The sequence below is a fragment of the Cryptomeria japonica genome, chromosome 6 (genome assembly GCF_030272615.1).
Source record: "Cryptomeria japonica chromosome 6, Sugi_1.0, whole genome shotgun sequence".
NCBI lineage: Eukaryota > Viridiplantae > Streptophyta > Pinopsida > Cupressales > Cupressaceae > Cryptomeria > Cryptomeria japonica.
The window spans coordinates 273,867,394-274,011,572 of NC_081410.1; positions in this window are offsets into that span (position 1 = coordinate 273,867,394).

Below are 144,179 nucleotides of genomic sequence, written 5' to 3' on the forward strand. Positions count from 1 at the left end.
CTATATATGTTTCAAACCTTTTCTTTAAAGAAGTTGTGAGAGTACATGGTTTACCCTTGAACATTGTGTTAGACAGAGATGTGAAATTTGTAGGACATTTTTGGAGGACTTTATGAAGGAAGTTAGGCACAAACTTGTCTTTTAGTTCAGCTTATCATCCCCAAGCGGATGACCAAATAGAAGTGGTCAATAGGTCACTCAAAAATTTGTTAAGGTGCCTCACCAAGCAGCATGGTGAAAAGTGGGATTTTTTCATCTCCCAAACATAATATGCCTATAATGATTCTATCAATAGTAGTACCAGAAGAAGCCCTTTCCAAATTGTCTATGGATTGAATCCAAGAGGTGTGCTGGAATTGACAAATCTACCCTCAACTGAATATATCAATTCTTGTGGAGAAGAATTTGCTGAAGGGATAAAGGATATTCATGACCAAGTCAGGATGCAATTGTAGATAAGTACAAGGAGTAGGTTGAAAAAAGAAAGAGAGATGTGTAGTTCCAAGTTGGAGACATGGTATGGACAAATCTGAAAAAAAAGGAGAGATTGCCAAAAGGGAAACACATAAAGCTCATGATGAGAAAGGTTGGACCTTGTCTAATACTCAAGAAGTTTGGGAAAAATGCATATGGAATCCAAATACGTTCAGATATAGGTATATCCCCAATTTTTTAATGTACAAATCTGACACCATTCAAAGGTACAGTGCAGGAAGATGGTACATTCCTGGTGGAAGATGCTGCAGACATACTGAAAGACTTTCCAAGTCAAGGGCCACCCAAAATTGAAAGGATATTAGACACCAAGATTGTGAAGAAAACTAGGAATAAGGTTTATAAACAATACTTTGTCAAGCGACAAGGACTCCCTGAGGCAGATGCAGTATGGATGGATGAAGATCAGATGAATAAACATGGGACTACATTGTAGGAACTCATCTCAAGTGGAATTGAGATTCAATCACCTAGGGAGTATGGTGCAGGAGCACCCAAAGATACAAATGAAGCCTAAAAAATCCTAATATCACCCATGAGGTGAAAATGATCATATGTAATAGGTTTATAGGTTTGTGAGTTAATAAGACCCAATTGATGTAAGGCATTGTCATGGTTTCATTTTATAAGCCACCATGGACACATGACCAAATGGGTCAACAGGAGTCTAGGAATGAGTGAGGAAAATAAATATTTATCTTAGAAACATCAAACCAATCCTTGGAATAGGTCGAATACACCTTGGAGTCACCAAATTTGAAAAGTGCAAGTTGACAACTTTTGTTGTCATTGCAAAATGTTGTAAAAAGGGATAACTAATCCTCTAATGGTTCCAAAGTTTGAAAAGTGGTTGGAAACTATTAGTTTGGCTATATTATTCCCACTTGGATTGATTATAGGGTTGTTGTTGGTGTAGTTTTTGAGTTATTGAAATTGATGATGTTTTGGGGTTTGGAGCAATACAATATATTTGGATTTTTCTAAAATTCTGCATTTTTGCTCTTCATTTCTGACTAGTACGGATTGGTGGATACCTAAAACCAATTGGATGAGTTAGGTAGGTCTCTTACCTTTCATTTAAATCAATTTTTATGTTTTGTAACAATCGATTTTTAGAGATCCATCAAAAACTAACCAGACTGGTCACAAACCTTGCTGACACCTAGGGTTTCACTATAAAGATGCCCTTAATTTGACATTTTCACGAGAGGACCAAACAACCTATGGTAAAATGTTAAAGGGACCATTGTATCATAATATTTTAGTGTTGGTTTTCAAGGAGGCTCCAAGCCTGAAGATGTTGAATTGACCCTAAGCGGGCGTCTCTATGTGATCACCTGAACTATAGAAGTGAAAATCACTTGCAATAGACAAAGAAGATGGGATCAAGTCTTGAAACCTTGGATTTGGTGGTTTTACACCTTACCCCACCTTTTAGAAGAGTTTTTTTAGTTGGGGGACTAATACAAGGGGTAGTTGCTTTGTAAATTAGGCCTAATTGGCTTAATTAGGTTTGGAAGGACTGTAAGGGCATAAAACTTTTCAACTTGTGGTTAGAATCTAAGCCTTTAGGGAATTGTGTGAATTGATAAAGGGTATCTAAATCCTCCCTTATTTTTTCTTGTCCTTTGGAAGTTTGTTAAGTTGTGTTTGGAGAACTCAACTGATAGGCCTACTAGACAAATAGGATATTTGTGAGACAAGTATCCCCTAACACATTTTATAGTCTAATCTAATGGGTGTTTTGTGTTGGTTGGACCAACAATAGACAAAATCCATTATGTTTCCATCCCACGGGTACTGGAAGATTGTCTGCCATTCACACAAGGGTAGAGTTTTTTCATCCTACCGGTACCAGAAGATATTAAACCGATATGGATCTAGTCACACAAATTGTTGTGTGAGTTGAGTATTTCGTAGGTGTGTTGTTTACACCTTGAACAAAAAAAGTAACTTGTTTTGGACATAGTAGTTGTGGGTGAGAGAAGGTTTTCACCTAGTTTGTTTCCTAGCTCTGCATCAGGTCCCCTCTTTCTCCTAGAGTGGGCTTCATTGAATATTATTGGTCTAGATGGCCTATTTTATGTAATTTTATATACTCTATTTTGGATCAGCTTACTTGAGAGGGTTTAATGAATATATTTGTAAATAAGGATGTGTAATTATACATGTTGAGGTGTACCAAAGTGTGGGATGTGTTTGAAATGATGTGATGTGGATGTGAATGATATGTAAATAGATTTGATGGAAAAGATATATGTGAAAGTTAGTTGAGAAGAGCTTTGACAGTGTTTGGCAGTATATTTTGAAATCAGATGTATTTCCCATGAATTGAACACTTGACATAGAGGTTCAAGGTCAATTTTATGATTAAGATATCCTATTCATTTTTAATTCAGCTATTCCTACTAGAAGATAGTGTTTCTCTCTTGGTAGCAATCTGTATCTTGCCCTGATGCAACGAGTTTTAGTTGTACAATTTCCTTGTATCTTTCCCTAAGGTTGTGCACCTTAGATATCAATTTTGGAGTAGTGAGGTCCCTGTTATGTGGCTTAATCATTGTAATCATTTAATTAAAGTAATATTTTAGATGTGGTTTGAAGTTTAATAGATCAGAAATAAAGTTGTATTACTGATCTGAACTTATTACCCCCCTCTTATTCCTAATGTGTGTTCAATAGGAACAACACCCAACAACAATCAAACACTAGCCTATGATTGTGTTCTCTCTAATCATCGCATAAGAATGGGATGAGGGAACATCATCCTCAAATCCACATATGACACACACTAACAATAGTCACAAAAATCCTAGGAGCCAACACCACTAAACTAGATGACAACACTGACAAAATTTGAGATAAGGAGTAGGACGAGGGTACTAACACCTCCAATACACTAGATGCAAGAAAATATTAAGCATGATGCCAACCTACATAGGATATTGAATAACCAACGGTAATATACCCTCTTTACCTAGATAGGCCTCAAACGTCAGGTTTCTTAACTAACCTCAAGCATGAAAGTACAAAACCACAAAAGAGAAGGTCCAAGGCTCAAGGGCCAATACTAAAAATATCATAAGAAGAATCAAAGTCAGTGATTGGTTTTAAATCTTACCCCATAAAATAATAATGCAAGCATAAGGATTAAGGTTTAAAGTTTGAAGATCAATGAACTAGATCGGGGTTCAACTTACCCAACATTGAACAAGGAACTATGGATGTTCTATGTCTGCCATTCGACACCCTGAGATATTTGATGTCTAATGCCTAATAGGCTCTCATAGAGGATTGGGGGTCAGGGATTCAACATTCTGATTTTGAAATGAACATTAGAATGCCCAATGCTTGATGCCCAAAAAACATCAAGGTTGCAAGCCTGAAAGTTACTATTCAAGGATTGGGGATTGAGGGTACACCTACTACTTTCCAAATATGAAATGCGAACCTCTAATGCCTGATGCTAATGATCTAAGAAAAAATGATGATAAAGAAGATGGTTTCAAGGGTTGGAGGTCGGGGTTTTGATGTATTTTCTCTCTCTAAAGGAACTCTAAATAGTGAAGGCCTGATCCTCACATCTTGAAACACTTAGAAGGTTTAACAAAGATTAAGGGACCTTTGGTGATCAAGGTGCAGAATTAGGGTTTACTCTTTTCACAAATTTAGAGTTAATAAAAGGGCACAAGCTTGATCAAATAAGTTTGAAATATTAGGAGTAAGAACAACTCAATGAGGTCCATGGGTAGGATCTAACCTGAATGAAAAACAAGAAGAGGCAAAACTTATGACTTTCACAAGTCTACACTAGAGGGTCCAAATGGCCCAAAATAATATGACTTTAGGCACAAATAACTAGAGATGAGAGGAATCTAAGATGTGATACAAATCACCACCCTTGACATCAACCAAGACATTACAATAACTTTAATCCAAAAGAAATGTTTTTAAATTCATTAATAATATTATGTCCATTCTCTAAGAACAACGTTCATTTTAATCCCCAAATAAAGATTCCTAAGTTCATTTTACCCATTAATCAACTTCCAAATAAGAAGGGAAACATCTAAGTACTTCACGCTCAACACAAACACCAAGATAAATAAACTATTCTAACCATCTCATTTATTATTTAATTACAATCCCTTCATAACGAGGGCCCAATATACATATTACAAGTTACATAGTATAGGACATATGGTCCTTGAATTATAAATTTTTCACAAATTGAGAGAACTAATGTGCAAGGAAGGAAGGACAATAAGAGATGCTGATGTCAAAGCCTCTAGTCCCCAATGGTGGTTACCACACTACTTGATAATGTGGAACCTGTAGGTCCACCCCACCATGCTATGTAAATGATCACATGGCCCATACACAACAGCCACACAGTACACTGAGGGATAAATTCTTACACACACACCAATCACAAAGTATACATATCATACAAAGTCATAAAGTAAACACCAAAATAGGTTAGGTATTACAGTCATAGAAGAAGAGTATCACCATATATCATGAAGGTATGGATCACATGGTATCAAGTGATCCTCTATAGGAGACAAGGAGACTTGCTCGCACTAATTATCCCAAGGATGGTCACATATTTACTCAACTCATCCTAGCCCTATGCAAGTACTTTATGCATGAGATGGAGCATACTATCACTTAATCAATTTCTCCTATTTTGTCTCATTTTCAGTTGTTTCATACAAAACATCCAATGAGTTAACCGAGTGACTATATATGCCTAGGCCCTTATTGGGAGCCACTTCCATAACTGACCATAATATCTAACCCCTAAGATCAACATGTTCTCCATGAACATGGAATTTAATTCTAAATCAAATTCAAACACAATGCAAAATTTCTTATTTTAGCACTACTACTCATGCAACATAGGCATACAGTTTCAATTCACCCAAAATGACATGAAATGAACTCAAAATGATAGCAAATAAATATTTCATACACTAATTATATCATCCCACATAAGAATCTATCAAAATTTGACATCAATCTCACTTTTTCAACTTATATAAATGTTTATGCAAGAACAAGTGAATAGTGAAATCTCCGTTAGAGGAGCTCAAAAATACATAAAAATTCAAACTTCCAAATTTAAAAATCTAGCAATAGCCTTTTTATTCTAGGTGCCCAACAACCCTCTTTTGGCATAAAATCATCATTTCACCCATTCAATAATTTTTTTGACATTGTGACAATTTTTTTGCTTAGTAAATTTTATATATATATTTATATTAAACTACATAAAAAAGATATAGTGCTTAACAGTTTGAAACACTTCAACCACCATGAAGCAAACCATTCTTGCAAATTTAAACCACCCAAACAAATAGACTATCCAAATGAAGCAGTCACTCAATCCAAGTCCCACATCTACTATTACTGAAAACTAAATAGAGAACCCTACCAAACTAAATCCATAAAATATATAAAGAAAGGACAATAAACTATCTGACATAAATTCAAATCACTAGCTTCTTACAGCTAAGCTAGAAATCCTCCTTCTTGAACATGCTCTTTTTCTTCACTGTCTTTGACTCCTCTAGTCCTAGAACCTCCTTCATTTTCCATCTTCATCCCAAATATTCTATGATATAATCCCAACCAGCCTATGCCTCCTCCTTGCGTGCCTCGTGATCCATATCTAACCCCCAAATCAAGAAAGGTCTCAATGGTGGCATGATGTCTGCAGAGTGGATCCATTCACCACTTGTAGACACAAATCCTTCCCCCAACCTAGCAATGGTCACTGAAGTCTCCAACCTAAATTTTATTTCCCCCTTTACATATTCTCTCATTACCTAGATGTCGTCCTTTGTCCCCAACTCCAACCCCCAAGAAAGAAACATTGAACTGAAGTTTGTGTTGGTTCTATACCAAAATTCTAATTCCATGTGTTCCTTCCCCAAAATATGTCAACCATAATTTGCATAAACTTTGAGTCCTCAATTTTAAAGATGTTACACATTCTTTCTTCAAATATGGCTCCTAAAAAAGCTAGTTAGGTGATCCCACAATAATGGGTTACACTTTTTGGCCAACTTTGACACTAAAATGAACATTTAAAAAAAAACCTTCACTTACCAACATCTATAACTATTAAACCATTAGGAATTTGAAGTTGATGTAAACTAGTGATTTCTGACATTTTGTCTATAGATTTCTAAATATAATCAATTTGTATTCATTTTTCCATCTCCTTTGATAACTAGTTTTTAACAACAAACACCATTTTTAAAGAGTGATGTGTATTCTATAAAGAGTGATTTGATTCTGTCAAATTTAGGTTTATAACATTGATATGTACAACATGCAATTGGTTTCATAATGATATGTTGAATATTATCTATTTTATTAAGTCTTGAAGTCCAACTAATTATTATTTAGACATAAGTGTATGTTTGAGCTCATTAATTGTTTTATATGTATCAAAATTTGATTTTTTTTGGGTTGGAAAGAGGACATCAATACCTAGGGCATAGATATTTTTCAATTTTTTTATGAATTAATTTACTATTTTTCCTTATGGATTGAATAGAGAAGTTGATATTTGGGGAAAAACCTATGTTTAGTAAAATTAAAAAAACAAATTCATAATAAACTCAATATGTAATAAAATTGTAGTCATTAGAAATATTGCTTTGAGAACTATTGTCCTGCATTTTGGGTTATCAATATTGTTCCATTTGAGCCTTCAATTAGAGCTTTGAAGGCTAAAAAACCATAGAAATTTCTAGAGATTGGGAGATACATGCATAGAAAGCATGTTCGAGTGAAAATCCTCGATCTAAGGGGGTTCATTTGAACCCTTAGACCTTCGATCGAACCCCTATTCGATCAAACATGTGTGACACAAACATTTTTGTCATGGACGTGTTCACATGAACATGGGTTATTTTAACAGTTGATATTCATACAAAACATGGTTGACCAAAGTTTTTTTTTATTTTTAAAATTAACGTTTCCATGTTAATATAGTTTTTTTTCCATTTTTTTAAAAAAAATAGAAGATTAGTTTGCAATGTTTGTTATAGAATGCATTTTGAGGTGACTTTTTTGAAATTTTTAAGGGTCATAATTTCAAAGGACACAAGAAATAAAGAGACAAGGGAAAGTAAGACTTCACAAAAGAATTCACCTGAGATGGAACAAAGATATCAAGAACGAAGAATGCAAGGATACTATAGAGATAAAGAAGGTATGCATATTTACTTTTCTATTTAAGTTTACATGTATCATGTACCTAAAATTGTCCCTCTCTAGACCCTTAAATCTCTATCACCCCTTAAGTATTTTTACTCTCTCTCTCTCTCTCTCTCTCTCTCTCTCCCCCCCTTAAGTATTATTAGGATCCCTATCTCTCTCTATCTTTCTCTTAGATATGTATATCAACTTTTATGTGCAAAATGGGCTCAATAAGAAGAAAGTTATCAAGTAGGAGTTGAGGCAAATTTAGAAATTGGAGCAAACAAGGCTGAAGAACACATAGTTGAAGATAGGGAGGAAGCCTAAGTCCAAGCAATGGAGGTTGGAGAGGGGTCAGGATCGCTTCCTTCTACTAGTATGGATTAGCATATTGTGAATATAGCTAAAAAAGTGAAGATAAATATTTTTTTATAGAAATTTAGATCATTTACTTGAAATAAATGTGGAGAAATTGAAAATTTATAGTGAACATGACTTAGACATACTAAAAGGAGGTCAATGAATAAAAGTACAAATGAAATAATTTCTCATTTCAAAAATCTTGATACACTACATTAAGCCCAAATTTAATTATGATAGTTCTGATACTTAATGCAAGTACAGATCCAATAGCCAACAAGATGAGAGGGGGGGGGGGTGAATCATACAAACTTAATCTTCCATAAAAACATCAGATTCAACCTCGGTAACATATACTTCAGTAATATAACCAAAACTGCTAAACATGCAAACTCAAAAGCATATAAACATCATAAAACTCATAACACCATATTTAACGTGGAAACCCAAATAGGGAAAAACCACTGTGGGATTTCAGACCCACTAAGAAATATACTCTTCTAGAGTATGCTCAGTTAAAAGAAAATCCTGTTAAAGATTACAAACACATTGCTAGATGTGACCTGGTTAAGGGATTTCCCTCAAATCTGTTAGGATCTTCACCTTGTTAGAAGTGACCTTGTTAAAGGATTTCAAACACTCAATCAGAATGTCACCTTGCTAGAGGGTTTTACAAATAAGACTGTTAAGTCCACTCGGTTAAGAGATTTTCTGTCACTTCACAAAATAATAGTAACAAAAATCTATCTGCAACTTCACATCTAAAATGCTAAAGCAGATTCTTATTTGCTCAATATAATCTAGACATAGAACTAATCTTGTCCATCTGCTGGGCTTCTATACTCTATTATTCAAACAGGTCTTCAAGCTTCTATGCTCAGTAATCATTCTGTAGCATCCCTGTGCATACATTTGCCCGCATACATTGTTTATCAATAGTTCCCTATTTATAAACAATTCACCAACCACTTCATCTCATTGATCACATTTCCCTTGATCAATCATAGCCATCAGATCTTCAAACTTTGACCAGGTTCAATGTATCCTTCGATCTGAAAATGTTTTACCCTACCTTGGAACTTGTATACATTTCTTGGAACTTGTGTTAGGGTATTACGGTTCAATCTGAGCTATAGCTCTTCATGCTGATTTTCCTTTGCCATAGATTCATTAACAAACTTCATGCACGACATACCAATCATTTAATCAGTTGCAGCTCATCAGCTTCCTTCATTAAATAACACATGTAACCATTTAATGTATTCTGTTACAGCTTGGTTACAACTCAGTAACAACTTGGTAAATACTAAACTTCACTTGGTAGACATTCTGCCTTCATTGACCGATAGCGATAACCTTAGGGTTTATCGACTAGGTTCCTTAGGGTTTACCGACTAGGTTCTTTGCTTGGTAACATAGTATAGTATTAACCTTACAATTTACAACATATGTATGATGTTAAAACAATCTAAACATCATGATCTCAGCATTGTCTAACTCAGTAATAGTTTCCCATTGAATACCTTATTCATCCCCTTATTCATCATATTCTTTCTATGTCTTTTACCAACATCTTTATACTCTTCAAATCATACTTCTCAAGATATGGTAACATCATACTGAATTAGAAAATCAATTTCTTGACATCAATGACAAAATAATAATATCAAGATAGTAAACATCCTTAATTAGTTATATCCATAATCATCAACAACCTTCTCAATATCCTTACTGAAATGCCAAATCTCCCATTGTCTGTTATAATGCCAAATGCCAACAATCTCCCCCTTTGGTATTTATGGCAAAACCAATTGATTTGACCTTAAAAAGATTCGGATTGCTATGATTCTGAAATGCTGAAATGCTCTCTTGCTGTCAACAGAATTCTCCTATTTTCTTCAGTCTTCTCCCCCTTTTTTCAATCTTCTATTTCAGTCTTTTCAATCAGTCTCAACAATGCCAAAAAGTAAAGAACTAAAACATAATTTCTCCTTGTAGGAAGTGATTTCCTACTGTTGTGTATCAACTGAGTCTCAGTCAGAACATTTTGTCTTCAATTCCTGTTCCCTCTATTGTATCCTACATTATTTCCTACACACCTTTAGAAAACATCCTAAAGTGTGTAAATCAGCATCAACTCTTAAAAGATATTCGATAGAGTCATTGAATTGATGCTTTCACCAAACTCGGTCAGTGAGTAGAAGATATGGGTAGGACCCCTAACTTACTTCTGAGATATTCAAAAGTGTCCCTTGGTAGTGGCTTGGTAAAGATATCTGCTATTTGTTCCTTTGTGCTAACATATTCCAACACCACTTTCTTCTCTTGAGCTTCTTCTCTAAGATAATGATATTTGATAGAGATGTGCTTTGTCTTAGAGTGCATAACAAGATTCTTTGAAACGTTAATGGCACTAGTATTGTCATAGAATATAGTTACTGGCTTGGTAACTTTCTCATTTATACCTTCCAACAGCTGTTTGATCCATGCAATGTTGGTACAATTCAATGCTGCAGCAATGTATTCAGCTTCTACTGTTGACTGTGAAACACATCCTTGTTTCTTGCTAAGACAACTCACTAGTCTTTCTCCTAAAAAGAAAGCTCCTCCCCTTGTGCTTTTCCTGTCATCAATGTTGCCTACCCAATCAACATCAGTATAAACTTTTAAATCAAAATCATTTCCTTTCTAATATACTAAGTCATAATCCTCTGTTCCTTTCAAGTATCTAAAAATTCTTTTGATTGTTGTCATGTGTGTTTCCTTAGGATCTGCAGAGAATTTTGCAACTATACCTATTGCATGTGCTATGTCTGGTCTGCTATGAACAACATATTGTAGCTTTCCAATCATGGATCGGTAAAGTGTCTCATCAACAGATGCAGATTCATCATTCTTTGATAGTTTACAGTTGGTAGTCATAGGAGTACTTACTGGTTTTGAATCCTCCATTCCAAATTTCTTCAAGATTTCCTTTATGTACTTGGATTGAGTAATGAAAATCTTTTTTCATTTGTAGTATCTGTAAACCTATAAAATACTTTATCTCACCGATTAATGACATCTCAAATTCTTTGCTCATTTCATTTCCAAAGTTCTTACATAGAGAGCCATTTCCACAAAATTTAATATCATCAACAAATATGGCTGAGATCAGTATTCCATTTTCATCATTCTTCATGTACATATTTCTATTCTCACTTGTCCTTATAAAACCAATCTTAATCAAATAAGAGTGCAATCTTTCATACCATGCTCTAGGTGCTTGTTTCAGACCATATAATACTTTGTTCAATTTACATACCTGATCTTTATTATTGTCTTCAACAAATCCTTCAGGTTGTTGAATAAAAACTTCTTCTTCTAATATTCCATTCAGAAATGCAGATTTGACATCCATTTGATATACCTTGAAGTTTTTGAAAGTAGCATATGCCAACAATGTTCTTACTCCTTCAAGTCTAGCCACAGGTGCAAAAGTCTCACCATAATCAATTCCTTCTTCTTGAGCATAACCTTTGCAAACTAGTCTTGCTTTATTTCGAATGACCTCTCCTTTTTCATTTAGCTTGTTTTTGAAAATCCACTTTGTACTGATTACATTTTTGTCCTTTAGTCTTGGGATTAGTGTCCATGTGTCATTCTTCTTGATTTTATCAATCTCTTCTATCATAGCATTTATCCAATCTTCACTGTTAAATGCCTCTTTCACTATTCTCGGTTCAAATTTAGATATCAGACATGTGTTATGTCTCAGTTTGTTCCTTGTCATCACTGGATCATCCTTATCTCCTATAATCTAACTTGGTGCATGATGCCTTCTGACATACTTGGCTAATATAGGCTCGATAGGCTCTGTATGATCTTCTTCATCACTCGGTAACTGGATATTTTCTTCAACAATTTTCTTGGTAAAACTTGTCGGTTGAACATAGACAAATTCATCATAACCTTCTGGTTCTTTGGAATTTCCTTCATCATTTCTTTCTGCAAATTCATCAATTTTTACATTTGCACTTTCTACTATTTTGTTAGATGATTTGATCAGACATTTAAATGCTTTGCTTCTAGAAGAATAACCTAGAGATGTTCCTTCTTCACTTTTCTGATCAAACTTACCATTTCTATCATCTTTGTGTACATAACATCTACTTCCAAGGATTTTAAAATAACTTACATTAGGTTTCTTGTCATACTAGATTTCATATGGTGTCTTCAAAGTACCTTTCTTCAGTTGTACTCAGTTTAGGGTGTAAACTGCTGTGCTTATTGCTTCTCTCCAAAATGTTTGTGGCACTTTCTTTTCAATCATCAAGGTTTTGGCACAATCCACAATAGATCTGTTTCTTCTCTCAGCTACTCCATTTTGTTGTGGAGTTCTCGGTGCAGAGACTTGTCTTTTAATGCCATGATCATTACAGAATAAGTTAAACTCATCAGATGTGAACTCTCCTCCTCTATCCGATCTAAGACAATTCAGTTGTCTTCCAGTTTCATTTTCAACTCTTTCCTTGTACCATTTAAACATTTGAAAAGCTTCTGATTTTTCTTTTAAAAACATAACTGACATCATCCTTGAATAGTCATCCACAAATAATATGAAATATTTATCACCATAATAACTTTGAACTTTCATAGGACCACAAAGATTAGTGTGCACATGATCTAAAATTCCCTTAGAAGTGTAAGACTTACATGTAAAGCTTGATCTTGTCATCTTACCCATCTGGCATCCTCGACACATAGCATTCTTAGGATTTTGAAGACTCGGTAGACCTCTTACTCAATGCTTCTTACTTATTTTGATCAGATTATCAAAATTTACATGACAAAACCTTTTATGCCATAACCAGGTATCATCTATCTTTGCATACAAACATTTATTCCGAGTTGAGTCAAGGTGAAATGTGTTACCTTTTGTTTGTGTCTCGGTAGCAGCTAACTTTCCATTCTTGTCATGAACTTTGACAATTCCTTTCTGAAATTCTATTCGGTAACCTATATTGTTTAGCTGTGCTACACTCAACAAATTGTATTTCAAACCTTCAACCCAATAAACATCATTGTATCTTGCATTGTCAAGAAGTGTTATAGATCCTTTACCTTTCACAGGACATGGTGCATCATTACCAAATCTTACATAGCCTCAATCATAATCTTCTAACATAACAAACTTGTGTTTATCTCCTGTCATATGATGTGAGCATCCACTATCTATGATCCAAGAATCATTAGTATTTACGTGAGATATTAGGGATTTTTCTTCATACCTTTCTTCATCTGATCCATCTTTGATAGCCACATAAACTACTTCCCCTGTATCAGTTTCATCTGATTTATCATCATTGGATTCATCATCAGCTATTAAGCATGTCTTTCTATCTCTTCTTTTGAAGTCTTGGTGTCCTCTGTAATGATTGTCTTTCTATCTATCATCTCGATAATCTCTCTTTTTAGTAGATTCTTTGTTAGGATAGTTAGAAGCCATATGTCCTATCTTATCACAATTGAAACATTTCAAAGGTAGTTTTCCTTTATACTTACCTTTGCCTCTCGGTAACCTTCTAGCTAATAGTGCTTCAAATTCTTCCTTCTTTCTGATTTCCTCATACAGTTTGTGTACTTCTTCCATGTTCTTACGAAATCTTTCACTTGCTCCACTATGATCTCCTTTAGAGTACTTATACTTTCTTTCATTGTAATCATCAGATTCATCAAGATGAAAAGAACTAAATGTAGATTCAACTTTATTTACTGAAGATCCACTGTTATCAAAGTTACTTAACTCAAATGTATGTAGCTTACCAATAGTAGCATCTAAAGAAACTGGCATATTAGGTACATACCTCAATTCATTGATTGCAAAGACTCTGATTGCATAAGCCGGTAGAAGGGTTCTTAACAACTTACTTGTTGTATCCTTTTCTTCAATAGTTCCTCCTACTCCTTTGATTTGATTGACAATCTCCTTTAGTCTTGTACTATACTGAGTTATGTTCTCACCTTCATTCATCCTCATAGATTCAACTTGTCCTCTTAGACTATCTACTTTTGCTCTTTGAACATGTTCATCTCCTCCATATACTGATATGAGCTTATCCCACATAGCCTTTGCATCATTGCAGCCTTCTAGATCATTAAACTCTGAGTCGGTCAATGTAGATGTTCTTTCAATCATTGCTTGGATATGTTCTTGATTTTCCTTTATCTCTTCCATTGTCAATGGATAGGTGCTCGGTGTGATGAAATCATTCTCCAGATAATATACCGCATATTCTCCAACTCCTAATAGGTGCAGCTTCATCCTTTTCTGCCATGTAGAGAAACTTGACTTGTTCAGCTTTGTGCATCCCTCTTATACATCTTGGATCTTTGCCTCAAGTACCTTTAAACTTTTCTTCCGGAGTCCAAAACTCAGATTCCAATTGATAGTTCTGATACTTAATGTAAGTACAGATCCAATAGCCAACAAGATGAGAGGGGGTGGGGGGGTGATTCATACAAACTTAATCTTCCATAAAAACATCAGATTCAACCTTGGTAACATATACTTCAGTAATATAACCAAAACTGCTAAACATGCAAACTCAAAAGTATATAAACATCATAAACCTCATAACACCATATTTAACGTGGAAACCCAAATAGGGAAAAACCATTGTGGGATTTTAGATCCACTAAGAAATATACTCTTCTAGAATATGCTTGGTTAAAAGCAAATCCTGTTAAAGATTACAAACGCATTGCTAGATGTGACCCGGTTAAGGGATTTCCCTCAACTCTGTTAGGATCTTCACCTTGTTAGAAGTGACCTTGTTAAAGGATTTCAAACACTTAATTAGAATGTCACCTTGCTAGAGGGTTTTACAAATAAGACTGTTAAGTCCACTCAGTTAAGAGATTTTCTATCACTTCACAAAATAACAATAATAAAAATCTATCCGCAACTTCACATCTAAAATGCTAAAGTAGATTCTTATTTTCTCAATACAATCTAGACATAGAACTAATCTTGTCCATCTGTTGGGCTTCTATACTCTGTTATTCAAATAGGTCTTCAAGCTTCTGTGCTCGGTAATCATTCTGTAGCATCCCTATGCATACATTTGCCTGCATACATTGTTTATCAATAGTTCCCTATTTATAAACAATTCGCCAACCGCTTAATCTCCTTGATCACATTTCCCATGATCAATCATAGCCATCAGATCTTCAAACTTTGACCAGGTTCAATGTATCCTTCAATCTGAAAATGTTTTACCCTACCTTGGAACTTGCATACATTTCTTGGAACTTGTGCTAGGGTATTGCGGTTCAATCTGAGCTGTAGATATTCATGTCAATTTTCCTTTGCCATATATTCATTAACAAACTTCATGCATGACGTACCAATCATTTAATTAGTTCTAGCTCATCAGCTTCCTTCATTAAATAATGCATGTAACCATTTAATGTATTCTATTACAACTTGGTTACAACTCAGTAGCAACTTGATAAATACTAAACTTCACTCAGTAGACATTCTGCCTTCATTAACCGATAGTGATAACCTTAGGGTTTATCGACTAGGTTCTTTGCTCGGTAACATAGTATAGTATTAACCTTACAATTTACAACATATGTATGATGTTAAAACAATCTAAACATCATGATCTCATCATTGTTTGACTCGGTAATAGTTGCCCATTGAATACCTTATTCATCCCCTTATTCATCATATTCTTTTTGTGTCTTTTATTGACATCTTTATACTCTTCAAATCGCACTTCTCAAGATATGGCAACATCATACTGAATTAGAAAATCAATTTCTTGACATCAATGACAAAATAATAATATCAAGACAGTAAACATCCTTAATCAGTTATATCCATAATCATCAACAACCTTCTCAATATCCTTATTGAAATGCCAAATGCCAACAAATTATACTTGGTCATAATGGGTTAAAAGAGGCATTGAAGTTGTTGTGTGTAGATATAACTAGAAAGAGGAAAATTTCTCAGCTACAAAAAGCTATTATTGAAAATGTTAAGGAAGGTTTGGGTTCCATTGGGGAAAAATATTAATCAACAGATAAGACCATGTCAAGAAGAGTGATGTTGACATCTATACTAGATGAAAAAATGCCCCAAAAAAGATAAATCTCTTCACTTTCAACTAAATTTGGTTTTAGTAGAAAGACAATATCAAAATATGTGAAAAAGGAGAAAGATTTTGGATGATAGTACCTCCGAAAGGAATTGGACAATTATGTGTGGAGCTCCTCATTATGACAGGATTGACTATGTTGTTAGGAACTTGGTCTCATCTTCTTGGAATGATAATACTTGTCCTTCATCAAATAGTAGAGATGTTATCACATGCAGGATTGGGCCTGACCATGATGATCTTCATGTAAAACATTGGTTAGACACAACAAAACATGTATTGTATGTGATGTTTTCTAATTCAAATCCTCATACAAAGATTGGGAAAACAATATTTGAAAGGTTAAGGCCATATTATGTGAAGATAAATGAAGTTTTTAAAATCTATTGTTGTTGTTATCATATTGAGTTTGATCCATACTATCAGGTGTTTTGAAAGATTAGAGAAGAAAGTGATGGTTTTCAAAATGCTCCTCCTAAGCGAACAAGACAATTCATAACATCCATCTTATGTGATAAATTAGATGATAATACAATTAGTCAAATAGATTTCATAAGAGGAGTTTGTGAAACATGTGGTGATTTGGCTAAATTGTCTTTGAGAATAAAGATATTGACATGATGAAGATGGTAAATTACAAGAGTTACAAGTACAAAAAGTTTGAAACAAAATTTGGTAAGGAATCCACAAGGTTACCCATTGGAATATTTATGGAAAATTTTCATAAATTGATACAACTGTACAAACATCATGGGTTTTTCACCAAGTGACAAGCATAATAGTTTTAGATATTAAGAGACACTTTCCCACTTGGAACAATTTTATCAATAGTCGACTTCACATAAAATTACACCTTTTTACATCAAAAAGAGATTCAACCAGATTATTACTTTTCAAAGAAGATCACTATTATGGTGCATGTGTGTTATCAACATGTACAACTGGATTTGAATGGTGTCAACAATACATTTAAAGCATCAATAATTATAAAGAATACCACTTCTATATTAGTTATGACAAAGAGAATGACACATATTTTTTAGAACATTGCTTTAAGAAGTTTTTTGAATATTTGGCAAACATAGGCATAAAAATTGATAAGCATTTTGTATGGATGGATATGTATCACAATTCAAATAATCATGGGCATTTTATGCATTATGTAGATATCATCGAAATAAAAAAATATCACATGTTTAGAGTTTCCTTGAGAGTGGCCATGGAAAGGGTGAACATGATGGTGTAGGAGCTTATATTAAACATAACTAAGAAAGAATCAAATGAATTATACAAGAGAACATATAGATGATGCACATGATGTTTTTGAATGGTGTAAGAAAAACTTTGCATCAATTGAAGTTGGCACATCATCAAGAATAAATCAGTACATTCCATATAGAGTGTTTTGGGAGATATCAGGTATGTGATATTTTTCTTATTTTGGTCATCAAAATTTTTAAAATATTAATTTCAGTATCAAATTAAATATGCTTTTTATATTTGTATACATTTTCAAGGTGTGGATAGAAGAACAATGGATGGATGCAAGAGGGGAGAGAAGACAAGATATTTGCATTTTGTCGTGAGTACAAATAATTGCCTATGGACATTGTACACTAGGGATTACTCATTTTTTTTGTTGTGACTGCATTTTGGAAAACTATGAAAAATACATCAATCAAGAGCTTGGATATGTCAGTGAATGGAATTTGGTGCTACTAGTTGTTACTGACACATACAATGAAGATGAGGATGAAAGCTTTGAAGACATTCCTTTGATTTCTAGTGATTGTGACCATATTTCGAGACTAACTAAAAAAGGTACACACATGTATAAATTTATATATCACACACAACTTTATAACTTACATTATATGTAAGTTTGAATTTTTTATGTAAATTTGTTGTGCACTTGAGATGTTTTTGTAGTCATAGCAAGGGTTGGAAATATAGGTGTTAGTTATTATTTATTGTGTTGTACAAAAGAGAGGAAGGAGTTAATAAATGTTGAAACAATCAATGGAATGCCATTTCCCACAAGTACACTAATTCATGTGTAAATTATTTAAAAATGCATATTTTAATTTTCATTTAAAAATAAATTATGCATCTTAGGTACACAGTAATTTTGAAATTATACATTTTAAATATATTTTACAAATTCTCACCTTGGAATTTATTGTTTCCTATGCAAGCTTAGTTGTAGTATAAGGGACATATTTCAAACAAATCAAAATTGTTCAACATGGGATTCATTTTACTGAATATCAAACTAACAACAAGGTATATCAATGTCAGCCATCTTCAAATAGTTACATGTGCATGTGCATGTTAGAAGTGGAGACTAGAAAGTGAAGATTATGAGAAAATTTTAAATGTTATTATAGAGTGAGCTAAACCACTTGACGTAGTATTCAAGTATTTAGTTCTCATAGTAGTGTTTGAACTCATGAATTGAACTTATATCTTGATTAGTGTTTGAACTCATAGTACAATGTTTGAACTTTTCATGATATGGCTTAAGGGGATGATATTTATTGTGTGATATTGTTTAGTTTAATGAAAATTTTATTGTAAGTTCATATGTGATTTATTTCAATTATTGTATCTTAACATGTTTAACTTGATGTTTAAATGTCTTAATGGGATGTACAATTAGGACATGGCTAGAACTTAAATTGGCACTAAATTGACATTCAAATGCTATTAAGTTGATTAATTGACCCCAAGTAATCTATATAAGACCCCTTAGGACATGTTCTCACATTGACCCCAAGTAAGACAAGATACCCCTTAAGACCTCTAAAATTGAAAGTATTTATGCATATATGATATATTCATAATCACTTGAGTTTGTAAATTATGCATATGACATCTATAAATTTTGATATATTTGTAATCATATGAGTTTGTAATTGTTTCAAGAATGAGGCATACTTCAATTCAAATTCATGATATGGCTTAAGGGGATGACATTTATTATGTGATATTATTTAGTTTAATGAAATTTTCATTGCAATTTATTATGTGATCTATTTCAATTATTATATCTTAACATGTTGAACATGATGTTTAAATGTCAAGCAAATGTACAATTAGTACATGGCTAGAACTTAAATTGACATTAAATTGATTAATTGAACCCAAGAAATCCACGTAAGACCCCTCAAGACATGATCTCACATTGACCCCAAGTAAGACATAAGACCCTTTAAGACCCCTTAAATTGACATAAAATTAAAAGTATTTATGCATATATAATATATTTATAATCACTTGAGTTTATAAATTATGATATTTATAATTTCTTGAGTTTGTAATTATTTCAAGAATGAGGTATATTTCAAGTCAAATTCATGGTATGGCTTAAGGGGATAATATTTCTTATGTGATTTTGTTTAATTTTATGAAATTTTCATTACAATTTCTTATGTGATCTATTTCAATTATTTTATCTTAACATCTTTAACATGATGTTTAAATATCTTAAGGGGATGTACAAATAGGACATGACTAGAACTTGGGGATGTGATTGAAATGTCTTGAAGGGACGTGATTAGGACATGGAGCTAGAATTTGGGGATGCAATTATTGTATCTTGTTCTTGACAATGTTAAATAGATTAAATTTAGAGCTAGATATGAACATCTATCTAGATATATAAACATCTAATCTACAAACATGTCTAGTCTAAGTATAAACATATAATGTACATATAAATATCCAATTTAGATATAAACATCTAATCTAGATATAAACATCTAATCTAAGATATAAACATCTAAACTAGATATAGACATTTAATCTCAGAGAGATAAAAATATATAAACATCATCGAATAAATTGAATATAAACATCTAATCTAGATATATAAACATCTATAAACATCATCAAATAAACAACATATTGTAACATCATAAAATTGCGACCCTACAATTTTCGACCACATTTGGGTCTTCACGTTGGCAAAATTAATCCCTAAGCCTGATTGGAGACTGTTGACATATTGGAATAACTGATGGAGATGATGGTGTACCAGTAAATGACTATTGGTGATGATATATTGATGGACTATTGGTGATGATATTATAATTATGATATGATGCTTGATGATCAATTATTTGTGTTGTCATTGATGACAACCATATTTGTAAATGTTTATTTATGTTTGGTATGTCATCTACGTCTACTGGTTAAGTCTAATCAATAATGGATTGAATTGGATTGAGTTGGAAAGCTAAATTGCCAAGTAGTAGTGAACCGGTAAGCAAGAATAGAGAAGGAGAAGGTTGCAGTAGTGATCTGTGTTGAGTCGGGTGTTGCAGTTTGGAATGTGTCCTTATGACGTCATAATGCGTCTATGACATGAACCAAAAGTCATGTTCATAATTGACTGTTGTATAATTAGCTAGGGTTTGAGAATTGGTAACAAGATCTTTTGACCAGTGATGATTTATGGTTTGGTGGTGATTATTTTCATGTTCATAAGTTGATGATGATGTGTCAGAATCCATGTGAAGAGATAAGATATTGTTTTGGCATGTACAAGGATCAAATTTCTTGGGAAGCAATGAAGTGCTTAGCAGAATGTGTTAAGGGTTTGATAGCTTATCAGATTGATGTACAGTGATGAGTTATAATCATTCAACAACTATAATTATCTTGTAATTTGTTGTAATGATATATGATGATTTGTAATGATTTGTAATGATCTAATATGATCTATGATGTAAATTCAATGCATATTGTTGATGAGTTAGGGTTATGTAATTGACCTAATTGTAAAGTCTATTTAGGTCAAGTTTGAGAAGGTTAAGTGTGTCAGTGATCAAAGAAGTGTATGTATGCCAAACCAGATTGAGATGTCTGCATGAGAGAAGAAGATGGAGCTGACAAGGATCTGTAATAGAAAGCTATGAAGTATTGAGTCCAGATCATTTTATCTATTGTTTCCTAACAATTGCAACAACATTAAAATCACTTAACCGGGTACGTCCTAACAGGCCTGATCTTATAAATGCCTTCACTGGGTGGCTCATTACTTTGGGTTTAAATCCTCCATCAAGGTTACTCCTAATAGGGTAAAGCTCCTAATAGAGCTAAGTTGTAAAATCCCTTGACCGAGTGACTCCTAACAGGGTTTTCTCTTAATTGGGCATTGTTGTAAAGCTCCTAACCGAGTTAGGCTCCTAATAGGGTGCATTCCGAAAGAGTACATATTTTGTGGGTACTAATTCCCATCATGGTTTTTTCCCATTTGGGTTTCCACGTGAAAAATAATTGTGTTCATGTTGTGGATGGATTGTTAAGTTGTTCATTTGATGTCTTTACTATATTTTCTTGATGATGAACACTTAAGTTGCTACTGGTAATGTTTTGGTGAATTTGCATTAACTGATTGTTTGATCAACTACCAGTATTGGTTATGAACTATTTTGTAAAGTTTTTTGCAGATTGGTGAAAGTTTTCAGTTTACTGTTATCACTGATTCACCCCCCCTCTCAGCGTTAACTGGATCCTCACAATAACAATTGGTATCAAAGCATTAGGTCATCTTTGTACAGAATATGGAGTGATAGAATGAAGATATATATCAAAGGTAAGGGTGCTTTGTTCTAGCAACATGTTATTACTCAGTATGTACCTCCTACCGGTCCTTTGACTGCAGATCAGTTGAAGGAGCAACAAGAAAACATTCAAGCACTGGAAGCCATAGTATGTACACTGGTTGATACTGAATATATTGATGTTCATGGTTTAGAGACATCTTTTGAAGTTTGGGAGAAGTTAGAATTAATTTATGGTGGTGATAAGCATGTTAAAAAGGCTAAAGAAGAGATTCTTAGAGGAAAGTTTGATGATATGAGAATGATGGAAGGAGAAAACATTACTCAATATGGACAAAGGATAAAAGAAGTCAGTGGAATCAAAAGTGCTTGTGCTACTATAGAAGAAGACATTATCGTGAGTAAGATGCTTAGAACTCTATTGCATGCCTATGCCATCCGAGTGTTTGCTATTCAAGAGTTGAGGTTAGTTACCAAGGATAAGGTTACTGTTGATTCTTATATTAGTAAGCTCACTATTTTTGAGTTAAATAGTTTTGATAGCAGTGTACCTAAGACAAAATATGCTTTTAAAGCATTTGTATCTAGTGTACTGGTGAGAAAAGGAAAATATTTTTGTCAAAGTGATGAATGCAGGTCAAGTCATCTTGGTGGTAGTAAAGATGATGTGGATGATGAAGGTAATCTGATGGCATTTAAAGCCCTATTGGCTAAAAGACTTCCTAGAGACACTAGTAAGTACAAAGGTAAGTTGGCTCTCAAATGTTTCTCTTGTAATAAGATAGGACATATTGTTGCACACTGTCCTAATAATGATCAAAAGGAAAAGTTTATAAAATATAAGGGAAAAGGAAAGAAACAATGTTAGGTTGCAGTTGATGAAGGTGCTACTGATGAGGAATCTGAGGATGAAGACAATGAGGAGATTTTTTTTGTTGCTATTAAGGAAGATCTATCTGATAAGAAGGCTTTAGTATCTCTCATTGACAACAATGATGAATGGATTATTGACAGTGGTTGCTCACACCACATGACCGGTGATAAGAGCAAGTTTATTTCTCTTAAAGAATTTGATGGTAGTGTAGTAAGATCTCAAAACAATTCACCAGGTATAGTAAAAGTTAAAGGTTCTATATCTTTGAATGGTACAAGTAATGTTGATGATGTATTTTGGGTTGAAGGTTTAAAACATAACTTGTTGAGTGTTGGTCAGTTGAATGACACAAGTTATCATCTTGAGTTTAAGAGTGGAGTGTGTAGGATCTTAGGATGCAAAGAAGAACTGATTGCTACTGGTAAGCAAACTAAAGGTAACTTATTCCATCTGAATGCTAATGTGAATAGTTGTTTGGTTGTTAAGGTTGAAGATAGCTAGTTATGGCATAGAAGGTTTTGTCATGTGAACTTTGATAATGTGGTTATGGTCAGTAAATCTAGTATGGTGAGAGGTATGCCACAACTTGTTAAACCAAACAATGTGTTGTGTAAAGAATGTCAGTTGGGTAAGATGACTACGTCTTCTTTTAAGAGCAAATATTTTTCTTCTAAGCATATTCTAGATTTGGTGCACACTGACTTATGTGGTCCTATGAGGACTAGAAGTTTTTATGGTGACAAGTATTTTATGATATTTACTGATGATTTTTCTAGAATGATGTGGGTTACTTTTCTGAAGGAAAAGTCAAAAGCTTTCAACAAGTTCAAGGCATTTAAGGCCTTAGTAGAAAAGGAAACCAACAAGAATCTTAAGTGTCTGAGATCTGACCAAGATGGAGAGTTTACATCAGATGAGTTTGTGAGACATTGTGATGATAATGGAGTAAAGAGACAACTATCTGCTCCAAGGACACCACAACATTATGGAATTGTAGAATGGAGAAACCAAACCATTGTTGAAGTAGTAAGGACTATGTTGATACAAAGAGATGTACCTAAGATGTTTTGGAGAGAACCAGTTAGTACTATTGTTTACACATTGAACTAAGTACTGGTGAAGAAAGGTAATGACAAGACACATTATGAGTTATGGTATGGTAGAAATCCTAATGTTAGTTACTTTAAAGTTTTTGGCAGCAGGTGTTTTATAAAAAGAGATGATTATACTAGTAAAATTGATACTAAGAGTGATGAAGGAACATTTCTTGGCTACTCCACTAAGAGAAAAGCTTTCAAGTGTTATAACAAAAGAACAAAGAAGATTGTGGAGAGTGTGAATGTAAAAATTGATGAATTTCATGATAAAACTGATGATACCAACAAATCTGATCCATTAGATGATGAATAAAAACTTGTATTTATTGAACCGGATGTACATAAAGATGTTGAGTAGAACAGTGCAAATGAATATGCTCAACCGGTAGATGAAGAAGATAAAGAACAAGAAGAGGTTATTGCACCAAAAAAGGTAATTCCTACATATGTAAGGTTAAATCATTCTGAAGACCAGATAATAGGTGACAAGAATGTTGGAGTATAGACTAAAATGAAAATCAGAGAAAGCTCTTGTCTGATTTCTATAGTTGAATCGAAGACAGTTAAAGAAACTCTTAAGGATGATGACTGGTTAAAAGAAATGAATGAATAACTTGATCAGATTGAGAAAAATAACACTTGGTCACTTGTTCCTAGACCTGATGATAAAAATGTGATTGGTACAAAATGGGTATTTAGAAACAAGTTAACTGAAGATGGAGAAGTTGTTAGAAACAAGGCAAGACTAGGATGCAAAGGGTATGCACAAGAAGAAGGTGAAGATTATGGAGAGACCTTTGCACCGGTTTCTAGGCTTGAAGGAGTTAGAATTCTACTTGCATTTGCAACTTTTAAATATTTTAAAGTCTATCAAATGGATGTAAAGTTAGAATTTCTAAATGGTATTCTTGAAGAAGAGGTATATATTGAACAACCAGATGGGTTTGCATTGTTATAAGAGAAGGATATGGTATGCAAGCCGCATAAGGCATTATATGGATTAAAGCAAGCACTAAGGGCATGGTTTGAAAGACTTCATGCACATCTAATAAATATAGGATTTTAGAGAACCAGTGAGGACAAAAATATTTATTTGAAGACTGAAGGAGACAAGATGTTGATTGCAGAAGTATTTGTTGATGACATCATATTTGGAGGAAATGATGATATGAGTATGACTTTTGTAGATGAGATGAAGAAAGAGTTTGAGATGTCTCTTATAGGTGAGATAAAAAAATTCATTGGATTGCAGGTCCAACAACTGGAAGGCAGAATATTTATCTCTCAATCCAAGTATGTGAAGGAAGTATTAAAGACCTTTGGAATGGAAGACTATAAACCATTTGGAACACCTATGCTTACTGGTTCTAGATTGTCAAAAGAAGATGATTCACTCTTAGTGGATGAGAAGGAATACAGGTCCATGATTGGGAAATTGCAATATGTTGTTCATAGTAGATCAGATATTGCCCATGCAGTTGGTTTAGTAGAAAGATTTCAGAAAATCCCTAAGGAGTTACATATGACAACAGTGAAGAGAATATTCAGATATCTTAGAGGGATAGTTGATTATGGATTATGGTATCTATATAGAGGCAATTTTTCTTTGTAGGTATTCACTAATGCTAATTGGGTAGGAAATGTAGATGACCGAAAGAGCACAACCGGTGGTGAATTCTTTCTAGGTGGTAGACTAGTAGCTTGGACTAGTAAGAAACAAACTTGTATATCTTAGTCTATAGCTGAAGCAAAATATGTAGCTGCATCCATGAATTGTGCACAAACTATATGGATGAGATATGTCTTGGAAGGATTCAAGTAGGATATGATAGAACTGACGATCTTACATTGTGATAACACTAGTGCTATAAACATATCCAAGAACCTGGTACTACTTGCAAGGACTAAACATATTGAGTTGAAGTATCACTTTCTGAGAGAAAGAGTCCAGGAAAAGAAAGTGAGATTGGAGCTTGTGTCAAGTAAAGAGCAGTTGGTAGATATATTCACTAAGCCATTGCCTAAGGATACCTTTGAATATCTCAAAGGTAAGTTAGGGGTTATACCCCTACCCAAGGTCAACTAAGAAAATGTGGAAGCATCAATCCAGTGGACTCATTGAATATATTTCACTTTGGATTGATGAGAAGAGGGCTACTCCTCAGAGGGAGTAGTTGAGATGATGATAGAAGATGCCTTTGCACCTTTGGCATTGTTTTCAAAGGGTGAGAAGAAATATGATAGGGGGAGAAGAGAAATAAAGAGCAAAGGAGAAGAATTGATGACTGGACAATGGTGTACAATAGACATAACAGGTTTCATGATGAGATTTTGGTGTTGCAGTTTTTGGTGTTGTCATCAATGCCAAAGGGGGATATTGTTGGCATGTTGGCATAATTGATGGAGATGATGGTGTACCGGTAAAGGATTGCTGGTGATGATATAATTATGATATGATGCTTGATGATCAGTTATTTGTGTTGTCATTGATGGCAACCATATTTTTCCATGTTTGTTTATGCTTGGTATGTCATCTAAGTCTATTGGTTAAGTCTAACCGGTAATGGGTTGAATTGGATTGATTTGGAAAGCTAAATTTCCAAGTAGCAGTGAACCGGTAAGGAGGAACAAAGAAGGAGATGGTTGTGGTAGTGATCTGTGTTGAGTTAGGTGTTGCGGTTTGGAATGTGCGCTTATGACATCATAATGAGTCTATGACATGAACCACATCATGTTTGGAGAAACGGAAGTCATGCTCATAATTGAATGTTGTATAATCAGCTAGGGTTTGAAAACCCGTAACAAGATCTTTTGACTGGTGATGATTTATGATTTGGCGGTGATTCTTTTCATGTTCAAAAGTTGATGATGACATGTTAGAATCCATGTGAAGAGATAATATGTTGTTTTTCCACATACAAGGATTGAATTTCTCAGGAAATAGTGAAGTGCTTAGCAGAATGTGTTAAGGGTTTGACAACTTATCAGATTGATGTGCGGTGATGAGTTATGATCATTCAAAGACTCTAATTGTCTTGTAATTTGTTGTAATGATTTGTATGATGATTTTTAATGATTTTTAATGATCTGATATGATTTATGATGTACATTTAATGTATCTTGTTGATGAGCTAGGGTTATGTAACCCACCTAATTGTAAAGTCTATTTAGGTCAATTTTGAGAAGGTTAAGTGTGTCGGTGATTAGAGAAGTGTGTGTGTGCCAAACCAAATTGAGATGTTTGCATGAGAGAAGCAGATTGGAGCTGACAAGGATGTATAATAGAAAGCTATTAAGTGCTTAGTCTAGATAGTTTTATCTGTTGTTTCCTAACAGTTGTAGCAACATTAAAATCCCTTAATTGGGTAGGTCCTAACAGGCCTAATCTTGTAAATGCCTTCACTGAGTGGCTCATTAATTTGGGTTTAAATCCTCTAGCGAGGTTACTCCTAACAGGGCTAAGTTGTAAAATCCCTTGACCGGGTGACTCCTAATAGGGTCTTCTCTTAACCGGGCATTGTTGTAAAGCTCCTAATTGGGCTAAGCTCCTAACATGATGCATTCCAAAAGAGTGCATATTTTGTGGGTACCAATTCCCACCGTGGTTTTTCCCTTTTGGGTTTCCACATAAAAAATCCTTGTGTTCATGTTGTGGATGGATTGTTAAGTTATTCATTTGATGTCTTTACTATATTTTCTTGATGATGAAAACTTAAGTTGCTACTGGTAATGTTATGGTGAATTTGCATTAAGTGATTATTTGATAAGCTACTGGTACTGGTTATGAATTGTTTTATGAAGTATTTTGTAGATTGGTGAAAGATTGCAGTTTAATGTTATCATTGATTCACCCCCTTTCAGTGTTAACCAGATCCTCACAATAATAGAGACCAGAGACATGCTCACACCTCACAAAACATGCATTTCATCACATCCTGCACTTTCCTCATGCACTTCCTATCCTGGATTAGGACAGGATAGGGGCATGGGGCCCCTATCCCCCCTAGGATAGGGGTGTGGTGCCCTTGTCCTTGCCCTATTTTGGACCTCCTCCACTTAAGTCCTGCACTGGGCTTGTCAATGAGAAGTGGGAAAAGGTTTTCTATGCCATCCTATTACAGAAAATCAGTTACAAACACTCATTGGCAAGTATGTAAGATGCATTTTCCCCTCTCATTTGCATAAGGTCAATAAGTTAAATCAAGTCGATGAGTTAGATAAGTGAAGGAGTTTAATAAGTTCAAGAAGTGACATCAAGCATTCAAGCATTCCTTTCAAGCATTGAGCATCTCAAGTCTCCTTTCAAGGCTAGGTGTTGCATTCAAGTCAAGGATTCAACCATTGAAGAGGAGATCCCTATCAACATTCAAAGAATTCAATTTTACATATCCTTTCAAACAACTCTATCAAAATTCCAATTGCATCCTCTCTTAAGGTTGCAGGTGTGTAGCTGTATTTGCAGATTTAAGCTTCATTTCCAGAGATGGAAAAACCCTTTTCGGTGCACAGATTTTTGGGAGGACCGAGTACATTTTCAACACGATCTCGACAAATTTCACTTAAATTTTACAAGGGATCTTCATCTCGGCATTTTATTGCTAATTCCAGGTGCATAGCTTCATCCCGCATTTCTATCTCAAGTTATAATCATTTCTTTGCTATCCATCCATTCTAAAAGAGGGGTTACTTTTACTTTCCAAATTAATTTGCCAATTTACTTAGCATTCAATCTCTTTCCATTGATATTGGATCTAGTGAATTCAACTCCCCTCTTTTAAATGTAATGTATGAAAGAGGTTGAAGAGGATCCTTTGTGAAACTTTCACTCCTTTCTTGAGGAGGGTAAAACTTTGCACTTGATCTCCTCATCACCCCTTCCTTTTTCACCATTACACATATAAATACCAAGAACTAAATCTCAACAAATGTGCATGTATCGTCAAATGTGTCAATATTAAACATAAATTATATCAAAGGTATAGGTGTATCATCAAACATGTAATCAAGTCCCTAAATACATATATCTGATGGACACATGATGGCCAAGAAATCCTATATAAAGGCAAACATGTAGATGGATGTTCTATAAGTGGTAGCTTGGTCATCATGTCAACTATGAACAGAGCAACCCTCTGAGTGAGAAAACTGGTCCAATGGATGTTCAACTAATCCTGCGAATAGTAGAACACATTGAATATGAATAAATGCACATATTTATGCATAAAATCATATTTGAACTATAAAAAGAATGTGCATGTATACACTACATAGTTGAATGACTAGATGATGTGCTTGTGGATGGTCTCGGTTGTGGCTGACTCATCATACATTTGCCCAATTGATCAAAAGAAATGCTAGAAATAGTTTCTACAATATCTCCAATACCATCAATTGCTTCCCTCTAGGAAATAATGACCACTCGATCTATTATGGGGGTGAGGGATCGAGATATGATAGAAAACCTATGACCAACCAAATGTTTATATGCTAGCACCTATTGATAATCTCTACGATATGGCTCTTGATCTGTGACTCTACCACACCCTTGTCCAAAATAGTTGGGTAGGTCAAGGTAGTTGACCTTCAGGTCCAAAAGGGCCTCAATGTACAACTGTTAAGCAAAGTATAATAGAATTTGGTTGTTATTGGGATAATGACCATGCAAAGTAAAGAATCAAGGGTATATGATATGAGCCACTGTTGGATCTATGGACCATGTCACCTGGTATGATCTCACCTTTTCCTTGTCCTGATAGAGTTCAATAATTTCCTTAGGGATACGATGCTAGACCTCATCCAAGGAAACATCACCTGAGACCTCTTCCCTCAACTCCCTAAAAATGACATCTATAATCCAAGGGAAATATGAAGTGTGTTGACCTAGGAAATCTCTGAGGTACTCTATGCTCCTCAAAATAGTTTAGCATGTATCCTTATACATTCCATTAGTATGGGGGTTGTCTACTATGGCTCTCAACCTATGAATCTCCTTATCAGTATAAAGAAAAATCTCACCATACTAAATAATTTCCTCCTGAGGTGTAGGTGTTGTAGGTGGTGCCTAATGAACCATCTAGAGGTGTCATAAAGTTACAAATTATGTAAGTGTACATGTACACATGTGAAAAGCATGCAATTTATTCTATAATATTTTAAAAAGCTAGAAATTAAGAACTACATAACTTATTTACACATGTATAAGAACACAAATTTAAATACCAAATATTAAATATATATTTAATAATAATTAGGGTACAATTTAAACATGTACACATATTCTCAAACTACATAAAACTTAAAAAAATAGAGTTGAATACATAATCAGTTTAACCTTGTACACATACACAAAATTTCTATTTGATAATAACTTTTAAACAAAATAAAATTGGTACACTCATGACAAATTCAAATCCATCTACATATACATAAAAGTGAGAGAAAATTATGGAGAGAGAGAGAGTGAATGTAAAAAGACTTTAGGGTTCCATCACCATTTTCAAACATGTCTCATAATTTAACCAAGTTCCCTAAACCCTAATCTATAATTTCCTATACTGTCATTTTATAAGTGAGTTTTGTAAAACCTAATGTCATAATTTCCTATAATGTCAATCTATAATTGCCTAATTATCATTTATTACATTATGTTCATATACGACATTCACATTATCCCTAATATTGTACATCATTTTTCTATAATGTAAATTTAGTTCTATTAGTTATACTTGTTCTTTGAGTTATTCAATCTTACTTCTGATTACTTCATTACTTCATGCCCTAGATTTTAATGAAATTATTTTAAGGTTTTAAAAGATTTTTGTAAGGTTTTCTAAAAAATTAAGGTTTTGTAAGATTTTTCTAAGGTTTTCTAATCTAATAAATGATTTTTTCTAAGACTTTCTAAAATTTTTCTAAGGTTATCTAAGTTTTTCTAAAAAAATTCTAAGGTTTTCCAAGATTCTTCTAATGTTTTCAAAGAATACCTAAGATTTTTTAATGTTTTCTCTATGATTGAAATATGCAATTATTTATCTAAGAATACAAGAATATAAAAATAAACACATGTACTTGCCACATGTACTTGCCTAAATTTAACAATAAACAAGAAAATACAAAAAACAAACAACATGTAAGTAATTGTAAACAAGAACAAGAAGAATTTGGTGCACCTAGTATATTAGAGCTGAAGTGGCAACTGATGTATCATGGTCACGAGCTTTGTCATCCAAAAATCACCAAGGGGGTTTTCTCTAACACCTTGTGGAGCCTAGAACAATCGATGAAAATGATAGAATAACTGTCTCCTCAAGGTTATATATGATTTGTTAAAAAAATTGGTTAGAATAGGGTTCACTTGAAGGGGGTTCTCAAGCAAACACTATAAAGTATTAATTAAAAAACCCCTTGAATTGAAGGGCAGAGACACCAAGTGCATGATTGAACTAAGGTATTCAATCAAACACTTGATGATAGCTTGATCATACACCCTTGACAATTTTTTTTTTGCCATTTATGTTTTCCCTTTGTGGGTGTAATTGTAACCCACAATTGTGGGATCACCTAGTTGTTGTTTGGTTATGGTGAGTGTAAATTTTTCCTCCACTACCACTTGTCATAACCCATAAACCTTTCACCTCTGCACTCAAAAACTTTTAGATTTTGTCAAAATGCATCACAGGACACACTTAAAATCCTCCTCTTTACAAACTTCTAGGGGAGTCGTGCCAACTACCCACCCTGCCTTAAATGGTCTGACACTTCAAATTTTAATGTTAGTTGAGGTTTGCACCAAAGTTGGACAACTTCAGCATTGGTGGTGTACTTTCCCTATCCATTCATCATTACTACAGTTTGACAAGACTGTCCTATAAACAAATATTGTACCTATCATTAAAGACATTTCACATGTCAACATACCTTTTATTGAAGACTTGCCAACTCATCTTGTACCACCTCCTCGATCCATTGGCTTCCATGTATGTCTTCCCACCATATCATCCCTCATTCATTCAAGGTACACCCCCAATTAGAGAGACAGTTTGCTTCATAGTTTCCTTCTCTTTATGTATGTGAGACTTTCAAATATTGGAAAGTATTAAGTTTCTAGACAATAATGATGAATTTTTTAGCTTCCAAATTTGAGCTTTGTTAATGTAGGTTTTTTATTTTCCTTATGTTAGGGGGTATTTATTTTTCCTACACATTTTATTAAGCTTTCTTAGGTTATTAGGAGTGGTTGATATGAGAACACGTGGCAAAATACTTCAACTACATGTGTAAATCTCCACCTCATAGGGGTAGTTGAGTTATACACCCTCTTTTGGCTTGTTTTGCCACCTCTTATAAAAACTCTATTGTCATTTCCTAAGTGGGTTATAGGGTAGTTGGGTTTCTCACCCTCTTTTGGCCTTATGTGCCAAATTTCTCAACTTGTTTCCTGTCTTCATGTAAGGAGGTTATGCCACATGTTTTGGCATTTACCAAGATGATAAGACCTCCCACTTTTTATAGGGAATAGGAGTTAATGTTCCCCTTGGATGTATATGTTATTATATATATATATAATAAGCACTATACTCTCACCTTCACTAGTTCAGTGATAGTTCAATGAGAGTCTTCTCCAAAATTCTCTTCTATCATTATTTTTCTCTCATATCAGATTTATCTTCAATTAGCTATTTTGATCTTCGATAATCTATTTCTTGGAGTTGCATGTGATCTACGACTGACATCGGATCTTGGCTTTCTTCTCACTTCTCACAGAATCTAACAAGCTTCCCATTTCACAATGACATCAACCACAACCTTCGAATCTCCTTCTAGATGAAGTTTATAAACCAACAATATGCCTACCAAAATGGTTGCGAGGAGTGTCTCTTGAGCCTCCATTTCATTATTGGTCTCATCATCCAATTTTTGTGCTCCCATTGCCAATCATCCCCATTGTCATTTCTCACAATAAAGCATGCACTTGAGAGCCTTGAATTTCCCTTTGAGGCCCTATTGAAGTTAATCTTAATCCATCCTTCTTTTGGCTTCATCCAAGGCACACTTTCCTTTGATATTTGAGGAGGATCAACCCTAAAATGCCCATTAACAGGCCTTTTTGGCATGGTAACATTTCTAAATGGCATTTTTTCATTATTTTCTCATAAATTATCTTATCAATGAAATGCAATGCTTTCAACTAATGAAATGTTTTTGATTAAGGCAATAACACGTTTTTAAGGGACCTGAAACTCTTTAACAAAAAAGCACAAAGAAGTCCAAACTTAACAAGGCATTAAGCCAAAAGGACCATAAAATCCAAATAGCCCCATAAAAAATCATAAAGCCTCAAAACAATGAAGGGGTATATTCAAAACAAACCAAAACAACAACAACAACCAGATACCAGTAGATAAAACCAGACAACAACAAGACCAACAAAACTAGAGCTCGCATAGGGACAACAAAACACCAACACTAGTCCAACAACTTCATAGACTATGTCATCTCTTTTTCAATCTCAATCATAGTGTCAGTGATCTTCTTAAGCTTCTGAAAGTCAGGAGGTCCCACTGCTTTTATCTTTAGGGTGCCTCTAGTCCTTTTGTTGGGGCCTAAGGAGATAGGTTGATCATTATTTAGATTCACATCCACCACATCTTTCAGCTAGAGCTGCTCTTCAATACTGCTAATCATATTCTTGAAGCTTTCCACTATGACACCAATTACACCATGACTGGTTTTAACAACTTTGATGGATTCCTTTATTTTTTCAATTTGCTCTTCCTGAGTTTCCATCCTAACTTCATAGTCTTTTTTGAAATTATCAAAAGCCTCCATAGTGGTCTTAAGGCAGTTGATGACATAGGCCTTCTCCTTCTCGGGCAAGGGGCTATTGTCATCAAATACCTGCACTTTATCCATTTGCTAAACCTTTTCTTTAACAACCTCCAAGTTACTACTATAGGCTCTTTGTTTTAGCTAGATATTTTTTATCTCATGGAAAATCCACTTGAATATCTTAAAGGTATCCACCACCCCATCTCTGGCTAAGGACAAGACATCAATAACAGACTCCTTAGAACTGAGAAAATGTGAGGAAGGGTCAAGGGTATTCGGAAAGGGCAGATGACTCTCAATGTTTTGGTTAGAAGGGGATTCATTAGAGGCCGAAGGAGAGGGAAGCTTTCCCTGGCTCAAAGGGTTGTCAACCAAAACACCGTCAAGGGAGCTGGAGCAACAATGTTTTTTAGATTTAGGGCTTTTAACAACAATGACTTTACCCTTAGATTTAGGGGTGATAGAAGGAGAAAAATCATCATCATCAGAGTCAGTATTGTAATCATCCTTAAAGGATTGAGAATCATCTGAGTCAATATTAACCTTAGGGGGAGAGATAAACACAGGCAACAGAGATTTAACAGGTTAAAAAATAAGAAGGATTAAACCTTCATGCAAGACATGGTTTTTGACAGGATCCTTCCTATGTTCAGCCAAACTAGAATTCAGTGAGGACTCAAGGAAGAAGGGAAAATATATTCTCACCTTGTGCTGAAAGTGGTTGAGGAATGTAAAGTGGTGAGAAAAGGCTCTAGTATACCATCCATTGAGGGTGACATACTCCATAAGCACCTTCAGGACTGATGAGCCAAAATAATGGCTCCATTTTGTCAGATTTTGTCATAAAAAATCTTTCTTTGGTCATATGTTTGGACAATGTTTGGGTCATAGAACTTTCCTGGTTGATGTATTTTGGTATTATTAGATCTAATTTATCCTAGACTTAAGGTTGTTAACTGATGATCTTTATAAATTCAAACTATGCAAATTATCTGAATTAATCTTAATATATGGTTTAATTTATGTTATGTTAGCAACAATGGATACACATGATTTTGTGCACATTAACGTCATGATGTAGGAACAACTAAGATGAGAAGATGACTAAGTTGGCGGTTAAGGAGACACATCATTATGCCGATGGATGTAGACCTAGTCAAAGTAGGGCAACATTGAAGGAGTCCATAACCAACTAATTACTTCCTCAGTAGAGCAATTAGTGGAGCATTCATGATTGTTCTTGATGAAGCATAAATCTAGGAAAGAAGGTTGTGCTATATTTTCTCAGCAATAGGACAATTATTTGTTCTACAAATTTATGCGATGACTTCTTCTTTTAATGTAATAAATCTTCCTCACCTATTCCTTTGGAACATGGGCTGATCAGTTGAAAGTTTGTTATAAGTTTTTATTATAAATAAAGGTCTCTACTTCCTCATGGGAGTAGATAGTGTGACCATAGAGTTAGTAGTATTCTGGTTCTCAAACTTATGTGTACTGAAATTAACTTGAAATGAATAAGATGATGGTGTTGGTATTATGAGTTTATCAATTGTTATCTGATTTTTAGATATACTCACTCAAGAGGGCCCACTTGGTGAGTAATTCCTATGCATTTGTTAGCTAGTTTCAATTTCATTATAGTTGTTGTTTTAGTGTTTGATTATTCCTCCAGCCACTGGAAATAGTTCATGTGTTTGTTCCTACAACTAAAGCAGACAGAGTAGTTCCTGTTAGCTAACCAGAACATTGTTATCAATAATAGTTGCTTTAATTTCTTTCAATTGTGATTTTTGATAAATTTTTAAGTCATTATGATTCTGCATATTTCTTTTAGAAACTTTCCTTTTCTTGTAGTAAGATAGAATGGCTTCAACTTGAGCTTAGTGCACATACAGTTCCGACCCATTCAAGTTCAAGACCCTGGTCGATAAATTAAATGAATTTTTTACATAGGAAAGGTAGCTACTCAGTAAGGATGTCCAATCCGTGAGATGAGGTTTTCAGCCCCAGTTACTAGCCCAATTGTGAGGACCAACATTTTTGGTGTCGTTGTCAGGGATGGTGCCAAACTAAGAACCTATTGTGGCTATTAGTTTTAAGTCTTTTAGTTTGTTTTAGGTTTAAAATTAGTTGTTAGATTTCATTCATAAAATTTGCATGCATGGAAGAAGGAGAGATGCATTAGGAAGATTCCTTCCCACATAGTCTGCCTTTGAAATAAGCTCAAATCAGGCCCCAGATATAAATCATTTTGCTGAAGCTTTTGTGGAAGATAGAAACCAAGGTGTTCTTGATTTATCAGAAGGAGACCTTGATTTCTTAAATGAATTTCTTGAGCAAAATATTTTACCTCTGGTTCCTTATCAACCACAAATTGCAGCTCCTAGTGGAGGAGGACCACCTCCTAATCCCACCTTTGAATTCCCTATTCCTGATCAACATGATAATACAAATTTGAAGAATATACCAGCCTCCTCTCTTCCAAAGTTCCATGGCTTGATCATAGAAGATATAGATATTCTTTTGTTTGAATTTGATATTCTCTGCAGAAGTTATGATTATACAACTGATGCCCATAAACTCAAGATATTCCCTGCTACTCTAAAAGAAGCTCCTCTTAGGTGGTTTATTAGTTTAGGGAGAGATGCAGTAACTACCTGGGACGAAATGAAGAAAAAATTCTTGGAGAAGTATAAATATTACTACAGATGAATTGATTGACATGATGATGATATATTCTGCATGACACAGAAAGAAGATGAAAGTCTAGAAGACTATCTTGAGAGGCTTATGTTCAGTGTTAGGAAGTCTAAGCATAACACCTTAAGTGAAGAATCCTTGAAATTGATTTTTCTAAGGGGAATCAACGAGGACTGTATTGAATCACTAGATCTCATGGGAGGAGGAGATATTACTCAAGATCAATGGGATGACATCAAGAAGATTTTTCAAAAATACTCTAGGCCAAGAGAGGCAGATACTATAGGCCTAGATGTTCAGCAGCAAAGGCCGCTTCAACAGTTTCAAGGATGGAGATAACCCATTTGCTAAAGGATTTCAAGGACATTATTAATCACATGGCCACTTAGTTGGATACACTTCAAGAAAAGAAGAAGCATGAGGAAGCAGAAGCAATTCTTTCTAAATTTTATCCTCATTGTAGGCAGAAGAAAAAGGACTACAAATGTAAGGCTCTTGTTAAAATTGACAGTCACCAAGCTCCTCTAGATTTCAAGCCAATTTATGTAGATTATGAGAAGATCTTCTATGTTTCATAACAAAGGTCATGGACCCCAAGACAAGGTATGCCACAAGATCCATTATCTTTTCTATTTCTTATATGAATTCTTATGCACAAAATAATCAGTGGCAACCTACATATTCCCAAAACTTTGGGAACTATATACCTCAGTCTTGGAATAATTCCCCAAATTCTTGGTCCAATTATCAAAATCCTTCCTTTCAGTGGTAGAAACCATAAGGGAATTGGTCACAACCTTAGGTTCCATGGCATCCATCATAGAGTAACTAGCAGTAGTCATCTCAATGGAGGGGAAGTCAGCAATGGCCAAATCAATTCTCTAGTTTCCCGCAGCCACCACAATAGTCCCAACAACCAACCTTAATGCCACCAGATACTAATACTACCCCACCTAAGTCCACTCAATTGCCAACTCAACCTGTACCAAATCACAATAATAAACCTCCACAATAGCAGTAAGTTTATTCAGCTGATCCTAATCAATACCCTGCATACTCTCTTAGTGTAAGTGACATTCATTTGCGGTCAGGAATAAATTTACCTACCCCATCTCCTCCAGTTATAACTATATTACCATCAAAGGAAATTGCACAAGATACTATACCTAACCATCTTCCAAATCCTAAACAGGTACCTCAATTTGAAACTTTAGGCACACCTATTAGAACACCCCCATTTCATCAATGATTGTAGGTAGAAGTGACTAGGCAGCAAGATGACACAACCTTTGACCTTATTGATCAGTTAAAACATATATGTGTAAAGATTCCACTATTCCAAGGTATTAAGGATATTACCAAATATGGTAAAGCTATTAAGGAGGCATGTCTAAATAAACCTAGACAAAAGAAAAAGGATCCACAAATAGTTCATGTAATGTGGCAATTGGCTGATATTATGTTAGGTAGAGTTATTATCCCTAAATACTTTGACCCTAGCAGTCCTGTTGTGAAAGTAGTCATAAATGGAACTCAAATTAAGAATGCCCTGATAGATTTAAGAGTATCTATAAATGTTATGACCAAGGATGTCATGCAACAACTTAGTATTACTATTCTTAGGTCTACTCCAATAGTCCTGCAACTTGCAGATAGTTTCATTGTCCAACCTGATGGGATGATTGAGGATATTGTTGTCACTTTATATTCTTGGGAATATCTAGCTAATTTTATGATACTCTCTCCTAAAGCAACATTGGGGGGATATCCAATTATTCTAGGAAGACATTGGCTTACTACAACTGATACATACATAGAGTATAGATCAGGGGATATGACCATTTCAGATGGTATCACCACTAAAATACTTGTGTTGTCTTCGCCTACACAACCTTAGCTTGATCAAGAGAAAATGGTGTGGCCAGATGTAGGAGAAAAAGAATAGAAACTTAATTCTGTTCAACAACTTCTGATGTTGACTAGAGAACTGTTCATAAAACTCCTAGAGAATTATAAGGTACTTTCTAACATCATAGAAAATAATTATGGTTCAACCCAACAATTACCTGGTCTACCAATGTGTCCTTTGCATACTCTTCTTCCATCTACCAATGTTGTGGGTTCTCCTACAACCACTGATATACATCATACCTTTCTGCCATAGGAAATCAAAACTTATTGTTTAATTGAAGTGTCTAAGACTCAGTGAATTGCTCAAGTAGAGGTTGCTCTAGGAAGATACCTGAATATCAATAGTCAGCTAACAACACATCAAAGATTGTCTTTGACATAACTACTCAAGACCCATAAATAGGCTTTTGCATGGGATTATCATGATATGAAGGGATTAGATCCTAATTGTGCACTCATAGGATTTATATTAGAGTATATTGTAAGCCAGTTAGAAAACCTTAGTGAAGGATCAATCTTGCATTAAGGGAAATAGTCAAGGAGGAATTGCAAAATTTTCTCAATGCAGGGTTTATTTATCCTATTTTAGATAGTTTATGGGTATCTCCTCTGGTCATGGTTCCTAAGAAGGGAGGTAAATGTAGAGTTTGTGTAGACTATAGAGAGCTCAACACTACTACTAAAAAGGATCATTTCCCACTTCCTTTCATTGACCGGGTGTTGGATTCTTTAGCAGGAAAACAATACTTCTCATTTTTGGATGGGTTTAGTGGTTATAATCAGATTAGAATTACTCCAGAAGATCAGGAAAATACAACCTTCACCTACCCTTGGGGAATGCATGCCTATTTAGTTATTCCTTTTGTTTGTGTAATGGTCCAGCAACCTTTTAGAGGGCGGTCCTCTATATATTTTTAGATATTGTCCATGATTGCATGAAAATCTATATAGATGACTTTACTGCTTATGGAATTACTTTTGAGGAAGCATTGAACACCCTTGGTAAGGTGTTGTAGCGGTGTGAAGATCATAATTTGTCCCTAAATAGTGAAAAATGCTTCATGGTGATGCAAGAATGGATAGTATTAGGGCATCATATTTCTCAAGTAGGCATTCAAGTTGACCTTGCCAATATTGAGGTAATAATCAACCTCTTTGTTCCTACAAAGAAAAAGGATGTCATGAGTTTCTTAGGCCATGTAGGGTACTATAGAATATTTATAAAGGACTTTATTAAGATGGTAGGCCCTTTGTATTCTCTTTTGACAAATGATGTTGAGTTTGAATGGACACCAGCATGTGAAGAGGCATTTTCCAAACTCAAAGAAGCTTTAACCCAAGCTCCAGTGCTTAAAGGACCTAATTGGTCTCTCCTTTTCCACATTCACACCGATGCATTAGATTTTGCAATTGGAGTAGTCTTGGGATAGAAATAAGGAACTCTAGAGAATGCAATTTATTTAATCAACAAAAATTTGTAGGGACCTGAGCTAAACTATATTGTTATAGAGAAGGAAATGTTAACTATTATCTATACTCTCAACAAGTTCTGACACTACATCACTGACTATCGAATATTTGTGCACACTAATCATGCATCCATCAAGTACCTTATGAATAAAAGTTCTATTTTTGGCAGATTGGCACGATGGTTGTTGCTTATGAGGGAGTTTGATATTACAACTATAGACAAGCCAGGTAAAGCAAAGGTAGTGGCACATTTTTTGTCCAAATTACAGATAAAGGATGATCCTATAGCCATTGATGATTCCTTTCTAGATGAGCATTTTTTTTCAATCAATGTACATACTCCATGGTATGCTGACATAACTAACTACCTAGCAGCTAAGAAAATTCCTCCTCATTTCTCACCCAAAGAAAGAAGGTTACTTGTAGACAAGAGCTTCATTTTTTCATGGATAGCATATTGCTTATTCTATACAGGACTAGATCAAGTTATGAGAAGGTGTGTTTGAGAAGATGAAACTTATGACATTCTTCATGCCTATCATGATGAGCCTTGTGGAGGACACTTTGCTACCAAGAGAACAACTATAAAGATCCTGAATACAGGTTATTATTGGCCAACTTTGCATAAAGATGCAGTTAAGTACACCATAAAATGTGATAGATGTCAGAGGATGGGCAGACCCACTAGATCAGATGAGATGCCTTTACATCCACAGGTGGTTTTTACACTATTTGATAAATGGGGGTTAGATTTTGTAGGACCTATTGATCCACCCTCAAATGGTAGATCATACATCCTTGTGTGTATTGAATATGCCATAAAATGGGTTGAGGTAAAAGCATTTAAACATGCCAAAGACAACAAGGTAGAAAAAAAATTTGTATGAGAAAATCTTAACAAGATATGGAGTTCCACGAGAGATTGTAATTGATCAAGGGGCATAATTTACTTCCACTTTGAGCACAACTTTAGTCAACAAGTATAATATAAGGCATAGGAAGTCCAAAACCTACCATCCTCAAGTAAATAGACAAGCTGAAATAACCAACAGAGAAATTGAGTCTATACTAACCAAAACAATAGCCCTCCATTGGAAGGATTGGTCTTGTAGGTTGTCAGAAGCAGTTTGGGCATATAGGACTACATGGAAGACAACTATAGGCTTTACACTCTTTGAGATGGTGTATAGGAAAATGGCTATGATGCCTGTGTAGTTTGAGCATAAGACACTTTGAACAACCAAAGAATTAGATATGACTCTCTCTGCAGCTCAACAAGATAGACTCGTGTAGCTTAATGCCTTAGGTGAAATTAGGAAGTCCGCCCTACAACACATAGAAACAATTCATAATCAACACATGAAATGGTATGATAAATATATTAAAGACAAATAATTCAAACCAAGAGACTGGGCCCTTCTATATGACTCCAGGTATAAGGATAATTTAGGGAAACTACAAATGCGGTGGTTAGGGCCCTATGAAGTGGTTGAAACATTTCCAAATGGTGCAGTACAATTGGATACTATTGATCTTGTAAAATTTAATTTGTTGGTAAATGGACATTGGTTGTACCTCTATCATAAGCCTATTTCCAAAGAGGAGTTCTTTCAGCAATTCATAACTCTAGAAGTTGTCGATATTCCTATAGCAATAGTAGGGGGACTTATAGTCCCACCTTCTTCCTAATTTCCTGTCGCATTCACTCATAATAAATACTTCCATATCCCATGGAGGTACCCTTCTTTGCTAATAAATATTCCATTTTTCATACTCACCCATCACTCTTCCATATCATTCCATTTTCGTCATTCATTTCTCCACCTCACTTGCCATACATATTGGTTAGACTTTAGTCATGATGGATTTCCCCAACTGTTGTTATTATGTCATAATAACAGGTACGCTCATGTGTATTTATTTTTGTTGCATGAATTTGTTAAACCATATTTTGTATCATAATGATATTTGCATAGTTAATCTTTTAATCACCCTCTGCATGTGTGGACACATGTCACGCCTTAGGTTGGGGGGAAGTATAGTCATAAATTATTCCTATGGAATTATTATTATGTCATCCTAAATGAAAATGTCATCTCACATAAATATAGAAGTTTAAATTTAAGACCATTATAGCTTGATGTGACATTTTGTACTCTATTATACCTCCTGTTGCCATCATTTTTTTGTGTACCTTGAGTTATTTTGAAAATTGGAGTTGTAGCAGGGTTGTTTGCAAACAGAGTATATTTCCATTTGAGAATTTGCAGAGTTTTAGGCAAAATTGAGCATATTTATATAGTGGTGTATTGTGAATTTCAATGGGGTAATGGGTGGTCCGCCGGTTCACCATGAATCTATAGTGCATGATGTCCTTCTACAAGATCAGGTTTGCGAACCTGAATTCCACAACAGTGGTTGGATAGATTATTTTCTTAAGTTAATTGAGTTTAATGAGGATATTGCAAGAGAATTCACTTGCACATTTTTTGATGGGGAAGTTCAAGTGAAAGGATTAAGAGTTATTGTAACAGAGGAGTGAATTGTAGAGGTAACGAGGTTGCCAGCCGATAGAGAGAAATACCCTGAACCAAAAAATGCATGAAGTGCAAGGGTAGAATTAACGTAACCAAGTGACCCACTTTTGGTAACAGATAAGAAGGGGACTAGATGAGAAACCCTTCCTCATAAATGGAAAGAAGTGGCATTGTATATCATGAAGTATTTTACTTGTGAAGGGTGGTACTCATGCCTGCATTCCCACCATTTTAAGCTCTTGAGTCATTTGCATCATGGAAGGAGAAAGAATGTTCCAAATGTGATGTATAATATTCTTTTCACTAGTGCAATGATGACACAAAAAGGTAGGCCTCACTCCATTACTCACCATTGTTTGATTAAATTACTGGTAGAGAGGTCCTCAAGAGATGTTTCCCAAATAAACTGGGATGAATTTGTAAGGGTTAGAAGGTTTAATAATGTGGGTCCAACAGAGCAGTCCCCGTCTCAAGAAGGGGAAAATTTGGAAAGACCCGACTCTACCACTAAGCCCTCATCCTCTAGAATGTCACCAGTTTAGGAACGTCCTGCAGTAGAGGAATCCTTGCTAAAAGAAATTTTGGTAGAGTCAGTAGAAGCCTCGGCAAGGATCCCATCACAAACCCCAATGAGAACTAGGACTGTTGCATGGAGGGAGAAAGGTAAGGAAAAGCAAAGTGACATGAAGAGGGAGAAGGAAAAAGGAAAAAGTTTTGATCCAGTCTCTCCTATCCTAAAGAAAATAAAAATTGATGAAGAAAGTTCTCCTGCAGCCACCGCATGAGTTGCAGAAACACCTAAAAAGATGGAAATAGAAATCCCTCTTGGAGCCACTAAAGAAATTCCCTTGAGAAGAAGCCATAGAATCTGAGGTAAGCCTAAAAATAAAAATCATTTAGAGAAGCGAAGTGCTAGTATTCCTATTGACTCCCCAGAGCGAGAACCAAGTTTCCCTAGTTGGGATGTTATTCCACCTACCTCACCTATGAAACCACAGGAGGGTGTGATCTTGGGTAGACTTGACAACTTGGCCTTTGTGGTAGAAAAAATTATTAACACAAAAGGTGGAGTTGAGAAGTTGAAACCTAGAGCAAGAATTCATAGTCCACCCTCTTTTCTTACTAGTCATGTTGCTACTCTTGCCTTCCACAAGGAATGGGAGTTAGATAAAGCACATATACAGAAAATTATTGATCAACAGAAGAAAGTGATTGAAGAAAAGATGAGGAAATTTCTTAGCTAAAGAACAAAGTGGAAACAGTAGCCACTATGATACCACAACTAATTCAGTGCACGACACCACCTCGAGTCTACTCCCTGTATTTGAAAGAGCAACATATTTGATTCCAATTGATGAGAATTGTTAGGGACTTATGTCCTTCTTTCAAAATGCCTTAAGAGTTTTACCATGTTTATCAAACATCTCCTGCAGCCACCAAAAATATGCTTTGTGAGTTTTATTTACATAATTATGGTGTCCCTAATGATACTAACTGGAATCATGTCATGGATTCAAAACAAAATTGCTAAAGGAGAACAATCTAGGGTACATAGGAAGGAGGAACTTGACATCCCACTTGCATTGAGAGATGAATCTAGGAATCCAAGGAGGCTTTATTATGACTATCAGAAAATCTTGTATAAATCAGATTATGGAGCTAACATTCTACCCTTGAGAGAAGAAGCATTCAAAGATTATGAGCAGATGGCTACATTTGAGGGAAATGTGGCAATTGGACATTTAGTGCAGCACTAGAATAGTTTACTTGATGAAATGAAATAATCTGAAGCACATTCCTTACCAAAATATCATGCAACAATAAGGTGGGCGCCCAAATATATACATTTGGGTAGAACAAAAGGAAGACACTGGTTTCCCCTTAGCTTTCAACCACCCATTCTTCAATGGCCATTGATGGGATGTAGGGACAATGATCCACCTTATGATGAAGAAGCATAGCACTCTAGATGGACATAGTTGGAAAAGATGAAAGGATTCTATTGGAGCTTGGCTAAAGGAGGCAATGGACAGGTTACCCCCAGGGATTCCAAAGTTAATGCTAGAATTAGGAACTTTCCTATTGCTAGAGGACCAATAAGAAGCTAGGTTGGGGGTGATGATGAGCCAAAATAATGGCTCCATTTTGTCAGATTTTTTCATAAAAAATATTGCTTTGGTCATATGTCTGGATAATGTTTGGGTCAAAGAACTTTCTTGGTTGATGTCTTTTTGGTATTATTAGATCTGATTTATCCTTAGACCTAAGGTTGTTAATTGATGATCTTTATAGAGTCAAATTATGGAAATTATTTGAATTAATATTAAAATCTGGTTTAATTTATGTTATGTTAGGATCAATGGATACACATACTTTTATGTACATTAATACCATGATGTAGGAACAACCAAGATGAGAAGATGAGTAAGTTGGTGGTTAAGGAGACACATCATCATCCTGATGGATGCAGATCCAATCAAAGTAGAGTAGCATTGAAGGAGTCCATAACCAATTGACCGCTTCCTTAGTAGAGCCATTAGTGGAGCATTCATGATTGTTCCTAATGAAGCATAAATCTAGGAAAGGAGGTTGCGCTATATTTTCTTAGTAGTAGGACAGTTGTTTGTTCTACATTTATGCGTTGACTTCTTCTTTTAATGTAATAAATCCTGCTCACCTATTCCTTTGGAACGTGGGTTGATCAGTTGATAATTTGTTATAAGTTTTTATTATAAATAAAGGTCTCTACTTCCTCATGGGAGTGAATAGTGTGAGCATAGAATTAGTAGTATTTTGGTTCTCAAACTTATGTGCACTAAAATTAAATTGAAATGAATTAGATGATGGTGATGGTATTCTGAGTTTTGGATATACTCACTCAAGGGGGCCACTTGGTGAGTAATTTCTATCCATTTGTTAGCTAGTTTCCATTTTGTTATAGTTTTTGTTTTGGTGTTTGACTATTTCTGCAACCACTGGAAACAATTCCTGTGTTTGTTCCTGTAGCCAAAGCAGACTAGGTAGGTCATGTCTGCTAACCAAAACATTGTTATCAATAACAACTGCTTTAGTTGCTTTCAATTGTGAGTTTTGATAAATTGTTTTTGATATAGATAAATGTGTTTTACAAGGACCTGAAACCTAAAGTTTAACAACAGTCGGCCAACAGCGAAACCGACAAGAAGAACAACAAAACAAGGGAGCAAGCTCAAGCAGAAACAAAAAAAAAAGGAAACATAGATAAACAAGCCAAAACAAAAGAAAAAGCTCTCAGTTAAGAGAGAGCACTAGATCCTTGTTCTTTTCAATGGAAATCCTGTTGATTTCCTCTAGCTCCTCCTTGATGAATTTGGAGGTACCCTTGTTGCTGCTTCTGCTCCTAGTTTTGGAACTGGGTCCAGTGGTTTTGTTGTCTCTTGCGGCCATATCATCTCCTCTAAGATCTTTCATTGGTTCACTATGATAGGATCTATAATCAGCAACCATGGCATTAATCTTTTCAAGCCCCTCAATGCTGTTGTTCATGGCTTCTTTACTAATGTCATCCATGTTCTTGAGATTTTTCTTAATCTCAGCCATGGAATGCTCCACCTTATCAATCCTTTGTTTGTGATTGCATTTCATCACCTCAACATTATAGGAGAGTTTTTGTGTCACAATCATGAGTTTCTCCAGTTTGTTGGGCTCAGGGGAAGCAATGAAAATATAAATTATTTCTTTAACCCCCATTTTGAGGGTGTCTATTTCATGCTCGACCCACTTCTAGCAGCTCTTCTAGTAGCTTCCATGACCAGATTCATTAGACACCCAACCTTTTGATTTCCACAACTCTCTTCATTGGCTATGGTCCCCTGTTTTTCTTTCTAGACATTGATAGGGATGTCCAGATTAATCCCTTGGTTCGTAATCTTCGGGCTGTGATCCTTAGCCACTAGCTTTTTCTTTTTGGTAAGGGGCTCGACCTTGGAGATCAGTTTGTTGTTGGTTTTGTATTTTCTAGCTGCTCATCTGGGGGATTCTTGTTTCTAAATTTCCCAAGAGTGACCATCATCTGCCCTTCATCCACAGTTTCATATTTAGGGTCATCAACAGGAACCCCACTTTCTTCCAGGTCCATTTCTGAGTTAGAGACATCTTGGACATCCATCTGCAGGCCAATCTCAGCAAGAGGGGGCACAATCTCAAGGGATTTAAGATGCTCCATGATAAGGACAATAACTCCCTCATGGAGAACAAGGTTCTTAGGGTTCTCCATATGTTTTTACAAGCTATTTTCAAGGGAAGAGGCCAGATAGAAGGGAAAACAAATGATTTTACCATGCCAAAAATGATTTAAGATAGTGAAATGGTAGGAAAAGATGCTTTCATACCTACCATCAAGGGTGATATACCTCATTATAAACTCATCCATGTCAGCCTAGGGGGCCATGAGGTCTTTTCTATTATAGCCGCCATCGGCCATCTTGGTGACTCTTGAGCACTCCTTGTCTTTGTCAAAGAAACTCAACAAGTCCTCCTCCCTAGTTTTTCTATCCCTATTAAATCTTCTTCCAGTCGTAGCCAGACCAGTGACCATCACCACCAAAGTTTGGTCAATCTGATAATCGACACCATAAGCCCTGAGAATCCCTTTTTTCCATCCGTTAACAAAGGCCTTCGTAAGTAGAGGAGAGGGGTTGTGAAGCCAGTCCAAGTAGAAGACAAGACCACCATTGATGACTTCCTGCCAGACATCTTTATTCTTCTTCCACTTCTCACAAGTAGAGGGCTCTTGTTTGTTCTTATCCCCTCCCATTATTCTCATGGTCACCAAATAGTAAGAGATGGGGCTCACTAACACCAATTAGTCATAGAAAATGGGCCACACCCAAAGTATTTTCAAATAGTAGTAGAAAAACCACACAATGAGATAGGAAATCCAGTCGTCGAGGAGGTTTCTAGATCTTTGATTAGGGAAAACCAAAAAGAGTCATTTCCCCATCAACTCAGTCATGTCATGATGAGGGGTCATTAATTAATGCAGTAATCATTACATGTTAGTTTACACAAATTTTTAGGGAAAACATCCCTGTTACTCCACCAGTTGGTTGCCACGTATCCCACCGCCAGATTGGCCAGTAGTTCTATTGCCTTATTGCCTTCCTAGTATATGTGCAAGATTTTGAAATCTGTCAGCTCATTAATTATATTTTGGTAGTCCTTGATCAGGCTGGCAATCGTCCAACTAGGGTCCGTGCATCTACTCAGGCAATTGAAAATGTTTAGCGAGTTGGACTCTAGCCCCACTTTAGTAAAGCCTTCTCTTTTAGCCATGTGTAACCTAATGTGGGCAGCAGTGGCTTTTGCATAGTGGTTAGTCTGGATGCCCAGGGGGAGCACCACCATGGAAACCAACAGACCAGAGTGATTCCTAGCCACTCCCACACACCCGGCCGGCCTAGGATTTCCTTTAGCTGCACCATCTACATTGATTTTGATCTAGCCCATAGGGGGAGGATGCCATATAACATTTTGTTTACATTGCTTGGTTTTGTGGACTGGGTTGGCAATATTCCAATCAATTTTCCACCGATTGATAGTAACCCAATCCTTCTGGAGAGTAGGGATGGGGGAGTCATTCTTTCTGCTAGGGTAGAAGTGGAGAAAGTTCTCTTTGATAGCATTGTGAATTCTAGCAGCCACAACAAAAGCAGGAGTTTCCAAATCCCTGAAGACTCTATTGTTTCTTTCTTTCTAGATGCCCTAGGCAATATGCGAAAGAGATAAATTCCAGAGGACACCTAAGGCCTGATTATCAGATGGGCATTTCCATTCAAACCACATTCACTGGGTAGTAACAAGGAAGACCCAGTTAATGTTCCAGATGTTAAGGAAGTGATTCCAGATATCCTTGGCATAGGCGCAATTCAACAGCAGATGGCAAACATTTTCCTCCACCTCTTTATAGAGAAAACATCTATTAGAGAGAGGAATACCTCTTCTGCAAAGATTATCAATGGTAGATATCTTGCCCTGCATAAACAACCAGAAAAAGATGTTAATTTTAGAAATTAGGTGTTTTTTCCGGATACCCACCCAATAGTGGGGGAGAAGGATCTTGAGATGAACTTATAGGCATCAACAACTTTGAACTTCCCAGAAGAGGAGAAGTTCCAGAAAACTTCATCCTCCCCTTGAGAGTGGGGGATGTGGATACAATTCAACCAAGGTTGCATAGGACTTAGATGATTATCAACAAAAGAGAGGTCTAGTCAGCCTTCATTTCTAATGAAATCAGCCACCTAGGTGCCAATTTTTCTGAGGCATAATTCTTTGTAGGGGGGAGCCCAAACAAAGTTTGATAGGGGGCCATCACCAGTCCACCAGTCATCCCAAAACCTAATTCTGGTACCATTACCTAGCATCTATCTGCAACCATGGAAGATAACTTTGGAGGAGCCAAAGAAATTGCTCCAAAAATCAGAAACCGCGTTGGGGAGATCATAAGTTTCCAGAGTGTTTTGGATATCAGGAATATGGTACTTAAGTTTGAATATATCAGTCCATTCATTATTCTCCTTAAGACATCTCCATAGTTGCTTGGTCATCAAGGCTCTATTGAAGTCTCTCAAATTCCGGATATCCAAACCTCCCATGGATTTGGGCAAGCAAACTTGATTCCAAGCCACAAGGTGTAATCTATTTTTGGATTCAGTTCCAGTCCATAACTTTTTTATTTGAGTTCTTTCCAATTTATCTGCGATTTTGGCTAGGATTTTGAATAGACTCATAGCATAAATAGGGAGGCTCTAAAGAGAGGCTTTGAGTAACTGGAGCTTACCAGCTTGGCTTAGCAAGGCGCCTTTCCACCTAGCCAATTTGTTCTAGAATTTGTCTATAAGATTCTCCCAAAAAGAGTTAGGAGTTGGGCCCTAACAAAGAGGAAGGTCCAGATAGGAATCAGGCAAAGTTCCAATTTTGCAGCCAATAATCGAGGCAATCTTAACTTTCCTGTGCTCAGGGGTGTTAAAGAAGAAGATGGATCTTTTAGCCAGGCTAATTTTTTGTCCTAAGCCATGTTCATATATATTCAAAGTCGTTTTTAAATTCTTAGCTTCTTTGACCGAACCTTCCCCCATCAAGAGAGTGTCGTCAACAAATTGTTAGTGAGAGCAAGTGGGGGCCTGAGAGGAGGACCGAAGGCCTGTAATATTTCCATTTCTGACCGCCCTCTAAATAATTATACCCCTAGACCCAGAGAAAAAATCGGAGGTAGATCCATTAATCAACATAGAGAATTTTGGGGTGGAAACACATTGCTCAATAATCTAGATGAAGTTATCTCCGAATCCAAAGGACCTGAGGATTGAGGAGGAAGCACCAATTAACTCTATAAAAAACTTTCAGTAGGTCAAGTTGCAAGAGAAAACCTAGTTTTTTATTAATTGAGAGGGAGTGGATGTTCTCATGAACCACAAAAGCAGAATCCAAGATCTGCCTCCCAAGCACAAAACCATTTTGATGTTTAGAGATTAAAGAGGGAATGAAATCTTAAGTCTGAGCACAAGAATCTTGGTGAAGATTTTATAAATAGAGTTGCAAAGGCTAATAGGTCTAAAATCTTGAAAAGAGCAGGCGTCAAATTTCTTAGGGATGAGGACTAGGAAGGTGACATTTAGTTCCTTCAGGAGAGAGTGGGATCCAAAAAATTCTTGAGCAGTAGCGACCACATCAGAGCAAATAATCTGCCAAAAATTTTGAAACAAAAAAAGAGGGAAACCATTTGGTCCGGGGACCTTGTTACCTTCAAAAGAGAAAACAACATTGCGAACTTCCTTAGAGGAGGGGATTCTGGTAAGCTCCAAGTTCATGTCCCTAGAGATGATGGAGGGAATTTCCTACAAGATTTTAATCTGAGCTGAAGAATCAAGAGGGTCATCCATAGAAAGGAGCTTGGAGAAAAACTCAATGGCTTTCTGACAAATCTCATCATGCTTATCAACCCATCTCTGCCCAATCTGAATTTGGTTTATTCTGTTAGTATCCCTGTGCTTAAGAGTTGGCATATGGAAGAACTTAGTGTTTTTGTCACTGCTTTTGAGCCATAAGTCTCTAGATCTCTACTTTGAAAATTCTTTTTTTTTGGAGATAATATCATGTAATTTGGTCAAAATATCAATTTCTTTATTTGAGACATCTATATCAAACCCGTAAGCTTGGATATTCTTTTGAACCTCCACAAGATCCAGTTTGAGCTTCTCTTTAGCTTTGAAGATGTTGCCAAAAGTAGATTTATTCTAGTGTTGAATATTAGACTTAACATTGGAGAGCTTCTTGGCTACACGAAACATAGCCATTCCCTGGATATCAATACTCTACCAGTCCAAAATTTTATCTTCGATTTACGGGGCCATCAACCACATTTTCTCAAATCTGAAGGGGTACACCTTTCTGCCAAACAACAAAGAGACCAAGAGGCAGATGGGGAAGTGGTCTGATCTAACATGAGATAAGGCATTAAGTCTATAGGAGGCCATCTGGAGCCAATCCAGAGAGATAAGACCCCTATCAAGCTTGACCTGAATAAGATCCTCCTCACTGCATTTGTTGGGCTAGGTGAATTTGACACCAATAATATCAAGATCTAAAAGGCTCAAAGAGTTGATCATGTCAGCCAAGTCTTGTCTACTATCAATGGAAATAGGTATACCACTAGATTTCTCTAGATTAGAAAGAGTGGTATTTAAATCACCCAAAAGGATCCATTTCTCATTAGGGAAGAGAGATTTGGCAAGGCAAATGGAAGACCATAGAGATTTCCTAGTTGATCTCCCATTAGGAGCATAGATGTTGGAAATGATCCAGGAGGATCCATCTTTAAGATTAAAGAATCTAGTAGCAATGTGATTGGGAGAAGAGAGAACCACCTTACCACATAGCAATCTCAGATTCCAAAGGGTGGCGATACCTCCTGAAGGACCATCAACATCCACACAGTGAACACCACAATCTCCAAAAATCGCCAGTTTGAGTTTTTCCACTTTACTACCAAGCATTTTCATTTCTTGGACAAGACAAATATCAAGCTTGTGATCTCTGACCAAATTAGATAGTAGGTCATGCTTATGGGGGTGGTTTAATCCCCTTATATTACATGAGATGACCTTCATTTTGCATGAGGGGGGGATCCCATCCCCATTTCTGGTAATTTTCTCTGAGCTCTGTCTGCAATAGCAACTCGACTCTATCTATCTCTGATAATTGCATTAGAAGGTCTCCCCACCCCCTTGTATCTGACCCATGGTCCACTCTTTGTCTATTTCTGGTTAAGACCCCGCAGGAGTCGAGGTGATTTGGCCAATAGGGGAGTTCCTTCTTCTATTTTTAGGCTTAACCTCAATAAAAGGAGTGGGGTCTTCAAGAGGAGGATCATGCAAGGGTTAGGTTTGGGGATTTGACTCAAAAGAGTTATCTATATCAACTATCAATTTAATGGGAATATCCTGGGCAGATCCAATAGAGGTTGGGAAAACCTCATCAATATAGGGGGCATTCACAACAGAGGGTTCCCCAACAATCTCCACAGGGTCCAAGCTTCTCGGGTCAAGGTCAGTGGGAATGATTGCTTAGGTCTAGAACCAACTAGATCAAAGCCCAAAACAATCTAGGAAGGCTCTGTGGCCAGGGCATCCTTCTTTTCTAAGAGTGGCTCATTCCTTTTTCTCCATTCCTTCTTTGGCTTAGACAGGCACTGCCTGGCCTAGTAACCAACTTTTTTGCAGTGGAAACACACAAAGAGGATGGATTCATACTCTACTTTCTGCACCCATCTGTCAATATTGGAGAAAATATCTACCTCAAAAGGTAGGTTTGAGGACTGTTTGACATTAACACATAGTCTGGCATACACCAGTCATCTTTTTGCTGTAGTCATTGGGTCAACTGAGATTAGCTCCCCAAAGCAGGCAACAATACCTGCAAAAATTTCTTCTCCCTAGAATTCCATGGGTAAACCTGGTAGTCTAACCTAGATAGGGGCTTCATTACATTCCCAGCCTTTGGGATTAAAACCTGGTTCCCATTTTTTAAGGGCCAGCAAAGCTTTTCCTAGCATCCAAGGAACTCCTGCCAGAACAGATCAAAAATCTTCCTCACAAGAGAATGAAAAGGAGAAGAAGCCACTAGCCATAGCCACAACATCATTTTGACCTTTACCTTTCCATTTCCTCGCCACCCAAGATTGAACAACCTCAATATTTGGGCGTGGGCCGATAAATTTTCCAACCAAGACCAAATGCATATGAGCCATATTCTGATCTACAATACCATCTGGAATGGAGATAGAGAAAGTGCCAGAGTCTCGGTCCACCTTATGTAGTTTCGATGAAATGGCCTTGCCTTTAAGCTTTGTTGAAAAAAGAGAGGCCCATTTCTTGTTGCATTCCATAGAGGGAATCTTATTCTTGGGGCCCTCAACCTCACCAATTTTGTTGGAGATGACATAAAAACCATTGGCAGTATTGGTACCACCATCCCAAGTATCATTCGAGGCCTCATCCAAAGGATTAGGGGGGGTTTCCCTAGGATCCTAGATCTATCGGAAAGCAAATTCAAACTTGAACCAGTTCTCGCACCTACTCCCACTTCTGCTCCTGCTCTTGCTCTGGACATGTTTTTTTTTGTAGGTAGGCTTTAGTTTTGATAAATTGTTAAGTCATTATGATTCTGCATATTTCTTTTAGAAACTTTCCTTCTCCTAGAGTAAGATATAAAACTTGATCTTAGTGCACATACAGTGTCGATCCATTTCAAGTTCATGACCCTGGTTGATAAATTAAATGAATTTTTGCCATAAGAAAGGTAGCTACTCAGTAAGGATGTCCAATCCCTAAGTCGAGGTTTTAGAACCCAGTTACTATTCCAATTGTGAGGACCAATAAGGACATCACCCCAAATAGTCTTTATCTTTACAATGTTATATCTAGTAGTCCCCTCTCTTACTGGATCTTTCTTCTCCTTCTCCTCTTTTGGGAAAATCTTAACCACCTTCTCAGAGAATTTTATACCTTTGTAAGACTTTTCCCCATCAGTTGAGAGACCAGTAACTTCAGTATTGAGATCCTCATTAATTACAATTTCCTTTCCAAGACAAACCCTATCATCATCTTGGCTTTGACCCCATGCAATTTTTCAATGTAGGAGGTGAAACCACCTTTCTCTAGGATTCATCATATGGTTTTGTTAATTTTTAGTATAGTGCAGTCCATTGGCTCCACAAGTTTCAAATCCCCATCCATATTTTTTTGATGAATAGGACTTCTCTATTAAGTATAAATATTAAAGTACATATTCACAAAAAAGGTCAGGGGATACAAGATCACCCCACGAGAGTCATACGGCAAGATGTCGGAGTAAAAAAACAAAGCTATTCATCAAAAACTTCCTCAAGTAGCCAAAGCAAAGGCAACTAAGGGAGGAGGATCTGGATCATCTTTCTTGCCCCATACATCAGCGGGGTTAGGAGTTGGGTCCGACACAAACCATCCATCTTCAGGTTCTTTGTCTTCTCCTTCCTCCCATCTGAGAGGTGAAATCACCAGAGCCAGGTGAGGAAACTTGGAGGTGGTGGCAATAGGCCATCCAGAGCCATCACTAGCAATAGGAGCCAAAGTCATAGGAGCAGCAGAAGGCCACCCCGAGGTAGAGCCATGACAAAGAGGAGAAGATGAGCGGTGCCTCCATGCATCATCTCTCTCATGAGAGGAGTGGCGAGGAGCCTGGGACCGCAGGGTCTGAGAGCGTCGGGTGAAGGAACTGTGGTCACAACAACGGGCATTGAAAGGAGTGCAGTCAATAGAGATAGAATCTGATGACACTCTAGCAATCACACAAGGGGCATTGCCCCAGTGATGGAGGAGCTCTTGTAAGTGTCCCACCTCAAGAGCCACTTTGTCAGCTTGTACCTGAATCGGCATTAATACATCATTACAAATGCAAGCTTTAGCATAAAGTGAGACATTAATATCAAAAGAGATGTGGGTAAAAAGAACTGCATTTCTATCTTTCTAAAGATTAAATATGATCTTCATTCTAAAAGCATGCCATATCTAGGAAAACTTGAAGGGGATTCTAGGTGAATCACCCAGAAGAGCCATATGCCAAGAAAACGGCTCAGGTCGAAAAGGCCAAAAGAAATCATGGATCCAACTCTAATACTATTGAGCTCTTCTATAGAACCAAAAAATGTGCATAAAATTTTCTAGGTGACCACAAAAAGGGCACCAGGGATCAGGAACCTCCAAATACTTAAGTCTGGAACCCAAAGGCAGCCCTTGAAAAAGCACACACCAAGCAAAGTGTGCAATCTTGGGTTCAGTGGTAGCGGACTAGACAACAAGAAACCTGAGTCTCCAGGAATTCTGAGAAGACTGCAAGTGCCACTGCTTGTTGAGAATATGAACCATAGGAAAATGGGGAACCAACCAAAGATAACCCTTTTTTTGGTTTGTAGCTGGTGAAAGGAGTCCAAGGCTAAGACTTCCAATCTTTCCACCAAGGTCTGACAAATTAAATGCCAAGCTTATGTAACAAATGTGAGGGTAAGGCCGAAACCAGAAGGTCATAAGTATGTCGATCTGGTCGAGACATACAAAACTAAACCTGAAGGTCATCCCATGACTGGAGATTCATAGAAGCTCTGGAAAACATATCCTTAGGTGTTCGAATGTCACGTTTGTGAAAACATGGAGCACTAACACCCTAGATTTTGGCCAGCGGTAACCCTTGCACCTGAAAAAGAGGTGACCACCAGAGGTTGTTTTGATTCATGGAGATCCCATCACAAAAACCATCACCCGCCCATTGAAGCCAAGGCTTGATAGCATCCCAAGCATGCCAGATTTTTTTAATAACAAAAGTACCCTGGATCTGAACAAGGTCTTTCATAATGAGCAGGTTTTAAAAACCAATCCCCTTCCAAGCCGGCCTATTGGAAAGAAATCCTAAAGAAATGCAATGCCGAAGAAGGATTTTCCAAGCCTCATTGTCAGATAAGGCTCTAATTATCCATTTAGTACATAAGGCAAGCCCTTGTTTCTGGGTAGAAATAAGGCTGAGCCCTCCAGACTCCTTGGGAAGACAACAATACTCCTAAGTGACTCTATAGAAACCTTGATGGTTGGACCCAAAGGCCCAAAGAAAAGCCCACATAAGTTTTTACAACTTCATGTAAGAGGCCTTAGAAGGAGCCCAACATGAAGAGTAATAGACATGGGTGGCAGCCAAAACCTTTGAACAAATTTGAAATTTACCAGCCAGAGAGAGAGGCTTGGTAATCCAATAGGCCAACTTTTTCTCAATCCTGGCTAAAACAACATTCCAAAGATCCACATGCAAAACTTGAAAGGAAGAAGGAATGCCTAGAAAGAGAAATTTTTTGCCATGATGAAGCCATTTCCAGTCATATTGAAGAATCCAAGGTGGGGCGGAAAGAAAAGACTACCTCTAACATTGCATCTTGTGCCATTGAATGGCCAAGCCAGAAGACAAGCCAAAGGTGTCCAGACATTGAAGAGAGACTTGTATATTATCTTCCTCCTCAATGAGAGTGAGGAAGGAGTCATCCACAAAATGGTCATTGACAAGTTGAGAAGGTGATTCAGGTAGGGAGATACCACGAACATGCCCAACAGAGATAACATCAACAAGTAAGTATGCAAACCCCTCCATCACAAGAACATATAAAGCAAGAGCCAAAGAACATCCCTGGTGAATGGATTTGAAAAGGCCAAAAGCCTTAGACTGATGGCCATTAATGGTGATATAGGTCGAGGCATCCCCCAATAACATCTAGATGGATTGAATGAATCTGGGGCCGAAGCCAAGAGATTTGAGCATAACCAAAATAAATGGCCACTCAATGCAATCATACGCCTTAGCAAAGTCAATATTAAGGAAGATTACCTGCTACTTAGAGCATTTGGCCCAGTCCATCCCTTTCCAAACAAAAATAATATTATCCAGAATAAGCCTGGACTTGATAAATCCAGTCTGCTGTAAATGAACAATCAAAGGAAGGAGATGATGAATCTTGAGAGCCAAGGCTTTGACAATGATCTTATACAAGACATTGAGCAAGGTAATAGGCCCCCAATTGCAAATATTCTCTAGGTCCCTAACCTTAGGGATAAATTTGATGTTACCCTAGTTAAGCATCGCTCCCAAGGACTGGGAGTGAAAAGCTTCAAGGTAGACCTAATGAAGGTTAGGACCAACACAAGGCCAAAGGGCTTTGTAGAACTTGTAGGGGAAACCATCACACCCAACAGATTTATCATCCACCATAGAAAAAATGGCTTCCTTGAGATCATCAATGGTTAGTAAGAGATCGCAAAAGGTCTCCTGAGACTCAGAAAGTCATTTGGGAACAACAACTAAGAAATATTGCAAAGCTTGGGCTCTAGCCGGAGAGTCTCCCTGCGTTGTGAACACCTTCTCATAATGAGAGACAAAATCTTGCAGAATATCAGGCAGCTTGGTGAGAATAGCATGCCCTTCTTTAATTTTCTTAATCCCTACAGAGGTATGATAGGCACACAAAGCTAGGAAAAATTATTTGGAGGCCCTATCGTCCACCTTGAGCCAATGTAACCTGGCTTTGATGCGAGCTCCTCTGGCAGAATAGCTATCTACAACTTGTTTTTGATGATGAAACTGGGCTAATCAAAGTTGCAAGTTAGAATCAAATGGATTCAAGGCCAGAGCTTCTGTTGCAACACAAAGATCTTTGGTGATCATGTCATATGACCGCCTGCTGTACATGGCAAGTTGTCTACCATAAATACACAAAAACCTCACAGAGCGGGTAATGGCATCATTCCACCATGCAATCCAACCAGTGTGATGATGAGGCCTTGGTTCTAAATTCTAGACCCTTTGAATGTGGGCCATCATGGCTTGATGATGCAGGAGAGACATGTTGAGGTAGAACTGCATCTTGGAAGGATGTTGCCTAGCTGGCTGCCATTCAATACTAAACTTTATGGGGAAGTGATCAAATAGCATCACATCGACGAGAGGAGTGACAGGCAGATCTTGATCTTCAGAAAAAGAAAACAAAGATTGCGCAGTTATCATAGCATGATCAAGCCTTTTAAATATTTTGTCAATGCCAGCTCTGAAATTAGACCATGTGCCAGACCCCACCAAGGTGGTAGCGATTAGTGCTGGGGTCAAAAAGACCCAACTTATTACGCATATAGTACCAGGCTTCCCTCTCGCTAGTTGTCCATCAAAAGAAAAAATTTGTCCTTATTAGTCACCACCTCAATCATATTGAAGTCCCCACACATGACCCAAGTTGTGGGTGGAAGATTGTTAGTAATCTAGCGCCATAGGTGTGATCTATCAACCGCATCATTGGGAGCATAAACATTAACAATCCCAATAGAATGATTATCAATTGATAGCAAAACCCATGCAATGCACTACATGGGATGAAAACCGTGAGAAATAACTGCAGAGAGCCAACGAGGTGAAATGAGAGTAGCAACTCCACCTCAACCAGCTTCATGCTGGGAAGCAAAAACAAGGCTATCCAGCCAAATAACATAGCATGCAGCAGTGAGCATGAAACCAACAATTTAAACTTCTTGAAGGCAGAGTATATCCAGGCCTACAACACGTTGAGGAACATCTCAAATAGGAATACTTTCTGGTGAGGTCTATGGGACCTCGAACATTCCATGAGACGTAATTCATGAAAAATATTGCATATCTTCCTCGCCCCCAAGAGAGGAGAAGTTGTTGCACAAAAAAATTGAACTGAGACCGGGAAGAGAGTCCCCACTGAATATAACTCATCATTTTTGCTGAACCACCATCTACAATCTCAGCACACCTAGAAGGGCTACTAGAATGACACAGAGAGTGTGGAATAGAAATCGCATATGCAGCCTGAGGAGTGCAAACCCAAGGGGGTCGAGTGGCACCCTCAAAAGAATCCTTCCCATGTTGGTCAAGGTTTGAAATCAAAGCGAATGACATAGAGACCACCTATGCAGATGGTGTCTGCATAGAAGGCTTTGTCATTGGCTAAGAAATTGAACCGATGGGTGGCTTTTGGGCCGAAGCCACAAAGTTTTTGCCTTTGCAAACTATAGTGGTCCATTCATCCTTCTTAGCTCCCTCCACAGGTCGAGAGTCGGTCTCCTTAATAGGGGGTTTTATTTTTGGAATAGCCAAGGGACAATCCTTGATTTTGTGGTCCTCTGACTTGCATCGATAACAAGTGTTGGGAAGGTTCAAATAAAGCACCTTTTGGGTGAAGGTATTTCCTCCCACTTGAATATCAATAGTTTCTTTCAGGTCGTGTGAAAGGTTGACCTCAATACAAACCCTCTTTTGAGGGTGAGCATTAAAAAAATGGTCTGGTTCAAGGCAAATAAATTTGCCCAACAGACTAAGCAATAGTTTGCATGAAAGGCCAACAAGGAAAAGGAAGACCAGTGAACTCAACCCAGATCAAGACTTGCAACGTTTTGTCATCTGAGACATAAAAGTCTTGAGACCAGCACTAAAAAACCAAAAGGGAAGACCAAATGGTCCATGGCCCATGAGAGAGGATAGCCTCAACATGGGAAGGGTTCGAAAAGCGAAACAAAAAGAAGCCCTTGGTGAGGCTTTGGACGCCATCAAGACAGACTCCATGAGGAGACCAAGCTTTGGCGACCTAGTCACGAAGCATGCTTTCAGGAGGGATCCTACCCACAAAATAGCCTATCAAAGTGCATTTTTCAATCCACTCATAGGCATTATCAAAATCTTGAATAGGAAGCACAACATCAGGCGAGGACATACCTCGTGAAACACTTTCGGAACAAATTTGTGAGGGCGCTTTTCTGAGGTGCCATGAGGGTCCGTTGCAACAACTCTAGCACCAATATCAACTATTGGGATAAAGTTGGTCGGAGTCATAATAAACACAAAAGTCCTGCAGTAAATGCAGTCTGAAAAAAGCAATACGCAACCTCAAACCCTAGCAGAGCTCATTCATCTAAAATTCCGCTCTATAACACTTTTGACCAATCAGTCCCCCACCCATGTTTTGATAACCATTGTGCCATAAAAGACTGAAATTTCTGTAAATGGCCGAAGCTCAATTTTTTTGAATGAGAAATAGCCTCAAACTGAGAATAAAAACAAATTAACTCCTCGCACTCAGAAAGCGTGCGAGGGGAAGATTCTAGAATAAAAATAAATGTAGAAAACCCATGATGTGTCCCTTGCACAACACTCACAACTAATACTCAGTGCAGTATAAATCATGACCGCTTTTGAAATAATCATGGAAAATTAACTTCTCTGTTGGTTTAGCTATCCAGCCTTAATAGTCCCCTCACTTCATGATCCAATTGGTCCCCTTTTTTCCAAATTGTTTTATCATAGGCTTTAACTCCAAGGTTGGCAAAATAGTCTGCCACTTTATTACTTTCCTTAAATATATGGGAAATTTGACACTTATCTAAAGAGTCAATGATTTTATGAGATAAGCTAATCCAATTTGCAATGTTTCATGAAGGATTAACTTCTTTCTTGAGACACTAAATTATGTTTTTGGAGTCCCCTTCAATCCACACCCTTGTAAAATTTATCTTTTTAGCAATCAAAAGGACCTAGTAGGCTCCAATGGCTTCAAAAATATAGTTTTTCTAGGCTACCCAAGGGGAGTGTTATTGCCAAAATACAAGTGCCATTACTATCCCTGATCACTCCCCCACACCCAGCTAGACCCAAATTACCCTTCACCACCCCATCAAAGTTTATTTTTACCCAACATAAAAGAGGCACGTGCCAACAAGTTCCATCACAGGGTTTTCTTATTGGCTTAAAAACTCTAGCAATGTCTAATTGAATTTTTTAAGCATTTGCAACCTTACATTCATAATCAGTGCAACTTTGATCCTCTTTTCCCAACTGGGAGTTATTAAGATAATTGAGATTTTCCTTCACAACTCTATGGATTTTATAGAAGACAATCTTAGCTGATAATGCAGAGTCTCTAAAAATTATGTTGTTCCTTTCTTTCCATATACCCCAAACAAGATGAGAAAGGGTGTAAGACCAAAGTCTTTTGATAACTTGATTTTTACTAGGAGCTCTCCATTGAAGGAACAAGTCTGACATAGAAGAAGGAAAGACCCAACAAAGATCCCATAATTGAAGCATTCTCCCCCAAATCTCCTAAGAAAAGGGGCACCCAATAAAAATATGAGATACAAAACCTACATCAACCATGCAAAGGAGATAGATGTTGGGAAGATGCAAACCCCTTTTGCATAAATTGCTAATATTAAGGATCTTATTTTGTAGAAGGATCTAGGAGAATATATTAACTTTTGGAATAAGGTTTTCAATCCAAGCCTTGTCCCAAATTGGGCTTGAGGAATAATGATTTTTAGAAATAATAGCAAAGGCAGATGAGGCCAAATTCAAACCAGAAGGATCAGCTTTCCAAATCATCAAATCATCTGACTGGTCCACATAGACCAAATTTAGAAGAATTTGAAGAGGGTGTAACTCCAAGTTATCTGAACCAGGTTAACCCAACAACCATTCCTCCAATAATCCACAACCATATGACTAAATCTTCTAATGAAATCTTCTCTGAAGGGATTGAATGAAGAGTTGAGACAAAGAGGCTCATTTCCAATCAAGGAATCCTCCCAAAATTGGATGCTAGAGCCATTACCCAACTTCCAACCAACACCTTTTGCAGCAATACTTCTAGCCTTAATGATGTTATTCCAGAGATAAGATCCACGAGGCAAGCAATCAGAGGTGATGAATTCCTTGAAAGAGGTCACTTGACTTAAGTATTTGTTATGCAATATAGAATTCCATTCCATTCTCTTAGAAAAAAATTCTCCACACCTGCTTATCCAGGAGCACCTCATTAAAAGATCTAATGTCCCTCAACCCAAGACCTCCTAATTTCTTAGGTTTGCATACTTCATTCCAGACAATCAACAAAATTCTCTTTTTATTCTCAACTCTAGACCAGAGGAACCTCTTTTGAATACTATCAATTATGTCAACATATTTAGCTAGGATTTTAAAGAGACTTAGGGCATAAACTGGAAGATTCTGCAAGGTTGCCTTCAACAATTGAATTTTCCCAACTTGACTGAAAATTGCACATTTCCAGCCAACAAGCTTCTTATAAAATATGTCCACTAGAGACAACCAGAAAGAATCCAGCGGTGAAGTTCCTAAAGGAAGACCCAAGTAAATAGAAGGGAAATCTCCAATACTACACCCCAATATATTAGCTATCATTTGTTGTCAATTAATGAAATGTTTATTTTCATCATACAATTCATTTGCAACAAGAAATAAAGAAAAATCAGTAGGGAGAGAGAAATAAGACTTCTACCTCAAACTAGCTCCAAATTTGAAATTTGAAAATATTTAACCATACCAAATGAGAGATCACAATTTGGGAGCAACATGATTAAATTGTCATTCCTAATCCAATGCAAGTCTACCCACAAAATTTCTCCAAGAATCCACTCCAAAATTTCCATTCCCAAAATCAAATGTAGGGAGGGTTTTCAGAGCCCTTTTTCCTCTTATAAAACTCCATTGACATTTTCACTTTTTGAAATATAAAAAAATAAAAAATAATTTCTTAATTCTCAATTTGCCATTTTTACTTTAATTATGCAATGTCTTCCAAAATGAATATACATAAGCCATTATTTTCTCTTTTAAATATAAAATTATCAATTAAAATTATAAAATAAAATGAAATAGTGATATATTTTATTTTTAAATAAAAATAAATAAATAAATATAAATACATAACATTTCTAATTTCTCAAATGTCGATATTGCCCTAATTTAGAATGCATTTTACAATGAATATAAATACACCTTATATTACATTTTTAAATATTACAAAGTTGTGTTGACTCTATAAAATTTAATTTCACATTAAATCAAAATAAATAACTAAAACACTTCCTTTTTGCTCATTTTCCACCCTGAACTGAAGGTAGTCATTAGAAAGCCGTTCTTTTGCATACATCATAAAATAATAATGCACTTAACCAAATAACCTATTTAATCCTTAAATTATGAGAAATTGTCATTCAAATCATAAACTTATCTATGCAACTAAATACAAGACAATTGTAAACTAAACATCAAGAAATATTTTTTAGTCATCCATGTATGGTTAAGGTTTTGAACAGTACCAATCGTGGTATTTGAGACTAACACTTGTTAACATGTGGGGGATCATACTCGATTAAGTATGATGGGCAAGACATAGTGGGATTTGGCCAATGTGATATCTCAAGTTAACCACCATTTGAGTATTCTTAGACCTATGGAGCCAAGTGGGGTTGATACTTGATTCTTCTAGCCACTTAAGAAAACACACACACTCACACATCAAGCATACCTACTTAATATATATATACATAACAAAAGCATAAATGATCACCATATGGAAATTCTAACATCATATTCATTCTCATTATATTTTAATGATACAACATCATCCTCTTTACATCTAATTATGAATTAGTGTATAATAATCATTAATATTATTCAACCATCTAGCATCTAAAGCATGAGTTAGTACTATTAGTTCCCAAAACTGCAGGTTCTCAAACCCTAAAAGTATGCCAAACTTTATGATCAAATTCAACACTGGATTTGGCCAACAAACGAGAATAAACCCTAGAAAGGATTGATAACTTATACACTTCCAGTTCTGCTATACCAAGGTGGGTTTACCTTTTATGACTGAATATATTATAACTTTCTATACAACTTTCAATTAGCCTCTACTTCAGAATGGCATGAATATCTGAAATAGATACTTATATACAAAACTATCTCCTACTCCTATCTCTACAACTGAAAAATAAAATGTATAATAATTTAATTGATTCTGTAATAAATCTTATCAGTGTCTTATTTCCAGAAACAAAGTCATGATAAATATTTGATCATCCAATCCTTGAAAATTTGAACTACTCAACACTATTATTGTTTATGCTTTGTGTAAATGTGCAAGAATATCAATCACATAACCCTACTTACTGATCCAATTTATTCCTCCAAATAATTGTATCTATTCAATATAATTTAAGTATTCCTTGAAAAGGCACACCAAACAAGATACACAAATACATTAAGGTGCATTGACAAATCAGACGCATCCTTGATATGTTGGTTTATATGATTGGGAAGATATAAATGTGGAGATGATTAATTGGTATTTTTACATTAAAATCAATGAATAGTTGAAGATATCATTAGAATAAAATATTTTTTGCAAGATCTTCTTGGAAGTCCTAAAAATATATAATATAGTGTTACAAAAATGATCTCCTCTATTCTCGTCCTATTCGGTCCTAATTTCCCTTTTATAAATTTTAAGGGAGTGCTTCGGACCATTACATCTCCTAGTAACCAAATTAATTGAATTGTCTACCTAAAAACAAAAGGACTTAAAATAATCAAATATTTCATTAACAAACCATTGACCTTCAACTCATAAATAATTTTATGTTTTCTTCTCCCTTTTGCTTTTCTATGGAATATTTTTCTCATAAAAATAGTCTGATATATTACTTTTAATTAACGAAATAATTATCCCCTTCAATCTATGAAATATTCCACATGAACATTTACTTATTCACATTTACTCCTTTGACAACTTTCATAAAAACATTTTCATCATTTAAGTGAAATATTTCACTCATTGAAAGAATCAACTACTTTCTCCAACATATACCATTTCTCATGAAACTTCACCACTACCTTTGTGTAAATGGAAAAATATTCAATTCCCCTTTAGTGAAAACTTTATCTTTTGTTGAGACACTTCATTCATAATTTTAGCTTAACTTTTAACTAATTTGGTTCACCATCTCAAATTATGTGTTAACAATGCAAACTTTATATTAAAATATTTTAATTCAAATGAAAATAACATCTGCAGTGATTCCTCACCAATCTGCACCCTTAATTTATCATTTGCACACTATTATAAAAATATCTTGTCAAATTCTTTACTCTGGCTAGCAAATCTTAGTCACATTTCCCACTTTCAACAAACCCACATGCATCAAACTCTTATTTAAATAAAAAAATTCTTTGTTAATATTTGGGTATGCCATGAATTGAAGCCCATTAATTTTTTATATCTTTGTATCTAAGCTTGTATGAATCCATCTTCCTTTAACATTTGTGTGAAAAAAGAAATTATCATGCGCGAGAAGTCCACAAATGTGATTCATGGAGTTTCATGAAACCATATTTCTTTCATGCATTATATTGATCACCTCACGAGCAACTTGCCAATGACTCTACATTTCACAAGCATATATGTGTGTTAGAAAAGTGGTAATTTGCAAGCTGTAAGGCACAAACACGTCAATAGATCATTGCATGCATAGTTAGACAAATATAATCAATGAATGTAAAAATCATAATAAATCAACCTATTGCCTCCTAAAAGATGCGAGTATAGACTTGCTCTCAAATTTATCTAAGCAATACCAGTGACTAGGCTACACCAAGATGAAGGATTTAATCTATATGAGCAAAAAATTAAGCTAAATAGATGCAAGATTAAGCTAATGAAGCTAGATGGCTGCAAGATTAAGCTAGATGGATGCAAGCAATCATGATTAAACTAATATGCAAAAAGCTAAGATGCAATAATCTCAAAGCACAATATTCTCAATGACTCTAGATAAAAAACAACATAATAACTAAATCTCCAGGGTCTTTTTGATTGAGAGGTGAAAGGTTGAATTTATAGAGAATCCAAAGAGAGACCAACGGTCAAGATTGATTAATGATGAGTGGTTGAGATTCCTCAAGGGAAAGCACAATCCAGGTGAATTGAAATGATTGGGTGCTTTAATTCAGTTTCAGAGGAGATTAAGATTGAGTTGATTTTGAGATAAATTCAATTAAAGCCTAATTTAATGCATTTGAATTATAAGTCTAAGTTTGCATTGGAGATAAAATCAATTGAAGTCATGCACTTGAGATAAAATCAGTTAATTTCATGCATATTTCTTTTATTTTCTCAAGATTAGTTTTATTAGAAAAAGCCATTTTAATGCGACTGAATCCTTTTCCTCAAGATTTCTTTGAGTTAAATTTAGAGAAATGATTTATTCAATTTAATTGCTTGTATTGTTTTTCTGAGATGTCTCAAGTTATCTCAAATTTAGGAAAAAGAAATATCTCAAGTTGATTTCTTTCCTCAATTTAATTCCTGTGTTGCAAATTAATTCTTTTTTTTTCAAATTAATTCATTTTTGCAATTTTTTATTTTTTTTAAATTAATTCCTTTTTGATGTTTTAATGGTAAATTTATTTATTAATTAAATATGGTAGGATATTTAATAAAATAAATAGGATAATTGATTAAAATGATTTACTTGGAATGATTAATTAATTAAATAAACATTTAATTAATTTAGAATGATTTATTTGCCATGTGACATTGATGACCAGAGAATTAATTAATTAGATGCTCAAAATTGATTTAATTGTCTTTGGTTAGGACCTTGGTGATGTAGTCAAGATTAAGGGCCCATGGTTTAGATAACCATTTTTAGGGTATTACATTTTCCCCTCTTTGAATTGATGTGTGAGCAGCGCATTGACTTAAAGAATAGTTGATGTCAAATATATATCAGTTATGAACTTGATGGATCACAAACCGATGAAGAGCGAGATGTTCATCTTGATTTGAAGCGATGAAACTGAACAAATTGATCAAAGGGATACTGATCCTGAACTTGATTGAACTAGGATCGATGAAGAGTGAGATACTGATCTTGAACTTGATGGATCAAGAAGCGGGTACCGATCTAGAACTTGATTGAACTAGAATCGATTGAACAAAGAGATAATACCGATTATGAACTTGATTGAACAAGAACTGATTAGCGAAACAAAATGTCTAGCTTGAGTTGATGTGATGATTACTAAACACCAATTTGAAGATTGATTTAGATGAGGACAAAAGCAGATATGCCCCTAGAGATTATTTTTTTTTGACATCGAAGAATCTCAACTTGATATGATGTGATGTAGTTAAGATGCCCCTAGCAACAAGGTTTTAGTTGATTTGATTTGATTGATATTTGATTAATCTTTGATTGAAAAGATTTTCTGCCCGACTTTAGATGAAGATTTGAAAAATTTCTTGACTTTTCGATGATGTAATCACTGATAATGTTGATGTAATGAGTATGCCCCCTTGGGAGCAAAATCAAAAGATAGCGAGATCATAGCGAATTTAGGGAATTTTGTTTAATAAACTGATTTATTAATGATAATCTGAGCACAAAGATTAATGTAAGAATTGATTTGAAATCATAGTTGATTCAGAAAAAAATTGAGTACAATTTGATGTGAAGATTGACCTGAAGATGGAAGTGCCAAGTGGTCAACATTGTGAGAATTTGACTAGAAAATTGACATCAGATTTTGATTTCGATCTCGAAAATGGACTTAGGATGGTCAATTTAGCTAAGAGTACAAATTTCGTGTCCATCGGAGCAAGTTTGAAAATTATGATGATCATTTTAGATTCAAGTTTCATTCAAAGGAAAGAAAAAGTAAAATTATTATGCCGAAATCACTTGAAATGCACAAAGCTTAGTATGTATGCAACCTAAAACTTAGTCATTGGATTTCGTATGCTTATTTATCATCATGGAGCATTTTACAATGTCAAAGATAGACATAAGCAACTAGGCACAAAGAGCCAGGATGTCATGAATGTCATGTCCTTTTGATTTAGCAAGTGAACATAAGCACCAAGGCAGGAAGAGCCAGAATGACCTGGATGTTTCTTGCATGAAAACACACCAGATAAAGTAGAGATCCTTTCTTTTCATATGCAATATTGATTATCTTGTCCGCAATGACCCTTTTATTGTTCATATCCTAGGATAGATTAAGTATGCATCCAAATTGCACAATAAAGAAATTTACTCAAAATAGACAAGGAAATGATTCCAACCTCCCTATAGCATACAAATAAATGGAGTCGAGGTATGTGTGGTGATTCCACCTTGATCTGAAGGCACTTATCACATACACCTAGCTTATGAGATGTTTTCAGATCATCAGAATAATTCCTACAAGCATAAAACAAAGAAAAGTATTATGCCCCTAGTCCTTGCTCCTCTTAGTCAAGATAGACTTCCTTGAGTTACTCAGAGGGAATAATAAATGAAAATCAATTTAAAAGACAACATACAAAGAAAATTTCAATCATATCTCAAATAATTTTAGTGATTGTTTTCATTGTTCTTGTTTTGTCTGCTTACTCAATGGTAAAACCTTGCAGTGGTTAGGAGACAGGTAATTGACTCGGATTGGATGATTCGGTACTACCGACATAAAGATGACTTGATTATATTGCTCAGGACATTTAGATTGACCAGTCAATTACCCTAAGACTAGGACGTTGATTGGTTTCAAGCCATGAGGGTTCCAAGAAGAACCAGGGTGTCACAAAAGAGACTGAAGGATATGTACATGCTAAAGCAAAGATGTAGAAAAGCGGGAAATAAAACAAGAAATGTCAAATTTGTGTTGATAATTATTTTTTTTTTCATATTTTGATTTTTTTTTTTAAGACTTTTTTAGGATTTTTAGGATTTTTCTAGGACATTATATGGTTTTTTTTTTGGATTTTTTCAACTATGCCCCCAATATGAAGACCTATATGACATGATGATCTGTAGAATGCATGTGGAGATAATGAATTTTTTATATAACCTATGTTAATGCAATATGCATTATGAAGATGCATTTCCTATTCAAACAAGGATGACTATGTTTGTTTAGCATTTCGTAATACACCAATTGAATTGGAGGTACAAAAAATTTCATAGATAAGCGGTCAACCAATCCTTAAGGTCCCTTGGAACATCCAAATTAACACAGTTAGTGACTAGGATTTACAAATGGAGATGTGAAAAACTTCCCCATTGGTTCTTGAAACTTTGATCTTTTTTTTTGCCCATGTGTGCAAATGAGTTAATTCCCGCTCTTGTGTTCACTAAAGATCCTTAGCATCCTATATGAATAGCTACGTGGATTATCCTAACTTCAAAAGCATCCTAAATAGAACCTCGCTGCCAGCAAGCTTTTAGAGCTCTGATGAGGTTATAGACCGTAATTTCTCAAATATTGCTCCATTGCCAGCAGGCGTTCATAGCCCCGATGGAGTTACTCACATGTTCCCATAGTCAATTTTTTTGTCACATCAACATGCGTGATATTTATCATTTCTCTTTTGCCTTGAGATGAATATTTGGCATATCACTTTTTCTTTTTTTCTTTTTCTTGCCTTGACTTGTAAGTAATGAAACCTACTTGGGTGTGACAATTACAATGACGCTGAAGTAGAATTTTAGATTTTTCACTATTCATATGATCAACTAGGTGTCTAGAATGAATTAGAGATTTTGTTAATGTGTTTTAGATATATAAATTGATAGATTTTGGGTTAACAAGTCTCAAATAGTGAAATCACTACCCAACCATAAGTAAAGCATCATCACAAGGTGATGTTGAAAATGAATGACCTTAGGACCTCAAAGACTTCATGTCTGAATATCTAAGAAGGGATACAACCCTTGTTTCTCTTGAATGCAAACAAATGATAAAATTGGATAGTTGCCTTGTTTTATTAATGCTACTATATGCAAATGCAGAAATTTTGTGAATGTGATCCATTTAAAAGAAACTATACGTGATGCAATGCTTTGAATAAAATGATATGCAATACAAAAAGAAAAACCTAAACTAACCCATCCCTTAGATATAGTATCATTTAAGGTGTATGTTATTCATAGGGTCATGGAGTTTTGTGTAGGTAGTTCATTGGTCTTTGTTTGAAGAGTCGGATAAAGATTTATTTTCCTATAGGATATAAGGACTCAACTAAGTGTACATGTCAACATGTCCAATGTTGATTTCCTTAGTTTTTGGATTTTGTGGATCTTCAGAGGGAAATCCAACTCTGGAACCCATGAATTCAGCTATAGACATTAGCAATAGACCATGGCTATGAAGGTATGCTTAAAGATGTTGGTAGGATGATGAAATGAAACTAGGGTAAAGTCTTATGAAAAGGATTGGATAAGGGGGATGGAAGGGTGAAAAAGAGGTGTTGGATAATGGATCAAATATTGAAAGGTTATTGTATGAGTGAATGAAAATGTTGTCGGGATCAACATTGGCACACATCTTGAGGGGTGGAGTGATGGAGGAATAGTGGATCTCAGATTTTGAGATTTGGATGGAGGAACAACTAGGGATTTTGGGACATAAGGATCCAAAATGGATCAAGGAGGTGATGGAGAAATAGATTTGGCAACTTTGGATAGAGGAACAACAATTTTGGATGCCAATTTGGATTTTTCTTTAAACTATTGTGCTTCAAGGAGCTACTTAGGGATCCACATTTTTTTTTATTTTTCATGCTTTTGTAGTTCCTTGGAACACATTGCTTCTACAAGTGCCTTAGGAACCCATTTAGCTTTTGATTTTTCTTTCTTTTGTTCAGTGGGCCTTTGTGTCCTTTTAGATTTTTCTTCTTTTTTGATCATATTTTTCTTTGTTTTAACATGTTGATTAGATGGGACATGTTGATCCTTGAATACATGTGGATTACTTCACTTATGACTTTTATGCTTGGCATCCAAATTCCTTGGAGAAGGAAAAGAATGTGTAGATGGACATGAATGACATGGAGGTATTTTGGATGTGTAATGCCCCGCTAGGAAACCCCGAAGGGATAAGGCTAAAACTCAAGAATAGAGTGCAAATATTTTTTTTTTTTAGAGTTTTAAACACAACATAATGATACAATGAGTTATCTTAAGTTCAGATCACACAGTAGAATACTTAGCTAACACCTAAAGGGTTTCCCAACGTGATTACTTGATTCAAAACTTAACTCAACCCACACTAATTAACCCAATTAAGTTGATTTACTTAATTACTGGTTATTACTTTAAACAAGGATATAATTCATTCAGTAAATTAAAATCAAAGATAACAGTTTGAGTTCATCCATTACGGTTGAAAATATAGATAACATGATGAGTTCATCCATTAAGGTTAAAATATAGATAACTTGATGAGTTCATCCATTAAGGTTAAAAATATATATGACATGATGAGCTCATCCATTAAGTTAAAATATAGATAACATAATGAAGTTCATCCATTAAAGTTAAAATATAGATAGCATAATGAAGTTCATCCATTAGAGTTAAAATTTAGATAACATGATGAGTTCATCCATTAAGGTTAGAAATATAGATAACTTGATGAAGTTCATCCATTAAAGTTAAAATATAGCTAACATGATGAAGTTCATCCATTAAAGTTAAAATATAGATAAAATAATGAAGTTCATCCATTAGAGTTAAAATTTAGATAAGATGATGAGTTCATCCATTAAGGTTAGAAATATAGATAACATGATGAGTTCATCCATTAAGGTTAATAATATAGATACCATGGTGAGTTCTTCCATTACAATTTAACCATACATCTCACCCAAAATTTTATTAAAACATAAGTCATGCATCTAATACATTACATACTTTAATTTTATAATAAACTAACGAATGATTTCCAAGCATACTTTTTTGTATTATCAACAAATGAATACATTCCAATTATTCGAATTTACATTCTTCGTGACCCAAATTATTGCAATTAATAAGATGACTACATGCATGCATTTATGATTAACTTCATCTAATCCACATTATACATTCTAACATAATGTCATCCATACATGCTAAATTAGAGAGGAAACAAAATAACATAAACACCACATAACACCAAAATGATATCGGAGTTCACCCCTAGTGGGCTACATCTCCGGGTCTGCTCAACTGCAAGACCCCTCTAATAAAATAATAGGGTGAAGAATACATAAGGTTCACATCATTTACATCCTGCCATCAAGGTGTACATAAACCAAAACACATGCATCCACATCGCTCAATAAATACAAGAATGATCCTTGAATAAGAAAATGATCCAACTGAACATAATAAGAAACTAATACAATAATCGACTGGTGGATCCGCGAAACTAAGTCTTCGCAACCCATGCTCTAACATAGATATCAGGTTCTCACAAGGGAAAAATCAACAAGACATGACCGGATACAACACCAACACATGAAAATAGTAAAAACTCGAGATCAAGGACATAAGCAGGTACCCAAACCAATCATACGACAGTGTCCAACAATTAAAATCATAGACTTGCCATTTCTTAAGCAAATGCGAATACAAAAAATTAAACATGCAAAGGCATAAATCAGAAATAACAATCTACTTCCATGTTGTTTAAACGTTACAGTCGATCCAGTTTTCTAATAGATCTAAGTTGTTTTCTATCTGTCTACTTTGTCTAAAAACATGACATTTATGGTTTACTAACTCACTATAGTTCATTAGCATCATACAGTAACATAATTACATTTTATGAGTTTCCAAACCAAAATCACAAGAATATAATTAAATAAATATTGATCAACTAAAAGTACGATATGCATTTTCAAATAAAACATCATTTCCATTTTTTATCAAAAACAATAATCAAATCTCATCTCTTGTAACACACATATAAACTTTCCAAAAGTGGAAATACAATTTTTTAAGGAAATAAAGTTAATGATCATTTCCCCAAATAAATTGATACCTCCTTGCATACATATAGGAAAAATACCAATTAAATATATATATATATATATATATATATATATATATATATATATCCACCATTAATAAAATATATACTAATTAATAATTAATAATAACATTACAAATTAAATATTAATTAATATATATATATATATATATATATGCATATTATTTCGCAAATAATACCATACATGCTAATTAATAATTAATGATTAAAAAATGCCATTTTAAAACTTTTAATAAAATATATTTAAATTTTTTTTTTATATTACCCATATCGTAAAAAGGCGATAGTATTTTTTTTGTTTTATATAAAAAAATTAGGGCAATCAGCGGGGCCCACCTCCCTCCACGGGAGTGGAGGTTGTGCCCTAGTCGCGGAGGCTGCAGCCACCAATGTCGACGTAGACCCACGACCTCCACACTATGGACGCAAGACTTTGCAGCCACCATGGGGTCGCAAGTCTCTGCGATCGCCATGGGGTCGCAGGTCCCTACGGCCGCCATGGGGTCGCAATTCCCCACAGCCATAGTGGGGTCGCAAGCTTCTGCGGCCACACTGTGGTCAGAAGCAACAGTGGGGTTGCAAGCTTCTATGGCTACACTGTGGTTGCAGACCTCACAACTGCGAGCCTGCAGAGGGTAGGGGGTGGGCACGAGTTGAGCCTCGGCTCCTCAGCCCTCCAAACCCTAAATCTGCCATTAAATTACTTTATAAATTTCATTTTATTTATTTAATCATTTTTTTATATATAGAAACATTAAAAGAAAAATGAAAAACCCTAGATTTCATTTATTCACAGTCTCATACAGAGACTAAAACATATTTTCCAGAATGTCCATGGATAACAAATATTGATAATTTCCAGAATAACCAGGCCTAAAATAATCAAAATTTCCTCAACCAAATAAAAAAATTTGGGCATAAAGAGATCATTTCTCATACAATGATTCCACCAAACTACCAAACCCCAAAACAAATTTCCATTTAAAAAAATTAAATCAGAGAACACCCATAGGAGATTTTAAGCACGATTTCATCATGAACAACCATTCCCCAATATTTGGTTTTAGAAAAACAAACTCAATACAACAAGAAATCAAAGAGATGCATCTGAATCCTACCTCATTTCGCATTCCTAGCAAGATCTAATGAAGAGCCCAACCTACAGCTCAAGAAATCCTTCCTTCCCAAAATGCCCAAATCTCCTCCCAAAAATCCTTCTTTGAAAAAATATTTTCAAAAGTGCTCTCCAAAAATAATCCCCCAAAATATTTTCAAACCTAGGTTAAAATGGAAGAATATTTGACCTAATCTCTTCTTTTTGAATTTAAAACACTTTCTTTACGTCGAGAGGCGTCCTATACAATGTCAGCACATCTGTGAAACAAAAAAGAAAGGATAGTTACAATTGCAACATATGGAATTCCAAGAGTCTTGCCATATTGTCTCCATTAACTGGAATGGTAGTGAAAGGCCAGATTCATAACTGCAACGAATTCATGGCACCGAAAGGCCAGTTGTTTTAGCTTTCATAGCTGTAGCAACAATGGAAGACCAACTATTTCATTCGTAACTGTAGCGGCGATGGAAGACTAACTATTTCATCTTCACTATTGGTCTTTTAAAATGAAATTGCATTCTCTTTGCCAGTCGTTGGATTCGAAGATATTTGGCATTCTTTTATTGGAGATTTGTTTTCAAAATATTTTTTTGCAAAGATTGAAATACATGTTACAGTCCATAAACTCGACATCTTGCTTAAGAAGACTACGTTATTGGTTATGGGTTTCCGCTCTATCCTTGCATTTTTTGTTCAAAATATTTGTTGTGTGTCTACTGTACACCTTGGAGTTTAGCCAAAATCAGGTATGCGTGTCTACTATATCTCCAGCTAGATCTTCCCTTTTTTTATTCTTATCGTAGGCTATAAATCTCCCTGAACCAGCAGATTCTTTCATTTTGTAAATCATTTACTTCTTTGATTGTTTTGAAGATTTGCATACAGATTCAAACACAGATAATAGATCTCTCTCTGATATTTGACTGCAATTACAAGAACTGGTAAGCAATCCGCCCTACTCCTCTAAAGGTTGTTGATTTGCATTTCCCTGTAATTTGTGAAGAATTTATATGGAATTTGAATGAACTTGAACAAGATGATGAAAAAAATTGATGAAATGCAGAGCCGTGAGAAACAAATGAATGGGAAAAGAAAGAACAAAACCGGTATGCCAATGAAGTCTCCCAATGGTCTCCTTCAACCGTCGAAGAATATGGGACTCCAGTGATGAATGCTAATGCAGCCCTCAGAGACACAATTCTTTTACTTTTCATTTGTTTTAATCAAATAATTTTCTGTAGATTTTTATTTAATAAAACAAATTAATATTAATAAATTTAGATAAATAAATGTTTATTATTTAGATTTTAATAACAAATTAGAACACGTGGTTTGTAGAAAGTTTATAATACAGTCAAAAGATATTTTATTAAGTATTTTGGATTTGGGGACTGTTAAATTAGCCCATCAATCTATCAATATTATGATAAAATACATTTGCTCACTTTTACTTAAAATATTAATTTATCATTATTAGACTACATAAATAATTGATCATATTATTTACTTCTTAATGTTGAATTAATAAATTTTATTTTGTTAACATCTCTTATGTCGTTTGTTACATAGAATCATTATCTCTTATATTTTGACCAGTGGTATGAATCCAGTCTTATAATTTTGTTATAGAGATATTTCATGTCTTAGCCATGTACTGTTGAAATAACTAATAATAATATAATATCATTTGACCAATATAATATAATAATATTATATTAATTTAATAATAATATATTCTTTGAATATAAATATTATATAATTAATAATATATTTTGATAAAAATAAAAATATATAAATATCAACATAACGATATTAATATTATATAATATGTTATAATATATTATATTTGAATGTTTCTATTGTTAATTTGTTAAGATATTGATGTCTACATGGAATGTTGCTATAAAAATATTAAAAAGGAAGGAAAGAATATAATTTTCAATTTAGAAAGATTAAAAAGGATTGGAATACTAAAAATAAAAGCAATAACTTTACCAAAAAAAAAAAGGAATGAAAGAATCTTAATTTTCAATTTAAAAAGATTAAAAAAAAAATTCTATTTTTCTAAATTCCAATCATAAAAATATAATGTTTCTAAATTAAAAAAAAAAAAGTTTCTAAATTAAAAGTTTCTAATTTATCATTTAGATGTGATTTTTCTATTTTAGTTGAGTTATAAAAATATTTGAAAAATAACATACGATTATTAATTTAGAAAGGTCAAAAATAATTTTTATGTTAATTATAAAAAATTTAAAAGGTTAAAGCAAATAATTTTAATTTATAAAAACTTTAAGCTATTTTAAAATGTCTTAGTTTTATTAGAACAATGTCTAAAGGTATTTATTTTATAGAAGTATTGAAAAAATGTACATAGAAGATTTTTATTAATATTTCATAAGAAATAGATAACATGTTTTATGAATGCATAATAGTACAATATTAGCCCTAATTGTAGCATAATATTAACCCTAAACTTAATCTTACCATAATTGAAACCTAAACCTTAGAAACTTAACTCTAACCTTAGAATTAAACACTACCTAAAACTTGAACCCTAATTAAACCCTAAACTCTACTTGAACACTAGAATTAAAAGTGACCCAAACCCTTATCCTATTTTAACCCTAAGCCTAAATTAATTGAATCATAATCACAATTCTAACCCCAATTGAAATCTAATGCTAATCATAACTATGATCAACCACTTATCATAATTAAACCCTAACCTTGACAATATCCCTAATCTAGACCCAATTGAACCCTAACCGTAACCTAACCCTAAACTTAGCTACAACACTAGAATTAAGCCCCAATTGCAAGTTAAACTATAATCTAACAATAATTAAAGCATAGCCCTAGATTTAAACCTAACACTAATTGAACTCTAGCCCTAAACTTAACCCTAACTAAACTTTAATCATAATTGGACATTAATCTATATTAAATCCTAACCCTAATCTACCTCATACCTTGATCTTAATTAAGCCCTTACCATAATCAAATAGTAAGAATAATTCAACCCTAGTTCTTACTTAACCAAAACCCTAACCCTAATAATAATCCATAGTCCTATCCCTAATACCTAGCCCTAACCATAACTCAAAATGTATCTCTAACCCTAACCCTATCCTAACCTTAACCATGATGTCAAATGTATTCCTAACTATAATCTTAACACTAACCCTAGCCTAACCTAAACATAACCATTATTTAAACCCTAACCCTAACCCTAAACCTAATCCTAACTATTATTTAAGCCCATATGTTGATCCTAATTAAGCTACCATAATAAAACACTAAGCATAATTGAACCCTTACTCTTACTTAACCATAACCCAAAACCCTAACCCTAATAATAATCCTTAGTCCTAACCCCAATACCTATCCCTAACCATAACTCAAAATGTATCTCTAACCCTCACCCTATTCCTAACCTTAACCATGATGTTGACTGTATCGCTAACTATAATCCTAACACTAACCCTACACCCTAACACTAACCCTAGCCTAACTTAAACATAACCATTATTTAAACCCTAACCCTAAACCTAAACTTAACCATTATTTAAACCCTAACCCAAACCCTAAACCTAACCCTAACCATTATTTAAACCCTTGTCATAAAACTAAACCCTAACCCTAACCTAACCATAATTCTAACCCTAAACATGGCGTAAACCAAAAACATAATCCTAATCCTAACTCTAACCCCTAACCCAAACCCTAAACATGATGTAAACCCAAACAATAGTCCTAATCCTAACACTAACCCCTAACCCAAACCATTACCTAACACTAAACTTAAATATAACCCTAATTGAATTCCAACCATTACCTAACCCTAAGTATAACTCTAACTCTAGAATGAAACCCTACCTACAACTTCAACCTTGATCTAACCCTAATTAAACCCTAACCTAGTCCAAACCCTAACAATTATTGAACCCTAGTCCAAATTGAATTCTATCCCAAACCCTAATCCTAATTAAACTTTAATCCTAATTTAAGTGTAACCCTAACGTAATTGAATCATAAAGCTAATTCAAACCCTAACCTTGACAATATCCCTAATCTAGACCTAATTGAACCCTAAACCATACCCCAATCCTAAACTTTAGGCTTCATTTAACCATAACCTAACCCTAAATTTAAATATAACCCTACAATTATGCCCCAATTATAACTTGAACCCTAACCTAACCATAACTAAATCCTAGCCTAAACTTGATCCTAACCCTAATTAAACTCTAATTGTAATTGAATTCTTATCTTAATCTAGCCCTTACCATAATCAAACCCTACTCATATTTGAACCCTAACTCTAATTAACTATAACCTTAACCCTTAACTCTAATCTCTCTAATTGAATGCTAACCCTAACCTAACCCTAACCTAACCCTAAAGTTAACTCTAACCATAGAAATAGACCTTACCTACAACCTCGACCTTAATCTAACCTTAATATGAACCCTAACCCTTATTGAATTATTATCCTAATTTAATACTAACCCTCACAATCACCATGCCTTATCCTAACCATAACCCTAATTAAACCTTAACTTTGACCTTAAAATCAAGCTTTCCTATATAATGATGTAATAATATTATAATATAATTTATTTTTTAATAAAAAGATACTATATAATATTATAATAATTCTAACCCTAACTTATGTTAACCCTAAGCATAATTGTATCCCTAACAATAAAGTCAACCTTAACACTAGACCCTAACCCTAATCATAATCCTAACCATAATCATAAACCCTAACCTGAACCATAATCCTAAACCAAAACCAAACCCTAACCTTGATCCTAACCCTAACCATGATATACACCCTAACCATTATCATAACCCTAACCCTAATCATAACCCTAACCATGATGTAAACCTTAACCTTCACCATAATACTAACCTTAACTCTAATCCAAAACATAACCATAAATCAAATCCTAATCCTAACCATACCCCCAATTATAATTCTAACACTAACCCTAACTTTAATTATGCTCACCCTAACCCTACCTTTGATGTAAACCCTATAAATAATTGTAACCCTAACACTAAACCCTAACCCTTACCATAATCCTAAACCAAAACCAAATGTTAACATTGATGCTAACCCTAACCCTAACCATGATATAAGCCCTAACCATTGTCATAACCCTAACCCAAACCATGATGTAAACCTTATCGTCGACCATAACACTAACCTTAACACTAACACTAACCATAACCATAATACTTTCCATTAAATAAAGTTTAATATATCTTAGAGTTTAGTATTCGCTTTGATCTTGCAACAAATATATACAATTAAAAATAGTCTAAATAGATATATAAAATTTCATAGATCTCCACATAATAATATTATAATATGATTTATTTTAATAAAAAGATACTATATAATAATATAATGATTTATTTTATGTTTTCCATGTTGTGCCGTGCGGCTGCCACTAGCATATATACCTTAAATTTTAATTTAATCTATATAAAGTATGCCAAGAGATATCCTTCTCGAGGTGCCTATTTTTAATCAATTTTACATCCTAAAGTCAAATAGGCGCCTCAAGAAGGATATCTCTCAACGTACTTTATATAGATTAAATTAAAATTTAAGGTATATATGCTAGTTTAAATAAAATGAAAAATCATTCTTTACAAACTATTCAAATATTCTAAACTTGCGTTTCTAATTAGAAAAATAAAAAATGCTTTCTCTTCCTCATTTAATTTCTAATTTTCTCAATATTAACAAAACTAACATTTATATTTCAAAATATTAATGAGGGTAAAATATTTTTTATTAAAATAAAATCCCAAAATCAATCTTTCACACTATATCAAATATATATATTAAACTTTCTTTTTTAATTAAAATTGATTTTCTTAAATAATTGAAATTAACCTTTCTATTCCAAAATGCAAAAGAGATTAAATTATTTCTATTTCGAATGAATTTAAATCTTTCCTTTCAAAATGCATAAACTGAACAAATTCATTATTTAAAATTAACCATTAAATTGAGCTTGCTACAAACATAAATAGAGCGATCTTTTTAATTAATGATTAATCACATAAAAGAAACCTATTTAATTTAGTTCCTTAATTACTAATGCGTAAATGAACACATTAAATCAAATTAAATACTTGGGATTAAATACTCAATTTTACCACATGCAAAGCACGCAACCCAAGAAAGCCAACCAAATACACAACCCATAAACCCAAACGAAAAAGGGAAACTGATGGACCATAGACGATGCTCACTTGAGCACGACTAGGGTAAAATGAGGGATTTATGACCACCTAATGCAAACTCTAAAGACCAAAGAGGTACACTTAAACCTGCAAATCCAGGTGAAGATGAACCTCGCACCTAGCCGGTATTGTACCTGCAATATCCTGCAACCATGAGTCACACAAGCATACACACACACACACACACACACACACATATATATATATATATAATGAAAATGTTAGCTTGAGATTAATAACAAGAATTAGTAGAACAATTAAACTTACATAAGAATCGATGCGAAAGCAAATTAACAGGTACGCACAATAATCATAATATCTGACTACAACATTACATAATGGTAAATCAACCATCCAGGAATGCCACATAAAAAAGTCAACCAAGGTCAAACCAATTTTACAAAGCTGACTAGGGTAGGGGAACTACATCCTCCCCCCTAGGCTCCAACTTACTCCCAGAAGTCATAAGGCTAGGCGTAAAACATGCAGCACGCATTAGGCCTGAAACTCGTTTAAAAAATATCGATTTGCACATATGAATCTGTTCACAAATAATTGAAACATTACTACTAAATCATCTATGAATGTCGTTATCCATTGACAAGATACATCTAAATCCATACATTTCGTATAACATTATGGGAATTATCTATAATCATAGCAGAGAAACAAAAAAATTCTTCCTTTCATCACAGCAAATTAAAGCATAAAAAAGAGGTAAACAACAATTACCACACTCATCTACCAATATGACAAGAAAACATGCCATCATGATCAATTTTCCTTACTATCCATCTTTTTCATAAAACTTTATCGCATAGAACTAGCTTTAAATTTTAAATTCTACAACTAAGTTAGCTTTCATGAAATAAGAGCAACATGTAGAGCACAATTGCTTACACTTGCCAGCATATAAAAACCTTTCCAATGACTATGTCCAATAACATAGTGACAAGATAACACAATTTACTCCATGATTACACATAAAAACCATCCACATAACTGGAATGCAAAACTCAAAAGGCCACATGTGAGCATGTCTAATGCTCGGTCATAGATAATATGCATAATGAACATCTCTATGCCTGATCTCAGAATAAAATAACATGATCATAAATATCCAACATCTTACTCAAGGGCTTGATGATGCTAGGGCACACCATAGTGGTGCTACCTTCCATACAAGACCCTCGTGAACATCCCTTGTTGCGTAAGGTGGTTAGCCTCCAAGAGATAGTCACCACACATAGGTAGGTAGTGGATCCTAGTTGTATCACAGCCTCACATACCCCCATCCTCAAGGTTCCCTACGTCTACTTCCTCGTATACACTCAACCAAGACCATCTCCTACATTCTTGGAGAGGAATTCACATTTCAACACAAGACCAACATACGAAAACAATAAGGATAAACTAGTTTAGCCACCAAAGTATAGAAGAATAAAGATAATAATCATCAATTCCAACCGTAAGGCAAGAAAATAATCCGGAATTGTAACACCAAATCAAGTAAAAAAAAGATCGCAAGATTGTGGCTAAACCTTCAAGGTCAAAATAAAATAAATTGCTGGCCCACAAGGAAATAAATAAGAATATCATAATTGCACATAACATCACTATGTGACTAGCATCTAGCCACCAACTAGGAAGGAAGGAACAATCGTCTAGCTATCACAGTAGTTCATCATGTGGTGTGGCCTAGTCACAGATCCGCATGGCATGGTAGTGTGCACCTCGACATCACCCCACATCACGTCATCACGTGGCATGGCTCTACCCTAAACCAGTCGGTAGGCCGCATGGCAATGTCTAATACATCCCGCATCATGTCTCAGCACGACATGGCTATACTCCAAGCAGAAAAAGGCATGCAATGGACGTATCTAGCATGGCAGTGTACCTCATGGAAAAGGGCACACGCAGGTCACACCCTGCATAGTGACGTACCTCTCAAGATACTCGTTGTAAGCCAGAGGTATACATGGCTAAGGTCCACCCACATGTCTACCAATGCTAGCCAATTGGTAGCTCATGTGAAAATAGCATACCTTTCATGAAGACAAGGCAAAAGATCCTCCAAGATGCACCATCACTATGCTCAAGAACTGCCATCAGTCTGCTCAAATAAAGGAAAGGAATAGGTTGACACACATAAATCTTATAAATTGGTTCATCAAAAGGGAAAGTATTGAGTACACCTTTAATACAGTTTTATTATATAATTATATTTTTCCTCGAAATAGAGAAGCTAAAGTCGCTTCACGCTGACATTACCCATACATTGATCCATACTATTCAAGGAATGGCAACTTCTAATACTACCCCTTCACATACTGACTTATCAACAACCCATGGGTTGGTACTCAGTAAGGTAACAAACATGCAACAACACATAAACAGTATGGTATTCCCATACCCATAATTAAACATATTCTCCATGGTTGATTATTTCACCATCCCATGGGCACATATAGCAAGCACGGATTTCTTACAATACACAACGAAAGCACCAATACTGGTTTAATCATATTTACGGGGAGTACTTTTCAGTACACTATCATCTACTCAAGGAAGGTTTTAAGTATGCTTTCCACATGAATAACTGAATAAAATTTATTCTGGATACAAGTACTGAAATACTTTACAATTCAAAAATTACATAAGGAAATAATGCCACTCATATATCTTTCACTAATTCTACTAAGCATTCATATTCACATTACTAACCATGCAAATTTTCTTTCCAAAACGTAAGACTTCTATCTTTCAATATGAAGCCAAAATGTAAAAATACAATTTCACATGCTTTATAAACATTCTATTTAAATCAATGCATTCTTTTGTAGCATTTCTAAAAAAAAAATCTCATAATCTAGGTAGAGAGAAGGGAAAGAGATTTTGATAGTCCAACCATTTCTTACTTAAGAATAAGATTTAACAAGATTGCACACATTATAAAATTCTCACTATATGCTTATCTTTTAATTGTATGGTTTTCATTTCACTATTGTTTTTAGAAGAATGCCAATAGGCCTAACATGACATTTCCAATTATTATGGTTGCAACAGAATGTTCAAGTTTTTCCAAACAAGAAAACAAGTCAAACAATCTTTCGATAATATGAGACCTCTTGCGAACACTTACTACTTTTAATTCAATATGAAACATATCATAATTGCAACCTATCACTGAAAATCAAAGTACGATAAGAAGGTAACGAGGAGCTATCAACTAAATTATACATATTAATGCATGCACACCAAACACGCTTTTCATTTGCACTTTAACAAGATCGCACACATTATAAAATTCTCACTATATGCTTATCTTTTAATTGTATGGTTTTGATTTCACTATTGTTTTTAGAAGAATGCCAATAGGCCTAACATGACATTTCCAATTATTATGGTTGCAACAGAATGTTCAAGTTTTTCCAAACAAGAAATCAAGTTAGACAATCTTTCGATAATATGAGACCTCTTGTGAACACTTACTACTTTTAATTCAATATGAAACATATCATAATTGCAACCTATCACTAAAAATCAAAGTACAATAAGAGGGTAACGAGGAGCTATCAACTAAATTATACATATTAATGCATGCACACCAAACATGCTTTTCATTTGCACTTTCTAATCATAATAAAGCAATAATATAAATCCAAAAGCAAGTTCAATGTAGCATTGTTAAAATAGGTCCTCAATTGAGTCGGTATAATGAAACACATAAAACAATCTTTTGTGGAACACATTAATACACTCTCTTAGGTACTATCACATGTTCCCATTTTATACATCTTTTACACACAAGGCAGTTTCACATAACAACTATTCGCACATTAATACACATTACTTAAGATAGAATTTAATTATGTTACTCCTACAATACACATGGAGAATTCTTTAATGTAAATATACAATTTTCTCGCCATAACCAATATGGACCTTTAAACCCATAGCCCTCTTATTATCTAAAAGCACAGAAGCATCATAAGGTTCACACAAGGGTTCAAGAAGTCACAACCTTTCTCTCGCAATAAGAAACTCACATAAGAGATAATTACACGTAAACAAACATTTAATTTCTAGAGAGAAAGAGGAGGAAGGGTGATAATCATTCAATTTGCTACAAAATAAGTATTAACATCTACCATACAAGTCCTTCCAGTGGACAAAACTAAGATAGATCAGAATCATAAAGCAAGCACATATAATCACTTGAAAGCACCAACTTCAAGAAGGTGAGAACAAGGTGTGAACATACATGTCACACACAATTAAGGTTTGCTTGAAAGAATACACAAAAAGAACAAAGCACAAGTCCTACAGATCTTCAAGATCCTATGCCTCAATCACACACATACAAAAGGAATACAAGCATACAACATAAGGTTGATACACCTCACACCAACTAAGGGCACAAGTGACACCAGAGATCCTAGTGTTTGCAACTTGGCTTTGATACCAAATGTAATGCCCCGCCAGGAAACCCCGAAGGGATAAGGCTAAAACTCAAGAATAGAGTGCAATTTTTTTTTTTTTAAGAGTTTTAAACACAACATAATGATACAATGAGTTATCTTAAGCTCAGATCACACAACAGAATACTTAGCTAACACCTAAAGGGTTTCCCAATGTGATTACTTGATTCAACACTTAACTAAACCCACGCTAATTAACCCAATTAAGTTGATTTCTTTAATTACCAGTTATTACTTTAATCAAGGATATAATTCGTTCGGTAAATTAAAATTATAGATAACAGGATGAGTTCATCCATTACGGTTGAAAGTTTAGATAGCATGATGAGTTCATCCATTAAGGTTAAAATATAGATAGTTTGATGAGTTCATCCATTAAGGTTAAAAATATAGATGATATGATGAGTTCATCCATTAAGTTAAAATATAGATAACATAATGAAGTTCATCCATTAAAGTTAAAATATAGATAGCATAATGAAGTTCATCCATTAGAGTTAAAATTTAGATAACATGATGATTTCATCCATTAAGGTTAGAAATATAGATAACTTGATGAAGTTCATCCATTAAAGTTAAAACATAGCTAACATGATGAAGTTCATCCATTAAAGTTAAAATATAGATAACATAATGAAGTTCATCCATTAGAGTTAAAATTTAGATAAGATGATGATTTCATCCATTAAGGTTAGAAATATAGATAACATGATGAGTTCATCCATTAAGGTTAATAATATAGATACCATGGTGAGTTCTTCCAATTTAACCATACATCTCGCCCAAACTTTTATTAAAACGTAATTCATGCATCTAATTCATTACATACTTTAATTTTATAATAAACTAACGAATGCTTTCCAAGAATACTTCAATTGTATTATCAACAAATGAATACATTCCAATTATTCGAATTTACATTCTTCGTGACCCAAATTATTGCAATTAATAAGATGACTACATGCATGCATTTATGATTAACTTCATCTAATCCACATTATACATTCTAACATAATGTCATCAATACATGCTAAATTAGAGAGGAAACAAAATGACATAAACACCACATAACACCGAAATGATTTCGGAGTTCACCCCTAGTGGGCTACATCTATGGGTCTGCTCAACTACAAGACCCCTCTGATAAAATAATAGGGTGAAGAATACATAAGGTTGGCATCATTTACATCCTACCATCAACGCATACATAAACCAAAATACATACATCCACATCGGTCAATAAATACAAGAATGATCCCTGAATAAGAAAAGGATCCAACTGAACATAATAAGAAACTAATACAATATTCGACTGGTGGATCTGCGAAACTAAGTCTTCGCAACCCATCATAAGCAACCCATGCTCTAACATAGATATCAGGTTCTCACAAGGGCAAAAACAACAAGACATGACCAGATACAACACCAACACATGAAAACAGTAAAAACTCAAGATCAAGGACATAAGCAAGTACCCAAATCAATCATACAACAATGTCCAACAATTCAAAATCATAGACTTGCCATTTCTTAAGCAAATGCGAATACAAAAAATTAAACATGCAAAGGCATAAATTGGAAATGACAACCTACTTCCATATTGTTTAAATGTTACAGTCGATCCAGTTTTCTAATAGATCTAAGTTGTTTTCTATCTATCTACTTTGTCTAAAAACATGACATTTATGGTTTACTAACTCACTATAGTTCATTAGCATCATACAATAACATAATTATGTTATTATGAGTTTCCAAACCAAAATCACAAGAATATAATTAAATAAACATTGATCAACTAAAAATCCAATATGCATTTTCAAATAAAACATCATTTTCATTTTTGATAAAAAACGATAATCAAATCTCATCTCTTGCAACACACATATAGAATTTCCAAAAATGGAAATACAAATTTTTAAGGAAATAAAGTCGATGATCATTTCCCCAAATAAATTGTTACCTCCTTGCATACATATAAGAAAAATACCAATTAAATATTAATTAATATATATATGCATATTAATTCCCAATTAATACCATAAATACTAATTAATAATTAATAATTAAAAAATGTTATTTTAAAACTTTTAATAAAATATATTTTAAATTTTTTTTATATAACCCACATCGTAAAAAGGCGATAGTATTTTTTTTGTTTTATATAAAAAAAATTAGGGCAATCCGTGGGGGCCACCTCCTTCCATGGGAGTGGAGGTTGTGTCGTAGCTGCGGAGGCTGTGGCCACGAATGTGGATGCAAACCTGTGGCCTTCACACTGTGGACGTGGGACTCTGCGGCCACCATGGGGTCACAGGTCTCTGTGGCCACCATGGGGTCGCAGATCCCTGCGGCCGCCATGGGGTCGCAAGTCCCCACGGCCACAGTGGGGTTGCGAGCTTCTGCGGCCACACTGTGGTCGTAGGCTTCTACGACCACCAGTGTGGCTGCAAACCTCACAACTGCGATCCTGTGGAGGGTAGGCGGTGGGCACGGGTTGAGCCTCCTTTCCTCGACCATCCAAACCCTAAATTTGCCATTAAATTACTTTATAAATTTTGTTTTATTTATTTAATTTTTTTAATATACAAACATTAAAAGAAAAATGAAAACCCCAGATTTCATTTATTCACAATCTCGTACAAAGACTAAAACATATTTTCCAGAATGTCCATGGATAACAAATATTGATAATTTCCAGAATAACCTGGCCTAAAATAGTCAAAATTTCCTCAATCAAATAACAAATTTTGGGCATAAAGAGATCATTTCTCATACAATGATTCCACCAAGTTGCCAAACCCCAAAACAAATTTCCATATAAAAAACTTAAATCAGAGAACACCCATTGGAGATTTTAAGCAAGATTTCATCATGAACAACCATTCCCCAATATTTGGTTTTAGAAAAAAACAAACTCAATGCAACAAGAAATCAAAGAGATGCATCTGAATCCTACCTCATTTCGCATTCCTGGCAAGATCTGATGAATAGCCCAACCTACAGCTCAAGAAATTCGTCCTTCCCAAAATGCCCAAATCTCCTCCCAAAAATCCTTCAAAAAAATGTTTTAAAAAATGCTCTCCAAAAATAATCCCCCAAAATATTTTCAAACCTAGGTTAAAATGGAAGAATATTTGACCTAATATCTTTTTTTTGAATTTAAAACACTTTCTTTTACATAAAATGAAAAATCATTCTTTTCAAACTATTCAAGTATTCTAAACTTGCTTTCCTAATTAGAAAAATAAAAAATGCTTTCTCTTCCTCATTTAATTTTTTATTTTCTCAATATTAACAAAACTAACATTTATATTTCAAAATATTAACGAGGGTAAAATATTTTTAATTAAAATAAAATCCCAAAATCAATCTTTCACATTATATCAAATATATATATTAAACTTGTTTTTCTAATTAAAATTGATTTTCTTAAATAATTGAAATTAACCTCTCTATTCCAAAATGCAAAAGAGATTAAATTATTTCTATTTCGAATAAATTTAAATCTTTCCTTTCAAAATGCATAAACTGAATAAATTCATTATTTAAAATTAACCATTAAATTGAACTTGCTACAAACATAAATAGAGCGATCTTTTTAATTAATGATTAATCACATAAAAGAAACCTATTTAATTTAGTTCCTTATTTACCAATGCGTAAATGAACACATTAAATCAAATTAAATACTTGGGATTAAATACTAAATTTTACCACACGCAAAGCACGCAACCCAAGAAAACCAACCAAATACACAACCTGCAAACCCAAATGAAAAAGGGAAACTGATGAACCACAAACGACGCTCACTTGAGCACAACTAGGGTAAAATGAGGGATTTATGACCACCTAATGCAAACTCTAAGGACCAAAGTGATACGCTCAAACTTGCGAATCCAGGTGAAGATGAACCTCGCACCTAGGCGGTACTGTACCTACAATCTCCTACAACCATGAGTCACACAAGCATATATATATATATATATATATATATATATATGTTTAATGAAAGTGTTAGCTCAAGATTAATAACAAGAATCAAGAGAACAATTAAACTTACGTAAGAATCAATTCGAAAGAACATTAATAGGTATGCACAATAATCATAATATCTGACTACATTACATAATGGTAAATCAACCATATAGGAATGCCACATAAAAAAGTCAACCAAGGTCAAACCAGTTTTACAAAGCTGACTAGGGTAGGGGCACTACAGGATGGATGCAAGGTGCACGAAGATGTATGCATTTGTTGATCCTGCATAAGGGATGGAGAATATAGGGGCCTAAAATGGATGGAAGAGATGAAGGGGAAGGTGCGTATTTGGATTTTGGTTTATTAGGGATACCTACATCTTGAGAAATGTCACTGAGGCCATGACCCTTAATATTTTCTTTAATATGGAGGGGTTCGTGATTGTGAAGATCTACCCCTTTGCCTTTATAAATATTTTGACTTGTAGGATAGGTTTTGCTTTGGGAAGAGTGCATGAGTCCATTATGAGGTGGAGGTGGAACGTAGGGAATGATAAGATCATGAGAGGGTTTTGTAGGCATGATTGATCCTTGAAGTGAACATGGAGGATTATGACAAGGAGATGAAGAGATACTTTGATCTTGACATGGAAGAGGACCATTGGATAAAGTAGGAAGGGTGTTTGACTCTTTATTTTGAATAGGATTGTTTAAAAGGTGGAAGAGGCACCATGATCTTGCTTAGGAGGTGGATTAGGAATTATATTTGGAAGGATTCTTTTCTCTTGAGATGGAAGGGGATAATCTTGGAAGAAATGAAAAGGTATAATGGGATCATCATGGGATTCTAGGGAGGTAGGATCTTTCTCAACCATTGGATGGGATGTCCCTTGAGATAGCCCTTGAGGGTCAACATGAGAAGTTTCATCATTAGGTTCATTATTTGAGGGATATGGTATGGATTGTTGTTGAGAAGTATTAGAAGATGGAGGCATCATGGAAGAGATGGGGGGTACATGTGGGCCATTGCTAGACATAGGTTCATAATTTTGATCATGCTTGGTAATGGCATTTGGTTTCTCCTTAGGTGAATTATTAGGATGTTCAATCTCAATAGCACCATCATCAAGGAGGTCTTGAATTTTATGTTTTAATTCCATGCACATTGAAGTCTTATGTTTTTTATGCCTATGATATGCACAATAATTACTCAAAAATTCACATCTCCATGTGGTCTTGTTAGGCAATATGATAAGATTATGGTCAAGAAGCTCTTCCAAAGCTGACTCAATAGATTGCCCCAAAGGTGTAAACTATCTATCTAGGGGATAGATGTATTTTTGTCTTGGTGAAGGTGTCTTGTGATCTTGTATGAGAGTTGGATTTTGATTTTTAATTACTTTATGTTCCAACTTATATAATTGTTTTAACATTTATTAAAGTCTAGTGTTCTTGATATCATGAAATTTTATCTCAAGAGGGGTCATTGAATCATTTTGTTGGGCTTCAATGTCATATATTTCTCTCTTGAGATCTTGAATTTTTTGGGCCAAGGTAGCCATGGAGATTTATGATAGTTTTAATTTGCAAGAATAAATTAGTTTGCAATGAGTAAGATTGTCCCTTACTTTTGTCAAAAATTTTAGAAGAGCTCCTGGTTTGAATGGGCATTTACAATTGATGTGACCGAGTGCTAGAAGTGATGCATATGTCAAGATCAAATTAGAGCTAGTTGTTTGTTTGAGGTAATAATTGGGTAAAGTGATTGAGACCAAGTTTGGTTTCAAGAACGATCTATCCTATATAAGACGTGATCTAAGAAGATTAGGTTGATCAGATTGATGTAGGATTGATTGAATTAGCAGATATATAATCAACAAAATCGTGTAACACAATAGGAGGGGTACATTATCAAGATTGTTTATGCTCAGGATGAAAAAGACTAGATATACGCTCACTATAGACTGATTAGGCAAGTATGAAAGATTTGGAAAAGCACATAAAAAGACAGGCTTTTGGACTAACAGAATCAGAGGCTCATACGACAGAATACTATGACTCAGATGACAATTTAAGGACTTCCAGACGACACGGACAGATATTCATACAACTTGCTATCTATACTCGAATGCTAATTTAAGGCTTATCGGATGAAAAACTGTTAAAGATGATGATGACTTGTACGACAATGTGCATATGGCCAGACGACAATTTGCAGAGACCAGAATGACAATTTGACAAAGATATACCCTAGGTGTTAAGACTCGTATGACAGTTTACCAATTATCAGATGACAATTATCATAGGGTAGTAGGACAAAATAAAAGACTCATACGACATGGGACCAGACATGGTTGACTTTCTGACAAGGACAGAGTTTTGACCACTAAGTTTTTTATGTTTTGATTATTTTCCAGTTTTTTCAGTTTTTGTTTCCAGGAAAAGGCACAACAAACATGCAAGATGTAAAGTGACTTCAAGCACAACACGCTAATTCTAAGGAAGTTGGCTGAGAGAGAAAACCTTTGCTTGCAGACTTAGGTACACACTCAATAGCTAATCAAAATATAGTTGCTGAGTCTCATGCAATGGATTCTCAATGTTGTATTAGCTGAATCCAAATGTTAATGGGGGAACAATATGGCAAGTATCTTGGGAGAGTTACTATCTCTCTTGTACAAAGATTATCCCCCTTTTGGAGAAGAACCAGGTAGCTGCTATCTTAGAGTTCTTAGTAAGTACTTTCGTTCAAAATTACCCCTTGAATTCGCGCAAGCACGATTGAGGCCTATAGCCCGACAAGGTATCAAAATAAGATGTAGTCATGCAAGCGTGATTGAGACCGCAAGGCCCTACAAAATGTTTGATATGAGAGATCTCAAAGATAAAAATAAATAACTTCATCCTTTGAGACTTTAATCCCAAAAGGCCTATTTATTATAGTGAGTCAGAATGCTTAGGTCTAGATGTACTCACTTGGGTTGTTCTCATAGGGTGATTAATTTTTCCCACTGTGACAGGCTCGCTAAAGGAACACAAATCTCAAACTAGAAAAACTTCAAGGGTCTGGATTTCTGATTGTCTATATAGACAAGAGCATACTCTCCTACCTTTTAGACTCTTCTTAAACATGAAAAATAGATTTGTTCATTTACCATATCGCAATTTAAATGCCTAGAAAATAATAAAGAATACACAAAGTTTACTTGAATCTCCTTAGGCAACCTGCAAAAACAACGAATCAGTAGTTATATTGTTTTTGAGTGATAGACATGTTCTTCGACAAATGTTTTGCAAAAAACTAGTTAGGCTGTGAAAAAAAATCTCTCAAGCAGAAAAAAAACAAGCCAGGTTAGCATTAGTACAATCAAAATTCAATGAGAAAAACCCTAAAAATCACTCTACCTTTTGATACGAGAAAACAAAATGTTGTACGAGTATTCTTATCGAAGAGTACGACAATTCACCACAGACCGTACGAGAAGCTACAGATTATCGTGCTACCCCCTATAAAAACTCGTATGCATTTTAGTAGCAATTATACAGACAAAATCTAAAAAATAAAAAAATGATCTTATTTGCAAGGCCAAAAATTGTAGTCTTATGCCCCATGAGTGGGCACCAAATATGTGTGTGTGAAAAGTGGTAATCTACAAGTTGTAAGGCACAAACACTTCAATAGATCATTGCATGCATGGTTAGATAGGTATAGTCAATGAATGTAAAAACCATAACAAATCGAGACCTATTGCCTCCTAAAAGATGTGAGTATAGACTTTCTTTTAGATTTATCCAAGCAATAGCAGTGACTAGGCTACACCAAGATGAAGGATTTAATCTATATGAATGCAAAACTAAGCTAAATGGATGCAAGATTAAGCTAATTAAGCTAGATGGATGCAAGAAATCATGATTAAACTAATATGCAAAAAGCTAAGATGCAATAATCTCAAAGTACAATATTCTCAATGACTCTAGAGCAAAACCAACATATTAACAATAAATCTCCAGGGTCTTTTTGATTGAGAGATGAAAGGATGAACTTATAGAGAGACCAATGGTCAAGATTGATTAATGTTGAGCGGTTGAGATTCCTCAAGAGAAAGCACAATCTAGGTGAATTGAAATAATTGGGTGCTTTAATTCAGTTTCAAAGGAGACTAAGATTGAGTTGATTTTGAGATAAATTCAATTAAAGCCTGATTTAATGCATTTGAATTATAAGTCTGAGTTTGCATTGGAGATAAAATCAATTGAAGTCATGCACTTGAGATAAAATTAGTTAATTTCATGCATATTTCTTTTATTTGCTCAAGACTTATTTTATTAGAAAAAGCCATTTTAATGCAACTGAATCCTTTTCCTCAAGATTGCTTTGATTTTAAATTTAGAGAAATGATTTATTCAATTTAATTTCTTTTATTGCTTTTTCGAGATTTCTCAAGTTATCTCAAATTTAGAAAAAAGAAATATCTCAAGTTGATTTCTTTTCTCAATTTAATTCATTTTTTGCAAATTAATTCCTTTTTTCAAATTAATTCATTTTTACAAATTAATTCATTTTTGATGATTTAATTGAAAATTTAATTATTAATTAAATATGTTAGGATATTTAATTAAATAAATAGGATAATTGATTAAAATTATTTACTTGGAATGATTAATTAATTAAATAAACATTTAATTAATTTAGAATGATTTATTTACCATGTGACATTGATGACCTAGGAATTAATTAATTAGATGATCAAGATTGATTTAATTGTCTTTGGTTAGGACCTTGGTGATGTCGTCGAGATTAGTGGCCCATGGTTTAGATGAGCATTTTTAGGGTATTACATATATTCTAGGGAAATTGCAAGTATACACAATATTACGAACTCTTCATGATTTTAAGAATGTCAATGCATTATTTTTAGAACTTATATTTTTGCACAAATAATGAGGATGTTGGCAAAATTTATGGAATTTGGCTTTAAGCCTGCCAATTTCATTTGCTTGAAAGGATTTAATAACTTTCAACAAGTTTGTGTTGGGCAATATCCTTTACTCATTCCCATCCTTCAAACCACATTTCTCATTGCATTCTTTCAAAGTGTTCACAAGCCTTTTCCTTGCTCCCACATTTTACACACATGTCTACAAGGGCTATTGCTCCCTCAATGTATGGTAAATATCCACTTTCCATTGTGCTTCAATAGATGTTACAAATCTTTTACTTTGTGCATGCCTGGAGGACACTATGAAAAAGTTGTAAGATTATGATTTATATCTGCCACTTGCCTTTGACTGATGATTTTTAAAGTCATTTCAATGAATCCAATTTTGTGCATATTCTTCTATCATTACATATCATGAGATCACATTTTTTTGATCAAAAAGTTTGTCCATGTTTTGCATAACCATGGCACTTGCAACAACAACATCTGATAAACGTCATTTGTCCTCAGTGACCTGACAGATGCCCATACATTGTTCCAAAGCTCCCACATTTGCAATATCAAAGAGGATGATGGCAAGGCTCTAGATCTGTTATGTGCATTTGCCTAAAGTTTTTGAAACCTTTTCAACACATTATTTTGTTGCATATTCAGTCAAACCGTCCATTTATGTTGATCCCCACTCTATCGCACATGATTTAGGGTTTTTCCTTTTCTCATAGTGGGATGGCAGTATATATCCCACTTAACCACAACCTTCTCAAGACTTTTACTTTTTATTTGTGTGGGATAATGGTATAATAAAAAATTTGAAACATTAAGCTTTAAAAGTTTAATGTGAAGACCATTAAACATTTGGAATTTTCCCTAACATCTCAAACATTTAAAAAATGTTTTAAATTTTTACAATTAAACTTTAGAGAAATCAAGAAATATTTCATTTCTCCTATGACCATTTTGGAGTAATGCCACTATGGGCAAACTAGGCATCCTAAAGCTAGCGATCATGATATTTAAAATAAAACATAGGTTTCTCATGTGTTTTTCAGCAGCTCGCATATTTGAAGTACTTTCTTTGTAAATCGACCCCGCCAGCTACATCGCTCATTCGATAAAATATTAAAATAATATACCATATGAGCTCGAATGACCACGAAATCAAAATATAAATCACATGGGACCAAAATAATAAGTGTGTGGCTTTCAAAATTTGGCAAATTTGAAAAAAAATTCGGTTGCATTTTTTTGGGCTCAAGACATTCAGGAAACAATTTAAAACCTTATCAGAACTCCTCTAATCTTCACAAAATCACATAGGCGTGTAACCATGTGTACCAAGAAAATTTCTACCATGCAGATTTTCCATATCATTCTTGGGATCCAAAATTTTAATCACCAAAGTAGGCTTCTGGAGCAGTTTGACAAAACACTATTCTAAAAACATTCCAAAACATGAAAAGTTTGAGCATTGAAAATTTTTCAAATGATGCCCAATAGTTATGAAAATTTCTATGCATGTATATGAAGGTGATATAAGAATGTTTACAAAGTGGTTTCTCATGATGATCAAAAGGTGTCGAGAAAGTAATTCTCAAAGTTGGCATTCTGAAAACTAGTGTGCAGTGCAGTGTGCAAACTTGAATAAAATTGCGTTTGGTTTTGATTTTGAAAAAATATTAAATGGAATGTTGGTGGTCTAAAAAATTGCATAGGAGTTCATTGTGGTATAGAAAATTTCAAGGACCAATTGCTTCAATGTGAAAGTCACGTAGATATGAAATATTAATTTCTATAGAAGGCTACTTTGAAAGACTTAACAAATATTAATGACAAAATATCAAAAATTGCATTTGGTTTGGCTGTTGAAAAATTATCAAATGAAGTCCTGGGATTCTAAAAATGGGCAAAGGGATACATTGCCATAAGGAAAATTGTGTAGAGCAATTGGTTTGGTGGTAAAATCATTAGGCACCGAGTTATTGACTCTAGAAAATGTCCTACTTGAAAGGCTTTAGAACATGCATTGTAAAACTATTTCAAACCCCTAAAACTTGGTGCTTCAAAAACCTGTCAAATCATATCATGGGAATTTACAAACTGGTATGGGCACTCACATATGATAGATAAACATTCCTACCAAGTGATTTTTCATGACAATAGACGAGCATCCAGTTAGTATGTTTCAAATTAGGTTATTTCAACAAATTTTATAGAGGTGCCTTTGAGTGTCACAACTTAATCTTTATCATAAGCATTTTCAAATTTTGTCAAAAATTTGAAGGTTCTAACAAGTACCATAGTATCACCTCAATTAGGCTAGAGTAGGGAGGCATTACATTCAACATTTTGATTGCCCAAAATTTCCTCTATATCATTGATAAGCACAATATTGGTTAGTCTTTAGGTTTACCATGATAATTTCTAGCAATTATTCCCTTATTTTGTCAATTTCATCTTTCTATTAATTAGCATCTAGATTAACTCTAGTAATATTTTTCTCAATCTCCTTAAGAAAATCCTTGTTGTCTAATGGTATATTGTGACCTATATGAGAGATAACAACTACCTCCTTAAATGCCTCTTTTCCTACAAACATACTAGGTACAAAGATTACAAGCTTTGGGTTAGCTATATGTTCTCTTTGTAAGCAATTAGAATTAGGAAAGTCTTCCTCTTCATAACTAATAAATAATGTATTAATATTTACATTTTTAGGGTCTAAAACGAAGGCCTTATTCAAAATTTCCTTTGTGCCAAATAAGGTATCATTACTGCTAGCAAAGTATAGGTTATATTTATTAAGATTTTCCACCATCATATTAACTATCACCCAATTTAGTTGGAACACTATGTATAGGCTTGGGAATAGTGTTTATTGTCTCAATTAATTTTAGAATTTCTAATTTTATTCTTGACTATAGGACAGTCCCCTCTAGCATGCCCTTCTTTTTTACATAAGAAACAAGCATTTCAACCACCAAAAATCTATAGTCTGGTTTATTCTAGTATGCTACAACTTGAATATTCAATAAATATCTTTTTGTAATCTTGATTTAATTTTATATATCCATGAAATTAAATGTAAATTAAGTCAATGCTAAATATCAAGGATATTAACTATTTAAGCAAATGAATAATGTACAAATCCATTTCATTTTCTTTTACAACTAGATTTTATTGAGAGGAGAAGAATGAAAACTAAGAAAATTAAAAAATACCTAATGGATAAATACCTCTTTTAGCTCAAAAAAATCAAATTAAAGCTATACGAATTTTATAATTTCTAGATGGTAATTTTAAAAGTTGAACATCTATTTTTTAGTGTAAAAATATTGGTTATAATTTTTGTTTTGATTGATAAACTTTGAAGGAAATAAACAATTAAGTAATTTGTACTATCAATTTTATAAAATAAATCTATTTGATCTCATTACAAATTTAATTTGATTTGAATCCACATCTAAGACAAGAATTATCCTAGATTCAAAGTAAAAAATAGAAAATGAATCTAAATTATATCAATAAAACTAATTTACATTGACTAAATTAATCTAAATAAACTAAAATCAATAAAAAATCGCATTTAGAATTATAGATACGAAAAAATTGACCATTGCCGCTTGCATCATTTTCACTAATCATTTCTCTAAATTAATTAAATAATTTTATTACTTAATAAAACTATGATGAAATAGCTCTGATTCTGGGCATACAACTAAGGGGGGGGCGGGTGAATCAATTGTCTTAAAAAATTTACATAAATTGAACTTAATCTTAGATCTTATAATTAACCATGAAAGAATGAATCAATAACACAACATAAACACACATAACACCAAGTTTTTTGACGTGGAAAACCCGATCAAGGGAAAAAACACAGTGGGAACCTACCCACAATATGATGATACTCTTTTAGAAGTATAGAAATATTATAATGGGGAATGCACAAGAATTCAAGCACACTTCCTAGAGCTCACTACTCAAAAACAAAAAGGGCTACAACCCAGGGAAGACTCACTGTCTTACAAAGAGATTTGGATCACATCCAAAAAATCATGAATTGAAGAGTAGCATCTCCTAATGCCTGGTTACAGTTATAGTTAAGCACATAGCAATTTCCTCTTCTTCACATTTCTTCTCTTCCTCCGAAATATTAATACATTATTCACTCATACACTCATCCACGACACACTCAATTACAAAGATATTATATTTATTTATGCATGACATCAACCTTGTGAAGATCATCAAGGTCGGCTCAACACACAAACCCTAATTACAAAAATATAACCTCACATGCTACAATATCACATGCGGACCAAGAAATGTCAACCAAGACATAGCACAGACCCATATCACAAGCCTCAAATGTGAAACACCTCCAATAACTATGCATCAAACATCTGCAACATGCTACAAGCATCTGGTCGGCCAAAAACATGAAGAACACTAACACACCAGAGAAAATCATCAATTACGTGCACAACGATCAATGTGGACCACCAACATAAAAGGCACATGATCTAGAAACATCCACAAGCATCATGAATTACCATCGCAACATCCACAATAATACAAATTACTAGAATCACATCATAATCATACCAAACTTCAAGAACACTAATTGCAATGACTGCCAACCTGGAAAAATCACTTACAAAGCTCCAAACCACGAAACACTTGAATTGAAGATAGACATCATTGTCCCAAACATTCCTCCAAATCCATAGATCAAGATATTATAATACGGAGAAATGCGGATCAAAATAATGACACTCTGATACCACTGAACAACTAAAAAACTAGCCACAACATAGATATCCATAACTCAATCAAATATTCATGTGGATCTATGCAAATTGCACTGAATCATCTACAAAAAATCCTCTACAAACCCTTTAATCCACAAACTCTGATCGTCAACATGTTGAACAAACCAACTCACTTCACTACATCACCGCCACAAATAGAGAAATATGTTGACATCAATGACAACACATCTCACTAAGGAAAATATTCACAGCATTCTTACAACATTCTCCAACAATCTCCCCCTTTGGCACTAATGGCAACATAAAATGTGAAAAACAATCAATGTCAAAGAAATCAACAACTCTTGCATATTACTCACATCCCCTTAGATCACTACACATTTTTTCACATGAATCTCTCCCCCTTTGACATCAATAGAAAAGGCACATATTTGCACCACAAAAACACAAAACTAACTTGCTGACTACTCCCCCTAAGTAGCAGCCTCCACTCATCAACCTGTATTACAAGATATGACTGTGAAATGCACTGAACTGATGCATACCATTGCATCTTAGTTCTGATCAGGATGGGCAATCACCCCTAATTTCTCTCTAAGATACTCAAAAGTATCTCTAGGCAAAGGCTTTCTGAAAATATCTGCAATCTATTTCTTTGTAGGAACATACTACAATCTGACTTCCTTCTCATTTATCGTGTCTCTCAAAAAGTGAAACTTGATTGATATATACTTAGTCTTTGAATGTAACACCGAATTCTTAGAAATGTTAATTGTACTTGAATTGTCAGAGTAGATAGCCATAGACTCATCATACACTACTCTAATATCTTTCAACATCTGCTTCATCCATACCACCTGAGTACAATTGTTAGAAGCAACAATATATTATGCCTCTGTAGTAGATAGAGAAATTGTATCTATTTTTTGCTCAACCAAGAAACCAACCTTTTTCCCAAGAAAAATGCACCACCACTAGTATTCTTTTTGTCATCTACATCTCTTGCCCAATCAAAATCAGTAAAAGCACTCAAAGTAAAATCATCATCTTTAGGATACCATAAAACAAAACCAATAATTCCTTTCAAATATCTAAAGATTCTCTTAACACCTACCACATGAGATTCATTAGGATCAACTTAAAATCTAGAAACAAGACAAACAACATTTATGATATCAGGTCTAGTCTGAGTCAAATATAGCAATCCACCAATCATAGATCTTTATCTAGTCTGATTTGCTTTAGGGGAATCATCATCCTTAGTCAGTTTACATCCGGTCACCATTGGAGTGCAACTGGCTTTGTATCCTTTAAACCAAACTTCTTCAATAATTTTTTCACATACTTGGACTGAGATATAAAGATCCCTTTTTATGACTGTGTAATTTGCAATCTCATAAATAATTTCATCTCTCCAATCATAGACATCTCAAATTCATTTTGTATTTCATTAGAAAACTCTTTGCACAAACTATCATTTCCTCCAAAGATAATTTCATCAACAAAAACTTCAACAATCAGAATGTTATCATGATCAATCTTGAAATATAGATTACTATCAACAATATCTTTATTAAATCCTAGCTTCAACAGATACTTATCCGATCTAGCATACCATTCTCTTGGCACTTTCTTCAATCCATATGATGCTTTCTTCAACCAGAAAACCATATCCCATTGATCAGTCAACTGAAATCCATCAAATTGTTCTATGTACACCTCCTCTTCCAATTCTCCATTTAGTAATATTGACTTGACATCCATCTGATAGACTTTAAAATCTCTATAAGTAGCATAAGCAAGAAATAATATAACAGCTTCAATCATTGTCATCGGAGCAAAAGTCTCTTCAAATTCAATTCCTTCTATTTGAGAATATCATTTGTAAACAAGTCTTGCTTTGTTCCTATTGGGTGAATATTTTGTCACTAGCATACCAACAACAAAATATATAATTCACACACAACTATGTCGAGAAATTAATCTCTCCTCTCATCAAGGGAAGTTCCCTTTGAAATTTCTTCTCTAATTAACTAGAAACTAAAATTTGTGGGTAAGTTTCGGGCATATAACTCTCTTTTTTCAGAGTTTATGTGTTTTCCCTCCACTTGTTACAATTCTCTATCACTTATGATACTTAAAGAAATGAACAAATCACTCCAACAAATTACACCAAAATCTTACAATCGAGAAGCACAAAGTCTTTCTTGAATGTAAATTTAACTAAGCTAAAGATTACAAATGATAAGAAATTTAACTTGCAGCCCAAAGTCTTCAAGTATAAATTCTCAATTCCTTAAACTACAAGTAACAGCAGCAATTCAAAGCCTACTACTAATCACTTAACATTAGCAAATTTCCCAAATATGTAAACAACACAAAGTCTATTTGCACAATTGGAAAGCTCTTTCATAAACTTTAACAATTTCACCAAAAGAGTCAAGATCACCAAGAACGATTATGAGAGCTAAACATACGAATGATTCCAATCACAATCACAATCTTCAGTCCAACACAAAGTTTGGAAACTAGCAGATTGCTATCTTTATTTCCTTGAATCGACTTTTTTACATCAAAAGCACAAATTCTTAATTGAGATAAAAATTGGGCAGAGTTTTGCTAAGCATATTAAAGATCCATATGTACAAATGAGGGTCCTCCTTATATAGGAAAAGAGTGGAGAAAAATGTGGGCACAGCTAACTAATTCAACTGCATAGTCCCACTTGACTACAACTACAATAGAAAGAAAATATGCAGCTGTGAGGAAACTTGCAGGATCTAACAATGCAACTACATGAAAAGAAAGTGTCAAAAAGGGGACACTTTATTCATCTTTCTCCTCCTCATTGGATTTCTGAAATTCCTCGAACTTGACTAGAATAGCTTCCATCTTGGCTTTGTCTAGTATTGGGGTAGAGTCAGTGATGATGCAGACACAGGAAACTGCATCTTCAACCTTTATGTATTTCTTTTTCCCATCTTTCAAAATTGATGCAAGGACTTCAAAACTGACTTGTATTTCTAACAATTTATCAAATACATTCAATGTGAAATCCTGTTTTGTACAGTGATCCATTAAGGAAAGGAATTCTTGTATGATAGCGTCACTAGTCACAAGGTTTTGATTATCATCATACAAGTAACAAGGAATATCAGCTATTCTAGCTGAAATAAGATCGATTTCATCATCACCTTCCTTTTTTTCTCGATCCAGCTCTATAATCATTGACTTTATTATTTCTTTCTTTTGAGACAATAATGATAGAATTTGGATGTATTTCTCTCTGGCTAGAATTACCTTATTCTCCACAAGGACGTCAATTCTGAAATCCTCCATTTTATTCCAAAGGGTTGCACTTCTTTCAATATCTTCTATTTCTTGAGATAAAGAAGTTTTAACACCTTGCATTTGACTTTGGATAACTTCAAAGCCAGCCAACAACTTAATTGTTGAATCTAGAAGATGAGAACCTTTTGATATCAATTGAGCAATCCACTCATCCACTACTCGACCTTTGATGCTCACCTATTCCACCTTCTTGAGAGCTTAAGTATATATTGAAAAAACAATTGGCTCAATTTCTTGAGAAGATTGTGTGACCTTGAGAAGCACACTAGTTAACTGCTCACATTTATGCTTTAATTCATTCTTTTCATTTCTTTCTTGATCAAATATTCACATCAAAGAATTTAAATCAGTTTGGGAATCTAACTTGACACTTTCGTGCGTTTCCACTCCAATCTCCACAGTCTACATAGTATAATCCTCAAGTTGTATATTACCCTTATTCTTGTCTAAAGAGGGAACCATAACCTCAGCATACTTCCTTTTGGTAGCCAGATCCACTAGTACCTGAGAAATAGTTTTTGGCTTTTTAGTACCTTTGGGTTTGGGAGGAACTAATAGTTCAAAATCAAATTCATCTAGTGAAATCACCTGTTTCTTTCTTTTGGTTGCTACTACATCCATCCATGGTGGTAATTTTGGGTCAGTGAATGGAGTTGTGGCCTCCTGCTAAGTATCAACTAGTATTTGAGGAGCATTCTGACTTGAAGTTGCAGCAGTTGTAGATGTAATCATTGGCACCAAGGTTGTAGCGTCTAGTGATATGCTAGTTGATGTATCAATGGCAGTTGCTATTGATGTCTCCTTTGTAGCAACTATGGATGGAAGAATGGATGGTACACTAGTGGTAATCATAGTACTCACCTGGAGTGGAACTTTAGCTATGATTTTCATGGAAGGTAAAGGCATCATCTATTGTTCTACAAATGCTTGCTCCATAGTTTCAATAAAATCCAAAATTGGGGATTCAATAGTGGAGGAAGGAATATCATCCAAACTAGAGAAATTAGACAATGTAAAATATTGTTTTTGATTAAGTAAAAATAGGTTTTAAGGGACCCAAAACCTGATTACATTCGAAAGATAGCCAAGAAGGAAACAAAACAAGACAGCTACAAAAGACCAGCAAAAAAACCAGCAGCAAAGAAAGGGACAGCAAGAGGCTAGCAAGAAATTGGCCCCAAGCCCAACATTACAAGTTAATTAAAAACTCTTAATAGATTCCTCAGCATTCTGAACCAAGAGCATCATTGCCTTGGCCGCTTCCCTCAGGTCATTGTTTTCCTGTCCTAGGTGGCTCTCTTTCATTTTGGTGTCCTTCCCAGTAGTGGTCTGCCTAGTTCTGCGTCTGGGATTCTAGTGGGTGGGGCTAGAGGTTGGAATGTCTTCTATAATTACTAGGTTCTTATCCTGATTTTTCCTTTCCAAATGATCCACCAAAGCATTCATGTTCTGGGAAGAAACTTTAAGGACCTTGAGGCTGTGGTTCATGAAACTTTTCAGAGCCTTCTCATTATAGGCGATCCTGGTGTTGATGTTGTCTTTGTCCTCCTCCGCATGCTCTTTCAGAGTTCTAATAACATCCTCCAAGTGTTTCAGGTCCCCTTTGATCAGATCTTTCTCCAGCCAATCCTCCATCTCCATTTCCTCCTCAGCTTCACTATTTTCCATATCATCATTCTGTTTCCCAGAGTTAGAATCCTTAATCAACTTATTAATCTTATATTCCAGCTCCCTTTACTTACCTTGCATACAGGTGATGTTTTCAACAACCCATTTCTGGAAATTGAAGGATTCCAGAGTGCAGTTATGGGCGATGTTCAAGATGGTGTCCGTAGAGTCCTTGTCCTATTCAGTCTCCTCAGAGTTAGGGTTGACAAACTCCGTAGAATTCAGAGTAGCATTCTCACTTTCCGAGCCATTAGGGTTAGAGTGAGGGTTTTCAGAGTTACCCCCTTCCTCCCCTTCACCATTGTTATCATCCTTATTTTTCTCCATTTCAGTATCAATGTCCTTATCCTTTTCCTCTTCCTCATCACAATGCACCTCCTTTTCGTCATGCTTTGTTTCAGCTTTCCTTTTTCTATGGGTAGGGGTATTGGGCTGATCCCCATCCGAGTCAGAGTCTTTGCAGCTCTCAGAAATATGAGCATTAGTGATCAAGGGGTCATCTTTGGTTGCCTTGGCCTTGTCCTTTAGATGTTCATATATTAGTAGTATAAGCCCCTAGTGGACTGAAGGGTAAGAGTTAGGCTTTTTAGCATGGTTAGCAAGACTCTCATTTAGAGAGGACGCTAAATAGAAAGGCAGGGAAATTTTAGCCCCATGACAAAAATGGTTCAAAATAGTGAAGTGATAGTTATAAATTTTGTAAATCTTCCATCCACAGTCAAATACTCCATTAAAACCCTTAGAACATTTTGCCAGAAGGGCTTTACCTGCTGGGGAGTTTAGTAGGAGATGTTGTCCTTCTTCACAAGCTTGCCCTTCTCATCCTCTGACTTCGGGAAGTTTTTGAAAGCTTCAACTACATACTTCCGATCCCTGTAGAATTTAGTACCCTCCATCTGAAGACCCATGACCTCTGCAACCAGGTTTTCATCAATTTGCCAAATCTCCCCGAACAGGGTGACTCCGTTGTTACTCCAGCTTCTAGCAAAACCATAAGACACAGAATTTCTGCTTCCGTGAAGCTTTTCCATATAGTCAGTAAAGCCGTATCTCTGGAGCCTTCTCCAGACTTTTCATTCACTCTTACAATTTTCACATCCTGGAGGCTCATTCTTATTTTGGTTACCACCCATTCTGAGCTCCAAGTAGAGATACCCACTGCTACAATTCACAGTCCACAGATGAAACCCTGAAAACTTGTTATTTCTGGAATTCCAGTTTAGAGACTCTTTTGTTGTTTCGAAATTACTGCTTATGGCTGCACAAACCCAACAATTATTACTATAATCTTTCTCACACATATGATCTTGGAAATAATGCCAAAAAATACTCATTAGCTGACAATTAATCCACCCCCAAAATCTATCTTTGGAATTCATTCCCCAAAAAGTACATGAGATTAACTTGACCCATTGATATGATCAAAGTATAATTGCTCTTTAACCTCCCTTTTAATGTGAGTTTCTCCAATGTATTTGGCATCCTTCTCCAAATTGACCCCTTCATTGGCTAGCATATCTACAATCTTATTGCCTTCTCTAAAGGTATGAGTTATGCTAATACTAACATAGTTATTTAACAAATATTTAGCACTTTTAACTAAGTTAGTAATATTCCAAGATACAGAGCTTGTACCTTTGAGGGCTTGTATGATGTTTAAAGAGTCCCCTTCAAGCCAATTTTTTTTTAATTTGAATTCCTGAGCTAGCTAGAGGCTCTTTAGCATTGCCAGAGCTTCAGCCACATGGTTGTTTTGGACCCCAAAAGCAGAAGCAAAAGAAGCAATGCAAATTCCTTGAGCATTTCTAATAACTCCTCCACCACCAGCCTTCCCAGGGTTCCATTTAGCCGCCCCATCAAAATTTACCTTTATCTAGTCATAATCTAGAAAATGCCAGACAATATTATCTCTCCTATCCTTATTTTCTGATCTATAGACCTTATGTATTAGGTTCCATTCAGTGAGGATGTCTCTTTCCATATCATTCATATCTGTAACAAACCATTGTTGATTGTTCTTGTGAGGAATATTGATGTTCTCCTTTATAGCCTTGCAGATTTTTTCAAAGACCACCTGAGTATTACACTTATCTTCCCTAAATATCCTATTATTTCTTTCTTTCCAAATGCCCCAGCAAATCATGGGGAGGGTTAAAGACCAAAGGTTCTTGATAAGTTGGCATTTGGTTGGAAAATTCCAGTGCTAAATAATATCTTTGATACTTTTGTTCATAACCCAATTAACTTTCCATTTTTCCCACATTTTGCACCAAATATCCCAGGTAAAAGAGCAGTGAAAAAAGAGATGATCAACTGATTCTCCCTCCTTCTGGCATAGCTCACATCTATTAGGGAATTTGAAACCTCTTCATATTAAATTGTCAAGAGTAAGGGTACTATTACGAGAAGCAACCCAAAAGAAAATGTTGACTTTAGGGATCAAAATGTTGTTCCAAACTTTACTCCAAATGGGATTACTGGTTTGAGAAAAGGTGTTTTTGTAGGCTGAGGCAATCGTAAATTCACTTTTAGGATCACTTTTCCATAGGAACACATCATCATAGTCTTTATTAGGGGAAAAGGACAGTAGCTCCTTCTGGAGTAAGGAAAATCCAGAATGAATATCATCAAGCCTAACCCACTTGTCCTCCTTCCAGTAGTCACACACCATAAGCCCAAACCTCCTTTTACATTCCTCAATAATTTGATTGTTGCCTTGATCATAAAGAACTTCATTCTTCATCCAGGGGTCTTCCCAAAACCTTATTTTGTCACCTTTTCCAATGACCCATCTAGCTCCAGCTTTGGCCACTTTTATGGATTTAGTGATGCTATTCCAAATGAAGGATCCAACAGGGATGTCTTCAGAATTAAGGACCCCTTGGGTAGGCTGATCCTGAATGTATTTGTCAAACCATATTTGATTCCAATCTTTCTTAGTATCATAGTCTCTCCATAATTGTTTAGCAAGAAGAGCTTTGTTAAAGGTTTTTAGAGATTTAATCCCCAACCCCCCTTTTTTCTTTGGTCTACAAACTTTGTCCCAAGCAACCAAGGATATTCTCTTTTTTTCTTCCACTCCTAACCATAAAAATCTCTTCTGGATTCTTTCCATTGCTTCAGAAAATTTAGCCAGGATACCAAATAGGCTGAGGGCATAAACAGGGAGGTTTTGAAGAGTAGCTTGAAGGAGCTACAATTTCCCAACCTGAGATAAAATTGAACCTTTCCATCCAGCAAGTCTTTTATTGAATTTATCAATAAGCATATTCCAGAAGGAATTTGGGGGAGCTAAACCCAAGGGAAGACCTAGATAGGTGGAAGGGAGCATATCCACTTTGCACCCAATAATTTTAGCAATTTTCTGTTGTCTTATGACTAGAGTATTCAGGAAGTAACTAGTTGATTTGTCCCAATTGACTTGCTGACCAATAGCCAAAGCATAGGAATTAAGAGGTATTGTTGAGCACCCTCTGATTGTGGTATTTCCATATTCCTCTTCATCATTATACTCCTCATCTTCTTGATCTGAGTCAGATTCAACGGAATGAATAATAACCTTTGTATGATTTGATACCTATGAAGTGGTGGGAGTATTGCTCTCTCCTTTATGAGTTGGTTCTTCAAACTGTATTTCCTCTTAACAAGGAATTTCCCCTTCTTCTGGTTTTTTTTCTTTTTTAGTTTCTTCGATTGATTACTACTCTAGCTCCTTTGTTGGTGTCTCTTGTACTGTCGAAGAAGATTCACCTTTCTTAGACCCTTTGATTGTGAATTTGATTTTAGGTCCTTTTCCTTTAGATTGTGTTGAAGGGACTGAGGGTGGTTCTTGCAGATCTGCTTTACTTTTGGTCCTCATTTCAGCTATAGTTGTTTTACCAACTAGACCATCACTATTATCATCATCACCAGAACTAGCAGGAAGCTATTTCATTTTGATCTTCTTCTTTAACAACCACGCATTAGTATTTGCCAAAATAGGAGCAATTCTTTGAGTAATGGATTTACTCTCCTTATTCAACCATTGAACAGGTGGTAGTGGGGAATCAACAATCTTTCATTCAAAATAGACTGGGTCTATTATGTCATCAGTTTCCTCCATGGTCATTGGGATTTTGGCCAAATCCATATTTTCAATTTGCTCCAATGTAAGGCGACGAAAATCCATTTTTCTCACATCCTCTTCATCCTGACAATCAGCCTATACATCTTCAAACTTGAATACATGAGTATAATTTCTTTTGAATTTATTCTTCATTCTGCAAAAATCAAAATTATTTCAGGCTTTGAATCTCCTCATAGTATTCCATTACATTTCTTCTTCCATGTTCTTGGCCTTGGGATTGGTCATAACTGAATATCGACCAATAGATTCTGGAAACTTTAAGCCACTCTTTTGAGCCTGTGACTGCTTTTCATGTACATAAACCAATTGTCAGCATAACTCCATGAGTATAATTTTATCAGATGGATAGCTGGGTGTTAGACACAATGCACCACGGAGAGGGGGAGGGGGTGAATCAGTGGTTCTCAAATATTTTTTCCTTTTGCAATCCTATGTGAGCATATCGGTTGATAGATTTAACTCAATGCAAACTTACCGGTTATGGAGGAGACTAACTCAAATGCAAACACACTCACAAAGGGACATCACATAACACCAGCATATATGAGGAAAACCCAATATGGGAAAAACCTCGGTGAGCAATGTTGCTGGAGTATACTACTCCAATCCAACCTCACAATAAAACAAAACTACAAAGTTTAGGGCACAAACCCAAGGAGCACCAACCCCTGACTTTAGGGAACCAACCCAAGGAGCTACAACCCCTGCATCGAGCTACAACTCAGTGTTCACAATGTAAGCATCAAATACAAAATTAGTTATCTTGTTACAAGTGAATCTTGCAACCATTATATATATATATATATCTTACTCTGTTAGTGAGATACCTTCTCTGCTTCACCGACTCACTTCTCTGCTGCTCTTCACCTGTTGCTTCACTATTGGTAAGCCCTACCAGTTTATCTCTCTTATGTACTACTCTCACTGAATCTCCTCCTCACTGCTCTTCTCTTCACTGATTCTACTCTCTATCGGTTGTCTGTTTATCTTCTCTATAGCCTCCTTCAATACTGCTTTGCCAGTATGAACCCTACCAGTTCTTCTCTCCAACTAGTTGAATGCTTCAACCCGGTTCTCTCTCACTCCCACTCTCTTCTCAGATGCTCGTTGAGCACTTGGCTGATTTTCTCTTACTTGCAGAAGTCTTTCACTTTGCAATCACACAGTATTCTTCTATTCAGCAACAACAACTAATCTCTTTGGCCTTCACACTTATATCCCAGACTTCCCGCCAAAACCCAATACAAAATTTGGGTAGTTAGGGTTTCCTCACCATCCTCGAGGAAAACTAAATCCAATCAGATATTTTCAGATCCAATCTTTCATACTGTCAATCTACATGACTTCACCATTTACGCATCTCCTCGATCATGTCTTTCATCTTTGGCAACTTTATTTTTACCCTAATAGTTGATCTCTTGGTCAAAATATGAAAGCTCTGTCATGTTATTTCCTCCATCACCTCGATCTTCTCAATCACTCTTAGTTGACTCATAGCTGTCATCTAGACCTCGAGCCTCGAACCCTACAATAGCTCTACAACATGTCCCGTGATTTGTGTGACTTTTCATTAAAGTCGACCAGCCCTGTAGCAACCTTGTCGATGTACATTCCATCTTTATCCAAATGCAGGTTCGCCACATTGACTCCATGTGGCATCCATATCAACCAACTGCCAACTTGGCACTTCATGTTAGTCCAGAAAGGATCACCGACTAGCCAATCTACTAGTTCTTCTTTTCTGTCAGTTTGCTAACCCTACCGGTATCGCACACTACACTGGTAACCTCATCATCTCTGCATTCTTCTGATATGTGAGTGGACCACCTTGACCGATCGTCAGACATGTCTGTCTTGAGAAAGCTCATTTTCTCATTTCCCCAAGGTGGAGAGTTGTTTGCATCTGCACCTTGCTCATATTACTAGTGGACTTACATACCAGTTATCACTCATGATGACACCAGTCATCAACCTTCACTAGACTCCTTCATCGGTCAGACCATTCTCCTTTGAGTGTAGTTGCATTCTATCAATTCATCAGTGGATCTAGTGTGATCCTTCAAGTTCTTGCCTTTACCTCTTCACTCTTATCTCACCAAACTATAATGCACTCAATGCATATAGGAGATAATCCCCACTTACTCGGTGGAGTAACACCTTGTCATCTGCTCATGTGAGTTCCCTATTTATGTAGCATATCTTCAAATAGGCACATGTGAACCGGTGTGAGCACATTCACTATCAGTCATTGCTTCCCATGATGACTGCATCTTCAACCAGTGAGGGTCCTACAGTTCTGCAACCTCACAGCACACTAGTGATCTATTCAATCTTCTCTTCTGGTGTGAATGTGATTCAGATAACATTCTACCTCTTCATCACAAACACCCACTCAAACACCTCTCTATCTCATCATAAAATTCATGCACTAACTTGTGTACTGATGACTCCTACAGTCATCTTCCTTACCTTTGTCAGTGTTCTGCAACATAAGGTGACATCCAAGATATCACATCCTATACTCCTTCATAATAGTATTGCATGTACATCTCTTCTACCGGTGGTCATCCCATATCAGTTGATATCAATGACAACACAATACCAACAATCTCCCCCTTTGGCATTGATGTCAACACATGTAGTATTCGACATACTACATAGTCTTTCTTTCGCTTACTATGATCCATGGATTCATACACATGTAGTATGTGGTATACTACAAAATCCTTCTCCCCCTTTGACAATAATGGCAAAGGGCATTGTCAGGATGTCATTCCTCCTTGTCTTTACCAACACTGATCGAATACTTTCTCCTCCTTTGTCTTCATTGGATGTAACACTTCCTTTGATACCACTCGTTATCTTGTCACCAGTTGTTACATCTTCTCAAGTCACAGCACTTGAGATGGGGAACTTAACCATCCTAACACCAATTGAGCATGCACGTCTGATGCAATTTGAACTTAATTTGAAAAAATACTGATACCAATTGTTGATGTGTCAGTGAATACTAATCACCTATCGGTCAACCTACAACACCTCTGGAATTTCCATCTTTGGCAATGTGGACAGTCAGTATCCTTGCAAGTTCAAGCAAGCTAGATTTTCATCATGAGCACTTGAACTCCCCCTAAGTCATACATCTCAGGTTCTTATCTCCAGTCAGGTACAATACCGGGACTCCAATATTCTTTGTATACCGGTTTAGCTGTGCATATTTGATCATCTTATAATCCTTCAACTCCATTGTATCCACCATAGCCTATGAAATGATCCTAAATTTTCCCAATGCCATACAATGACATCATCATGCCAAGAGACAAACCGGTTATCCCAAAAACATGCAATCCTGTATGAACAATAACTGGGGCCAACGTATGTCTTTCAGGTCTTCATCAACACCTCCTAATACATGATTTCACTCCAAAATATTGAGGCTAATGTAATGCTCTCCATCTGCATTTTCATACATAACCTACAAGTACCTATTATCATACATGCTAGTAACATCCTGCACATACCAGTTAACATCTGATGCCAATTGTTAACCTTCACTCTTTGAAACATGCAGTGGTGATTCATCACTGATCTGTAGGTGTGTAGTCAAGGAAACGTCTACACACACTTATCTTTACATTTTCATCCTTCATACCAGCAACATCATGTTCTTTCATGTTGCCTCCTTCACTAAAGGGGTGGAAGATAAATTCAATGTGCTACTCCCCCTAGGATCCTGCATCTCCTTTAGGCCTTAGAAGATATCACTTGTGTGTTGAGTGCATGGTGCTGGTTCATGGTCTTCTTCCTCCATACCTTCTTGGTCTCACCCTTCTTCCCATTTCCAGATTCTTCATTAGGATCAGAAGTAGTGCTATTGTAGCACACAACCTCCATCTCAACTACATGATTGGGAATTCTCTTGACATACCAGTTTGACTATCTTCTCCTGCTCATGTTGCTTTGACTAGCAACTGGAACCGGTGGACCTCTTACTCCTGTAGGGACATTTCTCCTTTGGTTCCATGCAGGTCTCTGCCTTCCATATGCTCTATTTTCACTTTTCCACAGAGCATGGCCATTTTGTTGGCCTCCATGTGACTACAAGTTCCTTTTCCTGCATTCAAACTCTTTATGGCCAGATCCATTATAGTTATGACAAACAATCTTTGCATAACCGGGAGAAGGAACATGCATGTATCTACTTCTAGATACATTTTTCCCATAAGCTAGATACATTTTTCCCATAAGCATGATTTCTATGAGATCCTACTATTGAGCATCAAATCTGAATTAAGTAAAATATCTTGATTTGAGAAATTAAATAATAGAAGCCATCTATCTTTTGAAGAAATCATCATTTTCATTGATACTGTAATAACCCATAAGTTATCGAACAAGTCTAATAGCATTCTATCAAAATATCCAAAATTCAAAAAATATCAATGAGACCCAGCGATGTCTCATCGATATAAAAAGGATGTCGAAGCAAAGGGAACACCAATGAACTCTAAAAAGGACTCATCGAAAGCAATGATTCCACCGAAAGAGGATATCGAAGAAAGAAAAGATGGTTTTCATCGATGGGAAAAGGCTTCAGAGGAAATAATACCATCAGTGCAACATGAAGGAAACTTACCAAAAGAAGCGTTCTTATTGAAAGAATGATATTGATCAAATAGAAGGAAGCTACATCGATAAAAGATATCGATAAGGATATGAGTTTTGAGGAGGCTAAAAGGCATGTTACTGATACGTGTGGTTTTATCGATGTAACTTTATCGAGGAAGATTACTAATGAGCTCATCGATGAAAGATGATAGTGGAAATCATCAAAAGAAAAATGGCCTTGATGAAACAATAGACACATTCATCGCAGGAGTGTAGTGATGTCTATAGAAAAAGTGTTTCGATGGAAGGATAAAGGAAGTTACCAAAGCCCAAGGTTTCTTCGACATGAAACCTGATGGACATCAGATATATATTGATGAGGAAATAGGTTTCGAGGAGGCTAAAAAGCATGTCTCCAATATGCGTTGTTTCATCGATACAACTTTATTGGTGGAAGACGACAAGAGAGGATAAAGAAAGGCTTCGGTGAGACAATAGATCCATTCATCGACGGGGCATAGTGATATCAATGGAAGAGGTATTTCGGTGGAAAAATAAAGGAGGTCACCGAAGCCCAAGGTTTCTTCGACATAAAAACCCGATGGATATCAGATCGGTATCGGTGAGGAGACAGCCATAGTGACCGAATATAGCATTTCGATGAAGGGATAAAATACCTAGTCGAAGTAATGTTCAAAACAAAAGTGTTAGTTAATGGTTATATGTTGAAAAGCCACAACGCTTGGTGATAATGTATACTCTCATATAAAGGAGGGAGATTTTGTAATATGGATGGGAATTAGAGAAAGGAGTAGATTATAGCCTCAAGTTTACCATTGTAAAATTTTGGTGAATATATATAATATAATTAGTTGTTTTTCCTTTGCATATGTGTTGCAGATTACTACATTTTTCTGTAGGCAGTTGCTCATGATATTATCTAAACGAGATAAGGTTGTTTGTGTTCTTCTAGTAAAATTATGTGTTTCATATTGTAGATTTGGATCACAAAGATTTACTTGCGAATTCTAATTGTTCCTTGTATTTCTTCCTTGGATGGTCTCTTAAGGTTAGAGTTAAATTCATTCAAGCAGTTTACAATATAAACAATTGAAGTAGAGCTCATAAGAAATAGTAACTGACAGACCCATCGAGAGGGGGTGGGTTTAAAAATTGTCTCATAAGTTTACACAATAAATCCTAAAGAGATATAAAGACTCTGTAGCCCAAACAGCAAAGAAAGGCTCTGTAGCCCAAACAACAAAGAAATGCACTAGTCATCTATAAATACAATTCATCAATTCATACTTTCACATTAAAAGTAATAGGAGTAGCTGAGTAGGAATTCTAGAATAAATTAGCAATAGTGTGTATATATATATTTCAAGCACAAAGATCAAATAGCTTCTACAACAACAATCTTGAACTCATCTGCTATATCTCCATCCTAGGAGCTTATGCCATTCTAAGATAGGAGAAAGTCAGATCAAGACACTAAATCTACTATAAAAAGCATTAGTTGAAGGAACAACTAGTGAGTAGGTATACCTACCTAGGTCCTGCAGAGCCGAAAGTGAGAGAGTTAGTAACCAAATAGGTTCACTCTATAAGTTGGCCAAGTCAATTGGAGGGTTTGAGCATAGGAGTTGGTGTTTCCTTAGAACCTATCCAATCTGTTGATTTGAGACCCAATAGATTGGCGACTCTGCTGGGTAGATTCATTTAAAAGGTACTCTATTGTGGGAAGGAACTCATATATACAATACAAATTCCTTTCGAGAAGAAAGGTGGTGACTTTGAAATAAGAAATTTTATGTACGGAAGGAGGTCAATAACACAAGGCCAGCCAATAGTCCAAATAAACTTTGATCAGAAGAGAAGTAAAAGAAATCCAAAGGAGAAATCAATAGATAGTCCAATGGAACCTAAAAATGACTTTATGAATGGGAAGAATAATCAACACTATTCTGAAAGCCATTCACATCCAGCCTTGAGTAAATAGAATTATACAATTCCCACATACCTCAAGGATGAGGATTTGGCAGTTGTGGATAGAGCGCGGTGTAGGGCCCCTCCCCAATCAAGCTTTGATTAACATAGTTGACCATGGTTGACCCTATTAATAAATGCTATAATTCAATAGGATGGGCTATGTTAGATAGATAGATAGATTGGTGAGAAAAATAATTGAACCAAGTTATAGAATCATTTCACCTTGTGGTGTACATTTTAATGTGTTATGAATTTGAAATCCTAAATGATCCACTGATTGGATAACCCTGATCTGACGCATGTCAGCTATATTTGAATTTGCAGAATGTTATTATGAAGTTAGAAAAGTGATGCATGTCTTATGAATGCTTGAAATTTATGGGGATCAAGATAATGTCTTTCAGTGAATTGCTTTATGGGGATTAATTGGGATATATGAGATATTAATGTCAATTGTATGCAGAGTGTTTGATGTGTATTCAAATTCATGTGTTTAATATTATATGAGGTTATTTGAAATTACTAATGTGTAAATTGAGATGCGCAAGAAAAAAATTATCCATGTGACCATGGAAATATTATGGAGAACCAAACCTAGACCAATGTATGTTTGTTAAGCCAGGGGTTGTCTATTGGAGAGACAACACCCCATTTGTAATGTATTTTATTTGTGAAAGTAAATTATGCATGTGTGTTAATTTGATTTTATTTAATTGTGTAAACCTACAAGAGACAAATTCCATGTGTGATTTTTATATTGTATTTTATTGTGTCACTTGACACGTGTTGATTAGTGTCATTGATTTTGACTTGTCTCTTGGAGGAAGTTTTGTTTCTACCAAAGCCATTCAAACAATAGAGTGTGGTCCCAAATTTGCCTTGGGTAGGGAGTCTTGGGAGTGGTCAACTCAGGTTTGACCCGTAGGTTAACTTGAGTTGGGTTTCTAAGGGGTCAAATGGACTCCTAGGGTCAGTTTTAGGGCTTTTCCAAAGGTCCAAATGGTATAACTATGGGTTAGGGGTATTTTGAAACATGTGACTACTCACATGTGACTGTTTAGTCACCTCAAAAAGTGGTTTTCCCAATGTGAGCGAAAATTCAACTTAGAAGGTTCCTCCTAGGATAGACAACCTTCCCTTTTGATGTCAAACTCTCTTCCCCATTCTCTCTCACCTTTTCCCTTTCCAGTTTTAGTAATATGTAAGAGGTTGGGAAGAGCAACCAATGGGAACTCTCACCTCACCCAAGGGGTTGGGAAGTGTGTGAGAGGCCTTCTTAGGCAAGGATTAGGGACTTAGTGAGTAATCACCCACTCTCCATTGTTGGAGATTATGCAATTTTTGAAATTTAGTTGTAGGATTGAATTTTGGTGAAGGGTTGGTGGAAAGTTTGTGTGGATTTGGGCAGCTCATCCCCAACTAAGTCTAACATAACTATTGGCAGATTAAGGTTGGTTTTACTTCCTTTTGTTTATGTTGTTTATGTTGTTTTTGAAAGAAAGAAATGCTTGCATGAAAAGAGGTGTATATGTAATTTGTTGTAGGAGAAAAATGTGAGTTTTCATTTCCATGTTCTTTGTTTATGTGTGCTTGTTTTGGGAGTGTCCAAGGCCTCCTACTCTTGGGAGAGTAGGATGGTCTTGGGGTGGAAGAAGTATGACAACCTTGGGTGAGAGGCTCTCCTTATGGAGAGTGATCTCAAGGGTGTCCTTTTTGACCCTTGCTGCATAGCCTTGTGTATGCATTTGGGGGTCATAAGGGGAGGAAATATGGCTTTTATGTCTTTGGGGGGCATAAGGTGTGGAGGTGAAAATTGTTGTATTTTGTTTTGCCATGAGATGGTTTGATTTGTATTATGCTTGCAATCTCCCCAATGGTACTTGGTCCACTTCCACCCATAGAAAGTTCATCACAAGTTGTGGTGAGAGTGTAGCTTGGGATGGGATAGTGTATGTTAAGTGTTTTCCTTATTTGTTGCGTTGTTTGATTGTTTGTAACCCGTCTAGTGCTTGGTTCTCCAAGCTCGGGGGTGGCTTCTAGTAAGCCTAGGCTGGGAGGTGAGCTCTCCATGGTCAAGTTGTGTTTTTATTACAGATTGCTTGGGATGGAAAAGAAAGAATAAAGGGAATAGTTGTGGTTTTATGTTGCAGAAAAGTTTGAAAGGAAATTGTATTTTAATTTGTAGTAAAAAGAAAAGAGGAGTCAATGTTGTATTTATCTTTCCAAAAGCAAGTAAAGTATGTATTTCAATATAAGTTCTTCTCCATTAAAAAGGAGAGACTAGTAGGGTTTTCAAATCCCATATGTAATGCTTCTTCATTTAGAAATAAATAAAATGCTTAAAGAAATGCCTGAGTATACTTAGTTATTTTTGTCAAAAAAAAATGTATAAGTTTTATTAAGTTCTATGGTTTCAAAAAAATATATATATCAAGTTGTTGCATTTTTATGTATTCTGCAAATAAATTTAATTTATTACTACATGTTCTTTTATGTTATTATGTTGCTGCAAATAAATAAATCAGTCATTTATTTTCCCATTTAATGCAGAAAATAAATCTTAATGTAGTAGCTTATTTTATCAAAAAAAAGATTAGCATTTAGTTTTTAGATCTAATTTTTTTACCAAAAAAGATTATATTTTAAGTTGCTGTTAGAATGCATTGTAGATGTTAGTTACAGAATGCTTAAAACAAATAAACCATATAGTTATCTTATTTCCTCTAAACTAGGTCTAGTAGGCTAAGGAAATAATTAGCTTTGAGTTTTGTAAATAAAGAAAATATGGGCAAAATTTAAAGTCTATTTATTGACAGACTAACAAAGTATATTACCTCCATTTTATGCTGCAAACCATTTATTAGTTTTCTACATATTATAAATAAAATATATATATATATGTAGATATATATATATATATATATATATATATATATATATATATATATGTAGATATATATCTATATCATTTTGCTTAAGAGGTATTTAAGTTTCCAGATTAATATATTTTAATGTGTAAATATATATATATACACACATATATAAATATATATATATATATATAAATATGATAAACTTATTAAAAAAAAAAAAAAAAATTGAAAAAAAAATATATAAATCGGGTTTTATTTGAGAGCCGAACCACTGTGCAAAGAAACAATGGCCGACGCGGCTCGGGTCGCCACTGTGGTTTCCCACAGTGGACGGCACGAAGATTGCCACTGTGGGCAACCATAGTGGTGGCACGGGGCCTTCCACTGTGGGTAACCACAGTGGTAAGCCGCTCGGCCGCCACTATGTTTACCCACAGTGGGCGACGCTCGGCTGCCACTGTGGGGAACACAGTGGCGTCCGGGTTACCTCTGCTCGTCGCTCCCTAACTCCAAACTCTCTCTCCGCCGCTCCATTGCATGGCTGCCGCTCCTTCCTTTGGCCGCCGACCTGCATTCACACACACACACTCACAAGCCCTAACCCAATATTCGGGTTAGGGCAAAATGCTAATAGTAAGGAAAAAAATATATATATGTGTGTGTTATAACACACAAGCCCTAACCCTAGTTTCGGGTTAGGGCAACAGACATAGACTTTAAAATAAGATATGTGTGGGTTTTATGGGTTATTTTTATATAAAATAAAATGTGCCTCCTTTTCTCATATAGTTATGTTCTTTTCATAAAACAAAATAATAAATAAATATATATGAGTGTCTAGTTAAAATGTGTATATATATATATATATGGGCATAGATTTAGTTATATAAGTATATATATATATATATATATATATATATATATATATATATATATATATATATATATATATATATATATATATATATATATATATATATATAACAAAATATAAAGGTATAATCCCATCCTTAGAAAATTTCATATCATAGTATAATATCAAAGGATATACTCTTGTTTAAAAAAAATAAAAAAAATATACCTTGTTAGTATTTATCCTGAGTGAAATTGATTATTTATATAGGCCAAGCATTAAGTGTCCGTTATAGGGTAAGATTTCATTATGGACCCCATTAAACCCTTTAATCAAATGTTAGACAAATTAAGCATATTGTTATAAATGACTTAGATTTACTTCATTCTAAAAGCTAGAACAAATTTATTCAGACCTTAGGTAATTAAAGAACTATAGAAGATCATTGAGGCTCCCTATCAATTAATTTTGGGGTTATATATTAAGTCTGAGATTATTTGCTAAGAGAATTTAATTATTTATTATGATTAATTAGTGCTAACTCTTTTGGAGAAATATTAGCTCGCTTATATCATAGATTATTTATCGCCTAATTAATTTAGTTGTTTGAATCACTCAAAAACATAGTTAAGACTAAACTAGTTTGCATTGTTTTAATTAATTTAGTCATTCTAAGTTAAGCTTTTTTTTTAAAAAAATTATTCCGTTTGTGCCCAAAAGTTTGGGCATGACATTTTGGTATCAGAGCAAGGTTACCAACACTAGGAACCTTACTCCATTACATTTCGCTATAATTATTTAATTAATTAAATTATATTTATTTTTATTATATTTATTTTTAAATTAGCTAAAATATTTATTTATTTCATTTTATTGTATTTTCTTAAAAAGGATGCCTCCAACTACGCGACAAACTCGCAAATGTGGTAGAGGCCCTAGGCATGAATGCATGGCACGCGAAGAGGTCAATAGGGAGGAATCGGTTCCGGAAGTGAACCCAGGAGCCCCTCCCGAATGATCAGTTGACCTATACTGAGACATCTTAGTAGCTCTACAGAATATGATTGGCATAGTTCAGGATAGGCAGAACTCAGGAAGTCGTAGAACAGTAGAGCGGGAATGGAGTAGGAGTCCACCTCCTAATCCCGTAGAGTGTCAGGCTGGGCATGAGCCCGAGTCCATTCACCTACTAGCACCACCTCCAGTCGTAGCACCAGTGTATTATGAGAGGGCACGTCAGGATCTAGGGGATCTAATCAGAGAGGTTATGCGTCTTCAGCCACCATCTTTTGGGGGATCTACCGACGGGGTAGAAGCAGAGGCATGGCTTTTAAGCCTAGATAGGTGCTTTGCATTGCGCTCTTATGAGAGCAATCTAAAAGCACGTGCAGCGGTTCACCTATTGCGAGGAACAGCCTCCACATGGTGGAGACAGGAAGAATATAAGTATGGCTTAGAGATAGAAACCCTCATTTGGGAGATTTTCACAGAAAGATTCAGGGAGAGGTACTTATCAAAGCCAGGTTCATACACTGGTGAACATGGGCTACATTCATAACTCAGTTGAACTGAACTATGGTTTCGAAGAATAACACCTAGGTGGAAAACATCTGAAATAACAAAGGGAAACATAAGTAAAAGTTCTTTTAAATCAACAGATCGACATATATCAATTTAAGGGGTTCCAAGGGTCACTAAAAGCCCTGAAATTTGAAACTTGTTAGTCATAATGTTTATGGCTTAAATAAAACCTTATAGCCTATGAGATCAATTAATTATTTATATGAAGAATTTTTCGGTGTTTAAAAATGGAAATTAGATCATTATTACTTATAAGGTTACCATTCAATTGGAAACTAAATGCAATAATTGCCCTAGTCAAACCAAGTGTATATGGTGAAAATGGATAACAATAATAACAATAATATTGAAAGACTAAAATGGATTCAACCACTAAACCCTAGCCTAACAACAACAAAGATCCACCATAACATATGAAGATTACCTAAGACAATGCAAATAACTCAAAATCACAAAGATTATACCATCACATGTCCAATAGGGTTTTGATCTCCATTCTTCCTATCTCCATTGATCTTGCTTGATATACTTGCTCTCAGATTTTTATATGCACAAGAGCTCAACAAAGAACGGAATGTGGTTGCAAGTGGAATTGTAGTGTAGCCAAGTACTCCAAAATCAGTCATTAGGATGTGTCATTAGTCATTAGGATATGTCATTAGGATATGTCATTAGGATGAGTGATTAGAATGATTCATTAGGGTTTGACAATGAAGAAAACATCTCCTTAAATAGAAGACACAATAAGAAATGGAGGGTTAAGATTGAGAGGTGTAAAAAGAGAGGTCGGCTAGGATTAGAGGGTAGGTAAAAGAAATAGTAAAATAATGAAAGAGGTAGGTAGTGTATGAATTAAGAGATGAATGACATATGTCATGTGTAGAAAAGGATAATGAATTAATTAAATAAATAAAGATTTATTTAATTAATAGAAGAAGTGGGATAATTAAATAAATAAAATATTTATTTAATTTAGGAAAGGGATAATTTAAATAAATAAATGTATTTATTTAAATGAGAAATAAGGCTAGAAGAGGATAAATGAATTAATTAAATAAATAAAAATTTATTTAATTAATAGAAGAATTAGGCTTAGATAATTAAATAAATAAAATATTTATTTAATTAGACATGACAATTTTGAGTGTCTACATTTTGCCCCTCTTTGAGACAATGCGGCTTGTCGCGTTGTTTCAAAGAAGATAAGATGAACTGATACAGAGTTGCCCCAAGATGGGAATTATATGCCCCCTCGAGAGATTGGATGAAAATGTCTGAAAAGATTGCAGACAATCTCTCGATAAGAAAGACGGGATAGAATGGACTAATCAGATAAAGTGACAAAGTCACGGGATAAGGAAGACTGACTCGGGAAATGAGAGCTAGGGCAGTCTATAAGATAGACCACGGGGGAAAATACATCCTCATTGTCATCTACACCGTCACAAGAGCATAGTGCAAAGCGAAAATAAAGCAGCAACAGTCAGCAATGATGGCTTTTGTTCATAGATTTGACCGTGTTCGCCGATTCCAGCGACCAGCAGATGCAGGAGAGCCGGTAAGTACCACAAAACCTCCTCGTACTTTGATGCATTTATTATTGTCATTAATTCATACTAGGTAATGTAATAAATGCACATTTATGTCTTCCAGGTCAAATCGGCAGTTCTGTGATGAACATATGCTGTCGATTGGATAAGCTACTGAGAGGATACACTCAAGCAGGTTCTCTAGGGAAGACTAAGGTAGATCAAGGCACTTTGTGATGAACAGTGAGTACCAAGATAGAGTACTTTGTGATGAACAAGGAGTACTAAAATATGAGCAGCACTTTGTGATGAACAGGGAGTGCAAATGTGAGTAACACTTTGTGATGAACAGTGAGTGTCACACACGTAGTACTTTGTGATGAACAGGGAGTACTACTAGGATAGATAGCAACACTTTGTGATGAACAGTGAGTGTCACTAGGATAAATAGCTATGTGCATTTAGATAGCGAGTAGCATTTTGTGATAAATAGTGAATGCCACTATGACTGACATGATTTGATTTGCTTGACTGCAGGAGTACTTGCCGATGCTGGAGTCACGGGAGAGATTCCCATTGACTCAGAGGTTGCGACCTGAGTTGACAGCCGAGGACTGAGCTGCGATTGAGGTTATGGGATTGAGATACATTCTGTATGTGCCTGAGTTTTGGGTGAACATGGGATTGTTGACTGCACTGGCTGAGAGATGGCACTTAGAGACTGGTAGTTTGCATTTGCCGATGGGTGAGATGACAATCACCTTGGAGGATGTATATAGGATTCTACGGATACCGATCGATGGGGAGTTAGTACCCTATGATCGAGACAGAGATAGGGATGCGCTGAGATGAGTGTTCTAGGATCCAGGACTAGGGATGAGGGTGGGACCTGTGGCATGGGATACCATGACATGGACAGGATTAGCACTACCAATAGTGTTGACAGGAGTTATCAGTGGGTTCCTCTGTCTAGATAGGACGACACGAGGGGTGGCTGCAGGGGACACAGGGGCCAGGAGAGTTGATCTTGGGGTGGGTCCTTCTAGGGCTCAAACTCCATCGAGGCCAGGTGGCTTCGAGGAAGGGAATTCATCATAGCCGTAGAGGGCTCCCTATGTATCAGTATTGTACCATTTTTGTATTTTAGACACCTGCGGGTGATTTTGTAGCCATATGATTTTTGACATCATTGTATCATGACACTTTTGATTATATATGAGAGATGATCCATTTTTGCGGCAGCTATATGCATGCGTACCTTATGTGATGAAATGTTCTTATGTGATACATGTTTTATGATATGGATGCTTATATGATGCAATGCAATATTTTTTTGTTCTTTTATGTTGTATATGTGATGCATGATGCAAATGTGAATGTATGTAATGCAAATGAATATGATAATGCAAATGATTATTTACATAATGAAAATGTGAGATGTGCTAACATGTGTTGTATGCAGGATGTGATGCAATTGTGATATCTATATGTATGTATGAAATGCTTATATGTGGTGATGTAGGTGTAACTATATGAAATGCAAATGTTTTTGGTGTGTCATTATACTCAGTCATGTGATAGCGGGCTACGCGGACTCGAGAAAGACAATGGAAGTCAATCAAGAAAGGGGGATGGAAGACAAAAGATATGAACGTGAAAGAGCTTCTTGTGCGTTATCATCATTGAGCTTATTATGGCAGAATAGGTTATGACAATCGAGGCATTTGTTCGGCCCAGAAAGTCATTGTACCTATTTGCATGGAGATAAGACAGTCACAAACAAGGAATGCCCCAGTTCATACTAGACTCACAGTGTCCTCATATCCTTGGACAAGTCATAGCATTACTAAAAGACAATCGACAGACAGCAAATGCAAATAGGTGATGATACCCTATCCTCGCCTTTCTAGTCAAAGACATCCTGGAGATAGAATCTCTAGTCAAAGACATCCTGGAAAAGCTAAAAGACATGTCACCAAAAAGATAAAATCAAAAGAAAACCAAGACTCGACACCAACATCCACTGTAGTCCTCAAGTTTAGTGTCTCTTGTCACTTGTTTAAGTCTTATTCGATTGTGGTCACAATGTTCACTTTCACAAAAAGGATAGATAGCACTGAACCATAATGTTGTCTGAGTCTGTTGAAAGATTTGATTTTGTTGAAGCTCATTGTTGCCACTGTGTCTTATCTGAAACTGACTGAATCCATGAAACTGATACTTATTTGTGGAGAAGATGGAACTTTATTGCGGATTGGCGATGCAAATGTTGCTTTATTGCGGATTGTGCGCGGATAGACTTGAAGGAAGCTGGAAGAAACTGTACTCCTCGAAACATGTGATGTTCTCAGTTCCACACCCATTACTAGACGTAGGATTTGCCTTAGCCACAGATAGGATCTGATTTATTATGGATGGAAAGGGAGTGAAAAGGGAGGGTTATGGATGGCTAACCAATCTTAGGTAGATCAATAACAAGCCATGATGGGAATGGGTAAGTTTATTGTGAGTGAATAGGTTGTGAGTGTGTGCAAAGTGAAAGATGAAAGAGAATCCTGAAAGAGGGAGGAGCAATGTCTCTACGCATGGCGCTGGTGACCCAGTTTTCACCATGGTACTTGCCCAGGGCGCCACCGAAGTGGTTTTCACCGTTGGACGAAATTATTTCTCTTTACTTTTTTCGATTTTTCAATGTTTTTGTGTCACAAGGTGCCTGTTTGCCAGGTTTTCACCAAGTAACGATTTTTTTGTTTTATAATTTTTTTGTATTTTTGAATTTTTTGATTTTTTTTGTATTTTTGAATTAGGATGTTCCGAAGAGCTTATGTGTAGAACCTGCGAAGGTGCATGCTATTGATAGGATCCTCCAAGGGTTCACCTTCTATAGTTGAGAGCTGATATGCCCCAGATCCATATGCTGCTGTGATGATGTAAGGACCAAGCCAGTTGGGTTCAAATTTGCCCTTCTTATCTCTGTCTTGTTCATTCTTGGGGTTCTCTCTGAGGACTAAGTCACCTACCTCAAATGTGCGAGGCTTGACTTTGTGATTGTAGCTACATTGTTCCTTGACTGAATGATGTGTAGCTTGAGTGACTGTCTTCCTTGATAAAGGAACTGAGATAGAATTACTAGTGTGTGGACTACACAGGCCCATATGCGTGTCACCTAAAGAAGTTTGGGCATCACTGATAGCAAAGTCCTTTGAGGAAGCTCCATTAAAGGTCCATGATGTATCACCAGAAGGAAAAGGATGTGTGGAACAAGTGGATGAGTTATGAAGGCTTATGATTGTGAAAAGAAGTGAAAGTAGGATAGCATGATGGAGACTTAGGATCAACAAGTATGCTTTTTGACTAGCAATTGTAGAATTTTTGCCCCCAGTTATTTTGATATTAGGGGATATCAACTCTTGCTCTTTTTCTTTCATAGGATTTTTATCCTTGAATTTGATTTTTGCAGAGTCCAATAGCTTTTGATTTTGATTTGGACTAAAGGACTTTTCTTTAGTTTTTACTTTTAGATTTTTCTTTTCAAAGCTTGATTTGTGATCCCCAATGAGTAAGGGCTTTTGTAATTCTTGTTGATCCAAGTTTGGGAGCGAAGTGGAAATGGAATGAGTGGATGAAATGGTAAGGCTATGTGAGTTCTCAAGAGGGTTGGCGATATGCTCAATAGATTCTTCACTAGAACCACTCTTAGGACTATTGATATCAAGAGCTGCTTGCACCGCTGGAGGAGATTTGCATTCGGACTTAGTAGCCACAACACTAGGTGGTTCACACACAATTCCTTGGTCTTGCATATTGCTTGTAGATTGTTCTTGTCGATTGAATGTCTTAGGAGACTGTGGGAGTTGATCAACATGAAAGATATACTCACCACATCCCATGTCTTTAATCTTGAACTTCTCTTCTTTTAGCTCTGCCTGTTTTGATGTAGAAGCTTTTAAGGATTCAGGATCCACATATGCCGATGAAGGAATAGCTTCGCGATTGACTGGGATTGTTATTTCTGATCTAGGTTGTAGATTGTTGCAATAGATGAATGGATTTGGATCCGCTTTGACGGTCACTTCAACTCCATTGTGTGGAAACTTGATACATCGATGATATGTAGATGGTATTGCTCTCATCTCATGAATCCATGGATGCCCTAGCAATATGTTGTATGTGAGATCCAGATCAAGTACTTGACAAACCACATCCTTTGTAACTGGCCCAACTCTAAGAGGCAAGGTGACTGTGCCTTTGGATGAGTGCTCTTCATCATCATATGCCTTGATGGTAATTTTGTTTGTAGAATTCACAGCTTTGTCAAAATATCCCAATTGTCTTATGGTACTCAAGGTACAAATGTTAAGACCTGCTCCTCCATCTATCAGGACTCGCTTTATTCGGTGTTTATGTATGAAGGCTTCAACGTGTAAAGGTGCATTATGAGGCTGACTTATGGAGGCATCATCGGCTTCTGTGAATGTGAGGGAATGTGGAACAGATAGGTATCCCACCATGGCTTGAAACTGGTCCACGTTCAGATCAGTAGGGACAGCAGTGTCTCTCAAGATTTTGTCGAGGATGGCTTTATGTGCAGGAGATATACGTAAGAGCTCAAGAATGGAGATGAGCGCGGGTGTCTTCCCTAGTTGTTCTACAAGATCATACTTAGGCTTGGTAGATAAAGGATTGGTATTCTTAGTGGAGGCACCTGACAATGTAATCTTACCTCGACGGGTTGTAACATGACATTCGGAGGTAGCTTCGGATGAAGATCCCACACCCTTTAGGACAATTTTAGGTCGCTGAGGAGGATTCTCAGGATTTTTATTTTTGATAGTAATGGTAGAGATATGATTGTCCATTGAGATGTGATTGATGGTAGAATCATAATTGTAAGGTGCTCTGGTGTAATTGGCTTGATCATCTGTGACTTTGCCTTTTCCTTTGTCATGTTTTGGGAATGGTTCCTTAAACACCTCATGCTCTTGGTTAGATGAATGTCCCTCAATCTCAATATCACCTCTATCAATGAGATCTTGCACAATGTTTTTCAATCGATGGCAATTACCTATCTTGTGACCCTTGCTCTTATGAAACTCACAAAACTCATCATCATTCCACCAATTCGGTTTTACCTTTGGTTCATATGGAGGAAAATCTGGGACTGTGATCACTTTGTTTGCTACAAGCTTTTTGAATACTGATTCAAGTGGTTCTCCCAATGGAGTGTACTTCCTTCGTGGTTTTGAAGTTGTTTGATTGTTCACTTGATTGTTGGTAGAACTTGATCCAAAAAAGACGAACTTTGGTCTCACTGTGTTGGCATCAACAACACCATCATTAACTGTGTTCTTGTTCTTGTTCCAAAATTTTGGTTTGTCCTTTCCTTTGAAGTCCTCTTTGTTTTCTTTGAATAGTTTGATAACTCCTTGTTCAATTAAGACTCTTTCTGTTGCTAGGCCCTTTTCAATGACATCCTTGAATGTAGACAAACAAGCTTTTCTGAGATCATAGCCAATAGCCTTGTTAACATTTTGTGTGAACATCTCCACCATTTGTTTTTGCGGGATCTCACAAGAGCATCTGCTAGCTAGGTTTCTCCATCTCTGTAAAAATGTTGCGAAAGATTCTCCTTCTTTTTGTTTCGTATTGCACAAGGTAGTAACTGAGACATCTGTTTCAATGTTGTAAGAGAAATGCTGAATGAATGCCTCTGCTAAGTCGCCCCATGACTTAATACCGAGAGGTAATTGAGAAAACCATTCCATAGCTTGGTCACCTAAGCTCTGTGGGAACAACCTCATCAAGTATGTTTCTTCTGTTGCTACCTCAATGCAAGCTGTGAAGAATTGTCTTATGTGTGCCTTGGGGTCTCCTCTCCCTCTATATTTGTCGAACTTTGGTGTTACAAAGTGTGGAGGAAATGGAGGCATTGGAATGCTCTTATCGAAGGGATAAGGGCATATATCTCTCATAGTGTATGTAGGTTTGGATGTACTCATGTCCTCCACTTTCTTTTGTAGATCTCTAATTTGTTGCTCCAAATTATTTTTGGGAGGAGATTGATTTCTTGTAGCATACCCCATGTTTGTAACACCCATTTGAGGAGGAACTTGTTGCATGTATGGATGATACTGATCGTAGACATGTCCATATGGAGGTCTATATTGATGCGATATATATGGAACACTTGGCATAACTTCTTGTTGAGGGACCCCATATCTGTTTTGTGTGTATAAACCATATTCAACAGGTCTTTCATTTTCCATTGTGTTGCCCCCAATTTTGACATGAGGTCTCCTTGTGTCAAAATTTTGAGGATGTCCTTGAGTATCCACTTGTCTTGATTGATCCATACCTTGAGCATGTGTTTGAGCATAAGGCCTCCATGATGGTCTTTGAATGTAAGTATCATATGTTTGAGCTTGTGTATGTGGGATTGCTGGTTTTTGAAGAAAAACTGATGGTGACTCAGGCATCATATTCAGTCCTCTATTTCCTCCACTATTTGGTCTCCTTTGATCCATGTTGGATTGAGTTTGTTGTGAAGGTCGACTTTCCATAAGTTGAGATAAGTCAAAATCATGCGGTATTTTAGCTCCACTTTGTGCCATCATGTTTAGAAAGTATTGACGATCTCTCCTCATTATCTCTTCAACCAATCTATTGAATTGAGGATCCATTATAGATTCTTGTATGTCTGCTGATAGTATTGAAGAGTTGTCCACTGTGTCATTGTGTGTAGCATTGTTGTTTATAGTGTTTGCGCTTTCCACATTTGGATTGTTTCTATAAACATTCATGTCTAGTAATGTAGTGTGCTCAGGATTGTAGAATAGATTATTGTCATACTCATAAGAACTCATGTTTGCGGATTCTTGAGCTTCTTTAGCTATTCTCCTAGATTTTTGAAGGCGGGTTTCAACCATGAACTAGGTGTTTAGCAATACGTGAGAGACTAGACGAAGAATGAAAAGAGTATGGAAGACCAAGAGTTGTATGGAGTGTAAATGAATCTCGAGGTGTACTTGCAATGTCCAAAGTGTAAGACCAAGTATGTAAGTAGTAGAGTAGGTGTGACTTCCAAAGAGAGGATAGTTTCTCTTGATGAGGTAAGCTGACCTTGACTCTAAGTAAGACCAAATGAGACCCAAAGGTAAGAAACCTTGATGAGGGACCACTTAGCAAAGTGTAGTAGTATGTAGTGTGTTGAAAAAAGTATGATGAGGACAAGCAAGTGACCTTTTGACTCAAGTTTAGACAAGTATGAATGTAAAATGAGATGTGAAGCAATGATGGACTATGTGAGACCTTAGAACAGGCTGAATGCTAGATGAAATCTGAAGAGACAACCTAGGAAGCTCAAGTATGCCGAAACTGATTTCTTTTGTTTGTTGGATTGTGAAATTTTTCCAATTTGTGAAGTTTTTGGTGGTGACCAAATCTGAATGTTTGACTATTTTTCGTGACAAGAGGACACAATGTTGATGAGGACTCAGTGTTTGCAAGTGTTTAGACTCCGAAATGACTCCAAGAAAAGCGTGTTGTTTGATGTAAAATTATTTTGCATACACTTGAAGACACAAAAGACAAAATGTTTTGTTGTTTGGTCTTGATTGTTTGAATGTTTAACATAAGTCAAGCACAATTCTTATGGTTGGCCAAGACAATAGTTGTTGATCCCACATGGGGTTTTACCCCCGAGGCTACGCTATTCAGAGCAGATACTTAGATGCTTGACCTCACTGGCTCCACCCTCGGCACTCACTTCTCGGGTCAGCCAAGCATCAGTCCCCATGAAAACTCCCCATGGTGAACTTTGTATCTCTACTAAGAACCGTATGTGTGTGGGCCACTACCAGAGGTCCGACCTCCTGCCCCAACAACTAGAAGGATTTGGGCTTCTAAAACAAAAAGGTGCTAGTAAGGGCCTCCACTCGTGTGGCCATACATGCGGCACTTTCAGCTCTGTAAATACAAAAGGCTCCCAGCCGGTAGGGGTTACGCCCTACAAATGATCAAATAAATTTGATCAAACGGGTTTATGGGGAGACATAGTGTCGGTATGAACTAATCAGCACACGTTATTCATAGTTTTCACCATGAATACATTTGATTATAGTGGTTTGGATGAGGTGGGTTTTCCTCGCTACCACTTGGGTCATTCTCTTCTCACTAGTAGTCCTAATGACCACACGGGAAGACAGGCCCTCTAAAGATTAAACAAAAAGAGCCTATTGCTCAAGACACAAAAGACAATGATTCAATTTTAGTGCACCAATTGAAGTGTTTGCTAGTCTATGAAAACAAGACACACAATAAAAATCCAAAAAACCTTGCCAAGGACCTGCAACAAAGATTTATTAGTAGTTTGGATTGTTTCAAATGATCACCCCTTCCTGCAAGTACACAAGTTAGGTAAATTTTAGATCCAAAAGACTTTGTGAAATAGGGGCCTTCAATAATGCGTTTTGTTGACCAATTCAAAGACCTGATTCATCATAAAAAAAGACCACCTGTAAAATTTCAAGATATTTCCAGAAATGTAAGAAAATCCAAAAAATTTGTTAATTTGCTCCAAAAATTAATTTTTTATGAAAAATCATAAAAAATTCATATAAAATGCAAAATCGATCCAAAAAATCTGAAATTTTACTGGAGAGTCTTTATGGTCTTCCAAACTTGCACAAAAAATTTCCTGCAACAAATCCAAGCAGTTTGTGAGATATGAGTAAAATAATGCAAAACCCTAATTTTCAAAGATCTGATTTTTGAAGAATCATTTTGCATCAAATTTAAAATCACAAACAACAAATCCTGTGTATAATTATGAGAGATTTCCAAAAATGTAAGAAAATCCAAAAAATTCGCTAATTTTCTCTCAAAATTAATTTTTTATGAAAAATCATAAAAAATTCATATAAAATGCAAAATCGATCCAAAAAATCTAAAATTTTTATTGAATCTTTCTGATACTGTTCCCAACCTGAAAAAAAGAAAAATTCGAAGCCGTTTGTAAGATCTGATCAAAATAAATAAAAACCCTAATTTTTAAAGATCTGATTTTTAGGGAAATATTTTGCATCAAAATTAAATTCACAAAGAACAGATCTTGTGTATAATTATGAGAGATTTCCAAAAATGTAAGAAAATCCGAAAAATTCTCTCATTTGCTCTCAAAATAATTTTTTTATGAAAAATCATAAAAAATTCCTAAAAATTGAAAATTTGCTCCAAAAATTCTGAATTTTGGATTGAGAGCTCCTGATACTTTCTTCAACCTGTAAAAAAAATTTGGTGCAAAATTTCCAAGCCGTTTATGAGATATGATCGAATCTCTCCAAGATCTTGATTTTGTGTCCAAAACCCTAGCTGCACAAGGTTATTCTCCAAATTGTTTTACAAAATAGCAATATAGGGTTAGAAAAATCTGAAAAGAAAACATAGATCTAAGAAAAATCCATGTCCCACGGGGCGTGCCAAAATGTTTATGGTGAAAATGGATAACAGTAATAACAATAATATTGAAAGACTAAAATGGATTCAACCACTAAACCCTAGCCTAACAACAACAAAGATCCACCATAACATATGAAGATTACCTAAGACAATGCAAATAACTCAAAATCACAAAGATTATACCATCACATGTCCAATAGGGTTTTGATCTCCATTCTTCCTATCTCCATTGATCTTGCTTGATATACTTGCTCTCAGATTTTTATATGCACAAGAGCTCAACAAAGAACGGAATGTGGTTGCAAGTGGAATTGTAGTGTAGCCAAGTACTCCAAAATCAGTCATTAGGATGTGTCATTAGTCATTAGGATATGTCATTAGGATGAGTGATTAGAATGATTCATTAGGGTTTGACAATGAAGAAAACATCTCCTTAAATAGAAGACACAATAAGAAATGGAGGGTTAAGATTGAGAGGTGTAAAAAGAGAGGTCGGCTAGGATTAGAGGGTAGGTAAAAGAAATAGTAAAATAATGAAAGAGGTAGGTAGTGTATGAATTAAGAGATGAATGACATGTGTCATGTGTAGAAAAGGATAATGAATTAATTAAATAAATAAAGATTTATTTAATTAATAGAAGAAGTGGGATAATTAAATAAATAAAATATTTATTTAATTTAGGAAAGGGATAATTTAAATAAATAAATGTATTTATTTAAATGAGAAATAAGGCTAGAAGAGGATAAATGAATTAATTAAATAAATAAAAATTTATTTAATTAATAGAAGAATTAGGCTTAGATAATTAAATAAATAAAATATTTATTTAATTAGACATGACAATTTTGAGTGTCTACACCAAGCATGAGGAGTAATCCTTCAATAAAATACCTTTAATGATATCTAAGAGAATATCATCCAACAAAGCATATTATTGACATAGAAAGTCAAGAAAGCTAGTTAGACATGAGATGAAGATGCAATAAACAAGGTAATTAAGATTGAGACAGTTCAAGTTAACTTTTGAGCTACGTGAAATTATGGTGGTTTGAGAACCAGGGCCGACATTTGAGGCACCAATGAGGAAGAGTTAATAGGTAGTTTAGCGGATATCATAAAGAAGAATTAACCTATCCTAGTGAATAGGTACCTTAAGCGTGTGGTCATGCTAGGTTGCTTATCAAGAGCATTTGTTAGACAATTCTTGTAACAATGCAGGGAAGCTAGAGTTGTATAACCCTGAAGATAAGGACTAAAATGATGAATGACAACCTCCTTGATAAGTGGACCCTAGTAATATTATAGATGAATTAAATGAAGAAGGAGACATGAAATTCTTGGGTTAAAACACATAATTGCAATAAACCCTAAGTTCATCCATAGTTATATAATTGGGGAAACAAGCAAAGTAAAGCCACAACTAGTTCCCTTATGGGAAGATAACCTTGGAGAAATTTATATAATGGCAAGGAAAATAGAGACGATTTGGGAATCATACAAAATGCCTATTGGAGTTCAAAGAGTATAGAAGAATCATGGTCTAATAACCTAGGAATGATTAACTTATATCCGTTCAGAACCTAAGGAGAAAAGTGCAACCCAATCATGACTAGTAGCTAGGTACAAGACATTATGGAACACAATTTAACTACTTGGCACAACCGAAGTATGTTTGTAAACTATGACACTCAAGTGTGAAAGTATGCGGAAACATTAAGAATGGATGAAACAACATGCAGTTGGAAAAGGGCTTAAGGAAGGATGGCATAGTAGTTTATAATACCCAGGTTTTAATAAGAAATAGTTGGCAGTCTAATTTTCTTTTATGAGAACAATAATAGGGAGCGAAGCCATGTGGTTGGCTAAGGAAGAACTTGTATATTGTGGGAGTCTTAAGACATTGGTAATTATTGAACACCCTTATGTTATACCGTAAGTGGGTAACTTAACGTTATGTTGATAAGGTGGTTTATGTAGATTGAAGGAAAACGTAAGTTATGGTGTGTCAGAATTGACTAGTAGGTAAATATAAATAAGTAATATGGAAAAAGATAACTCCCTTTTTACCCTATGTTAACAAAAGGGTGGGTGTGGGTCACTTCACGAGTATGCACCCCCCTTGTATTCATAAGTTGCATAAGTTAAGTAGAAGAGAATAAGCCAAATCCTCTGCATTGTTTGAAAATCTATCATGAAATGTGTAGGAATTAGTTGTCAAGCAATATTGATCGTACTTGACAAATATTCCACCCCAAATGGTTCTTAACCATAATGTGTTAGTAAATTTGGCAACATGCTCCTTATTGACGAGAACAAATGCATGATTAGAGGTGAAAATTCTAGGAGCTAGCATAAGGTGCTAAGGAGACAAATGAGGTCCCTAGTAAAATTATATGATTACATTATATGAATCCTAAGTGGTTCTCAGTAAACAAGTGTCAATTTTGTACTAAACTATCAACCGTGAGTGTAAGACACGAAAGTGTCGATGCTTGAGCTACACGTAACATTGAACCAAGGTTTAGCACATTAAGATAAGTGATGGAAGTCCAAGAGGAATCTACGGAGAATGGTAGAGTTAGTGCAATCACCGATTAGAATATAATTATGAATGTTAATAACCCTAAATAGATAGTGGATTTTATCGGAAAGTGTTGCTTGTAATAGTAAGTACGTGAAGGTTAAAATGGAACATGATCTAGAGTACGATTGCAATCTTTTGCGTATAAGATATTTCATAAATAATAAAGAAATATTGATGATCTAAGAACCTCAAGAGTCTAATAATCACTTCCTAACACACCCGGGACACGTGATCTTGGGTGATGTGTTGCGGTTACTCCCTATAGTATGGCTAGTATGGTCATCTTGTGTCGAGTTTTGTTTCGACAGTATTTTTTACTTTCTTTGAAAAGTATATTGTGACCTAGGGGCTAGTACTTTCTTTTATATTTTATATTTTATTTTTATGTTATTTTATTTTGTGGATGAAAGGACCACTAATTTTATGTTTCTTTATATTGGAGCTATGGCACTTGCCATGTTGCTAGTTTTAATATATTTCGATTGCCGACATTTTCCTACTTGATTGGACTTGGCAAAAGTAACTTTTATTTTGATCTTTTAAAGTGTCAAGTGGTCATTTTGTTGGTTGATATAGCTAGCCCTAGAATATGATTTGTGTAATATCTATCATATTCATTGAACCACTGATAGTGTGTCAAGGGAGAATACCGCAAGGAGTGAAATTAGGCACACAGAATAAACAAAGAAGGTTATTACGAAATAAGATAAAGAAAGGAATATCCTCCTAAGTAAAATTAATTGCGAGTAATCTAAGAGAGAAAATTTATAACAAAAGATGCGTGATCTAGGCATAATGAAATTGTGACAGTAATGATATAGATATATATCTACATACATATTTATATATATATATATAAAAAAAAAATATGATAAACTTATTAAAAAAAAAAAAAAAAACTTTTAAAAAAAATATAAATCGGGTTTTATTTGAGAGCTAAACCACTTTGCAAAGAAACAGTGGTTGGCATGCCTCGGGCTGCCACTGTGGTTTCCCACAGTGGACAGCACGAAGACCACCACTGTGGGCAACCACAGTGGTGGCACAGGGCCTTCCACTATGGGTAACCACAATGGTAAGGCGCTTAGCCGCCACTGTGTTTACCCACAATGGGCGGCGCTCAGCCGCCACTATGGGGAAACACAGTGGCATCCGGGTTACCTCCGCTCGACACTCCCTAACTCCAAACTCTCTCTCTACCGCTCCATTGCATGGCTGTCGCTCCCTCCTTTGGCCGCCGACCTGCATTCACACACACACACACTCACAAGCCCCAACCCAATATTCGGATTAGGGCAAAATGCTAATAGTAAAGAAAAAAAAAATATATGTGTGTGTTATAACACACAAGCCCTAACCCTAGTTTTGGGTTAGGGCAACACACATAGACTTTAAAATAAGATATGTGTGGGTTTTATGGGTTATTTTTATATAAAATAAAATGTGCCTCCTTTTCTCATATAGTTATGTTCTTTTGATAAAACAAAATAATAAATAAATATATATGAGTGTCTAGTTAAAATGTGTATTTAGATGTATTTAAAAATATATATATATATATGGGCATATATATATATATATATGGGCATATATATATATATATATATGGGCATATATATATATATATATATATATATATATATATATATATATATATATATAACAAAATATAAAGGTATAATCCCATCCTTAGGAAATTTCATATCATAGTATAATATCAAAGGATATACTCTTGTTTAAAAATATATATATATATATACCTTTTTAGTATTTATCCTGAGTGAAATTGATTATTTATATAGGTCAAGCATTAAGTGTCCGTTATAGGGTAAAATTTCATTATGGACCCCATTAAACCCTTTAATCAAATGTTAGACAAATTAAGCATATTGTTATAAATGACTTAGATTTACTTCATTCTAAAAGCTAGAATAAATTTATTGAGACCTTAGGTAATTAAAGAACTATAGAAGATCATTAAGGCTCCCTATCAATTAATTTTGGGGTTATATATTAAGTCTGAGATTATTTGCTAAGAGAATTTAATTATTTATTATGATTGATTAGTGCTAACTCTTTTGGAGAAATATTAGCTTGCTTATATCGTAGATTATTTATCACCTAATTAATTTAATTGTTTGATTCACTCAAAAACATAGTTAAGACTAAACTAGTTTGCATTGTTTTAATTAAGTTAGTCGTTCTAAGTTAAGCTTTTTTTAAAAAAAAATTGATTCTGTTTGTGCCCAAAAGTTTGGGCATGACACACGGAAAGGAAAATACCCTCCTGGCATTGAGAATCACCTTCCAAATTCAAGGGCAGGGGCTTCGAGCTCCTTAGCTTGAGCAAGGTGGATGCATTAGACTGTATGGCAGACTTGATGAAACAAATGATTGAAACAGTCATTGAGATGAGAGATGATGGAAGAGTACAGGAGTGTGTAGAATTATGTGCTAAATTGGGTATAAATATCAATGAAGATGATATTAATCATGACTTGGAGAGATATAGAGCGAGAAGTGAATGTACGGCCCAAGGACCAAATAGAGGAAGAAGCAACACAAATAAGACTGGTGCAAAAATCAACACCTACAAAGTATCTGAAAACCCTTTATATGATGTTAGGATGAATGACTTCCCATACAATAATATACCTCCTGAGCACAAACACAACCACCCTATCAAGTTCCCATACCCCAATTTACCTCCTGAGTATCAACATAACCAGTTCAATGCCTTTACATATCAAAACCACTTTCAACCACAAAACCAATTTCCTCCTAGTAATAACAATGTGAGACCAAACTATGGAAACTTTTTCCAAGGTGGATACGAGCTAATGAATATAGAACGCATCAGGCAGTTCAACTTTTCAGGGATGATGGTGTATCCTCATCCTATCCCTAGTGAAATTAGGACTGCAATACCAAAGTTCACTGGGAGTAATGCCATCTCAGGGGAAGCACATTGCAAAACTTTTGACATAGTTATGGAGGATTTTTGTCTCTCATATGAGGATGTCAAGATGAAGTTGTTCATGCAGTCATTGATAGAGGATGCCTGAGATTGGTTAAGAGTACTGCCAGATTTTTTAGTAAACAACCTTACAGAATTCAAAAGACTTTTTCTTGAACAATACAGAGACCACAATAACCCAGAGTTTGCCTTACATGAGATCATAAGCATCAAGAAGGAAACAAATGAAGCAGTGGCCGATTTCAATAAGAGATTTAATAGAGTTTTGAATAAAATCCCTAATAGAATAAAACCGGTTCTTGAAGTTAGCATTTTGTACTACATGAATGCTTTTGACAGTAAAACAAACTATGAGCTCAGGACAAAGAATCCTACAACCCTTCAAGGAGACATGAAAGCGGCCATAACTATAGAGAATAATAGAAAAGTAGCTGGAACTATAGGCCCAAATTGCATGATATGCCTTATAATACCGCATGGAAAGATGGAAAACTAGTGGACAAGAACCCGAAAGAAGGTAACCAAATACCAGATCCTTTGAGAAAAGTGGTGAACCAGGTGGTTGATGAAGATATATGGTTCTTAGCATGTGATATGCCTCATTCTCCTTACCAATGTGCGGTGGCAATGAAGTTGCAGGGAAGAGAGGAAGAATGTGAAGAATATGTTGGTGATCATGTGATAAACTTACTATCCTTTGAGGACTGTGACTCATCTAAGGGGAGTGAAGGAAATGATGTAAATTCTAGGTGGATTAATCAGCAGTGCTATATGCAACAATTATTCTTAGATGAGGAAGATGAAGTTAGGTTGAGGATCCCTACTAAAGAAGAATGAGAGAGGATTACTACAGCTGTTGTTGAATAGGCCAAAAGTACTTATATGCTAAGAAATAGAACTATAAACCCTGAACAAGGAAAACCATTAGGCATGTTCATGAAGGAGATTAATGAAACATCTAAATGGATAACTAAGCCAAGTAGAACCCAGGGAGAAAACACAAAGTTAATTAAGGAAAAGGAGTTGTAAGTTTCTAGGATGCAAAAAGGTGATAAGGATGGGACGATGGACACTTTAGTACTACCTACTACAACATCATTTGATATTGCCAACACCTTGACACAAATGAAGGTCTCTGTCCCACTACTTGAGATGATGAAGTTCCCAGATTATCGAGAAAAAACCTTGAAGGTGATCAATGGTGTATCTAAGGAAGAGACCAAAGAACATAAACAAAATAGCCAAAATAATGATAACCTTGTTCCAACCATATATTTGGGGTCAACAATAACAAAAATCCCTCTCAAGTAGACCCATTTTATTTAACCCTGATGATCAATAACAAGATAAAAAATTGTATGATTGACTCAGAAGCTGCTATAAATGTAATGCCAGTAGGAGTCATGAAAGAACTTGGAATGTCAGTGGACACAAATTTTGGTAAATGCTATGCCATGGATAACTGTTCTGTCTCTATGATTGGTGTCATGAAGGATATTGAATTCAAATTGGCATCATGTCTAGAAACATCTTATAAAACGGACATCACTGTGGTTGATGTCCCTCCTAACTATGATATGTTATTGTCAAGACAATGGTCGAACCTGATAGGAGGCCATGTCCAGCTAGACTTATCATATGCTACTATACCAATAAATGGATAGGAGGTAAGGATTGAGAGAGAACCTCGCTTTGAATACATCATCGAGGAGGCAGAACCTGTTGATTAGGTATGTTTCATCCAGTCAGATATGGACAACTTCAAAGTAGAGTTGACGAAAACAAAATTGAGAGGATTGACCCCAATAGAGTCTATAGTCAAGGAGAGTAAAGATCAAGTATGGAAGATGGACTTTGATGGATCATGTAGTAAGGAAGGAAGTAGGGCTAGGATTGTATTTATTTCACTAGATGGAGAGACGTTCAAATATTCTTTTAAACTGATGTTTGAGTGTACAAATAATATTGCAGAATACGAAGCTTTACTCACTGGACTAAATGTGGCTACCAAGCATGGAATCAAATTGCTCAGTGTCTTTGGAGACTTAGAACTAGTAATATCTCAAATCAAACAAAACTATGCCTCCAAACATTTCAGGTTGAAACAATACAGGGATGCTATGTGGGATACCATAGAACTATTTGATGCTTTCCAAATAAAATGGATTGATAGATCAAAGAACATCATGGCTGACTTCTTGGCCAATGTTGCTTTTAAGGAGAATGATATAATACTGAATGGAGTCTTAGAAATGGAAATAAAAGTCAGGCCTTCTGTTCCAGATAATTTGTACAACTAGCAAGTTTTTCATGATGACAACGATTTGTTAAAGTTTTTGCACGGTGTGGATCACTACCAAGCACAAGCTATCAATTTTATTAACTTTGTAGAGATGACAAATGGGAAGGAGACTTTGTTGGGACAAGAAATCATATAGTTAAAATCTAATAAGATACCTAGAGGATTAGTCGCATTAGAAAGATCTTTCAACATGCAGGACAAAGTCAAGATCAAAGGAGCCTCAATCAAAGAGGCTGATGTTGAGCAGATTGATTTAGGAAGCAAAGAATTACCAAGGCATGTTTTTATTGGTAATAAATTGACCCCTAAAATGAAGCAGCAGTTAGTAAGGTTACTCAGAAAATATAAGCATGTGTTTGCATAGTCTTATGATGACCTCAAAGCATACAATGAAGATCTTTTCCAACATGAGATACCTCTCAAACCTGATGCTAAACCATTCAGACAAAAACAAAGACCTATAAATCTGACTTTACTACCTAAAATGAAAGAGGAAATAATAAAGATGAAAGATGCAGGGATAATCAAACCTTGTAGATATTCTACCTGGGTTTCAAACCTGGTGCCTGTTAGAAAGAAAAATGGGGACATAAGACTATGTGTGGACTTTGAAAATTTGAACATATCATCATTAAAAGATAATTATCCTTTGCCAAACATGGATAATATGCTAAAGAAAGTAACTGGATGTGATTTATTGTCAATGATGGATGGATTCTCGGGATATAATCAGGTGAAAGTTAAAGAAGCTGAACAATATAAGACAACTTTCACAACACCATGGGGCACATATGTGTATGCAAGAATACCATTTGGATTAAAAAATGCAGGAGTGGTGCAGAGGCACCTAAGCACACAAGCATAGCAGGAGGTCAAAAGTCATAATATGAACAATTTATTGTATTTGAGTCATTCATAACATATTAAGGTTATTTGAGTCAATTAAATCATAATATGTAAAGCTAAATGAGCCATTTTGTCCAAATATATCATATTTGGTCCATATTGAAGTTTTAAAAGTGTCCATGTAAGAGTTAGAGTCATTTATGTCAAAAATTGTAAAAATTGCAAAGTTGCAATATTGCCAAAAGTGCAACAAAAGTGTAAAAATGAAATCCATTGGTTATGAGGTGGTTGGAGAAGTTAGAAAGGAGTTGGAAATGGTTTATAAAACCATGTTTGGTCAAAATCAAGAGGGGAGATCAGTTTGGAGGGGATTTGACAAAGATTATCCATCAAACCCTCAAACTGTCATGAGGTTTTAAGGAATCTATGGCTGTCATAGATCCATGGAGGATCACATTTGATGTAATTTTTATATGTATATGTTATTTAATGATAGATTGATGAAATATATTTTAGATGAATCCTTTCTTGTGCATTTTTGTGGAGTATTTGGCAAGATATGTTTGTTTTTTCAATGATTGTCAAAACCCTGCTGAGGGTTACCCAGTTTTGGGAAAATGATCATATCTTTTTATTTAACCATTGGATCTGGCTGAAATTTTGAGAGAACTTGCTTAACTCAGTGATATAAATTCTGAATGAAGCAATTGTCTTTATGAGAAATATGTAAAATGTTATTGATGACTATTTGTTACAGTTCATGGTGAAAAGTAGATTGGTGAAGGCAGCAACAACCCGGTTGTAGCATTTGGTGTGGTCACATGAGGGATAATATTGAAGAAAGGATATATGTGTTGGAAAGGTCTCTGAATCTTCTTTCCAGTGCTTTTGGTCTTACTTTATTTGGTTGAGAATTGAATATTTTGTGATCATTTTGGTGAAAACAGTTGTTAAGGGATGAAACCCTAAATTAGGGTATTCCATGGCAATAAAGAATTTGTCCTCTCATGTTATGATGAATGTTATGATCTGAAATATTTAATGAAGGGTTTTAAGGATGTAATATAGCCTTTGAAATTGTTTTGAAGTTGATAAGAGTGATTTATCTTGTTATATGTCTCTTGATTCAAGTTTAAAGTTTACCCTTGAATGAAGGTTTTATGGATTTTCATGATGCTCTGCATCAAGGAGCCACGTTTCAGAGGGCAATAGATGTGGCGTTTGCAGAACTGATTGATATAATAATGGTAGTGTATCAGGATGATTTAACAACCTATTCAAAAAGGGTTGAAGATCATTGCAGTCACCTTGAGAAGATATTCAAGAAAGCCCTGGAATATGGAATTTCCCTCAATCCGAAGAAATGTCACTTCATAGTTAAAGAAGGGAAGCTCCTAGTGTTACTACTTATTATAGTTGCCATTAGTTTTATATCCAAAGTCATTCTATATACTCTAGTTGGTTACTACTACTGAAAGATTCAGTCGGTATGCACAGAGCAGTCAATTATAGAAGAAAGCAGTCACAGAGCCCAATATACACCGAGTTGTCTACCGAGTAACATTCCATGTCTACCAAGCAGAAACAATGATACACTGAGTGAATTGTGTTACTAGATTCATTGAACCTAGACACACATCTGGAAACGTGTTACAAGATCAAGGAACATAGAACCGTTATCACATTGGAAATTGCACTTGAAGATTGTGTATGATTTCGAGGTCATCTAACCAATAAAATATTTTGTATGGTTATTCATTCAATAAATCATGTTTGTAGGATTGAAGCAATGAACCTGATCACCGACATAAGATATCTATTTATACAGCATGAATTGAGGATAAAAAATATAAGGGGAGAAAAAAAAAGAGATGAATGTGTGTGAAGCAAGACACATGTGATAGATAAGGAAGCACTGAGTAATGTGACTGTTAGAGACACAGAGGTCACCGAGAAGGATTTTAAAGAACAGTCAAGGTACAGAGTAAACAGAAGGTTTTACTGAGTTACTTTACAGGTTACCAAGGTATGCTATAAGCAAGGTAATCTCATTTTGAGCACATAGAATCTGCTATAACATTCCAGATGTAAAGTTGCAGATATTTGTAAAGATTTTATTGTAATATTTTGAAGTTGTAAGAGAAACCTTTAACAAGGTAAAAGACTCTAACAAAGTCTATAAATTGTAAAGCCTTTAACTAGGTGCAGCATTTAGAATAAGTGTTGTAAAATCCTTTAGCAAGGTAGATCTAATGATCTTGATACTTCTAACAGGGTAAGCTATCAGAAATAGCTAAACATGTAGCTCTAACCAAGCAACCTTTATTATTGCAGTAGTGAAGTTGTGGGTGCCATCCCCACCACAATTTTTCTCTCTAACCAAGAGTTTCTGCGTAACCAAAATATATGTGTTATGGAGTGAATCATGTATGATTGTTATTTATTTGTTTTAGCTTTATGTTATGTTACAGTAGCTTTTGGTTTATGCATATCAATGAAGATATTGTTGAAGAAAGGATTTGTAGTACTGATTCACCCCTCCCCTCTCAATACATTAGCTTTCCGTATTGGGTCTAAAAATTGGTATCAAAGCTTGAATCTTTGAAAAGGGTTTAACAGCCTAAAGAAAAAGATCTTATCAATGGAAGGCTATAAACAATCTTAGAAAATTGTGTATCTGCAAGAAGAGTTGGATCATGCTAATCAAGTGATTGCAAACATGCAAAGACAAATGCAAAAATCATTGAAAGTTAGAAGAAGATTATCTGATGATTTGTAGGACTCTCAAGAGTTAGTGGAACAAATTGAAACATCATCTGAGAACAGTATATCTGAAGAGACTGAAGAGATGATTGAAAAACTGAAGGAGAAGAACAAAGCACTGATTGATCAACTAAAAGCAATGAAAAGAGGACATGAACATTTCAGCACAAAGATGACTGAGAATATTGATGCATTGAGGATAGCTGAAGATAAAGTAAGAGATCTAGAAAGAGAAAAACAACAACTTGAAGCATTAGTATCTGAAAAGAATAATGAAATCACTAGGATGATTGGAATACAAAGTAATCTGTCAGATCAATTGGGCTATGCAAATCATAAAGCAAATCTGAAAGATGATGAGAATCAAGCATTGAAACTTTAAGTATCAAGGTTGACCAATGAACTTGAAACAGAAAAGAAATCCAAGGAAACACTGAAAAAGAGTTATGAAGCATCAAAGATGTTGGATGAGCAACTGAATACAAGAAGACCCAACAAAGAAGCAGGACTTGGTTACAAAGGAAAAGACTCTACTGAGAAGGGAATTCATACAACCGAGAGAGGAGAATCATCAAAGCAAGCTGGAAATAAGAAGAATATCAAAGGAAAGAAGCCTGTTTGCAACTACTGTGGAAAACAAGGTCACACTGCTAACATGTGCCAAATCAGACAAGGTAAGCAACCGAATGTCACTAGGTCTAATGGTTATTGTCACAATTGCAACAAATATCGTCACACATCTAACCAATGTAGGACAAAGTCTACTAGCAATTATAAGAAGGCAAAATTCAAAGGGTTTTGTAAAAACTACAATAGATATGGACATAGTACTGAGGAGTGTTGATTTAAGCAGAAAAACTATATGTGGTCTACACACCGAGCAAATACTAGAGGCTACCGAACTCACATAGATCCTTACCGACAGTATTCTGTAGTACCATGGGATTACAATACAAGGATATGGTGTGAATGTTGTGGAAGATATGGACATATAAGTGCCAAATACTTTATAAGGTTTAGAATGAACAACCAAAGATCATGGAGAAATCCTGGTATGGCATGTTTTCATTGTCACAAAGTTGGACACTTGGCTAGAGATTGCAGAGATCAACCTAGAAGAGACACTGAGGAAATAAAAGAAAAATTATAGATGATTTGGAAAAAGAAGGAAATTGTGTCAAATGAAGAAAGCACCTTATCTACCGAGCTAGGTGCACCTATTCCAAATTAATCGGTAAAAGTATGAAGGGACTGCATTCTCTCAAAGGTCAAATCTTAAGAGTTCCTATTTCATCTTTTACTTGATTCAAAATCTGCACAATTAAAGATGCATTAGAAAATTTGAAATTTTATCAAAGTCTTTTGGAAGCTTGTCAAGTCGGTAAATGTAGGAAATCTAGCTACTCGGTAAAAGCATAAAAAGAAGTAGTGGTACCAAGTGCATTTAATATTTTCTGACCTAACTGCATGAAGCCCGGTGAGGTACAATGAATACTTAAAGCTATTGCGTTGTCATTTTTCACTCACCAAGTTTTCAAGAAAGAAGAGCAAAGCGAATCAAAGGCAATCAAACCTCCTTTGAAGCAAATTCAAAGGTATTTACATCAATCACAACGTATTATCAAGATAGTTTACCAATCATATCAAGTTGTTAATATTTGCTAAGAAGAAAGCATCTTTCATTTGAAAGTCTTCAAACCCTAAGGATCTTTTGTTAGTATTTATCTGAAATCTGCAATGGCACCTAAGATCCAGAAACCCGTTGTTGTTGAGAACATTGAAAAGCCCTCACTAAAATAATCTTTAACTCCCAAAATTGCATCTGAACCGAATGACAAAATTGTATTTTCACTCATTACGGATAGAGTTTTATTAGTCGAGGATGTGAGTTTCTTCACTAAGTGTCGAGTTGAGGAACTAGGTCATGTTGAGATCAAAGACACATATGATGAATTGTGTACCAATGGTAAAATGGATAGAAAATATGAACACATCAAAATCAAGGGATTGACCGAAGCCCTAACCTATCCCCATGTCTTCAAACCCCAATGGGTCAAGTTTGTTCTGAGCAGAGTTCATGATGACTTCATGTGGCTAGAAGAGCAACCATTTAAGATCACCAAGGAAATCATTCATTTGATCACCGACTACCCTATTTATGGTCATGTCTGAGCTCAGAAAATGATATCACAGAAGGAATTAATCAGTTTAACCGAAGTAGAATCTGATTGCAGGGGACTGAAATTGAACAATGTCACAGATGCAGAGCTAAATTTTGCCATTAGAGTAATATGTTATTGTTTCTTCCAATCGGCAAGGGAAAATAGTGTACCTTGTGCAGCAGTCGACCTAGCATATAAAATTGTGAAGAAAGGCATGAAAATTGATTTATGTGAGGTATAGTTGGAAAACCTATTTGAGAATCTCAATACCATAAGGAAGCCAAAGAAGAACAATTCGACTAATACACTAAAATTTATATCACTTCTGGTATGCATGTTTTTCTATTTTGAGAAATTCTTTCCATCAGTTGGTAAAGTTGTTTGGAAGCTACACCGACCAATCACCCATCAAATCAATGACTTCATCAAGAAGCTAGGTGATAATTTTAATGATATTATGGATAATTATTTCAGAAAGTTTCAGGAGAAGATGCATAATAGATATAGAAATCCACCCAAGTTAGTGGAGAGATACAAGGATGACATATGTTTTGAAGTGGACACTGATTACTGCTATGTGAATGCTATGGAACTGAGAATTCAATCTTTGCCACCTATGGGTTATGAGATTGATTTTGACATCACACAATAGTAGATAGATGCTTTTCTTACATTACCAAGGCATGCTATAGAGCTGAGGTATGGAACATATGAAGAAGTGAAGGAAAAATTAAAAATGAGCATTGTAGTACCCAAGGCTACAAGGAAGGCAACAAAAATGATCAAGGTATTAACAGAGAAATTTGGAGAAGGTTCTTCCTCCACACCTGTCAAGGGCACTCTAGCCATCACCGAAGAGCAATCTGAAGTCCAAGAGGTAGCTATAACACTAAGCACTGAATTGCCTAAACAGAAAGTTTTGAAAAGAAAGAAACAAGATACATCAAAAGTATCACCGACTCCTCCAG